Genomic DNA, 144,179 nt, shown 5'->3' with positions numbered 1-144,179 from the left:
GTAAAAGTCTGGTTGTACCCAAGTATAACAACATCCTTTTTGATCCTCACAATGTCATCATTTTACAGTAAAATTTCAGGTTTCCATAACTCTCTTCTTTCAACATCCTTTCTAGTGAAATTTGCTAAACAGAGGTGAAGGGGGACAGAGACGCAGTTTAACAGCAACTGCTGGGCTGAGTTATGGAGTTCCTCCAGGACGAGATAATTGCTTACATTTCCTCAGACGGATGTTTGAACATAATCGAGCCGCACGTTTTCTGGCACTGTGCTGAACCGTGCAGCTTTCTGGGCAGGTGCAGTATTTGCAGGAAGAGGCCAGGTCTTGGGAAATGAGGGTTCATCAAGTTGCTCGATCTTCTGAGAGCTCAGGTGAGTTGCCTAAAGTTTATCTCTGGCAGACAGTGCTGAATTCATGCTGGCCCAGTGCGTTTGCATCTCGGAGCTGTGCAGGGAGCGGGGTGGCACTGCTGGCCCTTGGGCAAGTGCTGCTGTCACTGCTGACCCTCCTAAGGCAGCATCGACTGGGGCTCCGATGCTCTCCCCATCAGCAGTTTTAGTCCATCTCCATGTTACTTCTAGGGACCAGCCTTTCATTCTGAGGTTTGTCCATGATGCCCAACGTCCTGTTGTGCAGAGATGCCTCCTGCCATTAGGCCCGGCTTAATGAGTCCTACAAAGAAGCACGTTCATTTGGGATGGGTTCCATGGCCATGAATCCGTATCAGTCTTGGCCAACTAGCACAGGCACTTTGTGCCTAGCACTTTGTGTCATGATAACATGCTGAAAGGACCGAGTCAGAGGTGAAAATGAGTTTGGGAAGTCTCTCCATACCGACTTGCAGTTTTTGGTGTATTCTAATTTTCAGCCCCTTCCTCCTTCAATAAATACCACGATCCAAAACAAATACTTCCATCAAAACCCAAATCACTTAGAGAAACCTATGAAGAAGCAGCATCTGTACTTTACACTGATGACTGGTCCAATATGTTATTGTCCTTTAAAAAATATACTAGAAAGGAAAGTTGACCTCAGGAGCAATTCTTACTCTGGGTTGTGCTGTAATGCAATAAGATTTATAAATCTTTAATTGCAGTTGGTTTGCTATAAATGCTTAATGATAACATGATGTCCAAGTGGCTGTTGGAGGATATTAGTGACTAGGCAGAGTTACAAAGCTGCAGTGCTGTAAGTAACCTAGCAATGGACAGAAGCTACAAAGGATTCACATCTGCTCTAAAAATGTGCCAGGGATAACGAGGTGTGTGTGCGCGTTTGTGCGTGCGTGGAGATGTGCGTGTGCATGGACTTACATAGCAATAATTTGATCAGCTTGCCTGGGAAATTTCAGTTTGTGTGGGAAGACTATTGAATCACTTGAAATTGCTTTTAATTAAACCTTTAAATGTTCGCTTAGTCAAAGAAATGCTTGGAGCTCTCAGCTTGTTCCTCTGCAGAACTCGCTTTTGGTGGCTCTGCTGGTGCCAGCACAGGGCTGAGCCAAAAGGGAGGGTGGAAGGGGAGAGGTGGGGGCCTGTCTTTAGCACCCCCAGCCCCTGCACGCACACTGCCACATGGCAGTCTGGTCCTGTCCAGCCTCCCCATCTGCACAGCAGGCACATCCAGCCCTGCAATCTCACCCTTTACAGAAAAGGCTGCTATGATTCACCTCTTCCCTTCCTTACCCCGTTTCCTTGAAGGAGGGAGTGGAGAGAAAGGGGAGAGGAGAGGACCCCACCAGGTGTGATGTGTGCTTTTGGCTAAGAGTTGCCTCCAGGATGCAGGTCATTAAAAAGAGACTTCACATAATATTTTTTTTGCTTAAGAGAGGGAAAAGCAGCACCAAAAACTCATGGCTGTCCTGACTCGTGTGGCTTCCTGAAGCTTTTACTCTGCACCATTTACCCTGCATAAATCAATTGCCAGAATATTAGTGCTTTGCTTCCTTGTTTACTCTGAAAGATTATGTCCCATTAGCAGATTTGTCTTGTAATTGAACTGAAGTGTAAAATGCCAATGTTCTGACAACCTCAATGGACAGGATTAACTGCTGCAGACATTTCTGTTCTCTTTTGAAACATTTTGATTGAGCATAATTAATCCAACTGAGCTGATAGGATGATGGATGCTTCCAGCCACAGTGGTTTGCAGAGTGAAGCGAGGCTGGACATATATATCACAGCAAGATAAAGAGGTAATGACAGACAATGGCTTCTGTTTTTATAGCACATTTTTCCTCTCTGTATGGCTACGTCTCAGTGGCAAAGCCTAAACCTCCCTCAGTGCCCAATTGCAGGAGTACATTCTTCTGTCAATTTGTTTCTGGAGCACCCTGAAAGCACATCTTTAGCTTTGATTTTGTGCCTAAGCATCAATTCAGAGTCAGGCCCTTCAGCAGTGACAGCGTGTGGGCTGCCACTGACCTAGCCACTAGTGGGACTGAACAAGGATTTTTCACTACTGCTGCTCTCACAGGCACCTTCTTTCCTTAGGGTTGCAGGGCACCATCAGTCTGGCAGGGAGAAGCTTCAGAGGGAGTAGAACAGGTCTTTTGCATGCTGCCTTAATCCAGCAGCAAAAGGGTTTTCTGTCCCAGGCTGGATTTTTGAGCCTGCATGATATACAAAATTGCAGTGCTCAAAGGTAAAAATTTGAAGTTTTTTAAAAGGAGGACATGGCAAGCTAAGCACCGATTGCTGTTTTTCAACAGGAACAGCAATAACGAGAGTTTAGATGAGATGTCTGCATGCACAGACCTATCCTTGAAGGACACAGAGTGAAGCCCAAAGAGGAATGGCCAGTTATCAGGCTTGCCTGATGAGAAACTAGCTTAATGAGTCTTACCCCAGACTCAGGGTAAGATAGATAGATAGAGATGTCCTGGCTTTGCAGTTGGTCTGGGTTATTTTATGTCTTCACTTTTTTTCTGCTGTTGCTTTTAACCCTTTTTTTACAGGCACTCAAAGCTGAAAGGTTTTATGAAATGAGGACAAATAGATGCTTTGAAATTCTTAATGGCACGGTCTTCAAGTTCAGTTCAGAGAGGCGTCATTGTTCTAGTTTACCAGAAGTATTTAAGTCTCTTGTCCCTGACCAAAACTAAGTTAGAAATCTTGTAAAAAATTGTATTATTGTGGTTAGTTCCTCTAACCAATCCTGGAATTACAGAAGCATGAAACAATGAATAAAAGGAAAAAAATCAGAAGATATGTGCCACCACGTGCCTTTATTTTCAACTACTATGAATAGAAGACCATTTACTATCTTTTTCACATGTGAAAACAACACCTATAGCTTCGCTTAACTCCTGGGGCTTCTGAAAGCTCTTGCGTGTCTCATGCACCTCGTGTTCTAAATCAAGAGGCAAAATGAAATTATGCCTAAAGAGATCAAATGATTTGCTTCAGCTGGATTTCTGCAAGCAGCACTGCAGCCCTCTGCTCACTGGACTGGAAGGTCAGCAATAGCTTGGGGAGTCATATTCTGCTTTATTATATAACTTGTATCTCCGGAATTAAAGCTTAATCCCAAACTGGAGCTCGGTGTACAAATCAGACAGGACTTGCTTACATTATCAGTAACACAACCACCCTGCTTTTGGATGGTACAGCAACAGGCATAAGCAATAAGGATGTTTTTTAATCCGAGCCACCATGTAAGGGAAATGAAGCTGCTAGTTCTCCTTTGTTGCAAGGCTGTAGCAGCTGTCCAGAAAATAAAGGTTTTTGCCAGTACTTTGATGAAACAGAGTTTTGCATGGCATGGGGTGCCAAACATGCTGCCGGTAGAAGCAATAAAGCCACATCCAAAACCTAAAAATAATATTGGGATTTTTTTAAATTAAGGTTACAGAATATGGATTTAATTAGACCCTGCATGGATTCTGAATAGCAATTATTACATATTTGTTCAGGTTTAAGTATTTTTATAGGATTTTGTTTTAATCCTGTTAGAATATTTTTCCTATGGGATGGGGATCATCTTTGTGAGAGGAAGAATGGTCTTGTGGTTAAGGCTGGCCTGAGACTTAGGAGATCTGGGTTCGGTTGCTGGCTCTGCCACAGACACCCTGTGTGAGCTTGGGCAAGTCCTTTAACAGCCAGCTTCTTTTTCTTAAAATAAAAGTCCGAGCCCATTTAAGCATCTAAAAGATGGGGCTGCTGAGAACTGCTGAGTGCTCAGCATTAAAAAGAGGGGAAAAAAATAGAAAAAAGAAGAAGAAGAAGAAGAAAGCTGGCTGCCTATCTAAGAGTTGTCTTCTTTTGGTCCCTTCAGTGCATGCTGAGAATTTCTGAAAATTTGTCCCTTCGTGTCTCTATTCTTCATCTGTGCAGCAGAAATCGTTGCACTCCTCTAGCACACAGGGATTCCCAAAGTGTTCACAAAGCTGCAGCTGCGGCATGGGATGGGCTGAAGTTAAAATGATTTTACTTTGGCTTTTATGCCAGCAATGGGTGAAAATATGAGAAATATCATTGCTTCCTGCCAAACTGGTTAGCCTACTGCTGCAAACCGGCCACCAAAAGGAGGAGGTGGCAGGGCAGGATTTCTGTTGTCAACGCACCATCTGGGATTGAACTCAGCAGACTGGTGGCCTGACTATGGGGACTGCTATGGTGCGGCCTCACCTTGAGTACTGTGTGCAGTTCTGGGCACCACAGTACAAAAAGGTCGTGAAACTGTTGGAGAGTATCCAGAGGAGGGCTACGCAGATGGTGAAAGGCCTAGAGGGGAAGATGTATGAGGAGCGGCTGAGGTCACTGGGCCTATTCAGCCTGGAGAAGAGGAGGCTGAGGGGAGGCCTCATGGCGGCCTACAGCTTCCTCATGAGAGGGATTGAAGGAGCAGGCACCAATCTGTGCTCTTTAGTGACCAGTGACAGGACCCGAGGGAATGGGGTCAAGCTGCAAAAGGGGAGGTTCAAGCTGGATATCAGGAAGAGGTTCTTCACTGAGAGGGTTGTCAGGCACTGGAACAGGCTCCCCAGGGATGCAATCACAGCACCAAGCCTGTCGGAGTTTACGAAGTGTTTGGACTGTGCTCTCAGTTATATGGTCTGAATTGTTGGGTAGGCCTGTGTGGGGCCAGGAGTTGGACTCAGTGATCCTTATGGGTCCCTTCCAACTCAGGATATTTTGTGATTCTATATCTCTATGACTCGGGCATCTGTTTATTGCTCCCTCCGGCAGCCCAGTTTTCAAACCAGTTGTGTGAAACCAGTTCGAACCAAATGCCAACTGCAGGAGATGCAAGGGGCTCAAGAGGTGCCCTGCCCATCTCATTTATTATTGTCAGGAGTGCTGGTGACAGGTGATTAACCAAAGAATAATTATTAAATCAAATCAGGGCATCAGGGATTAATATTTCAGAGGAGATCAATAAGAATAATAAAGTGGCAGTACATTCATTCAGGATGCATAGACATATGCCCAAGAAAATGTTATTTTCTGAAGATACAGACAGCACCTGGAAAGGCTAATTTACAAGAAATATTTTTGTATATAGCAAACTTATAGTTTGTGTGAAGTCAAAAATCACAGGTATAGATTCATTAAGGTCACAGCATAATTCTGGTTAGAATGAACCTTCTGCTCAAAGCAGAGTGAACTTCAAAGCCAGACTGCGCTGCTCAGGGCCTCATCTTCTAATTGAGTTTTGCATATCTTTATGGGTGGGGATTTCACAGCCTCTCAGGCACCTGTTCACAGTCATGGTGATTTTTTTCTTCCTTCTTTCTAACTAAAATTACCCTTGCTGCAAACTGCGTCTGCTGCTGTTTGTCTGCTATGGCACAGCTCAAAGTAGAGGCTGCCTCTGCAACATCCCCCCTCCCCATTAAGTCGTTGAAGGTGGCAATTAAAGCTGTCCTCAGCAAATAAAGCACAAAGCAGCCTTTCAGACAGCTGTGCTAAGGACTGATATTGTCTCCTGCTATGAAGTCATCTGCTACAATCACCCGTGCTGCTCACATGCTCCCATTCACTTGCTGTAGATAAGCAGCTCTGCATTTATTAATATTTTAAAATATTAATTACTAGTGGCTCTGGCAAGTAGCTGATCCCTTAATTGCTGGAGGCTGGGAGAGTGTGCAGACAAAGGACCACAGTGAACTTGTCCACCCGTCCTTGGACTCTTGCACCAGCTATGGACATCTCCTGGGAACAAGACACTGGGCTGGAGGAAGGTTTCACATCACTGGAAACATTTTAGGGGCATGAATGCAACCTGCCCACTTACTTGTTAACATAAATATTTGCAAAGCTGCTCTAAGAGCATATTTAAGACAGGTGAGAACAAACCAACTTCTCCTTGCCTCTTATGCACTTTTCCTTGCTGAGTGTGGGCTTGCCCATCTGCTAGTCACAGATGCTGGTACCTCAATATTCCCAACACCAGTTCTGGTGGCACTGTAACAATAGGACAGGGAAAGTCTCTCTATCCTGTGCCTGTTTCCAGTGGAATATATATACATATATATTTTTCCATAAGCAGCATGTGCCCTGGAACGTGAAAAATGTCCCATGTGGATTTCTATCCATTTGTGCTGGCCAGTACACCCAGATTTCACTGTGGAGCATGGCCAGAATATAACATATTTCCAATATATTTCCTGAGTTGTTTATGGTGGTTGGGTGAGTTTTCCTCCAACAGCGGTGTAAGAATCAAAAGATAAAAAGAGAGATCTGGTGTGTGTGGCCACCCAGAGAAGAGGTTGTGAGCAATGATACGGAAGCTGACCACTGGAGCCAGTGACATCACCAAGTGGAAATTCCCCATGATTAGGGAAGAGGTTACAGTTGGCACTGGTAAGATTTAATTTATTTGAAAGCAGACAAAAAGCACAGTACAAAAACTTAGAGAGAATCATATAGTGCTCACCATTTGTGTGCTTTAAATCCACTCTGAGCTACAATTCTGATTTTTCTTAATGAAAGTTAAATTCATCTTTGGAAGTACAGTTACATAGATAGTTTCATTCCATACTGAGCAAAATGTGAGGCCAAGGGTATTTTTTTAAACTTTCCACCAGCTATGCTATCAATTTATCTTGGAGATGTAAAGCAAATTTGTTACATTTTCTCGTGGTTTCATCATTTGTAAACTTCATAATAAAACAAGCAGATGATTTAATGTACATTTAAATAAAATTTTGTGATGCCTCAGCTTATGAAGTCTTTTTTTTTTTTTTTTTTCCAACTTTTTAACTGAAGGAGTAGAAAGAAAACAGGAATCTCCTAGGGTACCCAGCATCCTGCAGGGTTTGAGGGTTTGAGCTTTAATTGGGATCTTAGAGGTCAGAGGTGGTATTTTATACATCATTTGGTGCCAAATGTATGGTTGGCACCAAGCTAATCATCTGCCTCCAAGCAATGTTACAAGGGCAGAATCAGATCAAAGAGATTAAAAAATGAAGAAAACTGTATGAAAGCTTAGTATTGCCAAGGTACTCCATTGAGGTGGGCAATGGAAAAACCTTGTTTTTCAGACATAAAAACTAACAAGGGCTCTCAGGCTAGGCGACATGCTGCCCAATGGCCCCTGTACCAGAATTGCTCTAAAGATACTGCTAGAGAGAAAATTGGAGGGGAAAAAAAAAAAAAAAAGGACAAACAGAAAAATAACTATAGATGTCTGCCTGGCTATGTCCAAAATACTATCTGAGTTCTTTAATCTATGATGTTTTGAATGAATATGTGAATACATGAATACAAATGTATTTGAAATATTAACTTATGTCAGTAAAATTATCCTGAAATAGTCATCAACCTCATAGCTACCAATTATAACGACTTTCACTTCTGAGTTAGTATTCCTTTTCATCTCTGACTCTTGGGCTCAATTAAACTACAGTGAAAAGAAATGATCTTGAAGGACTAAGAGCTATGTTCCAAATATTCTATGGCACATATCTAAAGATTTCCAGGAACATTTCACTTATAACAAGGGTTCTTCCCTCTGTGCTCTTGGAAAGCTTAAAGGTAAATCTCAGTCAGTTTATAGCTAGGAAGCAGGCTAAGATAGGTCACTTCATACAACTGACGGATTAGTTTTCTTTTCTGATTGATCTCAAGGTCACTTAAGATTCACTTGCCAGAGGCAGACAGCTGAAATGAAGTTGTCCTAGTTCGGTTCCCAACACACCAGAGCAGCCATAACAACAGTATCATCACTGGGCACTCCTTTAGTGCCTGTCAACAAGCTATTGCAAAGCACTTTATCAATAGGAATTAATTAGCTCATGCACTGTGAGGTCAGTGTTACAAGACGGCTTTTAAAGTGGAGAAAATGAAGGTGCAGACAACTTAAGTGACACTTGACAAAACACTTCTTAGTGATGGATAAAGCCAGGAATTCATTTCCCAGCTTCCTGTTCTTGCTTTGCCATGTCTTTTTCCTCTAACTGCACTAGCACTAGTAATTGCTCGGAGAGGTGTGCCGCAAAGTTTCTTTGAACTGATTACACATTTTAAGCACCCTAGAAACTGCTCTGATTTGCCATATGGTCAACATCGTTCAACTCCAGCTATAAAATCCATACTAATCCAAATCCAAACAAACGTGACCATGTTTTCTTCTTAGCCCCTTAATATTTGGTTCTTCCTTCCTTGTAAAGGCATATGTTTTTGAATGATTCAGTTTAGACGCAGTCCATGATGAGATCTGTTTGCAGGTGGGCTTATATTCCCAGCCTTACTACACTCCCCATTCGCTTCCAGCACGGAGTGGTTTGAACATGATACAGTCTCTAGTAATTAGTCTGCTTTGCTGACAAAGAAAAGGGGTTTGATCAGAGACAAAAGCATTTCAGGCTCCCCAGGAGATCATAAAGTTAGACTGTAGTTCCATTGATTCACAGCCCACAGTAAAAACAAAACAACAAAAACATTGCATTTAGTCTCTTTGAATCCAAAATAGAGAGTCTACCAGTAGACTGGATTATAGAGGATAAATGCTCTCACCATGCCTCTGCTGGCTGGATTTTTGCGCGAGTTGAAACGTCATTCTTCGTGCATCTGAAGAGGGACAAATTATTATGAATACTTTAAGAAAACAAATTTAAAAAAAAAAAAAATCACCAGTGGCTTCTGGAAAAACAGAAGGAAAAACTGCCGAAAGTTGGACTCTTCAGGTTATGCAATGCAGAGGACATAGCTACTTCATTTTACTTTCTGACTGGTTGTTTCTGCTCTCAGACTGAACCTAACATTAACTCTACCTTCACTATTTCCATAAACAAGAAAATAAGCAACATTGGTGATCTGTGCTTTTTATTTATTTATTTATTTTTAAGATAGGTTTTGTAAAGCATTGAGAAAGTCTTTATTCTGAACAACAGAATTTATCTGGGGACATCAGCCTTGTGTGCTGTTCCTGAGAGGTACTCAAAAGTGATGGAGGACCTCCTTGAAAAGGCAAGTTTAAAGGCAATGCCATGTCCATTCACTCCTCACTTTCTTCTGCTGCTATTTAGAGAAGCAAATACCTGCCCACCGATATCTTGGTTTTCACCATCCATTTTACCCAGGGCAATAATACTTATGCATAAAAGGTATGGGGCTTGACAGGCTTTTGTGGGTGTGGAGGAGAAGGTGGGTAGTAAAAACCTGTGCTTCATATAGACTTTGTAATGGCTGTCGTCTGAGTGAGCAATGACTGGAGGCCCAGTGGCATTCCTGGGCTCTTTCAGGAAGGCAACCATTCACCTTTTATGTCCATTCTTGCAGTTGTAAGTGAAATCTTTGTCTGGTGGATTATTGCCAGTGCATTCCTGAAATGGGAGACTACTTTTGCTTTTGTGTAAGATGTGCATTCGTTCTTTTCCACATCAGTAATGCATTACACAAAATAGCATCAAGTGTGATTCAAAAAGAAACGGGATTAGAGGTACTAAACAGTACAAAGCATACCACACGTGCCAGACAAAGTCACAGGTTCAAGCAATAAGCAGATGGAGACATAGCAAGAGGGCACGGGCGGTGCGGAAATGTACTTAGGAAGCTGATCTTAGTTATTTGTTGGAGTGTGACCGCAAAAACAGGTTGAATAGGTTTTGTATTCAGCAGCTGCATCATGTAAGCCATTTCATAAGCTGATTAACTTCTATCTTAAAAACAGTTAGGCTCTGTGCTCCTGGTAGAAGGTGGTTCCAGACTCCTCTTGCTCAGGTTGCTAGTTATGTGGTGTTCAGCTTAATTGTACCCATCATAATTTTAGTGTCATTTGTTCTTCTGCTAAGGCTTCCTTTAGTGTAAACAGTCTTATTTCCTCTAGCATTTATCTCTAGGTGTATTTACACAACCCTTCCTCCAGAACGCTCACTTCAGGGATAAACAGGTGGAGGTCTTTAAATTCACCTCATAAGAGTAACCCTGCTGTTAGTAGTCTGGCTTCTCTGTTACAGTCTGAATTTATTCTCCCTCTAGGTGAGTAATAGGAAGAATACTGACGCTCCTAATCTCACCTCTTACAGTGACATTGCCACTCCGCCTGGGGAGATGCCTCCAAACACACTAAATTCACACAGATGCCACATAATCATAATGCAGCTATCTCAGACAGTCCTTGTGCTCAATTCTGCTCATGAAGAAGTCTCTGCTCATATCACCACCATCCAACAGAAACGCTGGGTTCATGTACCACGGACAAAGCAGCTTGAGAAACATAGTGAAACCAATTGACATTGATACACTGCCCTCCTGAAAAGTATTTAATTATTCTACAAAAACATACAATTTCAGTTACACACTTCCACTGAAAGCAGACAGCTTCTTGTGTAGAAGGTGTAATCTATTAAATGCCAACAACCAGAGTTGTATCTGACAAGAAGTAAATCACCTTTTCTAATGGAAACAGAATTCGGGGAGGCAAAAGGTAATGAAGTTTGCTCAGTGCACCAGCATTGCTGAGTATAGTCTTGTGAAACATGCCATGGGATCTTTAATGATGTGCTGTTTCGTGAGGAAGAAGAATCTTTTCAATGTGACAGCTGAGGGATACCAGATGCTACTGCACAAAGCTCCCTAACTTCACATGAATGTTGGTCCTGACTCAAAGGGAGTAGTGCCACCTACTGAATTGCCAGAACCATTCCCTGCAACAGCTGGATTGTAATGCCACTTATTTGGGTGAACCCCATGGCCTTCCAGATGATGCACTTCTCTTCCCTGGAGTTGCAGGTGCATGACTTAATGACTCATTCCGAGGATGTGGCAATGGTTGAGGAACATTACTTGCTCTACTGCACTTTAGTGTTACTTTCAGAATGAACATGGCCATAGATTCCATAAAATAGGGATAGATGAAGGTGGACTGAGAAAGTAATGTAATGTTATTGCTTTCTTAAGAGAGGACAGGGCTCAAGACAATCATTTTCACAACCATGAAAGTGACTATCACACTGCAAGTTGGATATCAATTTTCTTTTTTGAAAATAATCCCCCAAACCTCTTTCACTCTTTTACTCTGCTCCCCCAGATTAGTCAGTCACACACACATCAGTGTTCACTACAGCTGATGTTAGAGATCCAACTCGAAGAACAGTCAGTTGTCATTAAGATTTTGCCTTCCAGAAGAAATGAGGAACATCGTATCTCTTTCTTCCTACGGCTGTTTTGATTCTGTACAAAAGTAGGCTAAAAGTTCTTGAATGGTCTGCCTAGTTTTTGTTATTCTTTCACCTTAAAAATATCAGAAATGTATTGTCTTTCTGGTTTTGTTGCATTCTTTTCTAGAAAAATGCCTAAACCTCATCTTTTGAGATGATTAACTGACAATTAACCCAAATTAGTTTATACATTTGTAAAGACTAATTTAGCTACCCACAAGTATTTGTTTGAGGATACCATAATTTGTTCAAAATGGAGCAAAATATCTAATCTAGCTATTCTTGGGGTTGATTAAGAGGTAGCAGCTCATCACTGTTGAAGATGTAGTGGTTAGAGCTGGTTTGAATATTTTTGGAAGTCATGAAGTCATTCTTTTTCTGCAGAAAACCCAAAATTGCTTCTTCTGAAGTATCTTGGCTATGTCAAACTTTTGGTGAATCAAAGGCTGGCTTCCAATGGAACCATGCCTAGATTCGTGATGGGCTACTGGGGACCTGAGGGCTTCCCAGGCAGGCTCTGCTGCCAAGCTCATCCCAGTGCAGCAATTTGAAAGTTGAAATAGGAACACGGGTGGTGGTGGAGAACCAGAGGAGAAAATATAGAGAAGACATAGAAAGAATTTTAAACAATCATAATTAAATTTAGCTCATCTCAAATATCAGTTTTCCCATCCAATAGTATCTCTGACATTGTCAGCTTATTTGTTCTCCAGCCATTCATTGTCTCCTGTAGGCACATGCTGCCAAACTAATGACAACCAGCTCCTCGGACAGAGCCTGGGGGTGGATGTGGCCGGGTCCAAGCTGAGAAGGTGCCATGGGCCCAGCTGAGCCCCTGGGGGAGATGGTGCAGCGGTGAGATGTGCTTGCAGAGGAGGCTTTCCCAGCCAGCTGGGAGCAGGGCTCTCATTTGGACAGCTGCCTCCACAGAGCCTCAGGGACTGACTTCGAGCACAGCTTTGGTCTTCCATGAAAGAGCTCTGTGAGGCTTTGATAGACCAAAAGCCTCTGCCTCTTCCAGAAATACAGTTTTTAGGCTTTCTTCTTCCCTTATAAGGAACTGATGAAACCCTGTGAGCACCTCTGAAAAGTTCCATTTTAAGGACCAGGAATCAGCCAATATTTTGCAACTGCCCGGTGTCCCACAGAAGTAAGAGCAGTGTATCGGTATCATCAGTGTGTGCTGGAGAGAAGCAAACGGCAGCAGCCTCAGTCCTCTTGGGCTCAGGTAGCTCACCTGGCATCTCCAGTGAATATCTACACAAGTCACAACACTTTGCTTTTAAAGATCACCCAGTACTCTTCAGAAGACAACGCCTACTTGCCAAAGCAATCCACCACTGCAACAGGAACAACCTTACAGCAGTTGCTACTAAGAAATAACCATCCATCTTGATCCACACCAAGTAATTTGAGGGATCTTGCTCAGAGATGCTGCTTGTATGCTGTACAGTACTACAGAGCACTAATAAAAATGGGACATTTAACAAGTTGCACAGCTCCTTGTTAATTTGCTATCTCCACAGGCACAGCACAGGCTGGTGCAAACTATTATTCAGCAATGATAGATAAAGGGGTATCAGGGAAAACCCTCTGCAAGATTTCTGTTTGTTTGCTCTCTCTCTCTCTCTCTTCTGGGACTGCTACTGCTGCCCTCCAGTACAAAGCAGGGGTTGGGAGTAGTGATGGCATTTATATGTTCTTCAACACTAGTTGGGAACTTCTTAAATATTTTGGTTTTCAAAGCTGCTTTCACTCCCTTCTTTTTTACTATCTCCATTGCATTTGTTTTGTCATTTAGCAGTGATAATTCTGCTTTGTAGTGGCAGAAGAGATATAAGTAAACAGCAAGAAAGGATGTAAAACTTTCCAGCCCATGCTGAGTGGATTTAGAGGAGAAGGTCAGCATGGCAAAGTTATTCATGTCAGAAGAAGGCACTGGGATAAACTATATTCCAGTAAGTCCCTCAGGTTTTGACAAAGAAGATGGTTTCTGTGTGAGGAAACAATTAGAAAATAATGTCTTGGTCATATCTGCCAGATCCTCATACCTCTGAAGTTCAATTGTATATACAATGTTCTTCGTTTGCATTCTTATCTCCGCTGTGATTTATAACTTTCATAAAAGCATTGCCTTGTAAAAATTTTCAGACTGTAGGTGTAGAATATATTTATTTTAGGATGCTTTAACAAGAGGAAAAGAAGCCTAAAGTATTTCAAAGATATGTTTGACTACCTGGCCTTTGCATTCCTTCCTTCTGGAATGAAGAGTTTGCAAAAGAAATTGCCAGAATAAGGACTTAACAGCTTGTCAGCTAATGAGAAAAAGGAGGATATGGATGTAGGAGATATAGAAGATATCTTTGGCAAGATTTCCTTGTGTAAGGGGAGAAAATGAGCAGGCACAAATGTATATAGCAAAACAAAAAATAAAAAACCATGCCATTCACAAATTTCATTTTGAAGAGAGTGAAATATCTCAAGAACAAGCAGAGACATAAGAAGATATTTAGATAATTGGCAGTATTTTTGTTCTCTAAAGTTAAGAGGAAGAATGAATTAAATAGTTTATTCTTCCTCTATATTTTGTGTGTGAGCCTCATGTTGCATTGGCTTACAACACATAAAAAGTCTGCCCATTTGTACCAACATAAGCTATCGTGGGAGGGAAGGAATTCAAGAGAAGGAATGATGGTTCTTGCTAATTGGGACCCCTGGAAGGAGGAGTCCAAACAGAGGAGTGAAATGCTGGTCAATAGTAGTAAAACATGTTCAACTACAAGATGGGATAGTGGCCAAGTCAGGATTTACAAAGGAATATTTAGTTTGGGAGAGGTCATGATAGATTACAGGAAAATGAGGGGTCACTCTGCTAGACAAGGGGATAGGGATTTGGCCCATTTAGTGCTGTGGTAGTCATTTATTCTGCTCACTGGTCTGCTGGAAGAAGTCAAGTTCCTGCTAAAGGCAGTGGTTCCTTCCCCCCAGACCGAGTGAAGCGGAATCTGGGAGAGGGTTTGAGGAGGCTTGCTCCAAGCCAAGGCTCAGAAAATACTTTTTCTAATCAATACATTTGTCTTTTGTCACACTGCAGTTTTTTTGTCTTATTTTGTCTCTTCACAAAGAGAAGTTATTAGTTTTTCTCTGATACCAACATGGTATATAGAGCTGGATCTATAATTCATGAGAATGAAAACAGTGGCATTAGAAAGAAAACCTGTCATAAATTAAGCTATTAGGCTTTTAAATGAGCAGTGATGGCAGCGTGGGGATGCAGAACATTTATTACGATGCTAAATATAAGGATAATGCTAAAAGGTTTTCATCAATACATGTTAAGAACAAAATACTGGAGGCACTCTGAGCATGAAGTTTTGTTCTCTGTAAATTGTATTAACAGCTTCTCTCTCTCTTTTTTTTTTTTTTTTTTTTTTTTTTTTTTTTTTTGAGGAATGTGAGGGTGATTGTCTTTGCCCTCTAAAACTGGGGCTTTTTAATTACCAGTCTTTGCATGAAGGCTGCAGTTTGAAACCTGGACCTTCCACCTTGCATTTATCCCCCAGTAGCAACATGAAAGACAACAATTCTAAACAGAGGGTGGAAGCAAGGGGCTGAGGCTATTCTGCAGATGCTCCTGGAGACCCATCATTGTACGAATGAGTTGTTTTTGAGGAAGTTTCTCAAAAACTGCTGCAGTTCTAAGGGGTGGGAGAGGCAGAGATCATGCCAGCAGTGCCAACGGGCTGAGTGGGGACTTCTCTTTCCTGAGCCCAACCCCAAAAATCCCCTGTTGCATTCCAAATTTATGAATTTATATGTTTACGGGTGTCCTAGCACATCCACAGTCCAGTCCCTAATCTCATTTGGCCGAATGCTGTCACCACATACCCCAACACAAACCTGGGGTGTGTCTGATGACTTATCAGGAACCTCAAAACTTGTTCCTGTCTGATCAGGCAGAGAATTCATTCCACTGGTTTAAACTGGACTTGCAACAGATCCGGCTTTTACGACAACAAAAGGAATCAGGAAAGTATATTGTGAGATGAAATATGAAAGAAAAATAAAGCTGCAGCTTCAGCTTGTGTAAATCTCTTGGAGCTGTGCCTGAGGTTTTCTATGTGAAGCTAAATATGATAGTTTTCTGTGGGAGTTGAAAAATACAAAAGTTCTCCTGGGATATTGTAAACATAATTCATGTTCACTCGGGCAACCACTGACATCACTTCCGCCGCGCTGAGAGTCCAAGGCACTGAATGTGCCGGGGCTTCGTTAAAAATAGCAGCTTCATAAATCTGCCCATTCCTTTAATTAGGCGGCCTTGATGACAGGATTAAGATTGAATACTTTCATTTCAGATTGGTTAATGAAGTGCTTTCTAATATTTTTATGTTGCATACAATGGGCTGCCCTCAAAAGGGATCCTGTCTGCTGAGATGTACCTACTGCACGGCTATTAATTGCTTCAGGTATGGCTGGAGTGGAAAAACTTCCTTATTGAAAGGTTAAAAGGGAAGATTATGTAGACATTTGATTATCTCCTATTGTGTTTGTAGACTACAAACAATTTGCAGACAGATGAGACTATACTGCCCTGCTCATTTTTTTTAATTAGCTATTTATTAGAGCAAACATTTGGTCAAGATCAAAGGACATTTTCATATTGTGTTTTGCTCCTCTGTCTAGCTTCTAAGGAAATATCATTAGTTGAAAAAAAGAAAAAAAAAAGCCAAACAAGCTCGAAAAGAACAAAGTCATCTACAAATGCTGTCCTTCTATTCTGGGACTGAATCTCTCCATGGATGAGAGACATGAATTTGGTGCATCTGGGGAGAGCCTAGCTAGCTGCAAGAAAGTTTCCACCAACCCACACTGCCAACTATGCTCAAATCACTCATAGGGACTTAAAGAAACTTAATTGCCCATTCCAGCTAAACTATTGTCCAGGGGCTTGTAAATGGCAGGAGATTTCTCTGATATTCAGGAGATACAAGTTACCTAACAGATGAGCTGTCAACGCTGTCCTGTAGGAGACTGGTGGCTACTGGTGTGGCCAAAGGGATTACTAAACAAGTGCTTAAATCCTACTCATTATGTTCAGCTGAATGCTTTCCCAAATCCCGAGGAGTATTTATCATCAGCGTGCTGATGGTGCTCAGGACCTGCTGTGAAAACACAGAGCCCCGCAGAAGGCTGGGAGGAACGTGCACAAGAGAAGGAAACCTGCCTTGCTCTGACGGGTCTGCGGGCTGCCGAAAGAAAAACCAGAGGTGGTTGTAGGAAACAATAACATGCAATTCCAGGCCAGGGAAAAGGAGGGAAAATCGTTTTTCCTGCTCCCCAGCAAATGCCTGCGGTGGCCAACTTCTGAACATCTGGTCTCCCAGTGTGTTTTCTCACATCATGCCAGTACCTGACTGGAATAAACAACTTTATCTAGATTCTTGTTTCTTACCATCAGATGCCGATAAGAGAACTTATTCCTATCAGCGTGAGATTCAGGCAGAGGGAAGAAAGATTTATGCCTGTTTGAAACCAGCCTCCACCCTGCCTAATTGTTCAGCACTGTGGAGAAACGTGAAGTTTAATCATGCAGATTTTTATTTTCCAGGAGGCTGTAGATCACAGCATCGACGCTGCTCTCGCCACCCACCAGCTAGTCAGCATACAGCTCCAATTTGTTTTTATGTGTAAATGACAGTGTGCTTCCCCTCTGCAATTTACTGTAATATTGATATTTTGCACCTCTACAGCTCCTTTCCTTCCGTGACTGCTCAGGAAGCATGAGCACATTAACTATTAAGCCAACAAGATGCTCAATGAGGTGAGAATAATTTATATTCTGATGGGCCAGACAGGGCACGGTCCTAAACTGCTGTTCTGGTGGCATTTTGAGAAGTTTCCTGCCCTGTTTATTGCTGCCTGTTCAGAACAAGGTGCCCAGCCAGTTGTTGGGACTCAGCTGGATCTGAATTCAGCCACATCACAGCCTGGGACTTGTTCTCCTCCTTCTCCAGCACCTTTTTTTTTCAGATCTGTTTTGGACAGCGTAACTGGCACATCTGCAGTGGTTGTCAGTACTGGTGCTGATAAGAAGTAGAAAAGGAGATAGAAAAGGATCAGCTGGGATATGAAGGACAAGTTTAAAGCATTTCCCTAAAGAAACAGCAAAATGGAAGCAGCTCTGTAGGTGAAGCCACCACGGAACCTGCAGGATCACAGCCCAGCTATTCTTGTTTCTATTATTGTCTTTAACCTTTGAGTCACTTTCAGTCATAGATACCTTCAAACTTAACATTTTATTTGCAAGCCTTTTATACCCTCAGCTGTTTAAACAGATCTACTGCCTTGGATGTGGAAATATATTTGGAAAATTACCAATTTTCAGCATTTTTAAGACCATTCAAGCTGTTGAAAGTCTCTTGTCACATATTCAGCTTGATAAAAATTCTTTCCTGTAGGTGTGTAGATTTGTTGTAAGAGTTAGGGAGCTGGGTTCAACTTTTGCTTGTAATAGGCTCATCGTTCAGCTTAGAGAATCCCTCAAAACTGCTCAAAAGACAGATCATACTTAACAGCATCGCATTACTATCATTAACATATAGCATCCAAGGTAAGCTTGAATGTAATAAATTAAAGTTTTCACATTTGAGAGAGCTTTACTATGCTTCTTATATAATTGAAATGGGTGAATAATTTCAGGTTCAAATTAACTTTTTACGTATTTTTAATTTTTGTGCTGAAAAGCTGTTTAGCCAGGTAACGTCCATCCTCCCCACAGACAGAAGCATAAGGGTAGGGCTCAGTCACGCACACAGACACACTTAGAGTTTGGTGTAAAGCATTTTTCTGAGCAGAGCAAAAATGGTTATTTCTTTATGTGCAGGCTCAGAAGCAAGTTCAGTCTGAGTAAAGCAGATGAGATTCCCTGTGGTAAACCAACCTCTTTCATATAAAACCAGTTTGATCTGGGGGTCCCCAGCTTGAAAAAAAGCTGACTCGAGCAGTTTAAAAGTTCATGTGAAGTGCATGGGGAAGCTCTCAGTAAAGTTCAGCATGACTGATGGTCTCTGCTATGGAGAAGCACAAGCACTGGAGTTCAAAAGGTTTTCCCATTGCAAGCTTTCTCCTTCTATCACTTCCACGAAAGAACAGGTGAGATGCCCTGCCCTGTGCTTGGCTAAAGAACAATCCAATTAACCTTTTGTGCTTGTGAGTGCCGTGCCTTTATGAAAAGTAATGACATCCATTTGTAGAGCTGATTGCAATGGGATAACAATATTACAAAATAATCATACAACTATTTTAAGCACACTATTATTTTGGCCGAATGTAGCGAGGGCACTCTGAACAAGAAGTACCTACCACCACCTCTGCCTTATCTTTTGAGCATGCCTGAACAGGAGATTAATTTCTATAATACCTCCATTTAACATGATAACAGAAAGAAAATAGCTACTCTAAGGGGATGCGATATCTAAGTGTTTTGACATGTCTTTCTGCCTCTTTAGGCTCTCCTACTACATCCATTCCTATGATACCTGAGCACCTTTTGACCTTCAAAGAAATGAGAAATCATTCTTTACTTTTTTTTTTTTTTTTTATGTTAATTAAAACACCATCCCAGTGCATGTCAGAAATCACTTACTAAGCAAGGGCCAGTACATACTAGTTGGCAGCATTCCGTAAAAGTGTATTCCCTAAGATTTGGTGCTTCGAGGAAGAAAAATCACCTCAAACCTTCTGCAAGAATGCAGACATATGGACTTGGGGAGGTTTAAGCCTCCATGTTGTCAGCTGTGCTACCTTCTCCTCCCTGGTGCTTTGGTACTAGTTAGCAGTGGAATTCACAGTAATTATATCATGGTCCCATGACCTCAGATGATTAGAGAAGCTCTTCCATAGTAAGTACAGACACAAATCATTCCAGGACTCAAACAATGGCTTCTTTGGATGTCTAGTCTTCAAAAGGATTATGTATGACTTCCCAGCCTGAGTCCAAGTGACTGTCAGAGCTCGGGATTTCTGCTTCCCCTCTTTGTTTCCAGGCTCCTTTCTCGTAGCTCCCACCCCAGTGCTCCATGCGTCTGTGCCCCTCTCCTCTGCTGACCTCTGCTCTTCACCATGATGAGGAGACTCCAGGCGTCCAACCCTTGCGAAGCTCCACAAAGCACGTAAACACCTCTGAGGAGGTGATCTGACTATTAAAGGGCTGACCAGAGAACATTTTTTCTTGGATTTCTTCAGGCAAAGTGCTAAAGTTCATCCTCCTTTGCCCCCGGACACTGTCTCTCAGAGTAATTTTAGGTTCAAAGGCTGCCAATGAATGTTTTCCTTCTCTCTCACCTGCTGTCCCTGCCCCCTCGGACTAATTTTGACTGCATTAAGTCATGTTTCTCACAACTCCGATCCCAGCATGTTTGCTGGCACAGTTTCAGCTATTTGGGAGTTGCCTGGAGGCAGTGGACACCGTGATCCTGCCTCACCTGCAGTTAAGTGCTGCTCAGTGCTCTCTGGAGCTGTGGGCAGGTAGCACTTGATTGCAATAAAAACTCTCTGTGCTCGTAGACAAAAGCACCAAAGCGTGTGTGTGCATACACATTAAACTGAATGCTCACAAAATGCAATGTGATAAACAAATAATTTGTATTGGAACTGAGAAAAACAGAATGTAGTTTTATTTATTTTTTTTTTCTTCAAAATGCCCTTATTAATAGAATCTTTTCTGTTAATTAGAGTGGAATTCTAGAGGAATCAATAGTATAATTTGCTATAATTCTTATTTTTCTGTCTATCAATTTTTGTCCTTCAGGTAAACTCTTAATTTTTTCCTGTTATGATACTTTCATTGGAAATAATGGATAGTAAATAATCTGAATCTTATGTGCATTTAAATACACAAACTAAATTTAAAAAATAGTAATGGTGAGTACTGTTCTTTTTCTTTACAGGTGAGTTGAAGACCAAGAATAAATTATACACAGACCTTGATCTGGATGGAAGGGACAGAAAAATAAATAAAATAAAATAAACAACCTGTAAGCATGAAATTAATTCCAGTTTAAATCCCATATGATGTAACTCTGTTCATTAGCACGTTTCTGTATCTTAGTGACCAATTTCTATTGGTGCGGAGATCTGGAATCTAAACTTTGTTTCCTCCAGGCCTTCTACTTCAGTAGTTTAGATGTGCTACTTTCATAACTAAGTAAACGTTCTCTAGTGGACAAGTGACTTTTCCATCTATTTCTTTGACTTAAGCTTGTAGGTTATGTGGGAAGGAAAGTTGAAGGAAAAAAGGCTAACTCGATCCAAGAAGAAAATGACTAATTTGGGATGCAGAAAGAGTCTGTCTTGTTGAACTTCTAGGGAAAAGTAGCCCACTTTTTTTATATAAAGAAATTCCCTCCATATATAATGGACAGAGTTTTCTCTAATGTAAAATTATCCCCTATGCTCATGATAACCATGCCTGAGCAATTTTTTTTCTAAGCTATTTTAAATGGCATGTAATTATTATCACCAATTGTAAATGGATCCTAAGTCCCAAGGTGGGTTATATAGGGATATATATTCAGAGAAAGCTTGCAACAAGTATTAAAAAAAAAAAAAAAAAGAAAAAAAAAAAAAGGAGAGCAAAGACATGGAAAATAGTTCATTGTAAATCTTGCAGCTCTTTAGAGTTTCCAACACTGTAGTGCTATGAACTTTCTACTTGATTTTTTTAATTTGTTAGCAAATATTCAGATATAGCTGCATAGTAAACACTTGGACTGGTCCCTGGAAATACTCTTTTTCGATGTAGTTTATTAGGCAGTAATTTACAGAAGTAAATATCACAAGGAATAACCCAGCACTGTCAGAGGGGAAAAATAAAGTAGGTGACCTGCTAGGCATTTTACAGTTCTGAATAGTTTACTTGTTTTTTTTTTTTGTTTTTTTTTTTTTTAATCTATCCTATTACAAGTGTTCACTGGGTGCTTCCTATGAATCATATGCTAAACACTTACTGTGCTGCAGTTTACACACAAAAAAAGTTATGTGGCAAGGAGGAACCAATTGCCAACCACCCACTTGCGCTATTTATAACCAAAGAAAACACAAGGCATCCATATTAATTAACATCTTTTGAAGAACATGTTAAGCAGCTCCATAACCTGCTGACTAGAGAAAGAATCTGGTTTGTTGACATGTCACTTAACACACATACTGCTAAGATGCTTCTTATTTTCAGGTTCATTTCTGAGATGAAAATGGAAGTGTATAAAAAAGTATAACCTGAAGTGATTCATTATTATATTTACATTAAATGAAACATAAACGTACATGACTTTTTTGTGATCTTTACAACTTATCTTCCTAGGACTGGAAAGTTCTAGAAAGTCCTCCAAAATAAAATGAATAGATATGGAAATATTAGAAAAAAAATAAAACCACACAAGCTTTCAATGTTTCAAGAAACTAGTGAAAGCTAGGGCTAATTTAATGGCATAATGTGAAATGCCACAGCCCTTGGGTTTGAGGAGATACGGTTTGGTAATAGGTTGTGCAGGAAAGGAGAACAAGGGCAACTTTTTAATTCTACATTTGGGCCACATCCCCTGCAGATATACCAATAAAACCCTCCCAGCATTAAACAGATGAAACTTTGGCGTGTGGCAGAGAGCTTTCTAAACCTTCCCCAGTACCAGCCTTGTTTATCCTAAAATTTTATCCCACAGAAACTGTTTTTCACTGGATGGAAGTGGATTGCAATTGGGTTTATGCCTTTCAGGTTGTACGCTGTCCAAAGAAAGAGAGTGTAAGTGAATTTCAGTAGGAAATATTTCTCCTGCTTTTTATTTTCCTCTTCTTCCCAGTCCCTATGTTGCCTTGGGTGATAGGTGAAGGACAGGACAGGATAACAGTGGAATTTTCCTGCGGTTCATGTTGTGCAGTTGTTCACAGGGTGTTCTCTTACCAGCAGTGCCCGAGAGACAAACCAACAAACACAAGCCGAGGTAAAAGGTCTGCAGCTGGCAGTGGGGCCCTGGACAATTCACGCAGCTATTGCAAGACCTGGAGGAGCTGGGCCAGCCACGCTCCCTCGGGGTCAGTGCAGAAATAGGATCCCGCTCTCTCTAAGTAAGAGAGATGATAAAAATGATTTAGGTGGGTGGGAAGAAGGTGAGAAGAGAGACTGAACGTTATCTGTAATACAACCTGGGAGGTAAAGCCTGCTGGAAGCTCAGCAAGATCCAAACCCAAAATAAAAATAGAGGATGGGAGATCCTCAGCTCATGTTTCATAGGGGAAATCAATCAAAGCGACGGAGGAGCAGGGGGCACAGTGCAGACCGAGGCAGTGAGGCAGGGAGTGAGCGCTGCAAGAACACAGATCTCTGATTTCTGCCAAGCTTGGCTCAGGTTTCAAGGCTGCCCTCGTGCTTTCAGTGGGAACACTCAGCCTAGTGTGAACACTTTGGAAAGTCCCAGTTATATTTCCATTATCTGCTTGCTTTGACTCCAGCGTCCCACCAGAGCTGATGCACAAGCATCACGTCTCACAGACAGCAGCTGGTACACTGGATGCTAGCTCGCAGGTTTGCAGAAAGAGAGTAGGTGTATTTGGACTTGAAGATAGCTCTTAAGTTTTAACTAAACTTAAATAAATTAACTTTTATGATATAGTGTAAAACCATTTCTTGTGCCTTTCAGGGTGAGCAATTCAGGATGGTTGCATGGCCAGCCACTGCCCGGTGGAAAACATCATGCAAAGAATTTGTTAAAACCTTATGATATGCCTTAACTTAGCTCATCTGTCCTTAAAACTGAGAGTGTAGATGAAGAATACATGAATTATTTCTACATGCTGCAATTTCCACACATAGAAACAGTAGCTCTGTACTACTCTTCCGACATGCTACCATTCACCTTTTCCAACTCTAACTGCTGTGACTTGGCAGATATGTATCTGCAGGAAGAAGGTGACTGGAAATCAGTTGAAATTGGGCAAGAGAAGAAGACAAGGACCTGTGCCAACGGAAGGTATGCAGTCCTCATGGGAGCTGTACATTGGCTGTGTTGACACACATGCTTTCCACACACAGAGTATCTTGCAAGCACCATGACAAGTCAAGACAACATATAGCTAAGTGTATAGCTGAAGTTTCCAAATACCAGATGTCACATTACATCACTTCTTCATGACTAATGTTCTCTAATGTTATGCAATGTTATAAGCATTAGTCTGTTATTTCAAAAGTTGCCAAGTGAAAAGCTCTGAATTTTTAGAGGTTTGTATTTTTGTTTTGCTTTTAAAGACTTTTTTTTTTTTTTTTTTTTTTTTTTTTTTCCTCTGCTGGATTGAGTTCCTTTTTTATTTACCTACAACATTGTAATCTACTTTCCCTGAAGTGCGGATGTAAGTGCTTCCAAAACCTTGGGCATGAAAAGCCAAGTCAGATTTTTATTGGGTACTAGGCAAGGCAAGTGGTAAATAATAGCCTTGCTAAGTGGTTGATGGGCAGAGCAGAGCCAATAATTTTTACTCACAGAATTACGCTCTCTTTCTGCTCACAGATGAATTTGCTCTACATTGGGTTTTCACACCCTCATACAAGTTTTATTCCTGCAATGATAAGGGAAAGGTTTCTGCAAGTGATCAGCCTCTCAGGTGTTTGGGCATGGTGGGGAAAGCCACCAGACAAGCTGGGAAAACACAAAGCAGATGAAACTGCAACTTCAGACCCTGCTGAACAAGAGACAGACCTGCAAAAATCAAGCAGCTGCTGTGGGTTCATTTTCCCAAAGGGTAGGCACCTACACTGAAAACATCTCCATTGGAGTCCTCGCAGTTTCAGTGGGAGGAGGAGAGCAACCTTTAGGGTAGACGAGGCTGTGTGCTGGGTTGATATGAGGCAGCTAATGAGGACATTCCTGCCGATTTCAATGACAAGCTGTACTTGGTTATTTTACCCCCCCAAACTCTAAAACACTTTGTAAGGTAGTTTCACGCAGCACAGATACAATCCTAATATCTTAACTACTGGGTACACTGCCTCAAATCTGCAGTTTGCTGCCCTTGTAGCAAAATTTCCTGAGGTTTCCAGTGAGAAAGATATGGTGTGAAAATATGCTGAGCCTCTCCCTCCTCTGGGAAAGGATTCAGGGAGCAGCTGAATCCATACACCCGCAGACTCCTCCGAGTTGCAGAACATTGCAGCATTTGCTGGTGCCAGATATTTCCAAGATGTGGGTTCTGAGGAATGAATAATTCAAATTGCTTCATCTATCAGCTGAATGGCCTATTTTAAATAACATGATGTGTGTGTAGTTGTGGGGGGGGGCAGGAACCTTGGTTTCCTTTTGCTTTTAAGGTCAAAGATTGAAGCATGTGCTAACTGCTGTTACGAGCTGTGCCTTTAAACATGCCCAGAATTACGACCTTTCAATTGTAGTCTAAATACTGGGTTCAGTTATAGGATCATCTTGTGGCCTGTGCATGATTTATAAAGTCACGTGTCAGTGAGTAGTAAAAGGGATTTACAGCAGATTGTAGGTCAAAAGGGTTAGGGCACACTGGAAATATTGAAAACAGAAGTAAATTTAGCATAAATGAATGTACTAGATATTGAGTGGATGCCAAAGCATGTATGGGATTTAAGCCATTGTTTTCTATGGTTCTGAGCCAAAGTACAATGTATAATGGTCCCAGATTGGTGGATTTATGAGCAAATTATTAAAAAAAATAATATTAATCAAAGCTATTAAAAAGGGGAAAGACACTAAATGTCACTGCTCTGATAAACATTAAAATTAACCCAAACCTAAATCTCAAAGGGAAAAAGAAATCTTTCAGTAGGTAAGTTAATACACTTCTGCAAATTTCCAAAGAACAATTTACATTTTGTCTTCCATTCAGGAAAAAAAAAAAATCCATATCTTTTACAGCCATATACCTGGGTTGTACTTAGCTTTTTAATTTCATCTTGCAAAATCAGCAATTTATTTATTTTTTTGCAAAGCATAACTGCCCATAACACGGACTCCAGCTATGCAATATTTTAGTAACAAGGTGACAACTTAATTATGCCATTCTGATAAGAAACCAAAGACAAGTATTTGACTTATTCTTTATGTCACCTTATTCTCTTCCCCTTTTTAATGAAACAGTTAAAAAATACAGACAAAAGGATAAAACTAAAGCTTAACTGAAGTGGCATTTTGTGTATTTTCTAAATTCCTTGCTGTCAGCAATAAAAGAAAAGCCTCTGAGGCACAGAAACTTCAGAGCCTGCAGGCATTGGAGATGAAGAGCCATGATGCCTTACACTAACTTTCTCTCTATCTTTTCTGTGCCATGTCTGCTGCAAAAGAACCTGGACTTTCAAAATTTTGTAGTGAAAGATTCCGGTTTCCTTCCTTTTTTAACTGGTTCTAGATGGGGATTATACTAGGGGTCTCTTGACAGTTTCCCACTCCCCTTCCTCCTGTCCCCATCTCTCATTTTAGGGCAGCGCATAACTGCTGGGAGAGCTTTCTCACGTGTGCTATTTCAGTCTGATGTGTCTATCCTTCTCATGCTTTCCTTGTTTTTAATATCCACCTTCCTGTCCTTCGTAACACTGCCCTTCCTCTCCCTCTTTCCTGGTTTTGTTTGATGACACCCATCTCTCATGTCTTCCAGTGAAGCGGTGCTTTAGCAGTCCTTCTGCTGGTTATTTACACCCTTCAGGAAACATAAGCAAATTGTGAAAATAAAACTCTGTTTGGGACAGTCAGAGGCACTTAAGGGCACTTCAGTAAGGTGGCATTGTGCTGCCTCAGCTTCAGTGTTCTGAGAGCATGACCACACGGGGCAGGAGTACGGCTTTTACCCCCTAGCCAGGGAAAAGACAAGGGAATTCCATAAGATCAGCAGTTTTGGTGATAGCTCTTATTTTGCTTTTGCAAACTGGAATAAGCCATACCGCTAAAAGTGATTTGACATTAGCACAAGTGAAAGGGAATAGGTTATCCCTCCAGTTATGCTGACATCATTTAAAACAATGGAAATATAAATCTAGACTAGATTTTTTTTTTTTTTTCCCTGAAAATCCTATCCTGTATGTATGTTTGCTCGCCTCTTTCCAAAAGTGCTAAAGGAGTTTGCTTGCATTCAGAAAGAATAATTTTGACTGTAAAGAAATTGCTACCAGAAGGATGTGAGCCAAGTTTGGTAATATCAGCCCCAGTTTAGCAAAGCAAGTTAATAACTCCCCCCCCCTCCCCGGCTGTCATCTGGAGGGTGGGAGTAGGTGGTAGGTGGTGCTGCTTCCCCAGCGAAAGAGGCATCCAAGCTGAGACAATGCAAACTGCTCTTTTTATTTTTTATTGCCGCTTTTATAATAGGGCTCCGAGCTGCTTTACATCCTTCAAAATAACCCAAACTGGCACAGAAGCACAGGAAATAAACCCTTTTGGGTCCTGCTTTTAAATATCCGGGAGCATCAGAGCACAGTGCAAAGTCCTGACCAAGAAAAATGCTGCAGGCGAGGATTGCTGCAGCCAAAAGGGCTGGTGCTGGGCTGCGTGTGCATGCACCCTCCTGCCCCTGCGGCTCCTGGTGGCACTGGGGGGGCTGTCCTGCTGGGGAAACACTTCTTGCTGCACCTGCATCTTTGCCAATATGCCCGTGACAGCAGGACAACAGCTTTATGTTTAGAGAAAGAAATGAAACGTGGGTCTGAAAGATGCTTCAAGGGAATGAGTTCATGTTAAGCAGTTTCTGTTATCTCCAAGGCTGTGACAAAAGGATATTTGGGGTGTGTCAGTGCTTGGGAAAGCACCTTGTAGTTGAGCTTAGCAGAATGTAATTCAGTGGTGAAAAGCAGCAGGCAGTTATCAAAGCAGATGCTGGATACAATAAACTGGGACTGTGTCACCCCAGCTTCAGGTACCCACATCGGGTTGCTGGCCAAAAGGACTTTTGAGTTTCTTTCCAGGAAGCTGGCAAACACACAACTTGCAACATGCTCTTGTGTACGTAATGAAGACCAGTAACTGTCCCGGGAAAGGGGAAAACATGAGAAGCGGGTCAGGAACTGCTGCCGCGGGAGGGGGTAAGGGGGCACGGCCCAGGAACGCGCGGGAAGAGCTGGCCAGGCCTTCCGGCGGGCCTGCAGCTGGCAGCCCAGTAAACACAAGAAGTCAGCACACCACCAGAGCGGGCCGAAAAAAGTAAACACAGGAAGCTGACTAAAAACTGAAACAACAACAACAACCCCCTCCCCCACCCCATACACCCCCAAAGCAAGAAAATAACGATGGATTTTTTTATTTTTATTTTTTTTCCTAATCCTCACAATTTGAACAAAGTCAAGTTTGAAATAACAAATGCATCGAACACAAAGCCTGGCTTGGCACTAGCAGGCTTTCTAAATCATTTTTAAACAAGCAAGGGCTATAGAAAACCAAGGAACAATGGAGCGGACCTATGTGTTTGTTTTAAGCCCCCGAAGCTCCTGCGCTGGTTGAATGTTGGAGGAGCAGGAGCTTGTGCTGCGATTGCTGGTGGTTTCCCCTTTGTCTATTCAAGGTAAGCTGCAACAATAACTTCCTGCTCGTTCTCCTGTGAAAACACCCTCTGTTTGTGGGTATGAAAATAGCTCCGTGTCCCCTAGTGCTGCGACCTCCAGAACACTTCATTCCCGAGCACGGAGCTGTGGGGACAGGAGGCAAACATCTGGGGGGTGGCTGCAAATACCCTCCACGTGCCAGGTGTCCCCACGCTGAACCTATCTGGCAGTTCAGAACATGAAGAGCTTGGAGGTGGTAGGCTGAATTCTGAAGGATGTTTGATAAATAAAGAAGAAATGCACGGAAATATTAACTAAGGAGAAACAGCTGGGAGAAGGAGCATTATCAGTGAATTTCTCAGCAAAGTGAGCCAGGTGGGGGTCGTTCTGCTACCAAATCACTTTTAGAAAGTTATCTTCAGCATCTCAGTCCCTTTTCTCTAGAAGCTTATGGGTCTACAGGATGACAAGTTGGATCAATTCAGTATAGCAAAAACCAACAATAATGACAACCTGAAACTAAGATCTGATGTTCTCTGTAGCATGTGAGAGAAACTGCTGGAACAGGACTTCAGATTTCATAAAGCAAGTTTAAACATTGATGAATAAATTTGTCAGAAAAACAAAACAAAACAAAACAAAAACAACAGAGTACCACAATAAAATATATTTTAATTTCATCTCTACTCTAGGAAAGTTTTCACTTCAGAAAAAGGTTCAAGTTTTGTTTAAATATTACTAAATGTCTCCCTAAAACCAACCAAGCAAAAAACTAAGGCACAATTAAAGCATCCCTTCTGTCTGAAAGATTTTTAATTTCAGTTCAAATGATCTGTTTCTGCACCAGGACAAATAAATTTTAGTCTTTCTATGTTGCTGGAAGCTGAAACAAAATTCAGTTTGCATGACACAACGTGAAGAATTTTTCCTTGTTCGTTCCTTTATCCCAGACCTACCAACCAAACAAAACTAAGATGCCTGTACCCCTTCTCAGGATGCCTGCTGGGATCTCCAGGCGCACACCTCAGGACCTGTCTGCATCCTTAAGCATTTAAACACTCTTAAATATAGCCCTAACAATGCCGGGAGGCTTTCTCTAAACCAACGTGCTTCTTGACCTAGGATATTGTCAGCTAATCCAGCTGAGGAAGAATTGAGGCTTCCTAGCTCTTATCTCACACTGTTTCCAAGAGACTAGGCTTTATATAACCAAATAACGTGTGTTCCAGGCCCCCTTCAAAACATTCCCTGATATGGCATGCTGCAGGAAAGCATGGGTTTCTCTGGCAGTTGAAGGATTCAGGTTTTTGTTGACATCCATTTTGAGTCGTGACTGTCACGTGCTATGATAGCAGGCGGTGCTGCTGTCCTAATAAAAGCACACCTAATCATCCAGGTGCAACTGAGGAGCAAAGCACATGCTCGGAGCATGTGTACCACACACCTGACTGTACTAGCGTACTGTACAACCCATTAAAAGAAAACGATCAGCGCCAACCAGCAGCTAAACGGAGCATTATTATTTGCTTAACGCTCAGTCTTCACATTCTGCTAGAGATATCAGCCAGTTAAGAGATGTGAAAGATTTGCTCAGCCACAATTATCTTTTCCTTTGAGAATGCTTTTCCACCTGTTTCCAAGCCCTCTGTTGCTCCCTGCTGCCTCCTTCTCTTTAACTCCATTCACACAGGACTCAGGTTCTTAAAATGGCTAATGAAAATCTTTTGTCCTCCCTCAACCCCTATTTTAGGCACCTCTTTTTTCCACTTTCCTGGGTCATTCTTAATAGCATCATCAGACGCAGAAGGAGCTGTTAAGCCTATGAGCAGACAGAGCTGCGAGCCACGGCAAAAGGGGCGCTTCAAGGTGAACTGAGTAACGAAAGCTCCTGCAGAGAAGGAGACATATGTAAGCTAAGACACCACCACGAGCCAGATCCTTACGAGGTACAAGCCCAGCTGTAACACCAGAGAGGCACAAACATTTTCCTGCCAGGTTTGTCATGATGTTTCAGTGTGCTGGTCACGTATTCACAACACAGTAGGTGCTTGGAGGGAGAAGTAGCTTTTTTCTCCTTAATCTGTTTCCTTTTTTTTTTTTTTTTTCGTTTAAATGAAAATTCGACTACTCTGAGAAAACCACAAATTGCAGAGTAAACTTTACCTGATGCACAATGCGTAGACAGTTCCTTTAGTGAGTAAGTACCTTCCACCTAATCCACAATCTTGTCAATATGTATTTACCCTTAATAACTTGGATCTGGGTCATCACTTTGTCTTCCATTTGTTTCAGCGTCCTAAGCTGTGGCTCTATTTCTGTCAAAGCTAAATGCTTGGTATTCCCCCTAAGACCTGGGCAGTTTCCAGCTTCTGTCTCACAAAATAAAGCACGCTATAAACAAAGACTCTTTCCAGCCAGGCACAGTATTGTGGGCACAAAGGCTTGCCGGTATCTGAAATTTCCCACCCTTAAAACTATGTCAAAGGTATTTTCACAGCTCCTACTCTGTGTCATTTCTCTAGAACATCTCAAGTCATTTTCCTTTAGGAGAATAAGGGAAGTTAAAAAAAAAAAAAAAAAGCAAAACACACACAAGAGACACCCCCTTCCCCCCCCCCCCAACCCTATAATGCATGTGTCAACAGGTGAGGTCTAAAAATTTCATTAGGAAAAAAAAGGGGGAAGCAGTAACAGCTGCATGCATGTTCAGAGGAAATCAGAGGGGCACTTTCCATCTGGCATGTGCTCCACAGGCAAAAGAGCTTTTATAAGACTTGGAACTGAAAGACGACATATATTTTGGGGAGCAGGCTATTCTTGCACTGCTCATTTTAGGCAGCACAGCAACAGCTACCATTCAAAATACCCCATCTGGGGAAGTTCACAGCGTGGCTAAAACAAAAAAACAACAGAAAAGACCAGCCTCAAGCAGTCAGATGGACACAGCCAAGGTGAGGATGTCTCTTGTGTCAGCCAGGACTGGTTGTGAAATGCTGGACTTGACCCTTCTTTCTCTGAGCATGGGTATTTTCCCTCACTGATTTGGGATCTGCGACAGAGGGAGGAATTCAGTTTTCTACTTTTCAACCACTGCAGAAAGAACCTAAAAAAATGAGCTAGTGGTGGAGATAAATGCTTGCTTTCACCTTGACCGCTCCCAACCCTGAAGCGTCTGGTACCTGAGTACAGATAACACCTGTGAAGTGCACCACAGAGCAAAGGAAGCTTTGCTTTTCCTACTTTATCAGTTTTGCCCAGGAAATGTGTTTTTCTTCTGCCATGAAATTTTCACAGACTTTGATAAAGCATCTTGTCTGCCATTAAAAAAAAAAAAAAAGTCAAGATTTCAGAAGAAGTAGGTGTTTGTGAATGGAGAGAGCAGATAGCCCAGCAGGGAGTGAGGCATAGCCTGGGAGCTGAGGTAGTCACCTGAAATGTGGGGTGACCCCTGTGTCCTTCCTCTATCATGCTTTTGCATCCCACATAAGGGCCATAATGTTTGGGGGGAGAAATTCCATCCTGGAAACTTTTGCCAAAAGATGCTTTCCCCAAATCAGAATGTTGCTATGGAAAGGTTCTGTTTCAATATTTGTTTATCTGGGGAAATCCTAGGGGGTCTCACCCACCCAGAAAATCCCAATAACAGAGACCTGTGTTTCAGCGATCCTGGGCTGTCATAGTCATGGCCACTGCTGTACAAATACAGAACCAATTGCTCCTGCTCCAAAGAGTTTACACTCTCCATATAAATACGGGAGTGACAGTTGCAAAAGCACAAGGGAGCATTTCTCACTTTCAGCTGTCAGGGCTGATTTGACTCATCCGCCCTCTCGTTCAGTGCATTTTGCGCAATAGCTCACATATTTAAACCTGACCTCATCAGCTGGCTTGGTATCAGCTGACCACTGCCTGGGATGGTCCTGGGTTTGATGGTGTGTTATCAGACCGCAAAACAAATTACATCTTCTCACTCGAGCCCTGGCCCAGCAGGACACTTAAATGTATTTTTAACATAAGCAAATCCATGAAGCCAAAGATATTACACTTATCCGGCCATGCTGCTATCTCTGCAGTATGCTTTTTGGAGACCCAATGCGTCATGGTGGCTCAAGTTTTCATGGCCCATAAACGTTGACTTATGGACAGATGAAGGTCATGAACACTTCGTTTTTTTGGGGTCTCTGTACAGATGTGTAACCCACTACATTGTTGTCCAAGCAAAAGCAGACTGCTTCATCTCCCAGGAAGTGCTGGGCAATCAACTCAGCTCCAATATTTTATTGTTATTTAAAAACTGAAATGCAATCCTGTTCCAACCTTGAAATTGGTATCAACTCAGGGTGACACATCAACAATCCCGTTGGGTAAATCAGAGGGCTGAGCAGCAGGGCTTTTCCTACTCAGTGCCTCTCCCCCAGTTTCTATGACAGATTTTATTTTTCAGACTATTTATCTTTCCCAGGTCCTGTAAAGCCAAGACACCTAACTGAATTGAGACCTCTTCAGTTAATTGTGCAGGGGTCAGCTCTGTCACCTCTGAGCTATTTGAAGGGCTCCTAGCCTGTGGGCAATTCAGTGTAAAGCAGGGAAAGAACAGTGTGCTGCTCATAATAGCAGGAGCACAGAAAGGAATCGAGGGGTCAAAAGAGACTTCTTAGAAGAGAAATAAAAGCTTTGGCAAGATTACCTATTTTAAAAACAAGCAACAAAACTGTTTCTCAATGTCCAAACTGGAAACAAGCTGATCAGCCGTAACAAAAAGCTAACACAGCAGATCCTTCCAGCAGGCTGAGTGCCTCCAGGACTTCACTATTCTTATGCCAAACAGGAAGATAGCAGCTAATCAAACCTGCTAACAGAGCATTTCTCACTCACTTTTGTGTATCCTTTGCTTTTCCCCGAAAGCACGAGTGCATGTCACACAGTCTATTATACTGTAAGTAGCATGATGTTTAATTTATTTGCTTTAATTCAGCCACCCGGCAAGGAAGAAGCTACAGTCAAGGAAATCAGCCAAACCAGTGACTTAAGTGCACTGGGAAGGAGCCACATGTACTGGGACTGCTTGTATTTACCACTGTTCATTTGGATGGACATACAGGGTGGCTCTGAGGTCCATCTAGGTGATCACCCTGCTTTTGAAGAAAAAGAGAGCAACAAGCCTTCAGCTCTACTCAATAACGTGCCCTCCTAGCCTCCACAGGTCTGCAAAGCAACTAATGCTGGGAAGGTGTCACTCTTAAAATGAAAGAGATCAGAGTTTATTTTAATTGTTGCACCCACAGCTGAGACTGGTGAGTCATTCTGGGATGTGGTGTTTCTGCTTCAAACCTTCTTAGCTCCCATATCTTCTGCTTCCACACCCAGCAGAGGCCAGCTCAGAGAAATACCACTAGGCTGTACTCACACAAGTGACTTTCAAGGGAGACAGATGTCACCGTATTTCTAAAATGAGCCCTGAACCTGCTAATGTTAGGATATTTGTTGGTTAAATTGCCCTTCTGGGAAGCAACCCACAACATGACAGAGAAAGAGAGATGTTCTTTGGAGGGGGTTTGATGGTTGATGGTCTAGCTACTGCTTTTTACACCAGTAATTCAAATCAAGGCATGAAAATAGACACAAATGCTGGGACACACACACACACACACACACACACACACACACCTCTTTTCTGACCTGCTGAATTACGTAGCAAGTTTCTGAAGCACGGATACAAATGGGGCAGGTGGGAATTATGCTGTTTGAGCTGGTTTTATTTGGTTGTCTCACTTTGATTAAAAAAAATCTCCAGTCAGAAGTAACAACTGTATCTACGGGGTCTGAACAGAGAAGTGCATCAGTGTATGTGAGGGGTTACTGTGTGCGTGTTGTAAAGGCACGTGTGTGTCTCTGTGGCATTATTCCTGAAAACAAATTCCCAGTGTTTTTCTTTTCACACTTTTAAATGTAAATGTTGAAAGTTCAGAGAACACTAATAAAATATGAATGATGAACATTCCTCGCTCCCTGGTTTAAAGAATGGCCCAAGTCACGAGTAACATAAAACCACAGATTTTTCCCAGGAGTAATAGTAGAAACTTCGTTACTTGAATCATTTGTAATCAGACTAGACAAAGCAGAGAAGATTGTACTCCAGGGTGCAATCTTCAATCACTTCCCTCCCACCCAGAGAACTTTCCCCAGCTGCTGGCATGTGTCTTTACTTACAGAGTACTTGCCAAGACAGGTCCTTTGCTTTCCTAATCATACCATTACTAATGAACAAATACAAGCTTCCAAATCAAAGCTTCCAAAATATTGCATGTGCATTCTACCTGAATAGCCATTTATGTTCAAAAATACTGGACTAGATACTATTCACATGCCTTTAATCTCTGAAATGTATTAGCAGTACGTGCTGTCCTGATCTTTCTTGCCAGTCAGCTCATAGAAGTCAATTGGCAACAAAGGTAGAAAAGTAAGAAAGATCTGATCTGTAAAAGATCTGTTTAAAATTGTCAATGCACAAAATCTGAGCTAATGAACATAAAATGCTTCCATTTTCCTGAAAGCCATGGCAAGCAAGGACTGATTTCTAGCTCAGATGTTATAGTGTGGCTGAAAATGAATTTTACAAAGACAAATTCTCCAGATATCTCCTTGACAACTTCAATTTCATTGCAGAAATGAATTCTGCAGTCTTTGTTACACAAGCTGTGTTGACAGTGAAAATTCAGTATAGCATGAGGATAAACAGGCCTGAGAAGTATAAGTCTAAGAGCTTAAACAAACAAACAAAAAACAACGTGGAATCCAAACCAGATCTAAGCACAGGGATCCACCCAGTGCTGGTCACCTGGGCACACCCGGAATGAATGAATCTGCACTCTGCTTCCCAAATTCTCATCTAAGGACGGGATTAGGACCTTCTTCTCTAAGTATGAAGCTCTTCCACTTTGGAAAGCAGCAGTGATTTTTAATCTGGTCTGTGGTGGTCCATGCACCTTTAGTTTAGGACACCAATAAAACATGTCTAAAGAAGCTTAACTTTGCTGCCAGTAGCTTTTACGTTCCCTTCACAGGAATCCTTAACAACTTTGGAAAAGATTTAGGTGTCCATAAATTGAGACCTCGAGAAGTACAGAAGCAGCTTTGGACAAGAAAGCAGGTTCCAATAGAAAGCAGCAGGATGCACAACCACCAGCTTAGCTTTTCCATGCAATACCAGCCAAGCCATGGACTGGTCCAGCTCTTTTGTGATAGCTCTGTGCACTTAACCCCATAGCTGGAAGTTAATATATTTTTCATCACAAGTCCTGGTAAACATGACCATTCATTCACATATGCTAATGCAGTATTTTGAAAAGAGGGCTTGTGTCAGATATCCCAAGTAAGTCATCTGGCTCTCCTGCCTATCTGCATGTGCCTTAACCTTCATCCAAGCTTTTTCTGCTCTGCATGCCCCAGCAGGTGTTCCCCGCGGGCTTTGGCTGGCTCCGGGCATGCAATTCAAACTGCTTTGAAATCAAAAGTCTTTGTTCAGTTTGTAGGAATGCGTTAATACAATAAAGTCTTAACAATTAGGAACAGCATCGAGTCCCTATGAATCACTTTTCACACTGTTTTGCATCCTCTGTGTATGTTTGTCTTTCTTCCCAAGGCTATTCCCAAGCTATTGCTTTCCCCTGGAGTCCTATTAAATCTATTCTTTGTATTTACTAACAGGAAGCATCACAGTTCTGTCCTCACCAGCTTCACTCACAGGCCCTCTTAATTATTAGTATCTTTTTTTTAAAGCTTATTTGGCAAAGTCTATGTTCCTCTATTCTTCCTGGCTAGCAGGTTATTTCTTTCTTCCTCAAGGTGCAATCCGGTTTCCTTTTGTTGTTAAATCACCGAATACTGATATTTTCCTGGATATTGTGGGAAAGAGTCCCAGTTGACAACTTCTTTTCATTTCCATCCTGATTAGCAAACAAATAATAAGTGGAAGCATAATTTACGGTTTGATTTAAGCTATCTCATTCACATTTGGAAGGAAATCTAGGATGACTAAATCTGTAGAGGGAAGGCAGGATAAGCAGTATTAAGAAACTGTCAGGGATTGGAATTTCATTACAAGTTCCTGTTTTATTGTCATGGGCTTTGGTCTCTCATATTGAGACACGTCAGTACTAGAGAACCTGTAAAGATGTAATACCCAGACAATTAACTAGAAAATCTTAACTTTGAAGAAAAAAATTAGGTAAGATGCAAGACTGGCATCTTGCATCTCACTGTCTCTTGAGCTTACCAGTAGATTCCTTCATTAATTTCTTGGCACTGTTCCTCTGTTGATAGCTATCCTTAGGATAAAGCATTGCTTTACAGTTAGAGTCTAAGCTTTTGCTGCATAAAAATTACATATATAGTGTTTTTTGTTTATATATAGAGATTCATATATATGTCTGTATATAAACACACATATAAAATTCTCAAGAAACTTTTCCTGTCTGCTGGGTGATCAGAGCCTGTACTCTCCCTTTCAAGAGCAGCTGAAGGCGTTTGGCAGATTCAGCAGAGAATCCCCCTGCCCCTTCACATTTCAAGATTTTGATGACCGTGTTCCAGTGCTGATATTGATATCAAGCCTCAGGGAAACTCTCAGATAATTTCTTCCTCCCCCATTTAATGCCAAGATGAGCATTTCCATTCCTATAGGCTTCAAAACCAAACACAGTCAAAGCCACATCAGTCTTCAGACCTCACTGAAGCTGATGATCAGCTGAACATTATTATTATTTAGCACTTGCTTTGGCTCCTAAAGATCTTTTTTTCTTTTTCACCCACGTGAAAAGTAAAAGCAGGAAATCTCTCCTTCCTGACCCACCCAAATCAAAACAGATTGACAGAAAAGAACCACTGCTTCCCAGCCCTTAAGCATGAACTTGGCAGTTTGTTTGTCTCTCAACCGTATAACCTGCCAAGAGGTTGGGACAGGATTCGATCACTGGTGTAGCTGCCAGCCAGGATGCAGAAGCTCTTTCAAAATTATTTCTGAAACTGAAATTAACTCAGTATTAACACGTCATCCTGTACATTTTTTAGCCACAGCTAGCTTTTCCTTGCATCTCTGAAAATATCAAGTGGTTCCACTAATAGAGTGTATCTAATTTAGTCCAAAATGAATGTGCTGTTGAATTTTTTGTCTGTGGTTGAATATTGCAGCAGTGAAAGCACCGTTTTGCATGATCATGTGCCCATCTCACAGACTGATGGATGTCATCAGCTCCCACACCAGCCAGCACCTACAGGTGAAGGTGTCCTGGAACACCAGGGACCAGCCAGCCACAACCTCTCCATGGCAGAAGATTTTGGGGAAGACTGGCACAGTCATAAGTTCCCTTGTCCCCCCCTGCTAAAAGCAGCCACAGAAACAAAAAAGTTATGCTATATACTTAAAAACGTGCCCTCAAACTGAATGGAACAAAAGCTTGAAAGCAGTTGAACTTGAGTTTTGCTCAAATTGGATAAGACATCACAGTGGTGCTTTCATTGCTTTCTCTGGGGCCACAAATGCTGCGTGCTCTCTTCCCAGGACTGACATGTAGAGGCATCAGTAGGTCTCATCCTCAGCATTACACCACTGTTGTCTTGAGTCATCGTGGGCACAGATTATATCTATCTCCTTGGCTGTGCTGGCCAGCTCAACAGAACAGACTCACGGGTTTCAAATAAGACAAAGAATCCCTGAGAAGTTCTACAAGGATTTCTCTGTCCCTGGTTCCCTATCATTTGCCAACCTCTCAACCTGAACAACTTTTTTCTGTATGACTTTTCTCCTGAGTTTCAGCCACATGAGCTCTTATCTTAGCCAAATCAGTGTTCCTGGATACCTCAATAAAATGCTAATGCATGAAAATGTCAGCAAAGCATGGCGGGGCAGAGGGAACAAAACACCTCTATGACAACTAGATTTTATTGGTTAGTGCCATTAGCTAAGCCAAAGGACAGAATGTGTCAGAGTGATCACAAGGAAGGAATGTTCAAAGGAAAGCTGGAGAAGAGAAAAAATGCAAACTCTGCACAAATTGCACGCCCTAGCAAGTAGAGCTACGCAAATGCCCGCAGAGTGAATTGGGAAAGCATCTTAGGCGCACTCAAGGCTCCCAAAAGCCTCCTGAATTAATCATGGACTCAGCTAAGCCTGATTCAAGAGCTGCTTTTCAACTGAAATAAAAGGCAATTGGGTGTCTTAATTGTTCAGAAATTCTGTACTTTCAATTAAAAATGGATCATTATACTCTTCATTTTGCTTGATGTATTTCAAAGGAATCTTAATTTGGAGTTAAATAAAGATAGCACCATTTTATAATTTTGCTTTTTCCTGTTCCTCAGAAGGGAGAGAAAAAAAAAGAAAAAAAAAAAAAAAAGAAAACAAACCCCAGAAAAGAAGTCAAATGGAATAATTCTGTCTGCAAGATTTTACAAAGCCAGACTCACTACAGCAATTGTTCAAATCCCACTTTGATCAGATTTCATATGAGAACAAAAGGCTCTAATGCTACACAAATTGAAATGGGAAAACCAACCCAAAACCAAAAGCCAAAGCTGGGCTCAGGCTGCAGCACAGCTTTCACTGCCCTGGCCATGCAGCGGGTGCCACACTCGCCCACCATGGCCCAAGCACATGCAGTGGTTGAGGCTGCAGTCAGCTAGACCTTTAGAAAACAGCAGCAGGAGCCTTTTCTACAGAAGGTGACACTTCAAACACTTGGATTATCTACAGATTATCCGCTCTTTCTCCACACTTAGCATGTGTCTTAGATGAAGGATCCTGTCTGGTTTTTCCTAGTAAAGCAACATTTCTGTTAAACAGAATGGATCCAGTGAATTCTCTCAACATTCAGGCAGGAAGATAACACATGGCTACTGGTTTCCATGCTATGACACAAGCTTTCTGCAGCAGAATTTTGTGGAACTTTTCCTTGTACTTATGAAAAATGCTGGTCTTTCTCAGGCAAGTAATTACTCAAGCTCAGCTTGTTTCAGAGTCCATAGTCCAAGTGCACTGTTACAGCACCAGATGGATGAATTTCTGCCATTCCTGCTATTAGAGAAGGACATTGAAGGGTAAGTGGGTGGGGACATAGGTAAGGAGGGAATGACCTTACGGCAACATTTTAGAACCTAACAACAGGCACGTGCAGAAACCACATGTAGAAATTTTTACAGATTAAAAAAATTCTCAGAGAGATAAGTGGTCCCTAGCTAATATTAGCTATTGCACTCTGTTTTACAAATACTCAAAACAGTCTCTAGTAGGTGAGCACAGAGGAATAGGCAGCCCCTGACCCCCCAAATAGAGGAATCCTAAATGGCCCTAAACCTCCAAAAACCTCCTATGAGGTCATCTAATCAGCAGGTGTAAACTGACAAAATATCCTTCTGCATAAAAATACCCTCAGGGAAGTAAAACACAGAAAAATCTGACCTCTGACAGAACTGTTATAAATAGGATATTTGAGAAGTTTTCCATACAGCATCAGCTGCCCTTTAACCCTTGAACTGCAGACATTTTCCATCCATCCCTCTAGCTGACTACTGAGCGCACACACACATATATAAATATATATACATGTGCGTGTACACACATGTATTTCTGCAAGGTGCTTTACATTTCTGTGTCTAACGAGAAGATACAGAACTAGGAAGCCAAGAGCAGAAAGCTACAGGAGATGTTAGGATTTCATCCTGGATCAGAGCTTACAGCCTTTTTCAGGTGAATTGTTCGATCACTGTGAAACACAAAATTGAGCAATCACAACAGCACCCCTATTGGTTTTGTCTTGGCTTCACCACAGACCAGTGCCTTGACTGCACCAATATCACTTCTGAGCAGTACCCAGGCAACCCAGAGCAGAGTTACACACCACAGCAGAGCCTTGCAGCACATGAATTCCATGAAATGACACCACACCTCCTCAGTGAGAGCTGAGGACCAGGACAAGCTTAAAGTGCAGCAACAACCGACCACCAACTACCAGATCCACACAAGTGAGAAGATGAATGTGGTGCTGGCTTCTTTCCTTAAACCACCAAGCAGTGTGTGTTTGAGCTCTGGTCAGCACCAGACCATTGCTGGAAGTGCTCTGGCATTAACACCAGAGGAGTACTGCAATACCAGGACAGGAGAAACATGCTGTTGAGTGTGAGAAGCTCCTGCCATTGTCCAAAATCCATTTGAACCTTTTTGTATCTGCAAAGATAAGGAGAAAGGCCCATCTCCTAGATCCATTTCCCAGAGCTCTTAGAAATGGATTGTAATGTGCTACACCTTTACCTCCTGCAAGAGGCAGGTGTCACTTCCAAAGCACACCCTAAAGCCCTTCTTCGTCCATCTTAAATAAAGCCAAGATACCCAGACATTCCCTCAAGGGGAGGTAGATGAGTGACTTCTGGAGGGATAGGCAGAGGCTGGAGGACTCTCCTTAACTGTGTGGAGTTGTGAACAGGTGGGAACAGACCAGTTCAATAGGGTGAAATAATAAAATGGCTGATTTGCTCTGCCTTGGCAACTAGAAATAAGCTCTCCCCCCCCCCCACCCCACACCTGTTTGCAGGTTTCACAGGTGTTTTTTAAAGATATGTATATATCAAATATATATAAACTATATATCTCCTTGAAATACTGCAATAATCTTTTGTTCCAGTCCTAGGCTCCTCTGATTGTTTTATGCTGGAGAAATTTATCACAACTGAACCTGAGGCTGCATGTAATGCCTTTAGGAAATTTTATCCCTTTCCACAAGTCATCTCTGATGAAATTGGCTGGAGAGAAACCTGGCATCGTTTCTCAAGGACAATAAAAAGGAAAACTGAAAAACTTTTCATTAAGCAAGTGTTGAATGAATCAGCTTAGGAGAGATATTAGGATCTTTGGCAGACGAAGCAGTGGAGTTCTTAACTGTGTTTGTGGTGCCTTTGCACTTTACAGACGGGATATTAGTGGAGACTATGCCTTGGCTGCGGATGCAGACATGAAATCAGAATGGTTTCGTGATAAGTCTTTTTGCACCACTTTTGACGTAAAACTCAGCCTGAAATTCTTGCCAGCCCTGTGTGCACATTCATTTCACAGCTTTGACTTCTTTCTATAATTGACTGTTTGGTCAAAGCCAAATTTCAGATCTAAATAGGGAGGAAAAAAAACGGGAAAAGAAATAACTTTTTAAAAATTGAAATTAATTTTATTTATATTCTGCCTCTAAGTTGCAGCCAGAATTGGATCCAATGCATGGTGTTTTTGGAATAAGATAGTGTTTTCCTCCTTACCAGGTGAGGACCCTCAGTGAGCAGCTGTCCAAAGGGGGATGTGGTCCCTTCACCTTCTCAATGAACCCATGCCAGTGCCAGCCACGGTGTGTTATTTGTGTTCAGGGCAAGGGTGGAAGGTGGGAGCAGTCCCACCAACTCGTGCACTGCCCTGTGTAACTGCAGCCTGCTTTTAAATGCCAGTCCCAGCACTGAAAGGAGAATATAGAGGCCACTTGTCTCACTGTTTTTTGCCTCATCTAGATGATTTTCCCTGATTGTTATTTATAATACTTTTTTTTTTTTTTTTTTTTTTTTTTTTTTTTACATATTTTGGGCCAATCTACTCAGTCAGCAAACTCATAAAACTTTATCAGCAATCAGCTACAACAGACATCTGAAAGCTGATGTACCACCATGGCTTTTTGGAAGCTGCTACTTGAGTCCTGAAAATTGCATTTTTAGGCCTTGCTTTGCCTCCTAGAAAAAAAAAAAAAAAGTATTTGGGGGAAGCATCTGCGTCCTTCCATTCCCTGTCTGGAGAAGTAATTGTTCCCTTACGTAGTCACCTCCAATAGCTGTCTAAAGCTGGGTGGGATGAGTTCAGGCCTTGCTGGTACGTGAGTGCATGGAGCCTTGCTTTTCCTTTTTAAGGTTGGGATTTTCAAAGGACCTAAAATAATTAAGTCCCCCAAACCATCTAACCCCCAGGGGCTCTTCTGAAAATCCTAAGCTAATTTCAGCTCCTGGTAAGTGTCCAAATGTTTGGATCCCTATGGAAACCTTCCTCTGGAGTATCTGAACTGTAAGGTAGCGGTATTTGTATTCCCACTCCCCATGCATTTCCATTGGTATCATTAATGCATGGCAAGAATGCAAGTCCTAGGAAAATATGTTCACAGTCCCTGGCTGATTCTTCCAAGATGGTGCTGTTGTAGGAAAAAGGATTACGTGAGTTAAAAGTGCACAGGGCTCAGCAGTCATTAAGAGCTACAACTGCTCCTAGCAAAAATACTTTTTGCAGCTGCACTTTGGAGAGATGTTTCACGTGTTTTTGGTTGTTTGGTTTCTTGTATAGATGTCAATAGTCCTTGGCAGGCCTCTCTCTCCACCTGCCATTTGGCAGGCATGCCCAAGGTGGGTGGGTGGATGGATTTTGTTTAAATAATGAGATCTGTCAGCCTTTGGGAGAAATGCAACAAGAGAGGCTTTGAGCTCGACATAGATGTAAAGTAATCAAAAGGGGACAGAGGCATTATTTAGCCTGCCTTAAACCATAGTTCTCTTAGCAGCTCTGCTGCCAATGTCTGGATACTCGTGATGCTCCTAGGACCTCCCAGGCTCCAATGAACAGCCCTTTGCAGTTTTCTGCAGTACATCCACCCAGCTTTTCAAAAGCCCTTGCTTCTTAAACCCAGACATCGCTGAAACTGGGAGGATGACTTCCATGCAACAGCATTAAAGAGAGTGGCGCTGTTAAAGCCACAGTCTTCACTGCCATCTGAGTCAGGTACAACCCAGCATCTTGCTTTAAAAACTGCAATGAAACTGCTTTGCCATAGCAACTGCTGCGCAGCTGTGGGGGCTGCTTGGGAGGAGCTTTTGCTGAGGGAATTCTGCTCTCCCCTCTGGTGAGGACAGGGGAAGGCATCTTCCCCAAACTCAGTCTTTTGCCACCACTTGGAAAAGCATGTGGTTTAAAATTCATTTTCCATGAAATTTTTGGAAACAACATTTAAGTTGTGAGCTTCGTGGCCACGGACTGAAATTCAATTCAAACACAAGGAAAGAAATATTATAATGGTGTTTTAATTTATTTTAAATAGATTCCTAGTGTTTATGTCAAAGCCAAGTTTTTGGTAATGACCTCATTATCATATTTTACCCTGATTTCAAATCCATGAATAACATGCCATTTTATTATGAAGACGTAGGTAGAGTCACCCATTTTTCTGTCACTTGTTTTGGTAATTAAACACAAGTCCTTTAGTCAAAATGCCTTCCTGATTGCCATATCCCTCCTGTGCTACGGGGTGCAGTGCTCAGGACCTCAAAATAAATGTTTAGGACCAGTAATGCTTTGAAGCAGGTGAATTTGGGAGAAAGTCCTCACCAGCCCTGCTACACCAACACCAGCCCTAGAGAGGGCTCTGAGATCTGCTGGTGAGTGCTCCAATTGCTCACACAAATGTACCTTTTCTTTAACAGGCAGGAGGATGTACTTTAAACACAGAATTCACAATATGCATAGAGAAAGTGACCTGGAACAGGGCAGAACAAGGTCCAGTCCAGCCACAACAGCCCGCGGAATCCCCAAAGCCATCTGAGTCTAATTTTCCAGCTTCCCGCTTTGGCTAGCTGTAACAAAGACTCAGCATTTGTTCAGCACTGAGCAGAAAAGTGCTCCGCAAAACCCAGTTCGATTCCACTCCAAGACGGCAGCTGCTTTTAAATGGCTGTTGAGGTCACGATGCCTTGAAACCTTCTGCTAATCTTTCTGGCTCAAAGTCAGCCCATTGTTGCTAGGCTCTGCCCTGGGACCTGCAGCTTATTGCTTTCGCCACCCACTCGTCCAATATTTTCTTAGCAGTATCCTTTTCTAAGCAAACGTCAATCTGTAACGCCTTTGCAGGGAGTGGAGATAACAAAAGAAATAAAAATAAAAAAAAAATCAATAGCATTAAGCCTCTGTATAGAGCTTCTAATTTTCCCAACAAACGTTCAGAAAACAATAGTCTACCAGTTTGTTTCATTTTTATTTTTTTGGCTGGATGACTTCCCCTAAACTTGGAAAAATATAAATGAAGTAACAGCAATAAGATAAAATGTGTACTAAATCCGGTGGAGATACAGCAAAAGAAAAAAAGTCTATGCCCTTGATAAAAGACACAGAGACACCAGGGACACTCATAGGACAGCAGGGTATCAGATATGACTAATTCAGGGAGCATCTCTTTTATATTAAAAGTAAAAATAAGAGTTTATGCGTTTTCTCAATTCAAGAATATTTTAAATTCTAACGTCAGAACTGAAGTTCAGAGACCTGTCTCTAATACAAGAGTCTTTCATCACATGCAGGAGAATTGGGGTTGGTTATTACAAACGACTGTTTGTTTGTATTGCTGCTGTATCAAGGATACTGAATAGGAGATCCAGACCTGATGGTAGAAAGATTTTCAGAGGAAAAAATGAGGCTGCTGCTGCCCTGCACCATTTCTGCGTAAAGCAGGAGACAGCAATTGTTTGCAAAGAGAGAATGATGGGGAGTACAGGCAAGGACTTGGGCAATTCATCAGCCCAAGGCAGAAATAGAGTTCTGGTCCTGCAGGCCAGGAAGATCCTCAAAGAGAAAACCAAAGAGCTCATGTCTGCAGCGTGAAGTCACGGAAAGGGGTGCAAAAGGACAAATGGCACAAGGAGCCTTGCAGGTTTGGAAAAAGTCATCTTTGCTGCAGCGCTCAGTACATCTGGTTAGCCAGATATTTCCTGCTGAGCTACAAACGTCACTGTTCCTCCTCCCGCCACAACTGCTCAAGAGGAGAAAATACGAGACCCGCTGCATTCGTGACTGCCAACATCCATGCTCTTGAACTGGGTATGACCTTTGTTCAGAAATGGTTGCCAAGTGACAATCTTACATATTAAGATTTGTTTTAGCAACATCATAATAAAGGTTTTGCTCAATAGTTTTTGAAACCGAAGTTTAAAACTCAAGGCAAATATGATCTTTCAGTAGAAGTAGTTAATACTAGGGAGAAAAGCAAAGAGTAAACACTTCATGTGTGAAAAAACAATGAATTAAAGTGACCGCTTATAGGGTTCTTTCATTTGAAATAGCTTGTGATGATTTTTATTTAACTACACATACGACATTAACACCAGGAAGCAAACACCCCACAACAAACAAATGTAAAACTTTATTAAAAGATACCAGTTTTCAAAGCAGAAACTGGACATTACATTGTAGAATCTGAACAAGCATCTGCTGGACCAGATCAAGCTCTCCCCTTGAGAGGGTTGCCTGCTTACTGCAAATCACCCCAAAATTAAAGGGAAAACAAAGGAGCACAGTTCAAAGTGCATTTCCAGCTCATTAGTTGGGCTGGAAAACAAAACAAAACAAAACCAACCAACAAACAAAAAATACCAACACTTAAAAAAAAAAACTTTCCAAAAACCTAAGGTCAGAAATCTAACTCAAGGAATAACAAGTGAAGACTTTATGACATCTCCAGTCTTACTGACAAGGGTAACAGCAAAGATGCATGCAAGGAACTTGTTCCTATCCTGTTTTTCCTGATCATTCAAACTTCTGCCTGTCTGGAGCAATCCGCCCAATGCTCCAAACCTCTTCTGCTACAACATTTGTACCAGTGCCACAGTGAAAAGATGCTATTGTGAAAACCATAGATGCGCTCATCTTCGTTTGTTCCAAGACTGGAGTTCTGCGGGGTCCAGAAAACACATCAGGTCATCAGATCAACACACTAAATCTTTCCTTTTACTTAGAAAGACAAAAATAATCTCGACTTTTTAATGAGCTCACACAACACCAGAAGACATTTCAGACTCAGGAAAGTATCTCATTTCTGCTGGCGAAATGCATTGCAGCAGAAGTTGGATTGGGTTGCACTTGGATGGGCTCTGGTGCTACATGCCGAATCCAACTCCGTCACACAGAGGGAGCATCTAAAGTCACAGATATTTGGTAGCAACGTCCTGTATCCAGCTCGCTCTCTCTGTATTTGGATGGTGCAGAGGCACCACTGTATTTGATGCCAGCTTTAAATTTAAACACAGAAGAAGGAAAATTACTTCTGTAAAATCAGAGGATGGACCTCCTGTGCAAGAGGTCCCAGCTGCCACAGAAAGCGTGTAATCAATTTTCATGATTTTCATTTTAAAAATTGGCTTTTTTTTTTTTTCCTCATGTGTCCTCACTATTTCTACTGGAAGGGATTTCCAGTGTCTGTCTATTTATACCCATTTCTTCTCGTGCCAACATTGTCTCTTCTCTTAAATAACTTTCCTCTGCCTGCTGCTTGCCTCCTTGATGCACTCACAGGCAGCTGTCAGATCTCCCCTCAGACTTCTCTCCTTAGGCAAAATAAGTCAATCCCATTTAATGACCTCTTGGGAGAGAGTCCCTATTCCCTGGATTCTTTGTACCCTCTCCCCACAACGAGCTCCTCTTTTGGGATGTGGTGATGAGCACCAGTACCCCACATGCTCTCCCCAGTGCCCTGCCTGGGGTCCTCACAAGCTCCCTCTTCCTCTAGAAGCTTTCTTCCCCCAACATGATTTGAGGTCACATCACAACCTGAGGGCTCAGAAGAAAGGTCACTGGTTCTTTCTTCACTTTCACCCCTGCCAGTAACAAAACAATCACTGCTTAATAATGCAATGATTAATCATAGCCATTGTGTCACACACAGACTTTTGAGAAAATGTTATGTGTATCAGGTCACAGCATATTGCTACATTAAGCTTTGCAGCTCTTCCATTTTCACATTAACAACAGCAAACAAGGCCATTCCTTTTTCTTCCACAATTTAAAGGACCAGTTTGAGTCTCAAACATGAGCAAATTATATACACGTATTCATTGGTTAAGGAAAGATAGAGGAAGGTAAGAGAACAGTTTCCTCTTCACAGCTTGGCAAAAGCAATTAATTCCTTTTATTGTTATCATTGCTGCCTCTCTCTTTTCCTCAACACCTTATCTATTCAGGGCAAAACATACTGCACAGGCAGATTAAATATCTGCTTTCTCCTTCTACTAAAGTCAGTGGTGAAACTCCCATTGACTTCATGTTATAGGAAAGACTACCATGGGCAAAAATCTGCTGAAATAAAATGAATATCATTGACAACCCAGTTTAACAGAACCCCCTTATCCAAGACAAAATGAATTAGAAAGCTTTTTGAAAGCTGCAGATAGAAGTTAGCTGCAGGAAGAAAAGGGAGAGTGAAACTAATAGCCAGGAAAACACAGCTGAGAAGTCTTGCTGCAAAGCAGCAGCTCACAGTCTGCCTGGGTTGTTCACGGTCCTTACACACATGGTGCAAATCTCTATTTGCACACTCCTAATTTACACATTTACAGTTATTCTTTGCTGCTAGTAAGCACACATTGTCCTAAAAAAAAAGGATGATTTAGACATTGTCTTTGGACTATACCTTCCCCCAGAGTTCCTGACACACATCTCAGCAGGCCCCCTTTACAAACATAAGGAATTGTAGAACAAGAAGATCTCACAGGAAAAGTCTAACCAGCTAAAAGAGAAAGTGTGTTAGGACTAAAAAATACCTGGCTTGTGTCAGAACCTGTTCATGATAAGAAGAAATATTTTTTAATGAAATCTAAGTATGGCCCTTGCAGATGTGGAAAGAATGTAACAGGAAGATATTTTCAATTCCCACTTGGCTACAAGAATCAGGTTTTGCAGCCAGGTTGTTTTTTCTTTTTTAATCCCCCCTCGTCCTCTGTGCTGTTTCCCTCTGACTTGGGGTGGGAGGCACAAATGCCCCCTGCTTGAGCCGTTGCAGGCTGAGGAGCAAAACCAACTTCACTGCTGTACAACCTGGCTGTCAGGGCATGTACAAAGGCAAAGGAAGTCTGCAACTCAGTGACTGATTCTTCTGCTGATTTGGAATTTCTGATAATGCAGGAATTGCAACAACAACAGAATTCCATGCACATAGGCTTCTTCCCAAAACCAACCTCACTTACTTGTTCTTCTCACTTGAATTCATGCTAAAATCAGGCAACGTGGAGATTTCAGGTTGTTTTGTTTTTCTTTTACTTTTATGCCTCATTGTGGGTGGCATTTCCCTCCCCTCTTTCCTTTTTCTTTTCCAGTGCAGAATAGAGTTATTTATGAGGGAGATAAAGCAGAACATATTCTATAAAAGAGCTTGTTTGGCCTGAATGCCATGTTCTGATAAGTGTCCTATGTGAACGAGACATGAGGTTAAGACTTGAACTGGAACAAACTATTTTTGTACACATGAAGTGGATAGTAAGATACTGGTGCTTGGTGGAGACAGGGTTAAGGTTCTCAGGCAGCTTTATTTGACTTTGAAGAAAGATTTTTTTTAAAAGAAGGAGTCAGCATTTCACACAAGATAAAGGACACCTTCACCTCTTGATGGTTAAAAAGTCCAACACAAAATACCAGCTTGTACTTAAAATCCCTGCAAATGTTTTGGGTGGGAAAATTCTGTGGAAATTTGGGTTGAGTTGGGTTACATTTTTTCCTTACAATGACTTTAGTACAATCCAAATTTCCAGACCAAACAACATTTTTTTCCCCCTGAAGATTTTTCATCATACGGTGACAATTTGCAATGTGTTATTTCAATTAATTGTCAACTATTTCCAGATCTCTGACCAGATTACTGTATATAAAACCGTCAGTGCTAGTCAATTTGCTTTTCTTTCCTCTCATTTATTTTCCAAGACAAGAACTGTTGGGTGACCATCTGCTTCTTATTTCAAACCTGTCTATTTTTGTTAATACCTGATGTCTCATGTCTCATGCGAAAACTCAATTAAAGATTGATAAGCAGATTATTTTGTTTTGACATGGGTCTTCTATTCCAAGCAGCAATGGTTTACAATTCCAAATTACTTTTCTGTTGCAGATTTCTTAAAGGACTATTTAAATTTTGTTTTAGACCCATGTGTGGCAACCATTTCCAAATATGCTTGGCTTTATGCATTTGAGTTACCTTATAAAAGGAAATAGAGACATTTGTGTGCTAAAATATGAACATTTATGGAACAGGGACATGAGGAAATGTAAAGCCAGGTCTCCATCCATTCTTTCCTACTGGTTTCCATATTAAGTCTACTCAGTTTTCAGACTGAAATAGTTTTATTTGTCTGATGACCAATGCCATTATATCACTGTTAGTATGAAGCTGGGTCCTTTCCACTCTTTTGCCTTTAATACAGATGCTGTCACTTAGAAAGCTTCAGGTGGAGCATCCCATAACAACCTCACCAGATCTTGAAGTAATGGTTATTCTTTGGGTTGTATTGACTACTTGTCCCCAGGTACAATAAAGCAGCTTTAAGCCCTCCCCATGAATGCTTTCTGAAGTGGCAATGGGGTAGATGAAGCTCAGGTGTTGCTTAAAACCAGATTTGCTGTTAGATCTCTTCTCCTTTCTGTAAAACATTTGATATTGCAATTGTCCCACCTAATTGCTGTGACCAAGGTGCAATACTTGTGTTAAGAACAGTCTTTTTAGGGTTTCAGGTAGCTGGGAAGAAATTAACTTCCCTGAAGAATCATTCAGTCTGCCTAAAACACAAATAATTCACTGCATCTCTCTTTTTTCTGTCTTAACAGACAAACCTAAGTATCTGATATTAGGGAGGATGAATCTCAGCCAGAAACTTCTACTCAGAGATTCAGGTGGGAAGGTGCTCTAATCTCCTCCTCAACTAACAGAGCAGTTGATTATACATTGTTTTTTCCTCCCATCTACACTAGGCACACCATCACATGTGAGCGAAATCCCTCTTTTTTTTTTCTCTGTTTTCCTTACTCTATTCTACATTTTTTTTTTCTTTTCATAAAATCTGTCACCAATGACTATTTTTTTTTTCTCTGTAATGGAAATATTAAGAATGATTGGTTAAGAAAAACCCAAATCCTAAATCATTAAGCAATAATTCTGAGAGATTATCTTACTGAGTAATATGCATTTTTATAGCCGACATTTTGACAGGACATATTTCACTTAGAAAACCATCATTTTTTCTCCCTTAGGTTATAAGGCACTTAATTCATTTTTTGAAGGAAGGAGGAAACAGCTGTGGCTAAAGCACACTTTTTCCATCTGTCATTTTTCCTTTATTTTCTCTTTTTGTGCATGCAGCACTCTCAGAGTGAAAGCATTAGTAGCGGTGCCAATATTAGAAGTTAAAGAATGTAAACTTGAACAGTTTTGGTCAAGGTTTGAGGAGTTTTTTTTTTTGTCTTCCTTTTTTTTTTTTCCCCATGTTCTCTGGCTGTGCTGGAGGCCATGGTTGCTTGTTCAAAGTCATGGTGAAGAGGCAGGTGCTGAGATGTGCTGGGCACTGCCAGACCCAGCCATCCCCGGGTCCTGACTTTTCACCCAGCCCTAAGCTAAGCTATAGGCAATGTCCTCAGCTGCTGTCATTTAATCAAAGCAGCTACCTGGGGAAATAGGCTGATGATTTGTCTTTGGTTGAGAATATATCCAAGAATCATCCTTGTTTACTTAAATGTGAGTTTTCCCTAATTGTCCTTATTAAAACATGACTTTCTCTGTCAGCCACCTTCAGTTACTCGCCTCTCTTATGCTCAGTAATAAACCTTAGCTCCATTTTCAGGAATCACCATTTTGATCCTCACTCTGTTGCCTGTGAAAATGTCCAATTAAATGTTCTTCTTCAGAAGTCTCAGGATGCTGGATAATTAAAAAATATGGGAAGATCTAAAAAAAAAAAAAAAAAAAAGAGCTTGGTACCATCTTCCTCGTTGTTTGTTAGACTGGTTTAAATGCAAAAATTTGACAGGTAACAATTCATAATATTGAGGAAAATACTTGCTATTCTAACTCCACTCACTCATTTCACAGAAGGAGAGTAAATTATAAAAGTGACAATATGGAGAGACAGCTCTCTTTTGGAGTAAATTATGGGTGGAAATTTCAAGTGATTTGGTTTCATTTTTACCCTTAATTCCATCTGTCTACACTAGGAACCAAGCTGACGAAGCCAGTGCCTGAATGTAAAGACAAGACCTGCTCTCTTCTGCTGGGCAGAGAGGGGTTATGAACTACAGAGCAGCTAGGTGAAATATCACGCAATAAAAAACGGTGATTATTTGGGTTAAAAAAGGAGCAGATAATCCCACAGTTATTGTTCACTCTTGTGCCAGCTAAAACTGGATTGGCACCTATCCCAAAAAAGCTAGCATGTATTTTCATTCTCTGATTTTCGTTTTCTTCTTCCTTTAAAAAACTGTCCCTGTAAAGTCAGCCAGGATTTAAACAAATACATCTATAGCATGACAATACCCCCATTAAAAAAATAATTAGGAACAGGGCCTGAAACAACTATCTAAAGACACTGGAAAACATAAATCAGCCCAAGTATTTGAATAACAGCAAGGTGATGATGGAGACAACATGAGGTGGTCTTGCTTGAGAACCAAGCACTTTGTTTTGATACAGAGAGCATCAAACGGAGCAGAGCAAGGTCCATGTGCTCTGCTGTGTTCTCAGGCCAATCCATCTTTAAGAAAACTGTCAGAAAGGGCAAACGGGCAGTATAATTCTTCCCACTAGTGATGTTGTTTTGTGGGAGCGGAGCAGCTTTTAACTGACAAAGACAGATCTAACCTCTGAAATCAAGACCCCTTATCATTATTTTTTTTTCATGAAAAACACTGATTTTCTATTAAAGCTTTTTTTTTTTTTCCCCTCTTTTAGCTTTGAAGCTGTTTGAATGCTATTATTTCACAGATGCTTGCATCTCTTGTATGGATCCCTACAGAATTTTTATTGACGTAGAAAAAGATTGCCTCATGTTCTTTTTTATCATTTGCTGTCAAACTTGCCAAAAAGTTTGACTCTACAATGCAGTGCAGTCAAAGGGAGTTTTTCAATGGGTTTGGATTTAGTTCCCAGTTTCCATCTCTATCAAACCATGTAGGTCTTTTCCACATACATTTCTCAGAGGCAAAGGACCACAGAGTGCATGCTGACGTGTCACTTCATCTGGAAAGCCTATGAAAACCCACGATTTGGTGGAGATGACAGCAAGACTCAGACTTGCAGGAACTGCCAGCCCACTGTACCCCTGCTTTGCTACTCACTCCTCTATCCAAAATGCTTCTCCTTGCTGGAGATGCCAGCACCCGGTGACTTTTCCATCCTTCTGCATGTGGTGCTGAGCTCCTGCCTGATGATGCACCGTTGGTGTCCATACTTTGGCCAGAAGCAAGTCCCAGACTGTCTTATCCATCCGTGACTTGTTCCCCAACGCATTCACTCACATTCTGCAAGCCCCAAGCAGGGTTTCCAGCTTCATCGCTGAGTCATTTGGACAGAGGACAACCCGACTAAAGGACCCTAGGTTTCAGTCCATCATCAATGACCTATGCTGCTCAGCACTACAAAGCCAGACTCGTGTTTAAGCCCAGCAGGCTGCCAGCCCTAGCGTTGGTCATCGCATGCAGGGGTTTGCTCTTGGCTGGTTCTCTGATTCAGCACAGAGAAGGTTGCACAGATTTTCTTCCGTGCTGAATCACCACCTGTTCCTTGTTCTCTCAGCAGGAGCTGTGTCTGAGAAAGGATGTTCCTACACAAACTGCACAGGGCTCAGGGAACATGCATGAGTCACTGTTGTAGTTCATGATATCCTGCACTAATAGATGTTAATAATAGCTTTCAGAAATCTCTTACAAATACCGAGTCATTTCATGATATCTTTTTACTCTACTGCTGAGTTTTAGTAACTATAGCAGGTTAAGAAGCTTAAAAACAGAAATAAGTTGATGTCCAGTTTTGCCTTTAAAGTCTTGCTTCTGTTCATACATGTGTTTACCAAGATGAAATAAAGTACTGATTTTTTTTTTTTTGGTGGAAAATAGCAATAGAGTGCTATTGACATTGGCTCTGAAAATTAGATCTTCATTAGTAACAGGGAAAGCTGTTGCTTTTTCTATCATCATAAAGGCATGGAAGTCAGGAGAGATAAGACAAGGCGTATTTGGCAATGCATGGTATTACCACAGATCAATATTTTTCAGGCAAAATGTTTTTCTTCGTTGAAAAATGATCTGCTTTTGCACATACAATTTAGCGCATGAAAACAGATTTCAGGAACTTTTTCATATTTTGCACATTAAATTTTAATGAACTTAAATTTATTTATTTTTTTTTTTTAAAGAAAAACATTTTTCAAATGTATCCTTCCTTACAAAGTCTGTTTGATTATAAATATGGACTGTTCTAAATGTTTCATTTTCAACAGGCAAAACACAAATACTTTAAAAAAATCAGGATTTTTCCTTCTTTGATGAGCATTATCTTGTTTGTGCACTTTTAAAATGCATGGAAGTGTGTCGTGAGATAAAGCCAGGAAAATGAGCATAGAAAAAGATTAAACGATGGGGCCAACAATAGCTAGAAACAGCCATGGATGACAGTCCAGCTAATGTAAAATTGAATGTGTTTGACTGTGTCTAATCGTGATGAGGATTCCTGGACTAGAAAATATCATCCTTAAACCAAGGTTTAAGGTTTGCAAAGTTGTAAAAAACCTGAAAATGCGTCTTTGAATGGAAAGGTTTAGTCAGCTTCAGAAACAGTTCTTTTATAATGCATGGAAAATTGCTAATCTTACCAAGTGTGTCACCAAACCAGTGTTAAGGACTGAATGGAAAAACTTTTGCAGTCATTTCTGTGAAATGTCATGTAATTCACAAGAAAAGGAGAAAAACAAGAGCGTTATTTCTGTTTTTTCTTGCACGGTCTGGTAGTTTGACTTGGTAGCTTGTAATCAGGAGTCTGGGCTCCAGTGACGCCTCTCAGGAAAATCCTTCAGGTACCAGGAAAATCTTGTTGATGGGGAAAGAGCTTTGGCAGGATACCCCGCATGACCCTGGAGTCAGGTTCCCTAGCTTGAGCAGTTACTATTTCCTGTACGTAAAATCAGAAATTAAATGTACTAATTACTACGGTCTCTCTTCTTAACACATCTGTATGAATATGGTAAGTACATTTTATATTAATCTGATTAACAGACTTTTTCCCCCCACTATTTTATCTCAAAAAATGCCTTGCAACCCATTGTTTTGCTACTTAACAACTCTATGCTGTCACTTTGAGGCCAAATGCAAATGTAAAACAGATCGTTTCCATTTAACCAGTTTCTGAAAAAAAAAAACACGCTTACTGTCTACATAACAGACTTCAATATTAATACATCATGCAGACAGAATGAAAAAGAGCAAAGCAAGGATCCTACATCACAGAAATGTAACTAATGCAGAGATAGAGTAAATACCACTGTCAAAGAAAATTCATTAGCTAATCTTATCTAAAGAGCATATCTAAATGTGTCAGGCGATAAAAAGCTAGACCAGCTCAAACCTGCTCTCTCCAAGATGCCTGCCTATTTGAGCCACGGAAAGAATGAAAACGCATATACTGTATTACATATCACTCACTCCTTGCTTAGAGCACTTTAAGCAGCAAAAGCAACAGTTTGGAGCTGACAAAAGTCTTATTAAGCACATGGCTGCTGAGACACTAAAACGTGCTACCAACCCTACTGCTTTTGCTCTATGATGCTTTCAGGTAGGTGAGCAGTGTCTTACACAGGGGCTCCCTAGAGTAAAAAAAAATACTGTGAAACGCTTTGATATTCAACACATGTAGAAGCTATGGCCTTGGTGCTGCTCTCATTTCTAGCCCTGGTAAGGCACGCTTTTCTTCTTCAGCTTACAGGTTAAGACAGAGGAGGGCTGTGCCTGGGGTCAGGGTGTACCCCAGGGACAGGTGCCTCGGTGCCCACTCCTCCACTGTGGCAGCGGGTGTTGTGCCATGGGATTAAAGGGAGAGCTGTCATGGCTCTGGTGCGAGGCCTGTTACAAGCTGTTGGACTGGAGAGGCAAGAAACGAGAACTGTGAACGCTCTGAAGCTTAGGGGATTCTGGGAATTAAATATCAGGGAATTATACCCTGTCCTTTGTGCCCAGTTCTCTTTAATCAAGAATGTCACCTTACAGGGCTGGCTTAAAGAAAGAACTAAAACAAATTAACATTTTTCCATTTAAGTTCTGGTAATCTTCCTAGATGCTTCCCTCTGGCTTCATCTTTTGTAACCGTCTCTCTACAATGCCTTATTTCCAACAGTTTCTGGGAAATACTCTTTCTTGCAGTCGGGTACCTACGCTATCCTTACACAACACCCCCTTCCACGTTCCTGAGTTCACAGACAGAACAGCTGTGCATCTTTATTACACATATGCTGCGTTCTGGCTTTGCTTGTTAGCCAGCAGACAGGAAAATTTTATTTTTAGGCAGATGTGAAAGCCCTAATTTGTTGCAGCGGGGAAGAGAGAGACTAATAATAGAATGCAATACAGCCAATGCCAAATTAATTAACAGAGACCAAAACAGGTTATAGTTTACAAGCCAAAGCTACTATTTTCCACTTCCCTCGCCTTCTCCTTCTCTCTGCAGTGTAGTAGAGCTAGAGTTGGAAGAGGGACATCCTATAGCACCTAGTCATTGCTGCAGGCATTTTGCTGTGCCTTTGAGTTTTTAAGGAGTTTGCCTTGACCTTACAATACTTCAGTGGACAAGACCAGCCGTAAACAATTTCTTCCACGGCCGCCCAGCCTGGCTCGAGCCTCTTGCTGCTGAACACATCTCAGCTTGTTGGCAGATGAATCAGCATGGCGGGAAGGGACAAGGAGGAGGAGGAAACGTCAGAGCCTTGGAGAAGGTGCTGAGGCACAGCAGAGTCCCTGCTGCACCCGCGCGCATCCACCTTCCCGGGCCCAGCCTCCCTCAGCAGGAGGCCGATGACCTGAAGGGAGACTGAGAATAGCTCCTGCCTCCCTTTTTACTCTCGGGTGACCACACGTGTTTGCTTGTCAGCTCTTTCCAACTAGGAGCAGGAGCCTATTTTAAGCCATCTCTTTCCTCACGCATACACTGTTGCCATAGCTGCAAAACTAATGCACATGGAAAGAAAGGTTCTTACTCTATTGACTCAGCAGAGAGGCATGTTACTGAATCTCTCTGTTTCTTAACTCATGTAAGTGAAAGATAGTGGGCCAGATCCTTCCCCAGCTGGTGCTAAAATGGCACAACTCTTTTGGCTTAGTGAGTCCCTATTAATTTGCAGCAGCTGACATACTAGCCCTTTGTTTTCCATTGCTATGCTTTCCAGAACTGTTCGTGGCATGCTGCAATTAATTCAGCTTCTCCTCTTGTATCCTCCCTTGAAAGATAGTCTGATGGAGATGGGAGAAAGCTGTATTCAGTCTCCTTCTGTCCACCTTCCATTTGTCTGAGGAGTCAGGGAGTGAATACATGCCCAGCATATGGTATCTCTCAGCCTTTAACTTGCATCAAATTTCCAGGGTCACAGACAGCAGTTTTGAGAATATTTAAGGTAAGCTTCAAATGCATTGGCACTGAGCTTTCATTCCAACCTGGCGATAGCATACACACTAACAGTGGCTTGCAATGATTTTGTTCATGTTTGCAAACTTTCAGCCAACTCTGATTCAAATGTAATTGCTAATATTTTGAAGCTGTTGCTTGCCAGGATGCTTGAAGAAGAAACCATCAATACACTTGAAACAAGCCCACTGCAGTTTGGCTAGAATTTTGCAAGGTTACTTTATTTAAATGCTTAAATTTTCCTGCCCATTCCTAATATTAAACAGAAAAGAAACAACTTTAATAAAAGGCATTTGGGTCTTCAGTTAATGTGAACTTGCACAACTCCTTTTTCTTTCAAGGTTGTTGTAGCTTTACAGTAAAGAAAGCATGAAGACCTACAAGGAGGTAGTAGTTTGGTATTTATAAGCTGCAAGAAGGTTTTATTACGTGACTTTTCTAGTTCATTGACTCAAAGTAACATAATGGCTGTTGAGTTGCCTTGTAGAAGGGACAGGTGTTTGGGCATCTCATCCTAAATATGAAGGACAGTAGTGCAATGCATGCCTTAATTAGGGCTAGGGAAAATATGGACACCTCCTTTGTCCATCCCATCCAGGAAGTGGAGAGAGAGCTGGGGAGAAAGACTAAGTCACTCACAGTGCTTCTAATGCTCAGTAAGCAGAGAGCACAGCTGTGGCTACTGGAAAAGAAATTTGTGATCTTCAGTGGGAACATCATATAGAGGAGTGAAGCTGGATGACTACTGCTGTGATCCAGCTCACTGGCTTCATCACAGCAATAGCCAAACATGAGAAGAGAGGAGAAAACGTCAAGTGATATGACTTCTGAAAATAAGACTGAGGCCAAAAAGATGGGAATAAAAGAGGGCTGAGCAAAGGCTGATCCTCTGCAGAGACAGGCTGGGGGCAGGACTGAGGGGAAAGAAGTTTCCCTGCATTTTGTCAGTTTTCGCTCCAACTTGCAACTGCTATGCTATTAATAAATTAAGGCTAGACAAGTGAATCATTTGCAAACCTGGGACTGACTCATAATGCCTGGCTAGTGGAGAGATGGACAGATTTTCTTCAGGAGCCAAATGAGACTACAGAATAAATGCTAGGAGTAATATATTGTATTTTGAGTCAATATAATGTAGTAGGTGACACTTTATTCACTGCTTACAGGTATCTTAGGAAGGTTGCCTCTTCATTAATGGTATATGCAAGTGTTGATGCAGAAGCAGTGGGAATTAATTCTGGCAAAATTGGCCCCAGATATTCAATGACTATTGGGAAGGGTATGCATCCCAACTGCTATAGGAATGAACTGCTGAAATACAAGTTGTATTTGACCAGAACTTTTAATATTCTGCTTTTTTCTTTATAAATATGTGGCAGTCAAGCAATCTGTAAGACCTATTGCATGTACCTTCAGGTACGAAGACTTAGCGGTGTCCCAGAATATAAGATTCAGACTGCTATCTCAACAGGTACTCTTTAAAAAGATGAATGATCTGCTGACCCAAATTCTAAGTTAATTTATGTACGCTTATATTTTGTTTATATTTCTGTGACTTATCTTTTTGTAGGGCTTTACTGTTTTGGACAGCAATACCCACTTCTGTTTGTGCAAAGAGCCTGTAAAACTTCAGCACCAGCACCATAGCTCAGTTTAGAGCTGTCAAACATCAAGATATAAATATTACCTCCTAGCTATTACTGTTTATAAAATAATCCAGTTCTTAAAAAAAAAAATCAAGCTCTACCATATAGTCATGTGGCTTCCTGCAACAGTTAATTCCAAAGGCTGCTTAAACATGTATGATATTTTCCCTTTGACATGCTTTAAATGTATTTGTCATTAATCTTGACCCTTTGACTGTTCCCTGAGGGACAATGAAGTGATCAGACAGCTGTGCCCCTCATAACTTTTAATACTTTAATTAAATCCCCTTTGGACCTTTTTCCTTTCTCTATTCTTTCTTTAGTCAGCCACCAAGAAAAACGACCACAATTTTAACATCTAAACACTGGAAACTATGAACATATAACAATGCAGAAATTTCTTATTTTTCAATTTACTTAATTATTTTTAAATTTAATTTCTGGAATGAATGAACGAGAGTTCTATTTTCTTCTGAAAATTCTTTTTGAAGTCACAGTGGTTTGGCCTCATGTGTATAACCATAAACAGAACTGTACAGTTTTGGACAGATACTTTCAAGAGTGAGTTCAAGTTCTGCCTCTTCCATAGTTTAACAAGACAATAGTCTTTATAAAACTTTTACCCACAGAAATGGTTGATCTGTCTTAAGAATGATCAATCTCGTTTAAAGGTAACAGACTTGGCTCACGCATAAAACAATCCCTATCATTTTACTATCCTATCCTCACGCCTTACATCCAAGTTTTGGTGTTTGGTATTTACTGGCATATATAGCAATTGCCGAAAATGTCAGTGAATTGGCAAATTATAAATATCACTGACAAAAAAAAAAGAATGATTTTCCACTGCCTCAAACTTTCCATGTTGAAAGTAAGTATCACTTTTGATTCCCTAATTTTTCTTAGAGGGATTAAAGAAATCAAGCAGGAAACAGCAACATTGCTAAATTACTTTGCATTATTCATTTTGTATTGTGTAAGAGGGAGCACATTATTAGATTTCAGTTTCACACTTTCCCCCTCTTCTCTGAGGATTATGGGAAAAGTCATAATTTCATTTCAGAGATTACTACTTGATTTGTACGTGCACAGGCAAATCTCAGCTCAGTAAAAGGAAATCTAGGATGTTTCTGTAAAAACTAGCCCAAGTAATGCAACCTTTTGACTAGTTTTGTCAAGTTACAACAAAATACCATCTGTTTACTCAGAAAACAATACAATTTTAAAGTTTTCCAGGGAACTTGGGCCAGTTTAGAACTTCACATTCCAATTGTGAGGCACCGTCAGTTGCTCAGGCTGGTGTGGAGAGGCATCGTACACAGAATGTACATAACCTTTAAGTCTACCAGAACTTAAAAATCTGAGGGAAGCTCAGCCACACACCCACAAGGAGTCAGTTTGTACTGAACCCCTTCAAAGAGGCTGCATTTGTGGCACATTGTCCACCCACACCTTTGGGAGGAAACCAAAATTTTTTGCAGTGTCCAAAGCAGGAAAACCTCTAAACACAGCTTAATGTTAAATTAAACCTGACAATAAACATGTGCGTAAGGTTAATTCTGGTGTGGAGTCTTGGTAGCTGATAAGTAGCTAAAATCACTTCTCTTTTGGTGTATGAGGGGGTTGTACCCTACAGTATGGAAGATCTCATCTCCAAAGAAGCTACAGGAGGAACTCTGGGCTCAGCAGCAGAAACACTTGAATGAAGAAGCAGTGGATGGAGCAGATTTAGACTAACACGACAGGGAGAAAAAGGGTGTCAGAGATAAAAGTGGCTTATAAAATAACTCGGAATGTCAGCACATGATTATGTTGTTTTCCCCTCAATCATTAGACTGCTATGTTGCAAAACACCCTGGAGCTTGAGACACTGCTAATGGGCAACAGCTTTTGGAATGCCATAAATGCTAAGTTTTACTGGACTGGAAATACAACATATTGTACAGTCAGAATACGGATGAGGAAAGATTTGGACACTTCCAGCTTGTAATAAAACAAGAGAGAAAGTGGATTAGTAGGATATGAAACTCATTAAAAAGGAAGAGCTGTAAAAGAAAGATTTGTGGGAAAACTGCATCCACAACACTAACAGCACCCACACTTGGTTCTTTTGTGCTGTTATTTACACCTGGACATAAGTAACCTAATCATCCCCCCTACACCTTTATCAAAAACAGCCTTACAACTTGTAAGACATTTACAGATAAGAACCTGACAGAGGATGGTACTGAACCTGGAAGCCACTCACTGGGAATACATCAGGCTTTGCTTCATGTTCTGCCGAGGTGCGAGACAAGCCTGTTAGCCTTTCAAGACAACAGGATCTTCAAAACGTACGGCACGCAGCTGCTGTGCACACAATGCTGAGCCCAGGCTCGGATAACTACAGGCCTACGTGGCTTTTGGCTGAAGCAAGAAGTAGGATGAGCTTGTATCTGCCTTCCATAAATCACATCGACTTGCCCCAAGACTAATCATAATGGAATGAAAAGGTCTTTTACTTTAATAAAGTGGAGGGTGATTCCAAAGGTAAATTAGGAAGAGGTACATTATAGAGAATAAAAATTCCTTTCAAAGGTATTGGAAGACACTGAAAGGCTATAAAATCTAATTGGCAGCATTAGCTTTCTGTTCTTTGTTCTAAGAGTTTGCACTCAAGAGACAGACATGCAGTAACGATAGCTTTTACTTGCTAAGATACAGAATTGACCTGCTAGGTAAATATATTTGTTTAATGATTACATTTTCCTTTGCCAAATGAAGACACATAAAAGTGCAAGATTCAACAGCTTTTATATATATATTTTTTGCTTGAGCAGCACAATGGAAATTGTTTGTACTCTTTGCCAAAACAGTAAGGCTCCTCAACTTTGAATCTGGCAGGGATAGAGCCTAGTCCAAATCACTCTCCAGTGATTACTGGAAAAGAAATGCCAGCAATGTTTTTAAGCTTACAAGATGTCATGTACAGTACAGAGTGATCCTAAACAATTTTAACAACCTGATAGCTCTTCATGAATACTGGAAATTCTAAAAAGCCACCAGAATCAGATCTTCCCTGGAGGAGCACAGTTAAGTAAAGGAGTGGCTTGAGTGCAATATGTCGCTGCTGTAAAGTGGATGACTGATCACTGCTTGAGGTTGACAGAAGGATCATCACAGACTGCAGTGAATGTTGGGTCAAGGCTCAGATATGGCTTGATTACAACCTCTTAATTAGGCCTTGCCTGTGGCATCTACAAACTTTGCAGTAAGCTATATGATTCAGTACCAGACTCAAAGACACTGGCTACAGCCCTTGGTATGTCATTAGGCAGATCTGAAAAAGTTTAGGAGAAATTGGAATTGTCAATATTCAGTTAAGTCCAATAATATAATCAGTTCAACAATCAAGACAGATTGACACTTAATTTTCTTCGTTTCTGAAGAAACATCACTCTGCCATTTTCTATTGTTTGACTTTTTATTCTGACACTGACATTTTGTATATTTATTTGCTTAGTCATTTTCCTATGTGATCCTCATAAGTGTAGGTATTAATTTTTACTTGTTTCATTTCGTACATATTTGCCTTTTGTATAAGCATCACTTGTTACAGCCTACTTAGCACAACTTTTTATGAATATAGTGCTTGCTTTTGTATGCATGAAATAATCAAATTACAATGGGACAAACATGTCTTTGTCAGATGTTGAACAATAAATCTTATTAAATGCATTTGTCAAACTGGCAAGTACATTTCTGCAAGCACAACAACTGCTACCTGATAATTACAGCATAAAAAGCTCCCTCTCCCTATGGAAAATTAAGTAACTTTTTATATGCTGTATGTGCACAGTTGCAGGCTAAATATTGTTTGGTTTTATTTTACCAACAGAGAGCTTAGCTCCATAACTTACTGAGCCTTGTAAAGCACTGTATTAGTAACTGTTGATGTGCTTAAGTCTAAAATAGTTTATAGGTTGTATTTTTTCTGACAATGCTAACTGAAGTTACCATTTGGTATACTGGAAATTCTTAAATAGCACCACCAACAGTGCACTAATAATAACCTGTGTGACTGAAGGAGACTTGAGCAATGACCCTCATCCAGCCTGTTGCTGGGAAGGAATCCTGGTATACAGAAGTTAGACTTGTTTGCAATTTTCCTGCCTTTTTTTTTGTGCCTAGAATATTTGTGACTGATTTTTGGAAGTATTTCCCAATATTTAGACCTGCAAACCTCAGGAAAAAGAGCCAAATACTTTATCAGATGTCACCAGAATGAACGGAAGACAGCATGGCCAGAACTGTTTTGCAGATCTTCTGTGGAAATGAAAGCTTTCAGCAATTGCCTCTTTCTTTCTTGCCTAGATTGTGCTTAGAATTCCCCATCACATGAAGCCAAAGTCCTCAAACAATTACAAAAGTAGCATTGGTATTGTTTCTACCTTTTTCTGTGCCAGTTTCTGAACTGTGGCTTGCTGACCTCTGATGTTGTGTCCATTTATAGAAAATCTGACAATGCTCCCATTTAGAACAGCACAAAAACCCCAATATTTTTTGGTGGTGGAACTAATTGTGAAGTTATAGTGATTCCTATTTTTATTCCAGGGACAAGCGACCTTTGTCTCATGCCACACACTTCTATTAGTGAAGAATGAACGCTGAGTTCCTTACATTAATTAAGGCTGCAGGCAGAATTGATTTGTACCTATTTTTGATAGAACGATGATATGGCCATGTTAGGATAAATACAGTATGTTCTTATGAATAAGTGTACTCAAAAATGTAATGTATTTAAAGCCTGGTGTTGGGCTTGTATAAATATAATAATGAAGAAATAAATCTGCAGGTAGAGTAATACAATTAAGGTAAAGTCAAAAACTGTCTTAGAGCCATGTGTGAAATAACAGAAGAGGAGTCATTTAGATAATTTTAACCTTTTGAAAACCATTAATTCCCAAACTAAAGAACAAGCTTAATATCAGCATTAACTCTTTTCACAGCCACAAAGTACTGAAATTCAGACTGGATTTCTCTAAGGAAAGAATTTTCAAACAACCCAATAGCTATGAGCATTTTCAAACAGAATGTTGTCTCAGTGTGATTTCAAGCATTTGAAATTACCACCTTCTGAAGATATTACCATCTCTAGTGCTGTGATGAATATGGATGTATCACTAAGATTACTTTCATAATCAGCCCAGGAGCTCTCAGCCTTTCTCCAGTATCTGCAGCCACAGCAGTTATGTCTGTCCTGGGGGACAGGACACTTCCACTTTGTTTTGCTTCAGCAGCTGCATGTAGTCTGTGATTATAGTGAAGTACCACAGCACCATCCCTCCTTTCATCTCAGCTGTGGCCCACACCATCACCCTGCCCTTCTCTCAGCTGCACACCCCACCACAACAGCTTCTCATCCTGTTGTTGAAAGCCTCCTGTGCACCTCTGGAGGAAAACAGATCTATAAAACCCTTCTTCAGCTAGGTATTTATACAGGCAGTCATTACAAAACGAAGCCAATTCTCATCACTGGAGGCAGATTTATTCCCTGAAATACAGTTTTGTGATTAATTGCAAACTTCTCATGTGGTATTTGTTATAGTTCCTCTGTCCTATAGGGGAGGATCACAGATCTGCAGAGACAGACAGACCAACACAGTGAATTCTGAACAACCCGAACTGCCACCCATCCTTTCCATTAGCTAACACCACATGGCTCTCTGTTCTTGTGTTCACAACTGAAAACAAGGTGTTGTGTTATATGGGTTACAGTAACAGTAGGGTGGAAAGCAGGGCCTGCCTAACCTTTCCCCATGTGTATATTTATTTTACAGCCTTGTTTTTCCACAGTTGCCATTGGGTGTAGCACCACAGCTGTCCTTGCTTTCTGGCAGTGTATTTTTATTCACTTATCTCCAACCTGGCAGTTATTTTTTTCCATCAGTGCCTAGTTTCCAATTTCCTCACCTCGACTCCCTGCAAAGAAGAGAGTCCTCATTCCACCTGTGAACTGGGTCCTTTCAGCAGCCTTATCACAGATGCACTGACCTCTCTATAGGCTTGATCTGTAGTTTTGGACAAACCATTTAGGCTCTCCCAATTCATTTCTTACTCTGAAAGATCTCATACCAGCAGAGATCATGGCACTTCAATGACCTTCCAGACCAAGAAAAGCAAAGTGCACAAAATGTCACTGCTTTATGTGATAATTTTTACCTACAATCTGGAAAATGTCACACATTCCCAGTTATAGGTAGAAGTTTCAGTTTTACTCATTTTTAATGTAAATAAATCTTATTTTAGGTCTGTTGGTGGTACATTATTAATTTGGATTAATTCACACATATAATTCCTAAGCTGAGAAGACAGATGCAGTAAAAAAAAAAGTTTTGTAGGAGTCAAATTCTGGTTCCCCTTTTTGCCACAAAACTAATTTTATAGCCATGACCATGTTTCCTCTACCTAAATTTCCCTCTTGGACATCCAAGACATGTTTCTGCACCCCCGCAGCAGTATTTGTACAAACAGTGAATGTTAGAAATTTCAAGAAGCCCATCAGCCACGGAACTGAACATTTGACTTGCAAGGAAGAAAACAGTTGAATAAAAAGAAAAGATTTAGTGAAAAAGTCACCTGTCATGCACAGAGGTTTCTGATTAGCTGAGGAGTGAACTTCTGGAACAGCAGATGGAATCAGTAGCAACTGATAAGCAAAAGGGCTCACTTGTTCACACAACTCAATGGCAACTGCTCCCACATGGAGCTGGTGGCCACACAAGCAACAGGACCAAAACAGAAAGCTTGGATTAATGGGGAAAAATAACCATTTTGTTTCTTTCTCTAAGTTCCTTAGAAGTCACAGAGGGAAGAGTTTAGAGGTGAGATCTGTAAAGCCATCTTGTCAGTTCAGCCAGACTTTGAGCTGCTGCATTCTGTAAATAGTTCGTTAATAGAGAGCAAGTTTAGCTTTACAATCACCCTTTACAAGCATGCTTTCTTATTCTTATTCTACATATGACACATGAAACTGATTTAGGTACCTAACAGTAGGCAGACAAATACAAATTTTTTGGCCTTGAGTTTTAAGAGCAGACAAGAAAAGAGTCCCAAAAGCAGATCCAGAGCATCCTAACAAAGGGATAGGTATGCATGTGCCTGGAAAACACCTGTTAATAGAGATTAGCAAATAAATCTTTGTGAAGTAGAAGATGTCTAATTTCTTTACCAATGACAGACTGTATTGGAAAGGAAAAATGGCATCCATAAAAAAATAAATATGAAATCCTGGATCTCTAGATTGGAAAGCTTATTTTTAAGCAGTTTTTGTTATGTTTCCACTTAACATTACAGACCTAATCATTTACAGCTTAGTAAGTGATGAAGCCCACTTGTACACACCCATATTTCCAGACAGCTTGCTTGAGAGTTACCTTTCTGTACAAGAAACTTCTTGATTTTTTTGTGCACAAGAAAGCTCTGTAAGCTCAGATGCACTTTTCTTTGCTTCTCTGCCTTCACTTTATGACAGTAAGTGCTCTATTGCATTATGCTTTCTTCTCAGCATATATTTAGAAAAAATGTGAAAATACTAAGATAATCGGTACAGTTTGCGGCTGTTACATTAGGGGAAATCATGTTTATGACTATTTTTATTTTGTTGTTGTTTTACAGCTGATTATACCTTCCAAACAGGGTTTGGAGTTAGAGGCATCAATTTCAGCACAAAACTTCTGCATACATCTAATGAATGGTTGCTCTAAAAGCCATCATAATGTCTGCATATAAACTTGAAGCAGCCCTAGTTTTTATTAATTCAGCCATAACTGAGCAGATTTCCATCAAACCTTTTGATTCCTCTCAAGGTTAGGTAAGAATAGAAACTTGAACATAAAGAGATTTTCACGGAATTTTTTCAATCAGTAGAGAACCAGTGCTGTGAGTAGGTACTTGCAGTGTGTCAGGAAAATGTCAGGAAAAAGTATTACTGAAAATGCATTTTCCAACTGCTGCTGATCATTGACCTTGGTCTAGTCTCAGTGTCTTCAGCTGCTCACTTAGCACACAGGATGAAGAACACAAGTCAGCCTTTCACATCTAAATAAACCTGGTGATGTCTCTCCTTTGCTTAGAGCACTGCAACAGAAATTTCTCTCACAAAATAGCTGAATTCTGCTCTACAAACCAGAGCAACACACAGCAGTTAGAGCCTACATACATCTCAACATAGACCTTTCCTAATCTTCTCCAGCTGGGATTGCTTAGCTTTGTTGGAGGTTGGTAAGTTGTGCTGCTTCTGGGAACTTTAGATTGCTGTAGCATGAGTATTAATCAGCTGTTTTAAAGTGGAAAATTCACATAGGTCAAGGCATAAGAATCTTAGAAAACAATCCAAATGAAATACTTTGCAGTGTAGCAATCTGTGGCTCATTGCGATAGATGGTGTCTCCAGAAACAAGAATGGTGTCATCCAGTGGTGGTGCTACACATGCACAGGAAAAAAATGCTACAGACCAGAAAACACATGGGCAGAAGCTCAAGACAGCAAGGACTGAAGTAGTTTAACACTTAGCTTAAACAGAGGATTGGCCAGAAGCATTCCCTTTACTAAACTTCCACTCAAATTCTCTTATATTGCAGTAGGAGTCCCTGATAACCCAGCCTATTTGCAAATACTTTTCTGCTTCTTGCCTTTCCCCCAAAAGACAGAACAGAGCTGCAGCAGGGCCTGGCTCCAGGTTTCTGCACAGCAGCAAGAAAGTTGAATTTTGTCACCCCAAGAACAAGAGGCAATCAGCTGCTGCTATGTGGGGATCTGGGGCCAATTCCAGACGGGATTTTTTCCTACTTGTGTTGAGCAGGAACCCTGACCCTTGACAATCTGCTTAGATCTCCAAGATGCTGAAGAACGTGTTTCCTTCAGCAGTCGCCTACCTTGTCTGTCAACATGGTCAGCTCTGACAGTCGTTTATAAAACGAGCATACCTGCATTAACAAAATCCTGGACTCACAAACCCTACTTTAAACTTTGCCATCTGCAAGCCTGAGAAGTGATTTGAGAACAAACACATCTCCAGATTACTTTTAAATGGTGGCCACTGTTCTTAGCTTGTCGTTTTTCCATCGACTGTTCCAGAATCTCTTTCCAAAAATACAGCGCGAGCTCTGAGAGGTAGCCAGCCACCGCTGTCTTTGCGCAGCTAGCATGTCCGCTTCCCCAGCCAACTCCTCTCTTTATTAGAAAACAGAAAATCATATTGCAACTGATGGCAGCAGTGGATGTAACCTACTCTCCATGATGAAAGCTGAATTAGTGCTTTTCATTCCTTCTAATCCCCCGAGCTGTAACACCCCTCATGGAGGCTCTAGCAAGGTTGAAAGACTTGAATGTGATACTAAGCCGGTGAGCCAGGTGGCTGGCAATATTCCTTTCATCCAACACTATTTTTGCTTACCTGCCTTTCTAAGGCCATTTGTAAATATAGATCAGAGGGTTCATAAGCAATAGGATATGGAACACCTTGCAGGAAAGTTTCTAGCAACAAAAAGTTCCCCTTCTCTGAACCTTTCCATTCTCTGGGTAAGTATTCCATTTTACGGGTGGAAAAAGCTGGAGCCCAAAGAGCAGACACCAATTCTGACCACACGCAAAATATTTTACACCTCACATATGGAGATCACATTCAGCAGAGTATGGGATACGAGGCTGCAATGCATGCTAGAGCTGGCCCTAACAGCTCCTCCAATTAGTGGGCAATGGTTCTGCAGGAGATCTGAGGAGTATAAGCAAAATTACTTTCTCTGTTCCACTCCGTTCAGGATGAATCTCTTGGTGGATAGCTTGCTCAGCCCATTCTTTTAGCAGTATATACACACAGGAATAATTTTCTCTGGAAAAGTAGCATTCATTACAAATTCACTCTGTAGCTTGTCTTAGAACAATTTATTTGTAGGTCTACGTCCAAAAAACGCCTTTCAATAAGAGTTTATCCTTACAGAGCTGGGCATTTTTGCAGTTTTCTGCACCTTAAAATTGCATGTAAGATGGATTACAAAACATGTGAACTGAGAGTTCACCTCCCTTTAATATTCATGGCATAAGAAAAAATCAATGGTGTCCATAGTATTTTTGTACACAAGAGGTATTTTTTTTGGGGGGGGCAAGCAGAATGATCACCACAATATTTTATCTCAATTTATCAGTTACTGACAGTTTTGGTGAAACTAGCTGATTTTTCCTCCCATCTTTCTTCTTCCATGATTTCTTAAACCCCTTTGGAAGAAAAACTCAAACCAAGATATGAGAAATTATCTTTTGAATAAAAATTTTCTGCACAAGATTCTTATTTTTACAGTTCCCAAAATTCCAGTAAAGGAGACCATAGACAAGGGCATACATAAAAAAAAAGCCCTTGGTTAGCATTAATCACTGGTATTTCAACAAGATTTTCTAGAGCATTCATCCATCCATCTTCCTGGCATTAGTGTGGCTGAGCTAGCCCCAAGCACTTTTGAAAATCCCACCTGTAATGACTAATTATTCACAGCATCACATACCACCCCCTGTGGCTCTCTGAAAATTCATTGCAATAAATTAAGCACTGATTGGATTTTTCCTTGCATTTATGCTGCTTAATGTTGTTTAAGGCTTGAATACCTAGCAGCAGTCATTTTCACAGAAACTGAAAAAATGATTTTGGTACTCAGGAAGCTCACAGGCACCTTCATGCTGGGCCAGATCACTTTCACCAATCTCTAAAGGTTGCTCTGATGTTCAGAGGTTGTACTGCCCCTGTTCTGGTCCAGCAAAATGCAAGGCTTTAAGGCAGAGTGCTCCAATAACAGACAGGTTAGAGGGTTCTGTTCCTAAATGCTATTCAGTTCAAAGCAACAGACTGGTTTTCTTAATATTCTCTGTGCAATGTTCCTTTCTCACCCAGATAATATTCTGAGAAAATATAGACCCACAAATAGAACAAATTCAAGGCATTTCCACTGAGACTCCATTCTCATTTCTGCAGATACTGGATGAAAATGAGAATACATAGCTCAAAACCGAAGATGGTCAGGTACACTTAGGCTAAGCAAGAGTATCAAGACCACCTTGTTAATTCTGACAGCATAGAAATAGCCAAGAATCAATTTGGATTTTTTTTTTTTTAAAGAAACTTAAATAGACATGATTCAGTTAACTCTGATGTATTCACCAGATGTAATCCCTAACCAATGGATTATACAGTGTTCAATGCATAATTCTGATCTGCTCTTTATTTATAATAGAATGAAAAGGATCAGGTCTATTTTTAACTTCCTGGAAAGTTTAAAAATAAAGACCAGCTTTCAATAATGCATTAAACAGCAGGTTTGAGCCTTCTTAAAATGAGCTCATGTAGTATGTGTATCAGATGGCAAAGTCCTATGGCTCTGCTACCCACACTAAGTAGGTGAATTAAGAAAGGTGTATAAGGAAAAAATGAAAACATGATGTTGATAAATATGGGCACACTGTATGAACATGATTAAGTTTAGGGGATGGCAGGGAGATCTGAAGCAGCCTGGAACCAAATCCCACTCAATTCAAGTGGTAGGGCAGCAGGACCCCAGGTACACATGGACATTTCACTCCCGTAAATACATGCTGGATTTATTTTGAGAAGTTTCCCTCATAGCAGTCCTGCATCTTTAATAATCTAGAGCCTCACTTGGAGATTTTCCATCAGTTTTCCCCCTTTCCAGTGCATTTTTCCAGCAGCTTTGCTCCCTGTGAATTTAACTGTTAGAAACTCATTTAACAATCTGCAAATTGCCTGGCCTTATGTTAACACATCTCACAGCAAGTCCTTGCTGCTGGGGAGAAGGTGACCAGTGGTAACAGCCCCAGCTTTCTAGGCTTTTTGGAAACCATTCTCCTAGTTTCACTGAAATAAGGAGCACTGGGGCCATGGCATAGCTATGCCTCTGTATCCTCTTGGTTAGTGACTATGAGCACCTCAGGCATGGGCACAAATATTTGAAAGGGCACTGTCCTGTAGGAAAGCAGCAGAACAGCCTTGGTGGAGGAGCTGTTAACATCACAAACTACCCATTGCTGGACTGACTGGGATCAGGTGTGAAAACATTTTCTAGCAGCTTCATTTCAATCTTACCAAGTGATTCCTTTCTCATCTCAGAGAAATACTGAGAACTTACTGAGAAATACTGAGAACTGATAACTGATATAAAGTGCTGTGAAAAGTTTTTTCGTGGTTTCAGTTCACACACCTCAGGTTGTGGGCAGCCCTGAAAGGTAAAAATAGAGTCTTGTCCTTAAAGTCAGGTCCTGTTTTCTCCTCCCTTTCCCTTATCTCTCCACATTTCTGAACCTTTTCTTTTAGGCCAAGAAAAGCAGACACTAATAGTGAAGCAACTAATTCCACATAAACACCTACAGCCATGCTGAAGCGAAGGACATCAAGAAACGACCCACTGGCCAGCTCAGAGCTTGGCCCTGCAGGGCTGGCACAGAAACTGCTGAGAACAGAACAGCAAATAAGCACTGGTTGCACTTACTTTGAAAGACAGGCTCTCTCTAAAAAGTAATGAGTACATAATGTGAATCTTTGTCTGGAAACTCTGAAAAAGCTCCTTTTATAGCCATAATTCTTTTAGATTGAACATCAGGTGACATGCAATTAAAAAATCCTTTCCAAATGTTGTCTATTGCATATAGAGAACTATGCCCATATAGAAAAAATCACCCACCTGCTGAGTTTATAAAGCACATTGGGTGTTTTGTATGACTTGATCACCGTTATGGCAGCAGGCAATTTGAAACCAAACCCAACCGATACAACAGAACAGCAATAACAATGTAAGCACTGATGGCAAGAAACCCATCCCCGTAAGGCTGCCAAAACAATGGGATTTTTGCAATAGATCCATTTGTAACCTCACTTGGCTCCACGCTTACAGCCAGGGGTTGCATTGAGCAAGATTAATGCTCGAGCTATCCCTCAGCAGTGCAGTGGACTTGCTCGAACGCTGGTTGCGGTGAGCAGGGGGTGCCGACAGGCTCCCATGGCCACATGTCAGCACCGCTCCTGGCTTCCCTTCCCACAGCACGCACAGCCAAGCTCTGCCTTCGCTTGGCTTCGACAGCCTCCTGCATCGGGGGGAACCAGGGCCAAATTTGGCTCACATCACAGCTGAAATAAAGGAGGACAATGCTCTGATGAAAATGATTAGGAATTCAGTTTTAAATCCCTCAGGTAGTTGGCATATCCCTATTCCCTAAACTTAGGATAGGAAATACTATCCTATACAAATACTATAGTAAATTTAGCTGCTGAAAGCTAGTAACAGTCCGGCTTTTATTGGCACTCTTCTTCTCTATATGCCCTGGCTTCCATTTCCCCATATATTTTAAGCACCAGCTTCTGTACATATTGGTACATTATGCTTAGGCAGTTGTGCACTGTAAATAGAGAAGACTAAACCTAGAGCTCAACCCAGATCTTCCCCCTCCCCAATATTTTTAAGGAGAAAAGGTCAGAGTATTCCAGTGAACTGACGCACTCTGTCTAATTTATGCAGCAAGAAGCTTAAAATTGTGCGTCATTTGACCATTTTCCATTTGTTCATGCTGAGATTAAGAGATGGGCTTATTGTTGAGCTTATAGTTGAAATTACAACTAAGAGAAAAAAGGGTTATAGGAGATCAGTAGCTGCAGCTGGGCTTTGATTTATTGCTGCCCAGTCATGGCAATGTAAATTAGAAAACTTGAAAAAAAAAATAACCCACAGGGATTGAAAGAAGCCAATTAACCATTTTTAAGGTAAAGGTTTCCAAATAAAACTGGGGAGCCAGGACTTGCTGTGAGCAGTAACAGTTTGCTTAATTGCCAAAAAGCATCTGTGACAATGGAGTGGTATGCAGCTGTGATTGCAAGCGAGAAAAACCAGCATCGACACCAGAAATCATTTGTAAAGCTGAGGAGTCAGCAGATACACATTTACACTACTGCACTTTGCACTGTACCTCTCAGGCCAGACAGATGGCAAGCTTTACACACCCAGCAGAAAACAGCTCATCTTTAGATATCTCTAGTATTTCTTCCAGTGTATGGGGTGTTTCAGCTACATCAATAAAGCTTCAGGATCAAAAAAGCCTCCCAATGCATTCCTGAATTTTGCAGCACTGCAGGCAAGTGCAATGAAAAATAGTCAAACAATGAATGGATGTTTATTCACAACCATTTATACAAGTAGGATACAAGTAGGTTATTGTGAGTGTATATACGCTTGCACAAAGTTAACGCCAAGTCTTGAGCTGATGTAAGCTCAAATATTTCAGCTGAAATTACTGAAGCCGTGGAAATTTCTATGAGCCAAACTGCAGCTAAAGAGTGAAGGTTTTTCTTTTAGTAGCACGGATCACAAATGTTCATCAGGTTGTAGCAAAATAGGAGACATAAGGTTTACAATTCTCTCAATTTCTTTCCATATACTTTTTATTTTGTACTATATAAATCCTGAATTGATCGGTATTTACATGACAGTAATATAGCAGGTAACGGATTTGCTGACATTTTCCTGGAAGAATTGTTGTTCTCTATAGTATTTCCATCTGATTTTTTTTTTTTTTAATGGGACTGAAGACAGATGGATTTTCTAGAAAGGTGAAAATAACATTGCAATTTAATGTATTTCCATGTGTGGCAAATCACTAATACCATAACATTTTGCTCACACTAAATTTATATTTTTAACCACAAAATAGCCTCTTTTGCTGGCTGAAAAAGAAGAAACGTCACTCTTTAACTTTGCAAACTTTTGTGAACACTCAAAAAGGTGGAAACTGACAATTTCACAGAATCCTGGTGCCAAATGCTGCTCAAACTGCTTGTAGCAGCCAGTCTCCAGACAGAGTATTCGGTTGTTTAGAGAATGATTTATTATGGAATACTCATCAACAAACTTTTACAACTGAAAAATAGTTGACATTTACCAGAACAGTATAATTCCTGAACTGAAGTACCAGAAAAATAGGAAAGATCTATCTGCAAGACCAGAGCATCTACTCCAAAGCACGGAAGCTAAAGTTTGTCACCTAAGCAAGAGGTTGCTAAATCCGAGTGTGTTGCATTCTTTAGTCAAACATGAAAAAAATAAATACTGGTTCAAAATGTATTAGGAAAGTGTAACCTCAAGCGACGTACCTTGACTGTAACTGAACCCCTCAAACTGCAGGATGTACTTTCCTATTTTATTCAATTCCTTATGGCCTTGTTGAGTGTACCAAGGAGAATACACACATGGGTCTGCTCCCTTTCCTGCACCCCCCTTGCTTCATTTTAGAGGCAGACTACAGGCTCTTCAGGAGCTCATGTTTATCATTCAAAGGACTATTTATACATGTACACTATCATTGGGCTTCACCCATGATTGGTTCACATTGGTAAGTGATACAGGAATACAGAAGTTTAAGATTATAGTATAAGCTTGCATGCAAGTTACATTTGAGATTCAGACTAAAGTCTTCAAGCTACTGCCCTGAAAGCAGTCACAGCTGTCAAAGTGACTGCATATGCCTGCTCATTTCAAAGAATTAGGGCATCATTCTCCACACCAAACCAAATGACTTACAGCATACTTTTAGTCTCAACGCTGCTTACTAAAACTGTGATGGGACTCTTCTCACAAGCAAAACCCCACAGGCTTAGGGTTTGCTTGACCGAGGCAGTTTTCCTCTGAGTCAGCATGAGCTTTGTTTGATACAACTCTTCCCTTTTCTGTGAAGCAGCTCTGCCCATTCTTTGGGGCCCACACACTAAATCCATGTGCATGACTAACTGTTCTTCATCTGATCTAATAGAGAACATTCCTTCCATGGCACATCAGTAGGTTCTACATAAACACCTTAACCCATGCATGTATTAGAACTGATCTCCACAGCCATGCAGGTTGGGGTGATCAGCAACATTCACACGAATGATTCTTTTGATTATTTCTGGCCATAAAAGCAGCCAAGATTTTGCTATGTTACTTGCTAATTAGAAATCCCTGAAGAACTAATGTTTTATCCTAGAGGTCCCATACATCCACAGCAAACTATTTAATAACCTTCCAACCTCTAATGTATTAAGAACTATTGTAAGATATGGAAGTAATTTTATCTAATTTTGAAGTGGGGATCTGAGACAGAGACAAATTGTTATTATTGCTTAGCTCTAGCATAGAATTTTTTCTTCTGGAGACCTCAAAGTGCTGACAGAATAAGAAATTTAATCCAGGTCTCTCCAGCCTTGTCCAGCATCCTCAGTGCTAGGCCACATTCAGCATCTCCTAGCTCTCAAAAAAGAATGCAATTGGGACCTCCCCTGATACCTCTTTTTTTTTTAATCTGTGCTTTAAGTAAGAAAAAAAAAAGTAACAAAAGAATAAGCCAGCAACTCATTATCAGAATAAAGCCTGTATCTATTTAAAGTTTTCTTTTTCAGTGTGAACCCAACAGCATCTCTACAGAATGATGCTTATTTCTGTCACCAGAGTAGTTTGAGCCCTCAGATATGGAGTTTCACAACATTACAGGAGAACACATTTAGCTATGGATGCACTAGCACAAAGCAGATAAACTTTAGTGCCTAAACTTATAAGGATTTAAATATTATGACATGAAATGCATTGTGCCAATTTTCCAGCTCTAGCAAACATACTACATGTCATTGTATTTCTAAGAAAGGATTTATTCTTTTTTTATTGACTGATGAAGATTAAGGGTAATCTCACTAAATCCTCAATCACCCCACATGATACATATTTTCTGGACCTCACTGTCATTCAGAATATTATATTCAGTTAGCAGAGAACTTGCTTTATTCATCCTCTCATCCCTTCATCCCCTTGAAAACATCACCATATCACACCTGTTTTTGCCTCACAGTGAGATAGTCTTAAATTTGGCATTGAACCCTGGGTGGCCAAAGTCATCACATTTTACTTTAAACAGTAAGACACATCCAGAAAGGACAGCAGCCAACTGCAAGACATTTCCTTCCTGCTTTGGCTGCAGGATAGAAAGAAAATAAGCTTGCCAAATTGGATTCATTTTCTTGCTCCCCTCTGCTCTCTCCCACCTCCCACTAGAAAAACAAACAATTGAAAATTAAGTCCCCAAACATGACAAACAGGTGTGAAAAAGCACTAAAGATTTTTTTTTTTTTTTTTGCTCTGCAGCTATGAAGTCCAATTTCTTCAGGAAACATAACAAAGACAAACTTGCTGGAATCACACACATCTGACATGGCAGCCTTACTGACCATGGGGAATTTACTTACTGTATTGTGATCTGTCAAAAGGAGCTGGCAGATGTGATTTTTGTGCCAAACAGACTGTTTTATTTCTGAAGTTACTGGGGACTAGTCAAAACCACAGCAGAGTCTTGCTGAGAGGTTGGATTAATACTTACTATATGGATAAGTAAAAGACCAATTCCTTTGATAGAAAGGAGGCCTGCTGAAGCCATGCTCTCAAGTATCACACAGCTACCTCCTTCCCTCTGATATTGGGTACCCAGGAAACAACAAAAGGTTTTTAGTTTCCATAAAAGCTCATTTACTGCTCCCTACGTAGATGCTTTAAAAGAAATGGAGCCTTTTTGTTGGCTCAATTTTTCTTTGGATGGGCTTCTGTAAAACAGCAGTGAAATAGGATGCTGAAAACACAGCTTTTCATCTTCAAAGATACCCATCCAGGACAAAGACACCTGCTTGTTAAGCAACTTGGGGAAGACAGCAGAAATCACTCCAGCCTGGCCAGCTGCATGCCACCTATCAGTGACCTAGACCTTGAGGTTCTTAGTTCTTAAAGCATCTTGATAGGACACCATGGCAAGTTGAGCCTCTGCAAGGGGCAAGCAGCAGTGCCTCGTAATTCTCAGGCATCCTACAAGCAACTGAAGCTCAGCAGTTGATCTCTTCTCTTCCCCTCATCGCCACCAAGCAAGCAGTAGCTCAGGAAAGGGTGCAGTGACCAGCCTCACCCCATGGAAGTGGTTCAGGACAAAAGGCTTTACTCAAAAATTAACTTATTCATAACATAATACAACAATAACAATTAAAAATAAAGACCACATCAAGGGAGAAATACCAAGGAGTTCATACTCTGCCTTGGCATGGAGGTGAGGTCACTGCCTTTTACACCAGATCTTTGAAGTCCTAGGATTTATTTTGGAGCTCACAGCTCTGCCAAGCACCTTCCCCATCCTGCTCTGAAACTGAAAATGAGGTAGGAGGAAAAAAACAAACAAATACTAGCACTGAAAAGACTTTGGTCCAGGATTTTCTAAGTCAGATACTCAAGCCAAATAATCTGAAATACTTTGGGGACTCTTTGTTCCCCAAATTTCTTTAAATTAAAAAAATGCAATGCATAAACGGTCAGTATGAAGTACAAGACAGAGCAAATATTTCAATGCAAAAGGGCCAAACCCAGAGGTTCTGCCTTTACATACTTTTATGCACACACAGTGGAAGTATCACATCAGTTTCCAGGCTTTGCATTTTTTTCCCAAGTGTCCAGAAGAAGTCACAGTCCTTATTTTAATAAGTAGGATGTTTATCTGACTAACAACGGTACTACTTCTGATTGGTCCTAATTAGAAAATATTAATACAAAATTCCTAATGCAATGATAGTGGCATGATTTGCTGATTTCTGTTAACTGGAGCCTGGCAACAAATCAATATACTTTCCCATAACAAAAAGCCCAGCACTGTAGAGACATTTCTAATTATTTTATTCAGCATACTACAAAGTAAATTCTGACAATTTAGATGGAAATATTTTTAATAGGAGGCTGGTTTTGCAATTACCATTAAAGCTAAATGTCTCTTTTGCTTTATCAAAGCCATGTCTCTTGCTAATGGTGTTCTCTTAGATCACCATTTTTATCAGTTGTATTTTTATGAGACTCATAGGACCCAATTTGATGTTCCCAGGTATTTCAAATGGAACACATCGTACATTGTTCAAAAGGAATATTATTAGAAATGTGTCTGGATACATTATGTTACAATTTATTTTTTTTAGATAAATGGAAGATTCAGATTCTCCAAAACGTGGCCTTACATTATTTAACTTTTTAATGTTTAAAGATCAGAATTGTTTACTGGAAAATATTGTTCAGACTCTGGTGAATTTCCTCAGTCAGTAATGGCTCTTCATTCTTCCCCCTTTGCCTATCAAAACCAAAATACCACTGTTTCATGGGGTACTCCCCATCCCCACGGAAAACATCCCCAGAGGAAACATCCCTGCCAAGTTACCTTCTGAGTTCTTTAATGCCAGCCAGTGTGACTGGCAGAATAGCCAGCATCTGGTTTTAAAAGGCAGCCCCCTCTGCTCATCGAAATCAGTTGAGATCTCCCACTGCCCCCTTGCAAGTCTTGATAAACATTGCCTCAGCCTAGAGCAGGATCAAGCCTCAAATACCTGTGTCTGCAGACATACAGTGCAAGACAACTGTGAAAAAGCATTTTTGATACTTCTCAGAGTCCAGACAAACTGTGCTCCTGGCACAGAGCGATGGGCAGGAGAAACAACTTACTCTTGGTGCTGCACTTGAAAAATTGCAGTGTAATGTTTAAGAGTTTTCCCCCTCCATTGCAATGGGAACTACTTAAATCATCCCATAATGTTGGCACGACCCTCCACAGTCACAAGGCAACAGCACCTCTTCCACTGCCTGCTTGTGCACATAGGAAAGAATTAACTCCCAAAGAGATGTACAAGTAGGAAAATTACCTCACATCTGTATTATATCCTGTACAGACAGGTGTTTTGTTGCTGTAACACTCCCTAAATTTATGAGCCCCCTGGTACTAAAAGACTGCAATGTCCCTCCGTGATAAAGCTCTGAGCAGCTCCAGCAGTGTTTGTTCATTGAGCTGACAGTGGTCACATCAGAAGCACTTACATCTTCCCCAAATTTAAAGCCAAAGTGATAGTCCTACAAAATCCCACTGAATTCAAAGGCACCTGCAGGAACCTGGCCCCAGGTGAGCCAGGTTTGCAGGATCAGGCCTCAGGTTTTCAGTGTCCCACATGAGCAGGTGCTTCAATGCTTTTCCCCCATCCAGACTGAGTTTCAGTTTGTATTTCTTACCTCATACTAATATTTACTCACACAGACCCTTTCAGCAGACACAGTGCATCAAGTGTCTGCTTGCCTGAGATTACATTCAGAAGGCAGCAGCAGGTATTTTGGCTCCTGTTATAAGAAAACCACAAACACAAAGCAAAAAAAATCCCTTACACTATACACATCTGAATTTGCTACAGTTTCTGGCTTGGTAACACATCATCATTTGCTCTCTTAAAGAGAAAGTGTGTATTGCTGGAGAATTACTGTAAGAAGAGCATCTGAACTTGTGTCTGTCTGCTCCCACATCTGCCCACAGCCATCTGTCACCTTGGCATTATTTTCAGCTCCTAAGCTCTTTGGGACAGTTGCTGCCTTTTTGTTTGTTCAAAGAGAACAAGACAGCTGCACTGAATTTAAAAACCCAAAGTGGAGGTAAATAATCAGTCACACTCCCAATAAAAATAATCATAATTCCACCTATGAAAGCAAGAATGGTACCATGACTCAGGCATTGCATACTTACACTGGCCTCCAGCTGCCTGCTAAGATACTGTACAGAGCCAGAACTGTTTGCCATTTTGGGATTAATGTAGAAAAATAAGTCAAAGTTTGACTACAGTTCAGTACTGAACTATCAGCAAGAAATCTGCTTTAGAAGATACATGGCTGGATTCCTATTTATCTTTCATTTTTATTAAAATTCAAACTAATAAAATAAAAGGCAGCTAGAAGAGACTTCAAGCACAGTAAAGGGAGCTGAATGCAAACACTCTTGCCCAAACCAATGAGCTCCTTGGAAGAGAATCATGTATGTCAGCAAATATTAATTTGCCCAAGCTAAAAAGCAATTCTGGAGGCTGCAATGAAAACAAACCATGGATGGTGGGATTGCTCAGAAGAGGAGGAAAAAACAACAAAAAGGAGACAAAACTGAGATTGAGAGGGTGGAGGGAAAAGGTGGCAACAGATAAGCAATCTGGAAGAGTGAAAGAATTACAGTCCATGGAAAATTATGGGCTGTGATAAACCTTCATGTGCTAGTCAGAGTAAAATTTGGGAAAGGAAGAATGAGAAAGTGAACACTGGTAAATGCGTTGCATTTTGTTCCATCTCCCCTGTATATTATTCATATGGATAGCTTTCTTCAAGACAGCTCAACACACAAGTTCCAGCTGTAACCTGCTGCTCAGGCTCAGAAAGAGCAGAGTCACAACCACCACCAACTGTAAGCTTGCCAACCACCACCACTGTAAGGCAGAGCCACACAGTGCTGCCCGTTATCTAACCGCCTGGCATCTGGGTCATGACATCCATCCCTCCACTTCACCACTACTTGATTTCATCCCAGCTTAACAAGTAACCCAGATGTTTACAACACTTTACAAGACAGGAAGCTTGAAACTGGCAAGTGATTGTGGAGCTGGGTTTATCCTTATCCTGTGCCATTTGACTTTGCTCAGCATTCCTAGCTGCAGCAGAACTCTATAACCAAATGAAGCTCCATAGGCCTGTGACTGTAATTTTTGAGCCATCCCTCATGTTGTGGTAGCTTAACAGTTGAGCTTCCTCTTATGTAGCCACACTTGGGAACTCTCCAGTGCAGGACTGGTGGCAAACAGAATCATTAAACCAAGTTACATGAAGTGTAATCACCAAAAATTACTTTTATTCAAAGTGCCTTGCTCCTCCTGTGGATGCAGGGGGGAGAAAAAGGTGGCTTTATTTCATTTTCTTTTCTAGGAAAGATAAAAGATATCTTGGTAGCTAGATTGACCTTGCCGAAATACACTTACAAGTTAATGCCTTTGGTGGCATTCAGCTCCACTCATGCATTTTGGATGAGGTAAGTGGCCAGGGCACTCTACTTAGATAAGAGAAAGCCAGACGCACTGTCCACATTCAAAAGGTACAAGAGGCTTTTTTTTTCACACCCAAATCCGAGGCAAGAACAAAGCTGTGATATGAATTATCTATGTGATACAAAAAGGAGAAAAATCAGGCTCTACACATCTGATAGAAAAGAAACAGAATTTCAGAACTGCTGCCAGACCCTTCCAGGAATCATGGCTTTGTAAACACAACTGCACAACTGACTTAATTCAGCAAGGGCAGACATACACCTGATTGTTACAAGGCTAAAAAGATGAGACAACAGCCCTAAATGTGAAATGCTATACAAGCCTCAAGTCACAGATAAGGAAAGGGTATCTGTCCATTAGGGAAGTTGAACACAAACCTTGGAGACTCATTTACACCAAATTCAGTTATCACACTGGGGAAATGTAGTAAGTTTTTCTGTACATACAATGCCATTTGTCTCCTTCCTTCAAATTTTTATTCTTTAGGCTCATCAAGCTATTAGGTTGCACTGCTGTAAGACAATCTTGGCTGTAACACATCCAGCACAAGGCATTACCATCCTCATCTCCCCAACACAGTCAAATTTCTGCCAATTCCAAAAAACTTCTCCTGAATTGCATCTTTCACTATGTATTCCTGCACAAAAGCAGGATGCTCTGAAAGGAAAATAATTCCCCAAAGTTACTTACTCATTCCTATCCCCTTCCTGAAGGTTCCTTCAGGTTACAGAGGAAATAACTACTCCACTATAATAGAATCTGCCCCAATTTTCTCAAGTGATTAGTAGCTGGTATGATCCTTGGGCAGATTGAGTCCTCCATTAGTTTAAAATCTGACAAACTACTACCCATTGAAGAGTCTCAGTAAACTTCTATTGAGGTAGTAAGATTTTTTTAAAAAAAAACAAAGCAGTAATAAAAACAGCTGTGATGCATTCATTTGTTCAGACAAAGTTATATTCCAAACCAAATCAAAAACTATTTGGAAAGGAACACGCAGACTCCCCAAAGAGAGCACAACAAGCAGCTTCCTATTTGGAAGTCCTTTTCTGACAGGTAAACAACAAGATGGAAAATAAAAGTTAAGCTCAGCCAGCAGATGTTTATGGAGTATTAGATTTAGTCACCTTGTCTAGCATCAGTTATGAAAGAAGCATTAAGAAAACATCTATTGAGGGTCAATTCCATTTTAGCCTTCATAAACAACAATATTCATAAATGCCAGTTGGCCACAAGCCTGTTATTAAATTAATAATAAAACCCAAAGAAACAGCTCTGGCTGTCTCAGATTTCATGTTTATGTTTATATCCTGAGTTATTATAGTTCAGCACTGGACTTATGTTTGGTTAAGAAAAATCTTATGATAGATAAAATCCACAGCTATAACTTCATTTCATCTGGAGGAAGGGGAGAGATTACCTGTAACTTGATAGAGAATCAAGGCTTTTGGTTAAAAAAAAAAAAAAAAAGAACCTTATAATACTCATTTTAAACCTGTTTAGCTGCCTTTTTTTTTTTTTTTTTTTTTTAAGATTTTAAGAGCTTCATTCACTAGAAAAATGGACTGTTGAGGATTAGCTCTTTCAAACAGATATCGCCTGAGGAAGAGAGCTAAAGGTAGCTAAAAGGCCATTTCAGACACCTCGAGTTAAGTAGCTCATTTCTGTCATTAACAAGCAGGGCTTTGGTTTCTTCATCCCAGAGCAATGGAGAAACATGAATCTCAAATAAGCAAAAACAAGCTCAAAGCAGAAGTCAGGAAACACTTGACACAACCATAAATATTTTATTGAGGCAGAATTGCTGTTTCATTCAGGAAATTATTTGATACCATCAAGGGCTGAATAAGAGTTGGAAGTAGAAGGGACTGGGTAAGCCAAATAATTACTTTAATTGTCAGAATCCGTTGACTTCAAATCAGCGGTTGAAGCTCAGAAGTTTAATAATTACTATTTTTATTTGTACATTTACTAATTCAATACTGAGAAGGGGTGTCCATAAGCATTCCTACTGCAAGAGAGAATATTGGCTGCCAGGCTGGTAGGAGTTGTTAGAGTAGGCTAGGGGACATAAAGCTTCTGCTAATTTCAGGAAGAGGTGAAGTTTTGACTTTTTTTTTTTTTTTTTTTTTTAAAATTCTCCAGCTTTTACCTCAGTATCACTAATAAATCAGTAGTTAGATCACTAGTCTGTAATGCAGTCACAACAGAGCTCTTGTACATGCATCTGCTACTTAGCCCATTTTCCTTTGCATCATGTGCCATCAAAAAAATTTACTGATTTCAGCTCTTACCCTGTGCCCTGGCCACAGCTTAAAGAAAATGAAAGGAATGATAGTCATCACTACCTGACCTATCCATTAAAAGTAAAATTCATTGCTTATTCCACAACACCTCAGCTTCATGAGTCTTCCACAAGCTCCTTGGCATGTAGTATACATCATTTTCCAGGCCATAAGCTCAAATTCATGTTGAAAATGAGTCCTAAACTGTTCCCCTGGCAAACAGCTATGCAAATAGCTATGTCTATCTTTCTGGTCCTTTTAGCAGAGATTAAATATTAAAAAAGATACTTTTAGTCAGAACATATGGATCTGTAACCACCCAGAAGAGACTGACTGGTCCTCTGGAGGTGCTTTCCTGGAGACAGGACCTACATAAAAATTAAGCATCTTTTTGGTAGCTAGAAATTAGCTGTCTAGCCTAGATTGTATTGTCCTTTCTCCATCCAGGTGACATGCCCCAGTGGTTACATCAGCTGTGCTATGCCAGACTGGTCCCAAGGCATGCCCACATTCTGCCTGATGCCAAGCAGACAGGTACAAGGCTCCAGCACTCAGTCCAGGGGCAGGAGGAGACCTTGCACACCTGCAGGCTACAAGGAGGCTGGGCTGGTGTTCCCAGAAGATTTGCAATCTACATTTGTAACCAAATGCTTAGCTATAAAGGGAAAAAGGTTAAGAAAAATAAACTATTGAGGCACTTCCTTGTGCATTTAATCTCTTGCAGTGTGAGAAGATTAATCTGTCTTTGCATGAAAAGAAATATCACCAACATTGGCAGGGAAGATGGCTCTCCCATAGTTTGACTGGGATCAGAACTTCTAGTAAACTAAAATCTGCTATTAAAAGAAAATAGAAACTTCCCTATTGTGTTGTTCCCAAGAACAGTATTACACAGATAATGAATCACTATAGGATGAGCACAGATGCCTTCAGAGTTTCGTAGGAAGGAGCAATTAATGTTAATATTAAAAATGTTGCTAGAACAGTGTTACTCAGCCCTCTGGTTATTGCAATCATATAATCACCCTGGAACCAGAGACCCTAGGTGTCACCCCCATGAAGTTAAACAGCCCAATTTTCAAATACAAATGTGCTAGGAGTCAAAGGTGAAAATCATGGGTTATATTTATTGGGGAATCATCTCTGCAAATATAACTTCATGTGCTGGACAGTTTATAACAGCACTTACTCAGCAAGTTGCATCCAGAGGAGTATAACATTTAGAAAGAAAAAGCAGAAAAATATATTGTTTTGAGCAGACTTCTACAAAAACAAACTTGCAAGCCCCCATGACAATTTCATGAAACGGTGCTTCCATTTTCATCTTGTAGACCAAAAGGAAAAAAGATCATTGTTTTTATTTGAAGAGATTATCTTAAAATTTATGGTCCACTTGCTAGCATGAATCAGCCTGCCTCACCCTGCCAGTTTCCATAAAGCTGCCCAGCCTCCATCAGCTGAAGATCTGTCTTAAGCCATTACTGCAGGCTGATGACAGAGTGACAAATTTCTCTAACTACCAAAAGGACAAAAAACACTTGCTCCAGGTAGATAAAGTGCAAAGGAGGAATTATTTTCACATATGCACTTATGTTTGTGAGCATGCCCACATGTGCTTGCACTTAGATATCTCCTAATTGCAGTGAAATTCGCAACTGAGCCTGTCATTGCAGAAAGGCCTTGCCAGCAGGCAGCCTCCGGGGCAGGGGGTGGTTTTGGGGAGCGTCATGGTAACACTTCACATAGGGAGAGGAGGCTGGACAGTGATCACAGCTGGTGTCCTGGCAGAAAGTCAGAAGCACCAAGGAGATGTTCTGGGAAACACTCAAATAGCACAAGGTTAATAAGTGGCTCCTACTAGATTTTCCCTACTCAGAAGGGTTTTGCTGCCAACTGCTGCTGCTTACACCACAGCACAGATTCTTTTCCCCCTTCCCACTGACATTCATAGTACCATTATGATTCTCAATTAACTGTACAGAGTTAGAGAAGCTTCGGACATCCCCTGCCACTCAGCATTCCAGTAACTGCCATGGGGATGGTAAACTGTAAGAATAAGATCACGATGAAGCAGGAAGGAGTGGAATGTGAACTAGTCATCTATTATGTCAGATCTGATTCTGAGTATGACGGCTAACAAGAATGTTTACCAATAAAGTTTCCAAATTGTTTACAGAAAAGATTCAAAAGTAAGAAAGTTTTGCCTAAGGACAGGTGACTTGTCCTGCAATGGGACAGGGGGCCCTGGCAGAGGCACAGAGGTCACTTAACCACTGAACGTGGAGATGGAGAAGGACTTTCTACCTGATCCATCATTTCCAAATCTATTTTCTATGTAAGGCTAGAACATGGACTGACAGGATCTCACAGACCATGGGGTAGCACCCAGGACCACTGGCTAAAAACTTTGTCTGCCTGGACATAATGCTTAGGATGAATCCACCCATTTTAGCTTCCCTTCTCACTGTACAACCCCAGGTCTCCCTTGATTTCCATGACCTTTAAGCTAGCATGAAGATAACAGGCAAAAGACACATCAGGTTTCATAAACTACTAAAGCTCTAACAGTTGGAGGGACTGAGACTCATCTGCTTCTTGCATTATAGCTGAAAGGAAAAACATTTCACAAAAGAGCCTCACAGACTAATAAACTTGCAATTAAAGAAAGTGAACACTGTAGATAAGACAGCACATTAGTAATACAAAGTTGGTTTATTAATCCTGAAGTCATATTTTGCACTTTCATGTTCCAGTCCATTCATTCAAGTTTTCAGAGAAAGATCAACACAAAGAGGCAGTAAATGATGGTGTTTCCTGCCAAATCAACCCCAGGAAATACAGGAATCCCAGTCATTACAAATTACACCTCACCGGATTTCCAGCACAAAACAGAGGCAGTAAATTCCCTGTTTATCACAAATGAACACCAGTCCTGCTGATGCTTGACCAGGAAAGGCAAATAACCCCACCAAGAGAAAGGAACTAGGAAGACATCTGTGCTAATGATTTACTTTATCTCCAAATACATTATTTGGAACTAGAACAGGATGAGTTAAGAGAAAGCATTGACCTTGATCAGAGCTAACGTGTTCAGGTAAAACCTGACAGAGAATCTTGGCCCATGCAGAATCAATAAGCTTTCAGAAAAGTTTACTATTTAGCTATTCTTAGAAAAGTTTCAGATTCATTAGAAAATGCAAAAAAAAAAGAAAAAGACAATTTAAAAAACATTACTGAATTCAAAGGGGAATACAAAAAACAATGAGAATCATACTGGAAGTGAATTATCAGTACCATTCATCCAGCCCTTAGCCAGGCTCTAGAGGTGCCTTTGAGATAAAAGACCCCAGCTTAATCCCTGGCTGTTTTTAGCAACATATCTGGGTACCATCGCTAAGCCTATGCAGGATGTTGTGCTTCTACAGCTGGGCTGCTTGCAGCATGTCTGGTAAAGATGTGTGCATGGACTGCAGCAAGCAGAACTTCACTCTTCTACAAATCCAATTGTGCAAAAATGTTTGCACTTGTCTTCTCCTGAAGTGACACTATCTGCCCCTGTAGCATTATTACCAGAAAATATACTTCAGAAGAGACAGATGCCTATTATCTACATCATTTGACTCAGATTTGCCCAGAAATCTTAGATTTTGCTTATGCATGCACCAGATTGCATAGGTTTTTTTCTTCCCCAGGTACTCTTTCCACAGTTTTCAAGAGGGAGAGGAAAAAGCTATCTTTGGAATGATGGGAAGAAAGAATTTAGCCAGTGATTATCAGTAACTAAGCCCCCTCAAATTACAAGAATATTAACTTGCTTCAGTACCTCCCTTTAAAACAAAGTTAACAGAAGTAAAGCACCCAAACCTTTTTTCAAATGCAAGAACCCTTTTCCACAGGTCTGACCTGTTAAAAAATGATTCCACTATATATTGTAGAAAACAGTCCTGAATGGACTCTGCTGTACCCATACTTATAAAAAAAATGAAGGGAATGACATTAAATGTATACTAAGCAATCAGGATTAATGGGGAAGGAAAGCTTTGACTTACTTCCCATAACATTCCACTATATTCCAATATACTCTGAGTACATGGTCTGAACAGACTGAAATTGTAGGTGCCAGGTGTGGAAGTCCTCCTACCTTCAAAACATGCTTGCTTGAGCAATAGTTCTAAATTCTGTATGAGCCTGAAACCACACCTTGCCGTACACAAGTGAGCCAGATCAGAGTCAAAGTCATGCTGATCACAAGAAAATGGTGAAATCAGCTGCCTGCAGACTGCACACAAAAGAAATCCAGCCTTTGGTTATGCAACTACCAGGAATTCAAATCCACTTATCCAGACATGCAAGGAGCCTGATTCTATTTCACTTCCATAGACTTCCAGGTAGAACCACAAGGTAAAAAGCACAAAGGAAGTTTGTGCATATAAAAGATCTCAGGAAAACAGAGGTGGAGGAGAAATGGAAGCACCATGGTGATTCTTTCCTTCCCCAGAAAAAGAGGGAAGCAGAAGCCACAGCTGCCCTGGAGGACAGGTATCTGTAGCCCCTGCTGCCCACAGCTCCACCCGAAGCAGTAAATACCTCAAGCTGGCCAAGGGTGCAGAGCTGCAGCTGCTGCTCCCAAATTCCCCCGTGCAGGTTTCTAACAGTAGCAAGCCCCAGCTAAGTGTGAAAAGAATCCCTGAAAACAAATTAACATTCACAACAAGCTAGAGATCCATAGACAATTTAAATCACTAATAAAGGATTATGGCCTTGGCCTGGCAGTAGCTGACCAACGCAGAACATCTGTTTACTGACATCTGGGGCTTTCAGCTTTCTTGATGCTCTGGAACTTCCCATCTTCCTATTAAATCCCAGCCATATAAACGCATTTCCCTCCTGTTCATTAATAAAACCTGATTTTCCAAGGAAGACTAAAATAATTTGCAATGAAAAAATGGGAAATTAAGGCCTACTTTGTGATTACCCCTCCTTCGGGTACCACACAAAGCAGCAACAGCTACAGAAGATTTTTGTACTGACTTTGCCTTCTGTCAGGCTCTTATTCAATGACAGCATGCATTAGAAGCGTGTTGGTGTTCTGGGATTCTTCAAGCAGACAAATGCTTTTGAGAGCTGCCTTTAAATCATGTGTAGTGGACTGATCCTGGACTCAGTTGTGAATAATTAGATCTGGTTAACCCTCAGGTCAGAACAGGGCCAAGCACTGACAGTGGCCAAGGCAAGCCAGAAAGTTGCCAGTTCAAAACTCACTCACCTCGAGAGCAGAAGGAAAAGACTGGAAGGAACTGGGGAAAGCAGCAGGCAGCTGCTCTGCCTGGTTTTTGCCATGTTATATAACAGCAGCACAGTAATATATAGAGGCACCTGTTCCAGCAACACCTAACTGCACGGATCCAACACACTGTAGTGCAGACACACATAACGAGGCATACTTTGAAGTCTAAAAAGTCAAAGCAACTCCAAGTGAAACATGAGCCCAGCAGCAGTGACACAGCCAAGGCCATGGACCAGAGCAGCAAAGCCAGAGCAGAATTGCATCTCCACATGTCTTGGTTCCTTATGTAATAGAGAAGCACAGGATCATTGCCCTACATAGTGAGGTGCATCCACATCTCTTCTCATGGAAAAAAGCTACAGTATAGTGAGTATCATTCTCAGTGACATTGCTAAACTGGCCATTTGTTTCTATACTGCAGAGTAAATATGGGCTCCCCAGCACAAGGGGGACATAAAACTACTGGAGCATGTCCAGATAAGGGCTACAGAGATTATTAGAGGACTGGGGAACCTGTTGTAAAAGGACAGGCTGAGAGAACTGGGCATGTTTAGCCTGAAAAAGACTGAGGGAAGACCTCATCAGTGTGTATAAATATGAGGGGAAGGTGTCAAGAGGATGGAGCTGGTCTCTTATTAGTTGTGCCCAGCTACAGGGCAAGAGACAACAGGCACAAACTGAAGCACAGGAGGTTCCAGCTGTGTATGAGGGGGCACTTCTTTGTTGTGAGGATGACAAAGCACTTTAAAATTTTGCCCCAAGAGGCTGTGGAGTCTCCTTCTCCAGAGATATTCAAAACCCACCTGGATGCCATCCTGCACAACATGCTCTGGGTGATCCTGCTTGGTAGGGGAGTTGGACTAGGTGATCTGCAGATGTCCCTTCTAACGTCAGACATTCTGTGATTTGGTTTGTTTAATCACATGGACAAAAACCAGAAAGCTATGGGGAAGCAATTCTGTTCCGATTTGCTACACAGAAAACTTATCCTTAAAATGAGAGCAACTTGGCTTCATGGGCAATTCCTAGAGGTTGAGCATGGAATATTCTCTCTCTAGTGCCAAACTTCAGGATTACCTCAGGGCAACACGCATAGATCAGAGAGGTGATGAAAGTGGAACAGGAGCAGTTCCTATCCTAGGCTCCACATGTGAAATATTTTCAAATATCTTCTCAGGAACGAAGTCATTGATGGGTGCCCACAACCACTCAGGTTCTGAAGCATTCACTGTGCTCCCAACTGCAAAGCATCAGATGCTGACCCCAACAGCAATGACAAATCTGAATTTGCCATTTCTAACACTCAGCATCCTTCCCCACCTTCTGTACTGAACAAGTTCTAACAAGATTAAACACTTCAACTGGTCAGGCATGAGTGGGTGCTGTGGTGGATGGCAGAGGGTTTACTTGCTTTGCTTGCAGCTTGATTTCGGTTCTTAGCTAAGGCTTGGCTGACTTTTTCCCTTTGTGGGTGAAGTACTGTGTATGCAGTACAGGCCACAATACTGCCCGTTATGTAGTGTTGTTTTGCAAGACAGGATCCCATCCACAACGGAACACTTTGACCATGACAGAGCACATTAAACTTGTTCTTAGTTCAATAGAAAATTCTCTTCTCTGTTCTGTAGTATCAAAATAAAAAAGCCCAATGAAAGGATTTTATGACTTTATTTATGAACTCTGAAGTTTCAGGGGAAGAGAGTTCAACTCACCCTGAACTGAGCATGTATTGAGATCTTGAATTATAAGGTAGCACCAAATGTTCCCAATATGGCAGAATTTAGCCCTGCAAGAAAGGGTCCAGCACAGCAATTATTTCAGATCTCACTTAATATTTCACATTTTGTCATGAGCCAAAGACAAAGTAAGGACTCAAACCCAAAATATTAACTAAAAGAATCTGCAGATTTCCCTGATAAGTGCTCTGTAACCCTGTTATATTTGTTAAAAATTAAACACATGAGTATTAGCTATTGAAAGTGATTAATGGTAACTGGTGTTCAATGATTTTTTGGGATGAAAACAGTGGAATTCAAGAAGTCAATTAAGTACTAATCCTTTCCCAAAACACAGTAAATAGCTGTTATGAAACTGATAGAAATGAATAATATTTAGTCACAGAATCACTACACCCTATTACAATGATCACACCTACATTTAAGAACCAAGCAGAACATGCAATTTCTGAAATGAGATTCTTACTCTAGCTAAAACTTGATTTTCAAATAATTTTCATCTTCTGCATAATCAGTTCATGCTGTCAAGTTCTTTGTCAGCCAGTGAAATACACCAAGAAATGTCTCCTTCACTTGTTCATAACATGCATGTACTTAAAAAAAAAAAAAAGGTAGAAAATCTGCAACTAAGGAGATGCAGAACCAAGGAAAAAACATGGCTGCCAATGTTGACTCAGGTAATATTTGCTTGGTAATAGCTGTAGAATTTACGATCAGAGAAGCATATTAGAGTATTAAATTTGTTCTCTGTACCAGAAGACTAATTTCAGTCATCTATTGTACTGAATATACTTGGGTTGACTAAGCAGAAGCTAGTGTTTGGCTAACAACCATTCTACTCTTAGGGTAATAGATTCAGCCTTTGAATATCTTCATTGTCCTTGACAATTTGTTCCAGAATATAATCAATAAACTGCATTAAAGTTGTGCCCAGTCTCTAATTTCAATTTGTATGGCTTCAGTTCCAATGCAATACTATATATTCTGACAGATTAAGATGCTCTTAAGTATCAAAATTCTTCCTGAAAGGGAAAATGACTACATTTAAGTCACCACTCAATCCTTTTCATTAGCTAAACAAATACAGAAAGCATTGCCAGATAATTTCTATAATCTAACACACTCCATTTTAAACATTTTTCAAATGCAATACAAAATGAAACGAACTACAAAGTGCTGACTGATCAATTCCCTCTAAGCATTGCTTTAGAAAGGAAGTTGTAATAGTTGTGATAAAATAAACAGATGTTTTACACAAGAATACCAGAATAAGGAATATTGCATAGAGGAGTTAATGTGCAGCTCTAATATGTGCTAAGCAAAAGCATAAATTTAAAGTAGCCACATACGTAGTGAGAACACATTGGCATTGTGTAACTGTTCTCTGCTTTGTCAATCTCTGCCTGCATTTTCCTTTTACTATCTTTCACAGCCTCTGTGGAGTATAAAAGTAAAGGGCAGCTTGACTGACAGGGGGTGAGAAGTCCCCACAGCCTCCAGCCTGGTGTGGATTGTTCTCTGCCCATCAAGCTCCTCCAGCCTTACTTGGGTTTGACCTTTGGAATTTACCCTTTGCATTTGACCCTACTCCCCAGGCACCAGCTTCTCTGGCACAGTCAGGAAAAGTTCCTGGGCATCTGTTTGGCAGCATTCCTTCTTTTCCTACTGTAACAAATCCACACAACTCCATTTTCTATCAGCTGCTGTGACCACACACAAGACTGCAGTTTTAACAGGTTAGAAAAGACTGCAAGCATTTTTAATTTTTCTTCTAGAAGAAAAGTGAAACTAAACTACTTTCCTTCTTCTAGCCCTACTCAGCACTTACATATCATTTCCTAAGCATGCTGCAACCTCTAGATAAATGTCATACTTGCCTTGACATTTTCCCATAGATTCAGTTATTTTGGTTCTGATCTAACAATTAGATGGCAGTAGATTTAAATAGGATGACCACTGATGCCAGCAGAATGAATGACTTCTTGTAAGAGACATTTCTTCTGTTTTAGAGCTAGCAGGCCCCCTCAAAACAAAACAAAAAAAGATTAAGACAAGGTTTAGAAGTACCTTATAACTAACCATATAGAAAAATCTGCTTATTCATCACATCTTTCAACACAATACAAAAAATACCAAGTTTTAAATATAAAAGTACAAAATTCTAAAACAAGTATGACATTCCTATAGAGTCTAAGTCAATGAAGGCTGATAAAACACTGTGCCAAACCTCAACTTTTTTTTTTTCATTTAAGTACTCTGAACAAGTGTTTTCAAACAGAGGAGGGAAGGTTTCTAAGATGCTGGCCACCCCATAAATCAGGGGAGCTATCAAACACTGCTAAAGCTCCCCCTTAAGCACTGTCAGCAGAAATTCTGCAGGATCTCTTGCTTTTTCTCCCCTTCAAGCTTTTTTCTGTTTCTAGTCTATAACCTTTGGTTTATTCAAGATGAATAGAAAAAGCAACAGGAGATTCACAAAACTAAGCTCAGCAAGAGATAGTGTCAGAACAAGTCATTAGCTTAGATCTCAAATCCAGAGCGCACAGCGAATTATATTCACTTGCAGAAATGCTGTGCAACCTATAGCAATGAAAAGAGACCAGCTCTATGGGGACAGGCAGACAGGTAGCATAAATCTTCACAGCTCTATCAATTTCAGTGACTAGGCTACATTCTGATCCCATTTGCTGCAGCATAAATTGATAGCTTTGCAAATATAATGCTGTTCACACCTAGAACAAAGCTTATATAGCCCTTGTGGTTGTACAGATGTCTTGCTACATCCAAAGCTGAGATCAAATAGCATAAATTGGTCCATGCATACACATACAGTTTTGAACAATTAACACTTCACATTTACTTTTTAAAAGTTATTTAAAATCCAATCTGAGCCGGAAAACTCATGTCTTTTTTTTTTTCTCTTAATTTAAAGCCCAACAGTAGTTAAAATACATTCTTAACTTACAGTGAGGGCATTTATACCTAGCAGGACCTTACAGGAGCAGTAAAACTTCAACACATGCAATAGCTTTTCTGAATAAGGAACATATTTGTTGTACCATGGAAGAACCACAGTGAATATTCACACATGTAAACAGCATGAATTTGTTTTACAATATTCTTTTTAGGAAAAAATCCCACAGGGTGCAGGTAGCATTCTCAGATGGGTCTGGGTGTTACACTATCAAGTCTTAGACAGGGAGCTCCCAGCCATAAGATGCTTAGTGCACAGAAATGAATTCATTACCCAGTGATTTCAGCCAGAGCTTTGCTAATTACACCCAGGGATGTTGGAATCCTATTGATGACATTAACAGTTGGATGATATCTCTTGGGAAATAATAATATGACTAATATTTTTTTCATCCCTGAAACATAAGCTTTCTATATCTGTATTTTTATATACGTTTCTATACCTACTAGTGAATCATAACCCAAATTATCTCAAATAATATTGATACAACTCCAAGCAGCTTGCTACTACAACTGCCTTCAATTTCACTTAGCAAACATTTCATTTGCAGTCTCTTAATTAACCAGCATGTTTTCCAAGATGTGACAGCATGCAGCAAAAGAGAGTTCTAGATGTTTTCAGACTGCTATTTTAAATCTAACTATGCACAGCCTTTGGCTCAGATTTAGAGAGAAGCATCCCAACTCATCATGTCCAAAACGAAATCTGCAATTACAATGCAGACAAGCATTATCACTTTCTTTTTTGCACAATTGCCAGGGATTTTTTTGATCAGAGACTGTTTACAGCTTTCAAAAAAAACCCTCATTTTTATTTCTATATTCTTTTCAGCTTTGTCTGTTATACACTTTTAGCTATCACTTTACATTGCTCCTTCAGTAAATACATTTCACATGTTTTCCATTAGAGGACTCAGTTGCAGACAAGTAGCTGAGCAATGAGTATCACTTTAGGGTAGGTCATTTTTCACTGATCTGTCACAAAGTGTCTGACTTGATTTACATAGATTTGTTAAAGGTGTGCAACAATTTTAATAGAACTGTATATTTTAATTAGCTCTGAAGTAGCATATCTTGCATTCCTCATTTGAGCTCATCTTTGATTTAACTGAGGCTTAATTCAGGCAATATATAACCCCCCTGAACACAACTTCCTTAAACCTGCAATAGTTTTTAGCCATTTTACTCTGATCCATTTTAATCAGCAGGCAGCATAATACATTCCTGGCAGCAGACACTGCCCTCCCAGTTAGTAGAAACACCTGGGAGTGAACTGGAAATGTATTGATTTTTCCACATAGCTGCTGGCTACAAATCCATATTCATAATATAACACGGAATCTCTGGCTTTTATCAAAATATGAGAGAAAAATGAAATTGAAGCAAAAATATATGCAAGAAATATATTCAATTAATGGACACTTTGTTCAGTCCCTTGGCACAAAGATATCGAAAGAAGAGAACATTTATATTATACACCAGCTCAGTGTGCCAAACTCAACCTTTGCTGCCTCTGTTATTATTACAGCTATCTGCTTGGAGAGGAATGTTCATCATATTCCAGCCTGGCCCTCAAGTGAAGCTGCACAGTCAGGAGCCTACAGCATTACAGCCCCCTGCCATTTACATTGCAGCTCTATAGGATGCTCTGAAACTGCATTTTCCCCTAGCACCTGTGCAGTCCAAGACCACACCTTGGACAGGCCAGACAGCCCTGGTGTTCAGGCTCTGATCACAGCGCAGATATCCTGCACTGCCTGATCTCTTTCCCACAAAATCATCTGGTCTGAATGCAGGGACCAAGTAATCCATCAGTATTCAGAACAAAAGCACACAAAAAAAGACTGGAAACCACAGCTTTTCCATAGTTTGCTGTGTGCTAAGGAAACATCCCCAGCCAGGGATTATAATGGTAGGAAGAGCAGGAAACCAAGTTGTCATGTCTTTACTTAATGACACTTTTATTAGCCTATGGAATAACATCCCCTTGCATGTTAATGATGGTTATAGCTACCAAGGAGCTACTAATACTCTGGTTATTTTCATGACCTTCAGAAAGGAATGGCTGTGTGCTAAACACTGCCTGGTGTCACGAGGCAGTGTCATCTTTGTAATGTGATTGGAGAGCTCAGATGAAAGATGCTGTAAAGCTCAAAGCCTCCTTAAGCAGCGACAACAAGGTCGTCCTGCACTTTCTGCCAGACACCACAGATGGCAAAACAGTGACATGAGAACGCCTCAGAGGCCCAAATTGCATTTGAGGAAGAGCAAGAAGTGAAATTATTGTGTATGTACACAGACAGGACCCACAGTGGTCTGTGGCTGTGGCAGTAAGCATACATTCTACATGTACTGTAAGTGCATTTTCATAAGTGAATATTTGCTAAACCCACTTTGTTTGATTAAGCTCACAGCCTGATGTCTGCAGAGAATCAGCTCACTTCTGCTAACCCACCTCCAGGCACAATAACTTCTTGCAGAAACAAGACAAACAGGTGGAGGGTGGTGGGTCAAACAAACCCGTCTGCAACCACCAGATGTTGCTGGAAAGCATCTTTAATCATGATCAACCTCCATTTGCCCATAAAACTTCTGCCAGCCAGTATAGTCCTACCTTTTCCATTTCCACACGAAGCAGAACAGAGCTGCACCTTACCCACTCCAGCACCAGGCACAAGAATCCTGGTCTCACTCCTACCTCCACAAGCTACCATGCTTCAGGCTATTAACACCTGACAAACTCATTTGCATAAAAGTTTTACCATTTATCATAAATAATCAACCTTCATCTCCCCTGTCAACCTTCCACATTAAGATAGAGGAGGAAGAACACAACACAATCAAGTAAAGCTATAGCTCAAGCCCCTCCACAGCTGGAGAGCATCACTGGCCAAAGCTAACTACACAGTAAAGAATCAGTTATATTGGTTTTAAAGATGTTTTACTGGTTCATTAACTGTTGAGTAGCAATAGCCTCTCCTTTCATTTGCACTAAAGCAAGATAAATCCTCCTTGCTCAGAACTTGTAGTGCAGTTTAGACAGAGTTATTACTTATGAGGTCTTAAGTTCAGATCCAGATGTTTAAAGAAAGTAACCAGCTCTACAGCGCTGTTAATGCTGGAAGGGGCTCAATGGACAACTCCTTTATTTCTTCAGTCCAACAAATTTAGACCTCTATGAAACTAAATAGAAATAATTTTATGATTCTCCCCCTCCCCCCGGGACATATTCAAATACTTGTCTAGAGCATAAAGCATCCAAGTGATATTATTCTTGGAAGTTATGAAATTATGAAATAATCCCTGGAATGAGTTTTTACAATAAAAGTGATAGTTGGTGGAAGGGTCAACAACAGAATTTATTAATTCTACAGCTAATATTGGTTGACACCATAAGCAAACATTTTAGAAGGTACCTATAACCACAGTTTTCCCTGAGAAATTCTTTACAGTTTAATGAGGCAAATATTCCTACTGCTCATACAGTTCTGTTCTACACAAGAATGGAAGCCAAGCACCTGTCACATTTTCAGAGAACTGTTTAAGTTCTTTTAAGTTTTCAGAGAACTTAAGCATTCTTAAAGGACAGTTAATTTTGGTAAAAATCAACCTTCAGCCCCTGCCATCACTCCACATAAACAGCAATACCTACACTAAAATGTTTCAGGAGATTTCCTCCACTCTGAGATAAGCCAGCGCTAAGCAAGATGGTCCTTTACACATGCGGAAAACAGAAATCCTGATTAACGTCACATTAACTTGATTTCTTTTAAGCTTTAGTGAAGTTAATTCTGTTTGAGCCTCATGCTTGAGACAGCACTGCAATAGAAATACAACTCATACTTATCTGCAGAGTGCTTTTCAAGCAACCGGCCCATCAATCCCACATTACAATGCTCTAGCTCATTCCATCCTTGAATTTCAGACCTTCAGCTTCTGTGATAAAGGTCCAAGAACTTATAAGACCGGGTACTGCAAGAAAACTTCTATAGTTTGCTAGTATTGGCACACTCACTTACATGCACCAGCTAAATCACAGTCTCATATGTTTTGCATTCACTGAAAACATCTCTGGCTCATGATATTCCAATGACTCCATCCTTGCTGTGTCCATGTATTTCAGGGATTTTATGGCATGGAAAAAAGCTAAATTGAAAAAGGAAGATCATGTATACAAAATGTCAGTCTCTGTACAGCACTTTAGTTTTCCTTCTAGTTTTAATGTGCAAAAGTTACCCAATGGCATTTCTAATTGGAAAGCCAGTCTGATGGAAACCAATGCACTCCTGGCTAAGTGAATTGGCAGGCTGAAAAATAACGGTTTCAAGCAAATTGTAAACCAGATATCCTATTCAAGACACTGACATATCAACAGAAGTATCAAGAATGTTGTTAGAAAAGAAAAACTCAGGGTTTGGGACTCTAAAGCATATTCATATTTTCTAATTACTTTATGAATACACCACTGTGATCACCAGTTTCTAAAGATAAACATTTCTGCCTTCAAGATACTCAAGACAAGAAATTTATGTTGAGAGTTAAATTCACTTTCTAGCCATGTCCCAGCTAGGCAGACTGACAACTTACTCAATGCTAACTCTGCAAACTCCCTTAGTCCCAGGCTGACCTCTTCTGACCTACTGAAGAAAATCATTTTCAAAGGAACCCTATGTATGCATAGCCTACTTACCAGGTGGAAAAATTTGGTGTTACCTGCATCTAATTTGAAATTAAAATTGACCATTTAAATACAGCTTTGCAGATATATTAGATGCCAGTGTTTAACTGAAAGCCCTGCTCTAGTTTTACCCGAGAACAAAATGCTTTCTGAGGTTGACTGTGCTTAATACAAGAATTCTCCATGCAGTGTTTCTTGGCAGAGTTTAACACTGAACCCAGTAAAATTTGAGGAACTCTTCAATTGAGCTATCCATTTTATAGATACAGAATGCAGCCATCAGAAAAAATAACAGGTTTTATGAGGTGCTTAAGTTTTTCTGACCCCATTTTGGAACTGTTCTCCCAGGATAACAGCCATCATCTTCAGCCCCCCCAATGCTAGCAGAGTGCATTGCCACTAAAAACAGTTCTCCCTTGGCTTTCTGTATTCCTTCCTGTCATCTTTCCCATCCAAAGAGAATTCCTACTGGGCCCCCATATGACAGATTAGCACTCATATTGGGATGAAGACAAACAACTGGCTGGGTAAAAGGAGCACAGGGAAGGATAGACTAAATTGAACAGTTTGTTTCTAAACTGTTCAAACATTTTGCCTTCCAGCAGAAGAAATCCTGCTGTTTTCACATTTTCAGACAAGTTATTGCAAACTGAAGTAGGTTAGGATTAGTCCCAACACCAAATTCTGAGGGACCTTCCCATATGAGGCCCATTTCAACCTGGTGAACACATTTCACATCTACCAGGATAGCAACTAAGCAGTTTTAGGGTGATCAGTTGGTCTGAGACAAACACAGAAGCAGCAGGGCAGGCCACATATACAACTAATCAAAACACATAATGAGGCTACAAGTTCCAACTCCCAAGAATCTTTTCTATTTCCATGAATCTACCCTTTACTAATAGCTTTTGTGCTGCCTGTCATTACATTTCCACCTTGGTTTTAAACCAGTTTTCCCCATCTGCAGCATCTGTGCTGCACTTCCAATAGTTCATAGCAGTGCAAATGATACTAGTATTACATTTAGCACTCATCAACCACTGATGAGACCATAAGCAGGCTAGAAATTAAAGTAACTGACTACAGAAGTCAGAACAGGACCTGAATAATATTCAAATACTCTTCGGATACCTTACATTAATTGTAAGGAATAAAATATGCCATTTAAAATAGAAACATTTAATGAAAGCAAGCAATGTTTCCCCATATTACACAGATAAAAGCTTCCCTTTTTCCTGCTGTAGAATCTCCTTCAGTGAAATCCCACCTGTAACACTATATGCTGCTAATCACTGACAAGCACCATGTACTATCCACAGAGCATGAAGAGCTCTTTAAATACACCAGCAAACTGCACAGGGTGTTCTCTTACAGTGCCCCAGAAAGCAATTCTCACATTTAACACCTTCTCTCAAGCAGGCACAGAGTAAACATGTAAAGGGTTAAAGAAACTCATCTGTTCAGCAGCAGCATTACATTATCCAACATCACTCATAGCCAGTGCTGCAAAATCGATAACACCCCATCCAACACATTTCATGCAGCAGCTTTGAGGGACAGCTGTAACTAAACAGGCTACAGAAATGACACTGGCTGAAAGGGAGGAAAAGGAAAGAGGAAGTTAAAGAAAAATTAAAAACCTTTTACAGTTTCCAGGGAGCACAAGAAAAATGAACAGTTTAAAATCAAGTTCGAGCTGAATTTATTTCATGTTTACTCAAAAGTTTATGCAAGGGAGAAAGCTTTCATTTGGGAAGGTCTTAAGGAAATATACAACAATAACAGTTTAAGAAACATTTGTCTTTCACCCAGTCATAAGCAGCAGGTTATTATGGAAATCTTCAATATAATTATATAATTATTAATGTAACACTCTGAACCTAGTCAAAGCTAAACTTTATCAAATCATGACCTAGCACACCTATGCTGTGCAGAAAAGTGCTGAGGCACAGCATGCCCTGTATAAGGCATCAGGAAAGTCTTTGGGTTCTGGGTTGAATCCAAGACACCAGGCTTTTCAAGCAGTGCACAGAAGGAAAATTTAAGAAAAGAAAACACAGGAAACTGTCAGATTGACCAAACCATCCATTTTAGCAAGCCATATTAGCTTAAGACACAGTACTAGGCTAATGCAGCTGAAGAGTTCTCAAGCCACACTTGGCTTGCATTTGCCAACAGAGTCCAAGACAGATTGACAGTCCAGACATACCCTAAAAAAGCATAGTTCCTTAGTTAATGGAAAGAATTATTGCTTCCTATAGATTCCAGAAGCAGGAAAGCAGCAGAATTAACTGTAACTGCAGTATGCCAGCACAAAAAGTAATGCACATATTAATTGGGCTTGGATTTATTTGGTGTGGATTCTAGAAAGTGTTTTTAAGTTAGAGAAATGGAGCTACCAACCAATACACTTTAAGAACAGTGCGTGTATGGGGGGTAATTGTTTTTATTTTTTTAAAACAATGGAGCTCCATTACCCTCTGCGTGTATACAAACAAGCACATTTGTCCCTGAGAGCAGGTGAAGTCTCCAGACCCAGGGGACCCCACTTCCCAGCATGTCAGGGACTGGCCTGCTGGGGGTACAAAGCTCAGTACAAACATGTAGTGTGCTGACCAGATTAGCGTGCTGCTAGGGTTATACTCCAACACATCCTGAACTTACATGCAGGGAGGAGAGCTCTAGAGAGGGGGCTCGTGCCATCTGTGCAGTTTAAAAATAGATGTCACCTCCATAGAAGTTTGACCTTGAATCCCTTTCTCTACACAGCACAACCTATGAAAAATGATTCGAGGTAAACCAAGCAAATTTGCAGTGAACACAGGTCGCAAGGGTTCTGCTATGTCCTCATTCATGTTTCCATCTACCACTGGTCATGTTCTCATTTCCTTCTCCATTTTATGCGGACTGCTGCTATAAAGCAGAAACAATTAAGTACTCTTGTTCTGAAAGAACCTTTGTCTGACAAGTTCTCCTGTATGCTTCTGAAAGGAAAAAAGTTTCGGAAAAAAAAAACAGAATAGCTTTTCAAGTAAGGTGACTTCAGGTACTGCTAAAAAATAGGAAAGCCTTGTTTGATCAAAATTTCAGTAGCAGAAGACCCCATTTTTTATAAGCTAATACCTTAGCTTGCTGCTACAACTTTTAGCTGTGTGTTTTTTTTTTTTAAACTGAATATTTATTTTTACTATTGTTGGATGAGTTACCATGGTACAAATTATGCACTTTTAGTCTATGTCATCCACACATCTCAAAGCAAACTGTACCTTTTCTAGAATTAGACCAACAGATTTATAAAAGCTAGAGGAGTGAATCCAATACCCAACATGACACTGAGTGGTAATGGGAACAGAGTTGCAAAAGACCTGAGTTTCACCTAAGTCACATTTACCCAGACTGACTGCTTTAGCCAGACCTGAGGTTCACCCAGATTCCCCACACAATTATATCAAGTTCTTTGTACTCTCCAAACAAAATTAAAGTGAATCATCCATCAGTCCATATACTCAAAGTGCATCTGTTTTGTGTTGAAAGACCAAAATAAGGCCATGGAATGGGTGGAAGCAAAACAAACTCTTCATTCTCTAAATCCTTTATTCTATTATTTTTAGAAGAGAATATTTGTTCTTAATTTAATGAAGAGTTATACTCGCTTTCAAAAGTGTTCTCTAGCTTTCACCTGTTTGCTAAGGCTGTAATTCTGCTATTAGATGCTTTTATCATCAGGATGGAGTATCCTGGCCAAAAGACAATGTAACCATTATCAATAGCTCATTATTAGAGACCGGCTAACAGCATCCTCCAGTGGTTTGCGCGTCATTGGTCATTTTCTGTACTGAGGTAGTGATTCTCCAGATTTCACCTCTCAAACAACAATACATCCATCAGCATAATCTAACAATTCCACACTCAGTGAAAATAGCCTTTAGCACAATCCTTTCACCATCTACCACTCCAGCTGCACAATTTACATACAATTTATGAAGACTGAAGCTCTGCCATCAGAAATTTTCAGATAACTTTTATATATACCTTTTTTCTTCTTACTGTCTTGTGCATCTGGAAATCCATGAGTGTTGCACTTCGATAAACTGAGAATAGACTTCAATCAGCCACCCAAGAAGTGTACAAATACCTGTTTCTGCTCCAGAGAAGAACTCCACAATGTAAAGCAATCACTCCCAAGAGAATGCAGATGGAGGGACTGCAGTACTGTAAGGGCACATTACAGTGCTTGAAATACATCCATACATAGATGCAATACAACTCCTGTATTTAAAGATACTGCGGTTTTACATCAAGTATGTAAAATAAATGTGATTGTTTCCTGCAACTGCAAAAGTAACTGGGGAAAAAATTAGCAGCCAGACTGGATTAATTTGATTCTTAAATATTTTTACATATCTGAACCACTCTGAAAACAATGTTTTTGTTTGCTAACTGGCTCTGAAAAAGAGATCGGCCAGTTGCATCAAGTTTAAACCAGAGGATCAGAAATAACTGCTGAGCAGTCATGTACATATGCTAATGTTTTAGATGTCATAACAGAAAAGAGGGAAACATGACTTGAAGCATCTCTTGAGTTTTTTTTCATGCTGAGCTGAGGTCTTCACATCACATAGGACAAAAATCACTGCAGTCATTTTTACGTAACTGGGAGAAAACCAAATTGATGATCAGTCACATTAATTCAACCTTTCTGCAAATTATATGAAGTGTTATTAATTCCTCAGCATTTTTTATACCATTTTTTCAAAATATATCCAGTTCTTATACAACTGGCCAGGACAGAAAATCACAGTGAGAACCAGTAGTGTTCCAGGAACATTAGGTTCTTATTGTCCTGGCATGGACTACATAAATTCATAAAATGCCAAAACCTTCTAAAACAGGTGGTTAAAAGTGGGGTGAATGAGAGGTTATTTGGACAGATTCATTGTTTTTTGGCAATAACAGTAGAGAGCATCTCTAAGAGCAAGGCCTCAAATCTCTAAATTAGATATGTGAAAGAGTGCTTCAGGTTCCTTTGCAGAAGACTTGCTGTAGAATAAAAGCTATAAAGATTGTCTGCACCTTGGTATACAGAGATTGTTTTCTAAAGGCTTCTAACTTGCCTTCATACATGTTAGCTGAATACACAAGTAGTCAGAATTTTGGAAAGGCCATATAACCTTTTACACAGTGTTCTTTAACATCTTGATTTTTGACAGGGACTAAATTAACAGAAATTAGGAGACTCATGCAGAAGTGAGATGAGTTATTTCTTCTTTTAATCTGGAGTCCTCTTGATTCAGTCTCACTACTGACTTCCTTCCAAGAACATGCCATCTATATAAATAGTTCTGCATCTCTATCCTACAATAAATATATGCTTCTTTATAGTGAGACACATTGAGCATAAACCTGGCAGCTATAAAGCACACCTCCAGAAGTAAAAAAAAATAAAAAAAATAGAACACTGGTCAGTGAGTCTGCTATTGGTACATATTCACCAAGTGTCCAGCTCTTGCCAAAGCTGGTCAAAAACCTGAAACAAATTAGTACTTCATTCCAAACAGGCTAAAGCCAGAGCCCCTGCATATCCTAATTTATATGATAGGATGCCAGATAAGCCTTCAGCTGCTGCTGCTTTTACTTTTAATTGCAACTTTCTGCCTTTGGAGCAAGGGACAGTAGTGTCTGGGACACTTCACAGGCACAGACACTCAAGACAGAAGAGGTCAGCTCATTTCAGGCTGTCCTGCACTTCTTATTGGCATTCATTCACATCTGCTGGTGAGTCGTGTTAGGGTCACTCTTCATTGCTGGAGTGGCAAAAGATCCTTTCTGTAAATGTGCTGTTAAACTTTTCAAAGTTTCCTGGCACACCTGGCTCTAGGAAATCACCCACTCTGGTGTGGATTAAGAGCAGGAAGAATGGATAGGAAAAAATATTTGGAGTACCTCATCTTATTTCTCACTGTTCTGCACTGACACCAGGAACCTTCAGAGGCCCCATCCTCTGTAGAGGAGAATCATCGGGTGTCAGCAACTTGCAGCCTGGTCAGAGGAGGGCACAGGCTAGCACATTAGCATAGCTAATTGGACCCTGACCTTTACAGGCAACTTGAGCAGTTGACTACCTTCAAATTCCTCAGCTGCCTTGTCATTTGTCTTGCTTCAAACAGTTTATAAGTCAAAATAAAACCGAATGTTGAGCTTTCAAATAAGACAAGAGGACTTGAGTTACTGACAGGATAAAGCAAAGAAATATGTTCTGTGATGTTATGCATATAGAAACCTATATATAGTTATAAGCATATATATAAAATATAGGTTTTATTAGAAAAAAGACACCTGGAATCTGCATCAAGACTGCTGAAGTGATCCACGTTCATCCCCCCATGAATTGTTAATGTTGTTCACACAAAAGACAATCCAATGTTGTTTATGCTATTTACAGTCTGTAAGATCAGCACTTTCAATCTGTTAAAGGTTTTTCTCTGAAACTTGAGTAATTTAAATTGTACATAGAAATATTTTGAATGCACAGATTAGTAGCTATATGAATTTTCTAACAGATGAAATGCCTTGCCAGCAAAGCTGTTACAGAATTTCTCAGATCTGCCTTCTTTGACAAACATATCAAAACTCTTACAGAAGTACTATCAAATAGGATAATGAACAGATTCAATCTTCAGAGACCAGCCAAACCAATTTGATTCAGCTAGTATTCCAGCAGTTTTGGGCCTCTCCCAGTTAGGAGGCAACACAGTCCTCTGATTATAGAAGATAACTCCCCCATTCTTTGTTTAAAGCCACAAAAATTACTCAATATGCTTTGGAAAATATCGTGCTTGTATCCTAGACAGGTAAATATTCTGTGAGGATCTTCAAAGAAACTCAGTGGAAGCCAGCTGTGGGAACACAACAGGCTTTCCCCACCTGAGACAGCTCTACCAGCACATTTGCAGGTACTAACGAGGAGCTGCTGCTCAAAGAGGTCTTCAGCTGGCCATCAACCAGCAACACTGACATAAGTTGAAACTAAAAAACACAAAATGTTTGCAACAGAGCAAATTGCTCTTTCCACACCACCTGCAGTCCTCCAGCATGAAATAGATGGAATGGCTGCTATAATACCAGTCAGGTCACTGGACACCCAGAGGCTATTTGTAAATAACCTCGTGTCAGTATTTACATTTCACAAGCTGTACCTATTTAAAGTATTTATCATGGTGGTTAAGAACTCTGACCAAATACCCAATCAGAGTATTGAGCACATTCTGATTGTCAGGATCATTTCCAAATTGAACCATACAGCCCTGTAGATGGATTCCCTATGCCATCAATGCACAATTTCAATTAAGTTAACTTCATCAAATTGCTTTGTCATTGTATGTTGGCTTGGCTACAATAAGCCATACACCATCCTGACAGAGTAATTTTTCTCCCAAACAGAAGAGAATAACTCCTATTCAAGTAAAGGCAGATTAAACAAGAAGCTAGCTGAAGCCTGCAAAAGAAATTCCTAATCTGCTTGTTTGCAGACTGTATCCTCTTACAAAAAACAAAAAATAATCTGTAATTTAATGTTTCTTCTACCAATTGTCATGCAAAATGTTTTGCATCATCCATGTGCCTAACAATGGAAGTAGGAACCTGGAGCTGCCCGTAGAGCTGAGATCTAGGGAAGGAGGTACTTAAAGAGGGAGGAAGCAGGACAGTTGTAGGGCAGCCCACATGGACCCCATAACCAGAAAAGGCATCAAAGGCAGAGCCAGGCTACCTTAAGGAGAGAGACCTTTTCCAGCTAGGACTCCATCATGGAGAAGCTGTTTCTCAGCACTTCATTCTGCCTCAGAGGTCCACCTGGCTAGCTGCTAAAACACGATCATATCAGATCTGTTTCACCCATCTGCACAGTTTCATACATAGCTCGCACGCTTTGAGCTTAGAGCTTGACAATAGCTATTGAATTGCAGGAGTGAAAGAGCAAAAACAAACAGGTGAGGTGGCTATTTGTTGATTGCTAGGAAAGAAAGGAAGTCACTCTTACCCTATCCACTGGGGACCTATTCTATTCTACACACCCTCCCCTTGGGTCAGATCCAGACCCCATCACAAACAGTAGAAATAGCCCCATTGAGAACTACAGTCTTCAAGCCAAGTATTATATGGCAGGGGGAAAGAGGAGAAAGACAAAGAGGTCACATTAAAAAATAAACTTGTATGATAGTTGGAAGTAAGCCCTAAACGGATTCATGACCACATGTTCTACTACCATCACAGTTGCTATTGAAAATAGTATGTATATATATACACACACACATTCCTAAATTTATCTTTAACCACTAAGTTATAGAGGGTACCTTTCAACAGATATACCCTCAAGAAAGGAAAATTAGTACTTTATGTTCAAGTCTATCAGATTACTAAGAGTGTCTTCCAGCCCTTGTTGCACAGCTGGTAACTGGCTTCAAATCTGTGAAATTCCATTGTCATGTCTAAAGCACATAGATACGCGTATGGAAACTTCTCATCTTTTCTTTTACAAAGGTTGCCATCCCAGTTCTGATGCACTGCAGCTCTTCACAGCCCTGCCAGACTCAAGCCAGCGTCTACAAGCAACACAGCCAGCTCTCAGGACATTGAAAGCTTCAGAGCGTTTTATTAACATTAGCTCTTATAAAATCAATTTTGTTTCTACATGCTAACCTTCACTTTTTGTAGAAAATAAAAGTTCAAACACTACAGTACCATAACACTAGGCTCTCCTATGTTGCTGCCCAGGAACATGCTTCCTCGTATGTTCTGTAGTTAGGGCAGCTTTCCCTAGCCAAATCTATAGCTTATGGATGAGTCCAAGGAACAGTTAGTAAGCTGAGACACTTAGTAAATGCCCAATTTTATCTTTAGAAAAGCCAGAAAGACACAAAACAGCATTTTTTTTAAAAATGAACTCATCCATTATAAATAGCAGTAGCTAAAACAATTGCTGTATGTGGCTGACCTCACAACAGCACAAGAGGAACAAGAAATGTCAAACTCAAAGAAAATAAAAACAGCACTTTCTACATAGCCTAAATATATTTTACTAAGTTACATAATAGACAGTAAAATTTATTTCTATTGCATTTGTATTTTACTAAAAAGATAACTGCATGAATTATACCACAGAACAACAAGAACAGCTCTAGATTCTCCAAATATACACATACAAAATGCTTGAAAACATTTACAAAGGGATTAATTCTGCAAAAACTTACTCTGTGCTGGACCTGCAGAAGAACACCTCCATGGCTCTAGCCCTTCAGCAACCACTTTGAGTAGAAAAAAAAAAAAAGATGTTGGGGACTTCTCATCTGCTTTAATACTCTTATGGGAGAGCTATGCCAGCTGGTGCCGTCTGCATCCTCACCGCAGACACCTGCAAATGTCCTATCAGGTGTGGAATATGAGTGGTATTTAAGATTTTCCTCTTGTCCTGGCTTGCTTAGCATAAAGTTATGTCTTCTGGGGACTTTATGTATTAGTGGTTGTAGGTAGTGTAAGGATATATCATCAATTTTCTTATTTGTATGTTTTAATAACTCTAGTCAGCTCATGGAGGCTTTAAGGTGTGATACCTTTGTTGTGGTGGGGGCTTCTGATACTGTTCTTCTCAGTTGTTTTCTTCATGTTATATGCTTCTAGACAGTGTAATTTTTCTTGCACTCTGAATGTTGCTTTGGTTGGGCTCTTCTGTCCAGCAGTTACGGCTATAGGGGGCTACAGTACTGGGATCCTGGGGGCAGTGGGAGGCACTGGGCTGCCTTTATTCTTCTGGCTGAGCACACTTCAAGATTAGCACTGTAATTCAATGTTGACTTACCTTTCTCTTACTTGTTAAAGTATAGCAAATAGGGTGAATTTCTCTCCTGTTTCTTTGGTGCTGGGTACTATACAAAGGGAAGATAAAGGTAGGTTTTACTTTATGAAAGTCTCTCAATTATACTTACTAAAAGAACTCTATCTAGTAAACAGAAAAAAAACACTATGTACTTCAGAACAACAAATCCTACTAAAACTTAAGCTAGACACTGCAACATCTTCAAATCTTGCTGTGCTTTTCTTGTAAGAGCTCCTTCATTTTTGCTGTTCCTAATGCACTCTGCCTGTCCTTTGCTTCCTGGGATCTATCTCTGGCTCTGAGCCAGCTTTTACCATGCTTTATTAGGGTCAAAATTTAATAAAATGATACAACTCAGTGCATAAATAGTTGTATTTTTGTCCTCCCTTTGATCTGGAGAAAATGAGCATAACAGTCTCCATAAAATGGGCTTTTTCAGTAGCAGAAGAGGTGAATTTGACTGTCAAAAACATTACTTCAGAAGGCAGAAAAAGGAGCATCTTAAGGCGAAGAAAAACCTTGAACATAACATATGCATTGAGAGAAACAGAAGGAAGATTATAATACTGTCAGCCTCTGATCCTTGGAAATACTTGGTCAGAGCCAAGAAAAATCATGAGACTGACTTAGGAAAAAACATAAGGCTTTTCAAAAGCCATTTGGGCTACTTTTGTTTGACTTCTGGTTTCTGAGCCTCTTGGTTCATATTTTAGATTTTCATTCAAAAACCACAGTGGCCAGAAAATATCTGTGTCATGCTGATGATTGTTTCCTCTTTACTTTGACTTTAATATAAATCAATAGATACTGGGAACTGGCTTTAAAAAACACAACATGGAGTGGTATGCCTCTGATAAAAATCATGAGAACTAGCAAGACTGTTCATCTCAGGAAGCATAATTTCAAGCTTTGCCTCATGGAGTGGTTGTTCCCATGTCTTGTGTGCTCAGTAGGTAGAGGCTCTGCAGAGACAGCCTGGACTGCTGCTCCTCTCTCTGGGAGGGGGCAGACTGAATTTTGCAAATAATTCCAAATCTGAAGATGAAATGTTAAAAAAATAAAATAAAAAATCTAGAGAAGAAGAGTCCCAAAAGTGGTTAATCAGAAACATTGACATGTTTTGCTTCAATAATAAGGAAGCTTTCTACTAAATATTAATATTCTACTGTGATAGGAAAATTAAAGTGAAATGTTTACTGTCTTGAAGTTAAATATTTTACTATTACTGAGAAGAAGAGATTGAAACAATCCAGCAAAACATTTCAGTTTTGACAAAACTGTATTTTCTCATTGGACTTTTCTGTCAAAACATTATGACCGGCTCTAATAAACATATGCATAATGAGTATAAACATATGTTCACTCTAAAGATGCTGGTTTAAACATTATTGCAAAATTAAATCTTTGTTTATCCACAGCATAGACTGAGCATAGGCAACAGCTGTTCAGCTTTTCACTGCTGCATCCCCCAGTGTGCCTCGATGCTCTTGCAGGGAGACTCTGCTGCAGGGCTCCCTGACTAAAGGTGCTTGGGTTGCTCACTGGTGAACTGTAGGGGTTCAGGTCCATCCTCAGGCCACTGTCTTCAGCTATTCATTACACCTGATTTGCAACTGAATAAAATTTCTCATCGACAAAGCATGTGCGATTTATCCATCTATTGCTCTATATTCTATGCTCTCAAACCAAGGATCACCCTTGTTGCATGTAATGTTAGTAATTTCTCCTGCAGCTCTTTCAAATGCCCAGAAAATGGAAACCTTCAGAAAAAATGATACCTCAGCAGTGCTCTCCAGACTATTGCTTTTCATCAAGAACTTTCCATCCCTAACGATGCAGTCAGAAGCAGCTCTAAAACAAATGTTTGTCTATATATATGCCGCATTTATTCAGGATAAATAAAGAATAAATCAGTCAGTTTGTTGTGAATAACTTCCATGGCTGATGGTCGCATACTGTTTTACTACAGCTATGGAAACATTTGTCAGGATCCTTCTCCCCTGTTAGAGGACACTAGCTCCTTTTCTATTTTTAGATCAGGTCCTGGGGTAGGGACAGATGGAAAGAAAACAAATGGACCAAAAATAGACAGGACACAAAGCAAATTGTCTACGGGTTGTATAAAAGGCAAGTGAATAGATCATTCCCTAGAAATCAAAAATTTTGCGGAAAAGAAAATGAGTCATCTTTGCAGGGGCGCCAGCCTCAGCAAGCACCTGCAGCTCATGGCAGCTGGTCCTGCTCTGCATGTCAATGCCGGACCCCTGAGCGCCGAATTACATCGCCCGCTGCAAAATCACAATTTTTCACTACCTTTTAACCAAAAGCTGGGTGTTAATTTAGTGATAGCAAGGCAACTGAGGGAAAGATCACACGGACAAGAACGGTGTGGAAGGAAGTATTCGAACACAGCCACACTGGGTGTCTTGAGCAGGGTTTTGGCAGGAGCTCCTGCAAATATCCCACCTTCTGCTCTCGGAGCAGATGACAGGAGCTGCCTGTGACCAGCCCACTGTGGCTGGCCCTGTGCTAATCAGCCTTGGGTATGCGGGACCCCTGTGCCCCAGGGTAATATTTACCCCTCCCAAAGACAGGCTTGCTGGTTCAGTGCCCATGTATGCAACCTGATCTTGAAAAAGAGCTTGGGACAAGCCTCAGAAAGCACTGAGAGATATCCCTGAGTGACCTGTAGTTGTAAAAATGGCTCTTGTGTTGTTAGAAGTAGGTTTATAACTGGGCTCTGCAAGTCCAGTGTCCTTGCTGGGGCTCTTTGTGCCTTCTAACAGAGCTGGAGTACCCTGGTGTTTAGAAATGTACATGATTGTGTGAATGGCACTAAATAGTCTTGTTGAGGTACTCTTCAACTGAAGTGTTTGATTTTATTATTGACCCCCCTCTTATTGCTCTCTTCTCTGCTTCTCCTAAGTCCATTTATTAGATTTATTAACGTAATTGTAAATGAATATTGTACTGTGGTTTGTGCACGTTTCATTCTTCAATAAACATGGTAAAATATAGGTTCAATTTTCAGGATTTTTATACTGTACTGATTTTTGAAACTTCTGCTTGAATTACCTATTTATACCAGCAATATTCTCTTATTCAACATTTTAGAAACATTTTTAGCAATTAAATGCATTTTAAATAGCAGAAGCAGAAAAAAAATCTGCCTTAAGATATTCATGTAGAGAACTGTTTTCAGCATAAATTGGTGGAAAATGCCCAAACAATGTGGCTTCCTAAAGTACAAATTCTGCTTGTAATTTTTAACTCTACCCACTCTCTGCCCACCTCTGTACATTGCAGAAATAGCTGTGAATTCCTCCATTTGTTGGCTGGCCCCTAATTCTGGATGAAGGTCATAAAGGCTAAAATTTAGATGCAAGGCTGAAGCTGGATGATCCTTGGATTCATGCAATATTTATTTATTACTTTTTCTTCTTTCCCCCAAGGCTTTTAATTAAGAACACTAGAGAAGTAGGTGTTAGTGTAACTCAAATTCTACTTCAGTATTTTAATGAAGAGTGTGAGAACAGAGGACTGGGAGAGTTTCTTTAGCAATCTAAATCAAATTTCCTCCTATTTTAAACACTGGCATATACTCTGCTCTGCAAACTGATCAAGTTGTTTTAAAGAGCTACCTTTTTCCGTGTTTTGTTATCCCACGTGATGTCAGGTTTACCACTACAAACATCAAAGCCACCAACATCTCTCTTGTGTCAAAGCCTCTCATTTTCTGATCCATAGGTTTGGATCAGGAAAATTACAGTGCCATCTGTGCTTGTTTGTACATAGAGGGACCATCTCTGCACAGACATCTGGGTGGTTCTGCTCGTGCCCCAGCACTAGTATATGCAATAAGGCAGAGATAAGGGGAGAGCAAACTGATGAAGGGTCCAAATTCTGGCACTCACAGTCTCCAAGATGTTCGTTTCTCTACTTGTTTCTTTGTCTGCTGACTAGATGTAATAATATTGATTTTCTTTTCCAAAAGTACTTGTGTTGATTTGGTTGCAGGACTGTTTTCACTTCCATATCCCATAATAGCATATACAGTTCTGAAACATTAATCTACTACTTGACAGTAATCTCTTCCTGTCATTTATAACATAACCTTAGCAAAACAGATGTATTCCTACCATAATATATAACATAGCCATACTCCAGACGGCTCAGAGTTGTTTTATCAAGAAAGGATTAAAACACTTGCAAATTTAAAATTTAATCCACTCTAAGGGAGGGAATGAATTAATCACAATTAAGCCTCAGCAGCTGTAATTCTTCATATAATGTATTATCTAATGGGGATTCTTGCTGAAGAATATCTGTGAGCCATGGGCATCCTATTTCTTCTGTAAGCTTGTGCTGCAAATCAATACATTTAATAAAGCAATCAAACAAAAATATTAAATGAACAATTCTTTTATTCAAAAATCAATACAAGGAAATTGATACCCTGCCTACGCACATTTTATGCCACATTTCTCTTTCTACAGAACAATAAAAGGCTGAGAGTAGAGTGTTTACAGAGCTGAGAAGACCCAATTGCACAAAAGGCTGAGAGCACTATTTGCCTTTTTTTTTTTTTTTTTTTTTTTTTTTTTAAGCCTAGCAAAACTGCAGGAACCAAGAGTTCTTATCTGACAGCCAACCCCAAGCAAAGTCCAGGTAATCTAAATCTCAGCTACTTGCAAGGAGTGTTGGACATAATCCAGAGCTACTAAGGTTTGCACCTGAACTTCAAAGAGATGAAGAGTTCTTTGGGCTTGACGTATTTATTTGGGACCACCAGCAATACCAGAATCCATTCCTTGCATGATTTGCTGCAGCTTTAATTTATTCATTATCCCATTCATTGACACCTGTATGAGATAATTTCTATTATTTTTTCTCCTTGATAGCAGAGCATGCCCAGAGTTGGCCTGTGCAAGCCTTGTGTAAATGATCAACCCACTCACAAAACCTACTTCTCTCTTACAAACCTGTTTTGTTGGTGGTCTGGAAAAGTGTCTAGCTGTCAATGGGCATCAGAACTGTTTCTTTTCATATTCTTTCTAATAAACTGTGTTTAACCACATAATATGAATCAAACAAGCAAACAAAAACCAAAAACACATCTGTTGGAAATCAGGAAGCACTAATGATGCCCAATAGGTCCTATGAGCCTTTGCAAACAGATGTTAGGAAATGGGACGAACTAGATTACTTTCAGAAATGCATTCTAGCCCCATTCAATGAGATCTTGTCCTGTGCTGAAACTAATTTCATTTATCTTAGCAAGTCTTCTACTGTATATGGGCACAGTAGTGCATGGGGACAGACACTGGGGAAAGGTCCTCATATAAGTTAAAATACAAAAATGTATAGTTGTACTATAAGATACAGGCCTCATTAAACCACAGCAATATAAAAATAATGGAATACCCTAGGACAGAGATGATTTAGTTCAAACTCACTATCGTTATTATTGTTTGTTTTTGTCTGAAGTAATCTTTAGCCTCATTTCCCTATTTTCTTCCATAAATACACAAAATATTAGCTGGCTCTTTTATTCAGTTATAGCTAAATTTGGCTTTTTAATTTCAGATAAATCTTTCTGCTGCCCTAAATGGAAATACGTGCAAGGGAGATGTGCTTACCCATGACTAACAGATGTTGTGCCTGAAATATTCCTGTAAACAAGGTCTTAAATCCAAAGTTTTTGAGTGTTACACTATATTTCTTAAAAAAATAAATAAAAAAATAAAAATAAAAAAGCAGTTGTTACATTTTTATTGAGATAATTATTTTTGTCTTACAATGTGATAAATATGAAATAATCATGTGACTTCCCAGATTGCTAGAAGCCATTGTAGAAAAGAAGCTTGTGCCATGAGTATTTATACCAGATGCTAATATGAGCTTGGCTTTCCTTTGTTGGAACAAACAGAATCTCACCCAAGACAGTTCCATTTCATGCCTAGTGAAATCAGGGGCTAAACAGCCAGCATCATTGCTCGCACTGAGTGATGGCTCATGTTTAACTGGCACCTCCCAAATGATTATCCAAATTGGAGGAAGTCAGGCAAACGCACAGATGGTCTTCGGACAAAATTTAAATCCGTCTGGCTCTTGGTTGTCCTTTCTGTGAGCTAATGAGTGTATTAATCAGAGATCAGTTTCTTGTTTGCTCGTTTCCATTAGGTAACTGGGTGGTGCGTAGATCTGTCTTCCTCATTTACTGAACTACTGACATTTCCCTCCAGTGGCAGCCAGCCAACCCTTATTATGAAAAGTAAAGGAGGGTTTTGGTATTTTTGTGGCTGCAGATTCCTGACTGGAAACAGGCAGGTATTCATTAACCTTAATCAAGCGGGTTGTGAAATTGTGAAATGTGCTCAACATGCTCTGGGCTGCCTGATTTGCGCTTGTATCTCCCGTCATCTGCCACCTGTCTCGCTCATCATGGGACCACGAGGAGCTGAGGTCGCAGTGCTCCATTTCAGCTTGGCAGCACTCTTAGAAGGGCCACCAAGGCTTCGGGTAACCCAACTCCTTAAGGACCGGTGGAGCACATGCCAGAGCACTGACTTCAAAAGGTGCCTGGGTTGTGTCCTGGAAACAGCAGAGAAAAACATATTTATCCAGTGACCTTTTGCCAGGGCTGCCTTGGGCTGTCTTATATGACAGCTGACAGGGGCGCAGCACTTGGGCTTAAGGATATTGTGTCTTCCTGAAGGGCAGGCAGGAGATGGGCTTGGGTTTTCTGTGTCTGAAAGGGCTGTTGGGTGAGGAGCATGCAGGAGAGGACATGGAGACCTCAGTCCCAGAGTTAGCCAAAGTTGTCTGCTGTTTGTTCTGGCCACGTGTCCTCTCCTGGCTTAGCAGGGGCTGGAGGTGGCTGCTGCTGATGGGGAAAGTGAGGGTGGTCTGAAGATAATTAATGTGAATGACTCCTTCACCTCTTTGCCTGGCTTCTCCCAAAATTTTGGCCCAAGCTCAGCAGTTCTGGTCATGACAACACAGACAGGTCTGGAATGCATGCTGGGCTGAGCAATCAAATAAAGAAATACTGAGAAGTGGCACTAAACACCTGAGAACAGAAACCTTCAGGTTCCTACACTACTGCCATGACTTTGGCTGGCTTTCTGAATCAGAAGATTTGTTCTGTGGCAGCTGGAATCACCTGTTAATTACTGGGACTGTACTTAAAGGCATTTGGTGATTTTGGAAAAAAATGTGTCCACATCCCACTGGACTGTAAAAACAAACAAACAAAAAAGCCTTATTTTATTTTATTTTATTTTATTTTATTTTATTTTATTTTATTTTATTTTATTTTATTTTATTTTATTTTATTTATTTTATTTTATTTTATTTTATTTTCTCTTTTATTAAAGTGAGGATTTCCACTCTTTCTCTGGATATGTGGTGGCTGTTGCAAACAAGGCAGAACTGGTTAAAGGAAGATAAGTGGAGTGTGAGCTACCAGAAGTATTTTACATTAATTTTCAATTAGCAATTATAAATTGGAGCAGCATATTCACATAAAATGTTGGTGAAAGCAATGCAGAAATTAGGATAAAAAGTTAAACTATTTTATAGGCTTTAAAGCATGATGTGGAGGGAATAAAAAACTGATTCATTCCACTCCCATCTGCAGTAGTAGGGTACAGGAATTATATGTTCCTGGGTAAATACCACCCATGGGTATCAAAGGAGGACTGCCTTTGGTTGGAGCCTCACAGAAACTGTGAATTTCACCATCACCACACCATGTTCTGAGGTGTCACCTCCTGGCATTCATCCTTTGTTCCTCCAGGGGAGCATCCCACAGCCGCTGTGTAGCACTATCTAGGCTAACCAAGAGGAAACGCTGCTGAGATGGCCATACCTTGGGGATTTAAACACCTGCCTCAGAGCAGCACTCACGTCCTTCCCCTTGGTGTCATCTGCTGCTTTTTTTTTCCCTTTTCTCTGTCTCTTTTTTTCCCCTTTAAAAGCAGGGTGTGGTGACTTTGTTCTTTTTGAACACAGCAGTTGGCCGTGCCCTGCCCCTGTCATGGGTTGCTGGTCACCATGCCCATTTCTGCATCCTTCCTGCTGCCTCGTGGGGTTCATCTGTACCAGCAGCACGAGGGCAATGCCGTAGCACTGAGCTGTATTTCATGATGATGTTGTTGCACTTCAGAAATCATAATATAGCAGTCCTTGAGCTAAGGGGACTGAGCAGGTGCAAACTGGTGACCTAGCCTTGTGATACGGATTCTCATGTAAGACAGGAACATTTCCAAGGATACAGCTTAACACCCATGGATTATATAACTCTGTCCTTTCATAGTTCAAGTCCTTAATACAGAGAAAGCACAGGCACTCTGTGAGAATGTACAAGAGCTGATTTTCCAGCCCTGGGGCTACTCAAATGAGTTTGAAGACAGAACAACCTGTGAAGCAGCCCCCAGCTCCACAAGCGCTGGTACAGCATAAAAAGGAAAGGCGTTAGCCAGGCCCGCAGAGCTGAGGGCATGGGAGAGAAAAGGGACATTGCTGGGATGCCATTCTGCAGAGTCACATCTCAGAACAGAACATCTTTGCTCCGTGATCTTATGTAAAAAGGAAAACTTTTTTTTTTTTCTTTTTCTTTTTTTCTCCTTCAGGAGGCCCCGTGTCCTTGTGCTGAGGGCAGCGCTGCCCTGTGCTGGGGTTCGCAGCCCTCGCAGAGCCAGTCCCTTACTGCCACCATGCGTCGGACCAGGTCCTGGCACACCTGGATCCTGCTCTAAAGTGCCTTTTGCCAGCTGGGTTTGCACGAACCCTTGTCCTCGGAGCTGTTGGAAGAAGCATGCACAGGGGCAATGACCTCAGGGTGCTCTATTTCTGCTCTGGCCCTGGATCCAAGTTGTCTATTATTTATTTATGATTTTATTTTATTTTATTTTATTTTATTTTATTTTATTTTATTTTATTTTATTTTATTTTATTTTATTTTATTTTATTTTATTTTATTTTATTTTATTTTATTTTATCCTCCAGGGGTAGCTTTAATTTTTGTATTGGAATGAAGTAAGGATTTATGCCTTTCTATATCACTCATTATAAAACAACCTGAGAAAATGCCATCATATTGTCATGAGAATTTCCAGACCAGTTCTCAAGTCAAGTTTTCATTCAAAGTTGTGAATGGAGCTCACTTTCAGCAAGTGTATAATAGGATTCATGCATGGGCACACACCAAAAAGCCATTATTTTGCATTTATATTAAATTAAAGACATTATATGTCTTTTCTGCTTTAAAAGAAAGAATTTGTGATGGAAAATTTGACTCTATCCCAAAGCATCCTGTGAATTTAGTTTATCTCTTGTGGAGCTTGAACAACATGTAACACCCCTGAATATACTTGTTGCATTTGTCACAGACCATTTCAGATGAAGAAGGCCCAAGCAGAGGGAAATGTCACCTGCAAAGGGAGGTTATGCTCTCTACCTGTGAGCAGAACAGGTTTCTGTCATATGATGCAATATTAGTTCATGCAGACTGTCAAGCATCTGAAATTGAAACTTGTGTAAATTATTATATGGCAGAGCAAGTCCTTGGAAAATGAGAATATTTCCTTTGTCATCAGTGAAGGTGACCTTCCAAGTGAAAGGAATAAGCTGACTTCCCAACACTGAGGTGATCTGAAAGATATTTGAACAAAAGATGCATGCTGTAATATAACATGAAAAAAGGTCGGTAGGTAAGCATTAAATTAAATTACTTTTTTTTTCTTGTTTCTCTTCTGTTTATCAGCCAGTCAGCCATTTGGGAAGTACTCGCAGGAGCGGACCCGTTGAAGGACAACGAAAGCTGCCTCTAAGCTGGAAACATGGAGCAAAGGCTCCTCTTCATCCACATGAGGGAGCTCCGTTAACATTAATAGAAACTGCTTAAAATGCCATTATTACAGTGAAAAGTGCATCTCAGTCAGAAAGAACACAAGGGGAAGCAACATAAATTCATATTTTGGTATTATGCCATCTTAAATTCTCAACGATCCACTGGGTAGCCTTGGTGCCAGCATGATAAAGAAATTTGTTTATGGGAAAAGAAGTTAGGACACAGTTACAGCTACAGTCACCTAAAGATATACACAAAGTTTGCATGATATATACTAAGCTTACAAGATGATAGTTTTTAGCACAAGTAACACAGATTAAGGGGAAGGGGAGGAAATCTTGGAGTAGGTAAAACCTTGCACAAATCTTGAAGGTTGCTTCTTTTATATTATACCTGGAAAAGTCTTCTGCTGAGACTCTGAAAGGGTTTTTTTCCTACAACCCATATCAGGGTATAATAATAGATACTACTTCTCACAAATGTTTTACATGGCATAAAGAGAATCTGGAGAGTCCCAAATGGCAGGGCCTTGTTATTAGTAGAAGTTAGGTGGCTTCATTGTTTGTGCAGCTCCTTGATGTTATCTATTTCCATGGAGCATTAAGATAACAAACAAAATACCATTGAACATCTTTTTTTCCAAACAACCAACCAAATAAAATAACAGCTGCCAAACCAAAATTTTATATTAATCTAAATCACAAGATGAGATAGAAACTAACAGCACCAAATCTCAGAGGAACAGATACTGCTTTCCAGAAACCAGATGGTGTTTGGTAGTCTAATTTTGAAACAACTTATTTATTTATTTATTTATTTATTCCTTTTCTCTCCCTGTCTCCCTTCTCAACCAAACCTAGAAGCAGAATTCGTGAAACGAGACAAGGAGATTCCTTCCTGGCAACATCTTCCAAATTCGAGCAAATGGCTTTGGCACATAAAAGTTCATTTCCAGCTGAAATGTCCAAGGAGAACCCTGATATCTGAAGGTCATGGTGTATCTGGAAGGGTCCTTAAGTAACCTTAATGCACCCTGAAGTGTGTCAGGGCAGGTGACCCCCTAGAGAAAGAGGGAGATAAATCACCATGAGAGCAGCTCCCTCACACAGCCAGGAACACGTTTTGGAAGGATAACGTGCGCACAAGCTCTGAAGCTGGAGCCTCTCTCCCATCCCCAAAGACATGGCTGGTACACAAACTCCACACATCTCGCCAGCCATGCGTGAAGACGCCCTGTTCATCCCTGTGCTCTCAGCCAGGGTGGTCGTCTGTGTGGAAAGCCTAAAGCAAACAAAGGCAAGCTGCAGCCAGATGTTGGGAGGCTTTCAGGTTCACTTAACGTTCCCGGGGTAGGCAGCGCATGCATGCCTGTGCTCCTCGCTCGGACGGATAAGCCCAAGCAGCCATACCCTTTAAAACCTTTCCCTTTGCAATGGAAATCACTGCTTACCTTTCCAGAACCATCTGAGCAAATACGGACCTTGCAGAAAACGTCAGCAATTCCTGATCCATCAAGGCTGTGCTAAACAAACCCGGCCGAACAATTTACAACTTGACCTCATGTTGTGCCTGTAAATGGATTCTGTGAAAGGCCTTTTCTTAGGTTAGTTATATTTTCATGGTGTATACACCAGGGTAAATTAGCCAATTCGACAGTTCCCCAGAATCCCCTTGGTTTTGCTTTTTACTGGGGAGGGGTGATTTTTACAGGACCTTGGGGGAGATTTCAGAAGGGACTTGTTGCAAATCCTTGAAGCTCTGCTTTATCTCCTTAGACAGAAAGCATTTTCTTTTTTGTCTGGGGCAAGAAATTTTGCTCTTCTGTGTACTGAAGAATATTCTTGAGAATGACTTCTGAGTGATTCATGATCAGATGTTGAAAAAAAATCAACTCATTTGTAAGTCCCGTGTGATAGATTTGGACTGATTCCTCAAGAAACACATTTTAGAAGCCCCCTTAATATTTGCATGGAAGAAATTGTTGTTCTCAACTTGTCCTATTTCAAAAGGAAAATCAATTCTTGTGTTCGAAGCTCCATCTTGTACCAGATACAGAATCTGAGGGAAGCACACCATCTTCCTCTAAGAAAGAGGATTTAATAAGGTATTTCCTTAGTAAATCAGGACGACAGTTCTAGAGAGGAATAAAAGACATGACACCGAAGGATAACTAGGGCAAAAATGTTACACAAACTGCTAGCATTTTTCTCATCTTCTGCTGATGACACTTCCATGTCATGTACCCTAACACAATAAGTTCAGGATTTGTTTTTGCACAATAAATCTCCTAACCCACATGTGGGAGACTCTGACATGATGTTTCTATAAATAATTTATTGTGAATGAACAAGAATGAATATAAATTCCTTCTTCTGTCTATATGCACAAATGCTCCACTACTTTTAGAAGTGACCAGAACCATCATTTTTTTTACCTATAATAACATGAAGAAAAGAATATGATAAAAACAGGGAAGACATGTCTGATTGAGAATAATTTTGGAGCATTAGTATTGCTCCAAAATAGTGTTACAGGAATAGATATCCAGATCTAAGATGTTGATTGATGTAAGGCTGACGAAGGAGCTCTTTGTATATGTAAGAATTGTTTTGTTTCTATTCCATTTCTATGACCACATAGACGGGGTGATATAGGTAGTGTAAGAGTTTTCAGATGTGTCTTTTCAAAAAGATCCTGCCAGTACAGACTGGAGTAATTTATTGTTCCCACAAGTTTGACACACTACTTCTTGCGGAGTGTATCAGACGTGGGGGTTGCCATTTCTTGTTTTGTGCTGCTTTGTGTTTCAGTACAAGTCAGTGACAGCTAAGTGTTAACTGGAGCTAAGCACCTGCTTCATTCAGTGGGAAGAAGAGATCAGGAAGGGAAAATGATAGGAAACCACCAAGCACCCTTTCTTTCTGTTAGTGTCGATTGTCGCGTTTCATTTCCTCAACACTATGCCAATATCACTGCTGAAGTCGTGCCATAAATGCCTCCGGTGCTGCCAGCTGTGTCTTATCCCCATAGCTGTGAGCACTACGATGTTGGGTTGGTTTCTGCTGGTCTCTGAGAAGCCCTAGGTAGTAGCTGGGTGCTCATCGACACTACTGTCCTCCATCAAGAGGAAATCTCCTTGTGCCTGAATGCCTATGGAGACATAGTGTGGTATAGCTGAGTAATGGTTGTCCTCTAGTCTTCAATAATGGTACAATATCAAAAATCAACACAATCATTAACATTAAAGATTACTTTCATCGCTGCCATCTTAGTCACATGCATATTTAGCCACTTAAGTCATCCTTGAGACTGCTAGGAGCCTTGATGCATTTAAGATTTCCCTCATCAGAGATTTCAAAGTCTGCAGCTCTTGATAAATAGCAGAGGACCTACCCCAATGAATCAGATCAAGGAAAAAACCTCTACCATGTCTGAGAGAACAGCATATCCAAACATACTGGGATGATTAAGGAATACCATTCTTGTTTCTAAATTAACATTCACACTAAAAAGTATATTTAAATCACAAAGGAGAAAGATGACGTAGTTTTTCCTGCAAAGAGATCATGAGTTTGGTCTCCCAATAATTCATGCCTGGATTATATTAAAATTAAACCACTAATTTCAAAGGCCTTCCTGAAAGACAATTTAGACTTCTCACACTCCTGGCTAACCAGCTAATGAGCATATATATGGCAGATTTAAACAGGATTAAGTAGCATATTTCTTGTGAGGTCCTCAGAGCTGCATCATTTTATGTTGCTTCCAGATCTGGTTCATGAACTACAGTTTGATGCCAGCAAGATGACAGTGAAACATAGAAACAGGTATCATAGCCAGAAAAACAGCGCTTTTAATGCAAAAACAGTAATTTAGATTCATGTCCATGGCCCTCAGAAAGAGTTTACTATTCAAATCTGTAAATTATATGAATTTTCACAGGAATAATTACATAAAGGATAAGAAATACATTGTTGGAATCTGAATGACAAGTAGCAATTAAGACACTAAGTTTTTAGCATACTTTTACTAACACATATTTTCACTACTATATATTCTTCCTGTGTCCTCCTTATCCTTGCCTCCCTCCCCTGAATGGGATTAGAGGTCCAGTGCAGAGCAGAAGGGAGAAGAGCACATCTGGGGCAGGGCGGATGCAGAGCACCGGACCGCGAGCTGCATTCAAGCTGCAATTCTCACGATCCCCAGGCTGAACTTTGTAAACAGACTTGGCAAGGATCCTTGCCTGGAGAAAATAGGCTCAGAGAAGGTATAAACAAATCAACAAAAACCTTCCTTTCCTTCTGCAGTCCCTCCTCTGCCTTGAACTCCAGGACATCTGTCTGGTCCTTTGCAATTTGGCTGTGGTGACTTCTTCATTTCACGCTGAGAAAGGCAAATCATTTACATCTCTTTATTACAGTCCTGCTTCTGAATGGGGGGCACAGCATGCACTCAGCAGCTCTGCAAAGGGGAGATGTTCATTCTGCCATACCCTCTGAATTAAAGTCCCAAGATTAAGCTGCAAAGCTCAGGTGTGAATGAGAATGTGTTCCTATTGGAAATTGATTCTTTGTCTTTTATTTTAGAGTCAAGCTCCAGGTTTCTGAGTATAGACCAGAAATACCATGCACCCTAAACTTATATTTCCCTAGTGTTTATACATGCAACTAAATATGATGGAATATGTTCTCCACAGCTGCTGAGAATCCTCCTGGAGAACCAGAAGAAGACTTTTACAGCTGGTATAACTCAAAGCTAAAATTAACAAACTCTATACTACACGGGTGCAGCACTGATGTAGCAGTCAGTGAAAGTGTTGCTGGAGAACACCAAGTGTCTCTCAAGGTACTGAGTGTCCATCCTGAGGTGGTGACTCGTGCTCTTAGAGCAGTAAAGGGGACAAGAAAGGTCTCAGCATTTCCATGGAGAAGCCAGGTTAGGCCCTTTGAGCAAATCCTACTTAATGTTGACCATAGAATATGTTGGGATGCAGCCTGGCAATGTGAACCATGAAAAAAATACTGTCTTTGGTGGCAAAGCTGTGTCCTGCATACAAACAGGAGTGCTCAGAGCCTCTGTTTGATGCTGATTTGCATTACAGAGGAAGCTGCAACATTGAGGGTGGAAAGAAAAAGCAAGTCAGACCTTTTTAATAAGCTAGTGAGCCACCAACGAGCTGCCCACCTTTTATTTACTGTAAGGCTCTGAGCCTCTATTTGGCGGCACAATTGTGTATCTCTGCACAATTACAACATTGCCTCTCCTCATTGCAGACAAAGAAGGGAAGGCATTCACTTGCTCCTGCCTGAAAGCTGCCTTCAGCTATTCGCGAAACCATAGATACATCTGCTTGTACCATCCAATCCCGGAGGTTTCCCCCAGAGGGTGAATATCCAGACATTGTCATTTCAGCACAAGAATCTGGATGCATTTATTAATCAACCTTTTTTGCTGAGTGGAAGTCTGGCTGGCCTCTCCTAGTATAGTCTAAATCCCTCAGTCTGTTTCTATTACAAGACTTACACAAAAGAACATTTTCTTCCACTCTTTCTTACAGAAATGGGAAGACTTGAATGCTTTTTTTTTTTTTTTATGGGTCTTCTTTTGACTGACTGGGATTTTTCATGGCTGTATCAGAAAGTTGGACATTCCCTTTTGTTTCGGAAGCATTCGGTGATGGATCACATTTTAATTGGCGTTGAGGTTTACAGAGAAAGGGAGCACCACAGGAAGTTATTAGAATAACAACACTACGCATCTGCACAGGAATTAAAACTGCAAATGTAGGGGGCATATTAATTGCTACCAAATGCTTTGTTTTGCTCCCCCTTCAAAAAATCCAGCTGAACAAAAATTTTACTTGATGTACATTTTTCTTGTCTTTCTGTTTCAGTAAAAATGTAAGTGATTAGATTTGTGTGATTTTAGCCTTGCATATAAAATTTCTTATACAGCATGTTTCAAAGCATTTACAAAGGAGATAAACACATTTGTTTTGACAAGACGGAAACTGATGACTGCAGACAGATATGGCTTGTCCAAGACTGTTGTTCCCACAGTGAGACTCTGAGCATGGTCTATGCTTGTTCATGCCAAGGATGGTCAGAATGTTTTGCCTGTACTTTGTATTTTTTCCCCATGAAATAACTGATCTGTTGTCACAAAGCCATAATTCTTGTTGTTGCTGAAAATAGAATATGACGATTGTGAATAGTTTGTTATCTTTTAGTTGACATTTTAACCTTTTTTTTTTTTAATAAAAAATAATAAAAACAGGAGGAAACAAAACAAATTTTGTTTGTAGGTATTCATAAACAATTTCAGCTGATTGAAAAACTATTTTTTTCCTGTTCAGGAAAGAAGGCTGGAAATATTTTGCACAGCCCACCACAGAGGCTTCATTTCTTTTTGTCTTTATTTTATTATAAGTCATTATTTTTCTCTGTTCCTCACTGATAATACTCCATAAGTTTTCCTTCATGTTACTTCCTAAAGGCAATGCCCTATCATCCATAGCTGTAAAAGGACATACCTGGAACAACTGGTGGCTTTTCTGGCAAGTATTATAATACAAAGAAATAGCCTTAAATAAGTAGTAGTTTTATGGGCAGTATCTAATTTATATTGGAACACTCTTGTATTTGTCACATTACTACAGACAAGTAAAAAAAAAAAATTTTTTTAATTATACAAATCTGTTTAATGTCATTGTATGTCATTGTTTTACATTTCTACTACCGTAACTACTAGCAGAACATGGCCATTAAATGTCTGTTAGGGCTTGGGTGTTATTTACTTAAGGCCTGGTCTTCAGCCACTAACAAATGTTTCCTTGAGAAAGCAAAGCTCTTGGGTATCTCCCTGGATTTGGTGATGCTTTACCAGAAAAACTGCAGGAGACAGGCTGTACTGTTGGTTCTCTAGACAGAGAAATTTTCCTGCCAAAAACAAAAAGAAAATTTAGGCTTCTTTTTTTGCAGATACCAACTTACTATGCAATCTGTTGCTTTTCTTTCCCATCATGAACGTGAGAAATCCTGAAAAATGACTTACTTTTGGAAAGGACACAGGTGGATTGTTTTGACATCTGCAGAAACTCTAACTATCATCAGCTGAAAATCAGCAGTTTATTTAGCTCTTCATGTGCATTTCACGTACCTAAATATTTGCTCAGTTTCACCCCTGAGAGATAAGATTTGCATGCTTGGGGGTGATTTGACATTGGAAGAAGTCCCAAGAGGACACAAAATGCCACATGAAAAAGCACATCCATGCTATCAAAGCTTTACTACTTTGGTCTTCTTTGTGATCTCCTAATATCTCTTGAGCTTCTTCAGTTTATTGGGCAGACAATGCAGACCTACTACCCATCAGCTTCAAATACCTTGTGACTGTCTCATGTAGATCATAAAAAAGAAAGAGAAACAAATACATTTGTTTATGTCAGGCTGTAATTACAGAGGAGCACTTGAAAGGTGTAAAAGCCTGCACAGCTCTCCTCAGCTGTTGGCTTTACTCCCAGCTGGGCTTGGCTGAAAGATCTCCAGTGCACAGGTGGGATTTTAGTGAAATAAACAGCACCATGGGGATGTCAAGTGCTTGTTGATAAATTCAATCACAAGCTTCTCCATGTCCTGGTCTTCCTCTCCCATCTTGCACATCTGTGACTTTGGCATCAGGCCTAGAGGAAGGACACACAGCTGAAGCAAAGAGATCTAAGCCAAGAGAGCAGGCAAGAAAAACCTGTATCAGATGGGATGCAGACAAAGACAGTGAAGAAAAAAAGAAAGCCAAGACCTTGGACCCTTCAAACTGAGAAGGCACCACAAAGAGTGTGCTCAGTTGGCTGGTGGAGCATTGCTTCTGTCCATGCTTCAAGTGGCAGACCTTTCTCTTTCAGGCCAAAAAGACAATGGGTTGTCTAAGTGGCATGTTTGGCACCTTGCTGTTTCACAGGATCACTGACTTTCCATGCCTGTCGACCCAACTGCTAAGCACGGTATTGTCAGCTAGGCTTTTTTGCTTGAACAAATACTTGCAGGAAGAATCATGCCCTGTAAGTGTGTTTCCAGGCATTACCTCATAACAGTTGTTTCTAAATCTCCAATGTTTTCCCTGCTCAGAAGAATTTGCCTTTATGTGAGAGAATAAAAAGAAGTGACAGTAGGTGACAGCTGCAATGGGCTGTGTTTGCTGGGCACTCTGTTTTGTGTCACTGCTGAATTGTTCTGGCTGGGGGGAAGTAGGCAAACCACTGCCTCAGAGTTCCCCATGGGCTCTGAGGAACAGTGAAAAATATTGGGATCAGACGTCTGGCTCAGGACAGCCAGGAATTTTCAAAGCTTACTGCTGGGAAATGCTGATTCATCAAAACAGAACCCATTCATAGAAATGGGTTGGTTTTGTGAGTCTGGTGACTAAAAAAGGAAAGCTTTCATTGTGGGGTGAAAGTACATGTGGTAATCTAGATGAGGAGTGGAATCGAGCAGACTCAGTGGGCATGGGAAGTCAAGGGACCAACCTGTCCAGGGCAGCCAGGCACTCTGGAAGTAGGGTTTCAGCTTGTTCCTTCATAACGGACAGTGCTGTTTAACACAGAGGAATTTCCATCTCGGATTTCTAGTTGAATTCAGCTGTATCTTAGGGATCTGAGTTCATAGGCTGGGATGCAGATTAATTCTGATTATATCCATTAAACATTCCTGCTAAGAGCCAGTCATTCATCCCTCACTCTCAGCAAAGATTTTGAAATTTTTTGCAGGCTGATTCAGACATTTCTACAAGGAAGGTACTGAGACCTAGCAAAACCGTTTTGTGATCCTCACTCTAATGTTCAAATGGTGATATATAGGTCAGAGAAAGACAGCCCATGTGCAAAAAGCCCATTCAGTCAAACTTGGAGAGATCACAGAACTGTTGGATAATGTTGGTTGGGAGAGTCTGTCTGCTCTGCCTGCACCTTCAGGCACAGACATCATCGGTCACATGCAGCTTCAAAGCTAAATCATGTTTCTCTGGGTCATATCCAGTTGAATTTTGAATAAGCCTGAGGATGGAGATCCCACAGCTTTTCTTGGTAATGTTTTTTGGTGTCTGAACATCTTTTTCTATTATTTAATTGACCCTTCCCTCATCTTCTCCCACTATTACACACAGTCATTTTCCAGTAGTGTCTGCTATCTACCCCATCTCCTGTGGGAGCAATGCTAAATTCCTTTACTTCAGCACCAGTACAGTTATTGCAACACTTATGGTCATAGATAATGATCCCACACAGGAAGGGCACATTTATGCAGTTTCTTTTATTCCACCAGTTAATGGTGTTTATTCCCTGCATTTAATAGTTATTTGTCATTCTGTAACCTGCTTTTTGTACTGCTAAGCAGCCATTTTAAATCTCCAGAGATGCATCCACCTCTGGAACATTGCTGCACAAGACTTCATAATATTTGTCTATCCTAGTTTTTTTTTTGTTTTTTTTTTTTTTTTTCCTTTAAAGTATTGTGATTTTATTATGACCATATATACTTAATATTTTTTGCCATTTAAAAACTTTATAATATTTGAATTTCAATGTAGCAGTGAATAGCCTGACATGTATGAGAACCACTCAAAGCTGAATAAGATCTGCAGGACACAAATGTGTGCCGGCTCTCTTATGAGCGATGCTTTTTCTGCCTTAGTGGGGTAAGTGTATTAACTTTGTGAAGGAGAATTGTATAACTTCATTGTCATTGTATAATATTGTCATTGTATAACTTCAGGAAGACCTGACATACAACAAAAGGAGTTACAATCTGTCTCTTCCTAGGTATCAAATAATTTCTTAGAGCATTTCTTTCTATGGATAACTCTTTTTCTTTCTGACGTGGTGTACCAGTTTATTGTTACCAAGCTCAGATCTTTCAAAGGTTAAATTATGAGGTCCAAGTTTTGCCCTAAATGATGTGTGCATGAGACATGGGGGAGCTCAGGGCAGTGGGCCACATACAGGAACACCCAAGGAGGAACCTGGATGAAGGACCCTTCAGAAGCTCCTCTGTAAAGGTTTCTGGGTGAGCTGGAGGCCCACGAGCTATCTTAGCTCTTGCCCTACTGAGTCATACTGAAGGAGATGCCAAACTCATTAGCATATTTAGAGCCAGAGGATAATCAGAAAGGAAAACAAAAAAGGGAATGTGAACATTCAAAGCACTTTGTCATGCAGCGGGCCCTGTGCCAGGGCTTCCCCCCCACGCTGCAGTGCACATGCCTCCCGTGCCCCTCTCCCAGCCCCAGCACCCACCCTTGCTCCAGGACTACAAAGCCATCCTAGGGAAAAACCAACACCACTCCAGAAAAACAAAACAAAACAAAAGCCCCCCTTACAACAATAGTCTGTCAGGCATGATTTACTGTGCTAGCATCCACTGGGCAAGCTTCATTGAACAATCTCAATCCTCCAGGTTCCCACACTGGTTTGCTTTCCTGCAACTCAACGGGACACAAAGACACAAGTAGATGGGCAGTAAATAAAACTGATGTCTTTTGTGTCATTGTGTGGGGGCCTTTCTCTGGGGGAGGCAGAATAAATGAAGTGTGAAATGTGATATGAAATCAATTTCTTCTCTCGGGGGGCCGGGTAGGGAGAGAGTAGGTGGATTTTGTCATGGTTGCAGGCATGCCCAGCAATACATTTTTTCACCATTTTATTTAGCTTGTTGAAGAAAACCACACTTCTCTTCTGCATTTGTCCAAGTTGGCACTTTTTTTCCCATGTATGTTCAGAAGGATCTCTATATGTGCCTCTCGATCTGCCTCAGTATATAGGACAGAATGGCCATTCTTCTGTAGGAACAAGGTTGCCCAAGGCCAGATGTGTATCTGGGGGTGAAAGGGGGCCTTCTCTTCCCTGTGCTCCAGTCATCAGAGTTTGGTGTTCAACTTTCTGTCTTTGGCACTGTCTGTATCACCACCTCACTACTCCCCTCCAAATGGTCCACGCTGGAACATCAGAAAGGCTTTTGGTGGAGAAACAAACACTACACACCAAGCAGTGTGTCCTTGCCCCAAATAAATGTGAGCAGCTCTGCAGGCGTTAGCAGAGACCGAGAACTTGATCGTGTCCAAAGCTGTGGCTTCCATGTATGGTTGTTTTCTTTTCAATTTTTTTTTTCTTTCTTTTCTTTTTATTCAAGTTGCTTCTGATGTGAAGTGTGGGAATTCTGCAGTTACACAAAAATGATAAAGAAGAGGAAATCAAACATGATACTTTAGATATGCCAGGGAAAAAGAAGAGTGACATATCTATACTGTGTATGCAGATGAGATATTCTAGGAATAAACTGCCAAACAATATCATAAATGAAATAACACTGAACATGAATGCCTCACTAGCACTCTCCCACAACAGCCCCCCCTCCCTGGACTTGCTGCAATAATACTGTCTGCTGCTTGCATTCAAGCTGCAGGATGATTTAAAATTAAGTTGCTACTATAAGAGTCTCCTCTTTTCTCCTGTAAATATTTGATTTTTCTGCTCCTTTTCCACCCCCAAATTCTCCTGAGGCACACAACAGTCCAAGCTCGGTTTTGCATCATTGTCAGCTAAAAGCTGTGGTCTGAAGCCTGAGACTGCCCGCGACTGCTCAGCTCGGAGGGCTGCCCGTCAGCTGGGGCAGCTCCATCTCTCCTGTTTGTCTGGCTCCCACCGTCCCAGATTTTATCTCCACATATTTGTGCTAAGCCCCTGTGTCACTGCACAGTAAACAGCGGGGGATGATCCTTTCCAGAAAGTGCTGCATTTCATCAGCGACTTTTACTTTTCCCGTGGAGCTTCACAGGGCTCAGAGAAGTTTGGAGGCACACTCGTGAAAGCTGGATTCACACCTGGGCTGGTTTGTACCACTCAGGAAATAGCAAGCAGCTTTTAAGCTAATTGAACAGGTTGTTTGACAGCTGCTTTCTATCGCTGACACTGCAGAAGGACCAGAGCATCCTGGGCTGGCTCTGCCAAGGCAGGGCTAGCCGGGTGGGCTCGGTGGGCACCACGTCCTCTCTGCAGGATCAAAGCACCTGCACAGGAAGATCCAGCCCATCCCAGCACAGCACCAAGCTGGGCTCATTCCCTGTCTGCGGGCTGCAGAGGGACCAGTCACTTTGACACCATCCTTTGCATGGTGGAGGTCATGGCAAGATCCCTCCTGCAAAGGAGAGATTTGCTCTGAGATGAATCAAGACGTGCAGTAGAACACAGGATTTTTTTCTGCTGCTGTATTTCTTTCCCTGTTTAACATCACACACCTGATGGATTGAGGAAGATGCTACAGCGTGACTGTTAAATGTTAGCTGTCACACCTCTTAATCTGGTTAGGATGCTTTGTTTGATTTGAAAATTGGAATATAAAGTACAAGCATGCCACTAGAAATCTTCACATCAGCTTTAGAAAAGCCACTTTTTTTTTTTTTTTCATTGCAGGACTTGCATCTATCTCCATGCAATTGCTGTTACACTGATGTGTTATAACCAAACATTTCTGAACCTCTGTAACACCTGCACTTGGTGCACTTGGTAACTGATAGCAGCAACGAGGGCAGTGTCCACAGTAGGTGAGAGTGCGAGTTCTCCTGGGGAATAATTCAGGGTGTTAGATTGCTTCTGCAAACCATGGCAGCCTGATAAAGGCAGTGGTTTCTGTGCTCAGCACATTGTTAGCTCCCTCACCAGATGGAACAGATTAGCTGGGCCCTGCAATGTTGTTAAATAAAATACGCAAAAAGAAAATACAATTATTGCTAAAGTGAAAACATACCACATGGGATTATTAAAGGAGCAAGATGTTTTACATTTTAAGGATGTTCTTCAGGGTTTTTTTTTCCATCCTTCATGCACCAAAACCTTGCAAGGGTAGTGTTAAACTTTTCCATCTGATCTCACGGAGCTCTCACACTGCAGAACGATGTCATCGCCACGAGGGATGGGGCTGTCCTCCTTGGCTAAGACCTCAGGCTCCCACTCTGGGGATCCCAGGGGTCCATGTCCCTGCTGGCACCTCCTTCACCGAGCACCAGACACACACTGCAGCTGGGGCTTGTCCACTACCTGATGTGCAAGTTTCTTCTGCTACCTCTCCCAGGCCAACAGTCATTATTGATTTTAGTAATTCCATCAAAGGACTATTTTAAAAATAGTCCACAAACTTTCTTCACCACTTTGGGTTGGAGTTGTTTACTAATTGCAGGTATATGCAAGAAGATGGAGGCAGAAAATGGATAATATGAGGGCTGGAGTGAGTATTGCTACAGAAAACACAGCCAGGTTTAAAATAGCGTGGGGGATTCGTTAATGATTCCCCTGCTCAAAGACTTAGGCAGTGCTGGGTTAATGAGTTTATTTGAGCATGTGCTTAATGGCTTTTCTGAATCTGGCTACAGGAACGCAATGCCTTGCAGACACTTTCAGGTGTCTGATGATAATAAATCACTTTTGAAATGGCCTTAGGAAGGGAGTTTTAAATTAAGCTGCATCCATTAATGTTTGAGGTCTCTCCTGAGCATCGCTCGATCTCCTTAATGTTCCTCAACCTAAATCATCTCATTAATGATGTATGAAAACTCTATTCAGCTCCTTGAAACTGTTCTCTTCCATTTGGCTTTTAATGATGGGGGAGAATCCTGGTGTTTGGTGACTGATGACAGAACTTCTCCTCAGAAATCCAGACTGCCTTTTCACTGTGCTGTCCCTCACTGGTGTCCAACTGCTGGAAATGAGCCCCTCTGGGAGTGAGGTTGCAGGGGATGCTGAGCACAGCACATCTGGAGCACAGAACTACTGCAGAGCACACAGCTGGGGAGGGCAGCAACGTAACCAGTGGCAACAAAACAAAATAATTTGAAAGCACATTTATTAGACAGCAATTGCTAAACATAAAAACAATACACAGAAATCCCTACTTTAAATAAATTTTTCTTTAGCCACATGGAAAATTCTATCTGCATTAACTTAAAAACGTCAGTCAAGTTATATTACAGAAAATTGCAGAAATTAGTGGAGACCCTCATACCTCCAAAGATTGTTCTAGTTAAATTATTTTGCAAACAGGAGAGTGGGAATATTTGCTGATGGCTGACCAAAAAAATTCAGAAGTGATGGAAATGTCTTTAGAATAGAACACAAATTCCAACTGATTTTTATAAGGTGAGCTATGTACCTTCAAAAGAGCAATGCTTTTTTAACAGGATGCTGATGGAATTACCAGGTTGTTTTTTTCTTATCAGGGTACACTGAGATTTCATATGTGTGTTTGTGCATGTGAATGTGTATATATATATATATACACATAAATATTTGTTTAAAATTTTGACATTTCCTGTTCTAAGAAAAAAAGTGAAAGTCTGTGGTATGTCCAGTATGCTGTGTTTTTATTATGCAAGAATATTTCTCTGGTGGAAAACTTTTCAGAAAACTAAATATTAGGGGAAGAATTATGGAATGTATTTGCCATGGCAAAGATAATAACCAACATTATGAAACTGCTGACCAATACTTCGCATTTTAAAAATGTTGTGCAGATTCATGAAAAAGAGGGAAACCAGTGAAACTAAATGGAGCTCCTTTTGATGACAACTTTCTTTCCTTACAAAAAACAACCCAGTTATAGCAGACTCAAGTGAAAATGGTGAACCAAGGGGGGTTTTGTTTCATACTGTAATTACACAGGAAATTTGCCAACAGCTGTAATTTGCCCCAGGCTTTGCCATGCTGAGCCAGGATTCCCATCCACACACGGAGAGCCTGAAGACAGTGCACCCCAGGTCATTTTATCAAGTTGCTTAGTCCATTCCTGCTGTGGGCACTGGAGGTGCTGATGTCCATGCCAACACCATCACATGCCCATGTGTGTCCTCCAGGACAGAGGTACATCAGCTCTTTCTAGTGTGAGAGCTCTTATGGATGCAGGACTGTGCACTTGTCCAGTAAAGTTCCAGCTTCTGGACAAAACAACTTTATTACTGCCAAAGGCTGTTGATTTTTTTTTTTTTTTAATCATATTACATTTATATCACTCAAAAAACTATCTTAATCATCAGGTAGACAGTCTTCAAATTCTGTTTTCAGTGCATTGGCTTCCTACATTCTTGTTCGACCAAACTGAAATTTTAATGCAGTTTTCTTCTTAATGAAATGACTTTCCACAAGCTTAGACTGTAAAATGCTCTCTTGACTCCACCATTAAGTGTCACGATCTTTGACTGGGATACAGGGCCTCAACGCTGCACTGGCTTCAACCCTGTACTGAGAGATGGTGAATTAAACTCTGTCACAGACACGCCAGGTGATTTTATCAGGTCACTTAATCCATCAGTATCTCAGATTCCCCAATGTGAATTCAGGAAGAAAAGCATTTTCTTACATCATATGAAGTGTTCAAGTGTTTTGCAAAGAGGCCTCTACGATGTACTTAGGGATTTCCTATATGGAAGCTTAAACACCTAAAATCCTGTCAGAACCCCTCAAAATGTTCCAGTCCAATAAAGTTCAAATGGGGAATAACACATTTGTTAAAACAGGCAAAATTTTATATTAAGAGGATGACATGGCCAAGAGACCATACATACCTCAAAAGAAAATGAAGACAAGATTATCCAGCCAATGTAAACCGTATTGGCATGGTGCGTGTTTTTAAGATTTTAGAGACACTTGGAATGAAAGAGGGAAAAAAAACACAGCCAAGTCTCAGGCATTGCACAGTCTGCGTATGCTCCAGGAGGAAACTTGGGTTATGAGCAAATATTTTAGTACAAATCAAATGCCTTCCAGGGATAAGCAGCTGGGAAGGTGGGAAGAAATTAATATTGGAAGCTTTAGAACTTCCCAGAACTATTCTCTAGGTCCTTGATTGAGGGAATTAACTTTTATTTTATTAACTTTCTAATGCCCTTCTCCAGTCCAGGGTGCTCTCCCCACAGTGTTTTCCCCCTCCCCCAGAAGGGCTGCCCTGGGGATGTTGCTCTTCATGGGCTTTAAGTAGCAGCTGGCTGTGATTAAGTGGATTGGGAGGATCAGTGCTTGATTAACTTTCTGCTGCTATTGGTTTGCCCAGGTCCCTGCAAGAGAATTAATCTTTTGGTTCGGCAGAATGTTGGGCCTTAATGGATACCAGACTTCTCAAGCCCACCCAGAGTATGCAGTGCCAGAGTCCTTGTTTTAATGTATTCAGGCTTCAGTGCTTCTGTCTCACCAAAGGCAGAAGTTGCATGGGCACTAATGGGATTATTTTCTACACTGTTTTTTAGTCTAGGTGTTTATGTACTTCCCATCAGTTGTCTGCCTAACTCTGCACCTTGCTTCCTATTATTTAGCTATTGCCGTTTTCATCTGTGCAGGTAGACGCTGATTTTTTTTAACCAGAAGAAATCTCTATATAAAGCCAGTTGAGATGAAACTTATCTATAGCTATTGTGAAGAGATAAGAACTACATTCTTTTATTAGCTATACTAGATATGTGTGTTTTCCTTAACAGAAGCCTCAGTGCAGAGCCATTTGACCTACTTCTTGGCCAGGCCTTTAGAAGTCAAAGGGTAGGGTCTCAGCAATGCAGAGGACCAGGACTTTGCTTAGCCAGGAGGACAGGAAAGCTTGCTGATCCTGTGCAAATAGGTGTGCTCCCTGGCCAAAAACTAAGTATAAATGTTCTGCATCTTGGGCTGATTTCTTTTCCTTTTTGAAACTGAGCTACAGAAAGTTCTGGGGGAACTGAGGTGTGCACAAACTAGAACAAAATGCTTCCATTAAGTGAGGAAGAGTAATTCTAATATTACTATAATTTCCTGCTGAAGAGAAATCCTACAACAATCTTAACAAGTCAATGTAAGTATCAATACCTGAGCAGAAGAAGCAGCTTTCCCAGGGATATCATAATCTGAAACTTCAATTTAATTTAAATTATAAGGTAAAAATTGTAATAATTAAAACAAAATACTCAAGGACGAATAGGAGCTTGGCTGTGCTTTGAACATTCTGCTCTAGATTAAGCCTTGATGTAAATGAATAAAACTCAAAGGAAGTCCACAGGCATCTTCTAATTATATCACAATGTTTTATTCCACTTAGTTTTCATGAAAGACTTTAGATTTCTTTTTATTATTCTCAGTAGAAGTATAACATATTGCTTAACAAGAAGAAAGGAAGGGGAAAAAATGAATCTCTCTCACTCTGTGTTTGCTGGGATAGATCAATTGAAGTTTAAACTGCGTATGGAAATTCGCTGCTTGCAATATGGTTAAAAAGAAAGACCATGGATGATTTAACAATTTACATAACCTGAGAGACTCAGCTGCAAATTGAATGAATGGACCTCTTTGTTTCTCTAAACTGAAATCAAGAGAGAGGGAGAGAACAAAACAAAACTTTCTTATATAATTGTCTCTGTGACTGGTATGATAGGAAGTTTTATGCCTATTGGTGGAATTCAGAGTGGGACATATTAGAAAACACAAAGCAGTAAAGGGGCAGTTGAGCGATTGTACATATTGACTGATAGAGAGTGACAGACCCAGCCTTGCTGCACACGTCCGTGCTATGTTTTGTGGTATTGTCCTGTTCAGATTTGGCTTCCTCTTCAAGCAGGCAGTCTTTGACAAGTTTGACTGCATCCCCACCAGCATCGGAGTGACTACGTCTCTGGAGCTTTTGAACTCATAAAGATGTCAAGGATCCCAATAGTTTAAAAACAAGGCATGGTTTTACAGGGTGCCTGGTCTCCTTCAGGCACGTTTTTGTGTACTCAGGGTTCTGCTGCTGCCAGAGACTGAACAAATACCTTCCCTGAAGAAGGCATCGAGTTAAATTGTCTGGCCTATATAGGTGTCAGAGGCTTAACTACATTAACACCATGCTCCCTCTGGCCCTGACTTGCACAAATCTTTGAATGTGGAAATATTTTGCTGTCTTTCTTACATGGGAATGTACACTGTGTGCAAGTTTCTACAACAAAAGCCAGGCAAAAATGCCTCAAATGTGTTACGAACCATGGTCACCCACTGGCCTCCAAATATTTACCACCTTAGGATGCCAGAGAGACAGCTGCCTCTGCTTTACCTGCTGCCTGGCTCAGAAGCCTTTAATTTTTAAGGCCTGTTAATCCAGCACGTTTTCACCAGCCTGAAGTCACATTCAAATAAACAGCTGGAAATGAATGTTGGGAGGGAAAGGCCATGCTCACCAGAGTTCAAACCTCTGGCAAACATCTTGCTTCAGCTCTGTCTGCAAGAGCAACCGGTGGCATATGGTGCGTATCTCCTCTCTAAAGCTAGTTCAAGAGGAAAAAACAAACTTCACCTTTTGGAATGTAACCAGCAGATGAAAACAAATTAACCTCTTTTTTGTTGTATATTTAAACCCAATGTCTGTTTTAATGTCCTGCTTTACAGCTTTCTATGATAAATTCCTTGATTTGCCACCTCCCTCTGAGCAGAATCTGTCCAAGTCAACAACTGCTTCATCAATCATACCGGGCATGTTGTGGACGTGTTTCCAGTGCCTGGCTCCAAGTCCTCTGCTCGCTGCCCCACTCATTGCAACAAATGCTCTGAAAGCCATATTTGCTTTCCCTGTCAGGCATTGTTAGCAAATAGTGGCCTATTGTGTATGTAACTTGCCTTTTTAAATTTTTGTTTGTTTTCTTTTTCAGAATGGACCTTTATTACTGAATGAAAAATCTTAGTAAAGGAACATGGCATAAGGTATTCTGCCAGATAGACATCCTTTATTTCAGAGCAAATTTTCATAGCAGCCTGCATCAATATAATCTCTATCTTCTTTTATGTGCTCATATTGATAAATATGAATGAATACTCCTAAGTGACAGTGTCACCTATGCAACTGATCTCTGTACAATGTCATCTTTGATTTTTTTAAGGTTTCTAAATATAAATAATTTTTCTGTGATAACATTTACAGTCCATCAGATCAACAAGTTGTCATTGAATGTTCCTTCTTCTACTTCAGAGGAGCAATGAATAGACAATAAATCTGGCAGTACTGAGAGAACACTTTTCTCTGGAGCATGCCTGGGCAGGCTGGCATCATTAGGAATTGCTCTAGTTATGTGGGATTAATGTTATAAATTGTTTTCCTTCCTGAACTCAGAAATGCAGAATGTTTTATTGTGCAGAGACAGTTCAGTTAGGCTTCTTGGCTGTTAATGAAGCTGTAGTGTTTAGTTCAGCTTGACTGCCATCTTACTTCTGGCATATCTACCAGCTCCATCTCATGCAATCTAATTTATGTCTCGGTGTGCACATCGCCTTTATGCAGTGTTTGCTGCCAGATTTGTTGGAATCAACCCAGCCTAAAGTCAAAGGTAGGATTTAACCACATGCAGAAAACATGATGGAAACACAGCCCAGGCTTTGAAATGAGATCCTTTGGAGCTTCACCTTTCTCAGCAAGACAAAATAACAGTAGTGCTGGAAGGTTTCTCAGTACTATCCTGTCATAAACCTGCAGCTTTTTGAGTCAATGAATACTGATCCAACCTGAGTGGAAGAGTCAGCCGTACTACTTGGTCATGCTGTTTCACTGTGACTTCATCCAGAACTTGTGAAAGGCCAGGACACTGCGGTCTCCTTCAGTAATCCTGTATAGGAGGCTTTACAGCAAGCCCAGGTGGGAAAGCTTCATCTTCACTGGTGAAAATGTACTCCCCTACCTCCCGGACTCTTTGTGGTAAAGTTCCTCCAGGTCACCTCCACTCTTCATCCCTTCTTCATTAGTAGCAGGTTTCTCCTAGGCACTTCACGTAGGATAGAAAACCACAGAAATTTCCATCATAACAAGCTTGGAAATTACACATAGAGAAAGCATTTGTAGTGGAGTCTGTGTTTGTCATATCTATTACATTAAAGATGTCAAATTTAAAAAAATGTTAAATATAAATATACATTCAATGCCTTGATAATGTTTATAGAGTTCAGTGTAGCTGTCTTTTGATTTAGTCTAGAATTTTTCTCAAAACAAAATATACATATTTTTAAAAGGGTCCTTTAATAATAAAAATAAAGGAGCAATAATTCAACCAAAACCAAAACTTAGCAAACAGAAAGACTTGATCTTATAACAGAAATTTTTTCCTTTCTGCTACAAAGAATCAAGGAGAGAATGAGGAAAAAGTCACTTTTTTTCTTATGAATACCAGGAAAAAAGTCACCCTTCAGTTCCTGGAAAAGAACTTGAGGTCACACAATTTGGATTCAGCCTGGCTAGATCACTTCTGTGAGAATCAAATATGTTATTTTTGCCTTTGATTCTTCTCAACATTTTTTTTTAGCTCAGTTTACTTAGGAAATAATTACAGTCTGTGTATGCATCTGCATGCAGGTGGATCCATTTGCCTACAATATTTTTTTTAACATTCTGCACATTTTTTACTAGCTGTAGAAGTCCTAGATATGATGCTATATTTTATTTTGTTTTATTTTACTTTATGAAAATGAAAAAATAGCAGAGATACCAAAATACATGACACCACTTAAGGCCAAGATGTCAATGGGAGCTTGATACCATTATTAGGTTCCAGAGATATCAAGGAGAAAAAACAAAATTCCTAAATTGAAAGTGTACTAAAGATTGAACAAAAACTGATGCTTCAGTCACTGTACTTATAAAACTGATATAAGCAGAATTTCATGTTCCCCTAACTGTAAGAAACATCACAAGTCTTTGAGTCTATTAAGATTAAAAAAAAAAAAAAAAGAGACTATATCTAATATATGACCATACATATGCTTTTGAATATTTGTCTACTTTATCTATTATTTTTTAAAATATAAGATAGCAATAAAAAAATAATAAAATATTTTGACCCACAGTCTGATCCTTAAAATAATCAAGTATTTTGAGGACTTCTTTCAGGGTAATTTTTTTTTTTCTCATAAAAAATAATAAATGTCAGTATCTGAACCACATTTAAGTATTTTATTTGATCTTTAGTCTGCCAAATAAAGCAATTATTTGTGTCTTTATATGAAGGCACTTCAGCATTTTAAAATAAATATTTAAATACTACTTCACAGGAAAAAATATTCATGTGGTTAGATGAGATATGCTGGAAAAATTAAGGTTGGTCCTCAAAGGCATGTCATGTTGTGTTTTCCTGTTCTTAATTTGGTTAATCCATCTTTAAGCAAAAAAATTCAGATCAGAGAAAAAAATAATGTCTTTTTAAAAGAACTTTAATACTCATAGCAGATTCTTAATTAATTTTCTTTTAGCAATTTATCTTGAAAAAATAAGTATGAAATAACTACTCTATATAATTTGTCTGTTTTCCTGTTGACAGTGTTATCTAAAACCTGCGTGTCTTTAAAACCAAACACAGAACTCACAAGAAAAAAATTGAATAGGAATTGGATTAAAAAAAACAGGTGAATTTTCCTATGTTATTTACAATCAAATAGCTCCCTGTTACAAGACATCAGGATATTGGATTCTTATTTCTCCCCTCTATAAACCTTGAAAATGATATCAGGAAGTTCTTCAGTTCTCTTTCTTTCACAAAGCCATACTCTGTGTTTACAGGAAATGTTAATGCCTTTTGTTTAAGTGACTGTCATAGCAGAAAAAGGCCGATAAGCATTTCCACTCCACAGACTACTGATGGAAAGATAAGTCAAGTGAATCCTGGCCATCTGCCTCTAAAAAAAAAAAAAAAAAAAAAAAGGAAAAAGATTCATCAGGAGTAATAGTCTAAAATTTTCTGTCTTCTGGTAGCGAGTCTCCATAGTGGTGAAATATCTCACAGAGCTGACTTGGCAGCGAAGCCCATTTGTTATAGGGCCATACTGGGGGTCAGGTTCAGCTGGGTCTTCTGCATTGGAATCCCCCTGAAGCCAGTAGAAAGACTTCTGCTGGCCTTGGATCAAGGTCTTGGAGCACCAAAGAAAAATTTCTGTCTTTCAGGCAGTGTCATTTTCTTCTTGGCACTTTAGCCTCCTGGCAGCTGGAGTTCATCCTCATGGGCTCTTTCCCAATTAGGATTTTCCCAATTCCTGCTCCTAGAAAACCAAATTTTGATAGCTACCTTCATTGCCCGTTATCTTTGTGGAGGAGAAAGATCTTGCTTTGAATTGGTTGTGGTTCTTTTAAGCAGTCAGGTATCAGCTTTCAGAGCTGCAAGCTCCTGTGCTGCAGTGCTGTTAAAGAATAACCCATATCTTTGCTCAGTATGAGGAAACAATATTTTCCCTCGGGCACTGTGGCAAGCATGAGGTAGCAAATCACACATTACTGGATTTCCAAACTATATCCCTTTGGTCTACCTTATAATACCATACTCCCTCTCCCAATGAATTGCATATCCGTTATTTTACCACCCAGTTTATTTGATCATCAGGGAAGATAAATGGCTTCTGCTGAAATATTAAACAAAGGGAAAATTAAAGTACTGGGAAGAGTAAACAATACAGTAAAGCACAATTTCCTTTCTGCTACATGAATGAAATGTCTCTTTTTTTTTGCAAAGTATTAGCCCACATGTTCCAATTTTGTCCATAGGCACACATATGATGTTCGTACCAAAGCTGATGAGATTTTTGTGTGGGGGGATGAATTTTGAATTGAAGACAAGTGAAGAAAAGCTTTCTGAATAACATTCATCCAAAACCAAAATTTATCAAGGTCAGCATGTAGAGCCTTTTAATTCTACTGCTTTTCTTCATATTCCTTGCTTTTTTAGCCAAAGATCAAATTAAAAATGATATTTTTAGTTGGGCTTTGGGCAGTTCTTAATAAAAGCAGGCAAAGATTCATCTGGATGAGAGCCCAGCCTGGTATGAGCACCTGCAGATGTCAATGAGAACTGGCTCGTCCCTCCCAAGAGTGCTTCCCAGCAAAGGACTGCCAGTCCCTTTATGCACAAGGATATGTCACATCTGGAGCCTCCTACATGCTGACAGCACTCAAGGGTAGCAGATAGATAGCTAAAAGAAATGAAGGACCGAGTTCTTTTCTGAGCTGATGCCTGCGCCTAGTCTGAGTTTATGTAATCATGAAAGAACTAGTTGTGATGGAAACATGGCTGATGTCAGGTGCTCAGGATTTGCTCCACAAATTTTGATTCTCTTTTAAATTTTGCTAACTTTACTTTGATTTACTCTTTTTCAGCAAAGTTACCTTCGTGTCAATAAAACTTTGCTCACCATAATCAAGGCACTCTTTACCGCAGTGAGATGAGACAATGATTTATTACTACTGGATTATTTCTGGCATCTGAAGTAGAGTTTCAGACAGACTAAACAGACATGGGGTCTATGTGGGGTGTACATGGAGAACAGGAACATGAATAGGGGCAATGGGACAGTTCTATGCTGAGAAATAGGAGAATTTACGGAAGGAGAATATAAGTTTCTTTGGGGGCAAAGACGGTGATAATGATGAGGCTGAAATCCCTTTTTGGAAGGCAGCAGTCCGCTGCTGCCCTGGCAGTGACCTCAGTCCCACCCGAGTGCGCCTGGTTCTCCAGGGTGAAGGCAATTCAGATTCCATGCTAACTGAGCCCTGACCTTCCCCTTGACAGAGATGGATGCCCAGCTCTGCTAATGGGCTGTGGCGGCTTTGTGCTGTGGGTTTCCACCTCAAGCACTAACCTGGGACGAGCAAACCCTCTTCCTACTTGGATTTGGGTTTCATCCATGGTACCTGAGCTACCTGCTGCTTAATACACCAAACACCTCATTTTCCACCCATCATCATCTCCTTGGCAAAGGCTAATCACTGAGCCTGAGCACATGCATGTGTGCACACACACACATGCACAGTTATAATCAGCAGGAATATTTGGATAAGAAGCTGCATTGTTTCTGCAGGTACTCATCTTGGGCTCAAATTGCTCACCAAAGTGTAGCATTTGTGTACATAGGAAAGCTGATAGAAAAGACAGAAACTGCATAAATGCATATTTTGTGACCCACATTTATGTATGTATAGAGAAACAAAATATTAGTATAGGCCATAGGCCACTTTTCTCAAGTAAGAATAAAAATAAGGGGTGAAAGTAACTACCACTGATGCCAGTGAAGATTTGTAATAGGGTATTCACCAGATATAAAGAGTGAGTAGATTTCCACATCTCTAATTTTTTAGTGTTCAAGAAACGGTGATTTATAGGCGGGTCTTGAACAAGTCTTAGATGAGAAACCCCAGCTAAACCAGCCTGTGCACTAAGCACTTGCTTTCCTGCTCTTCCTCTTTCCCTCTTGACTTACCTTCCTAGTAAGGAATTGCCCAGGGCCGGATTGGTTTCTGCAGGCATCCATGTTAGCAAGGTCACGGTGCCCTTTTCTTTATGGCTCCATTTTCCTGATGGGTTAAAGTGAATTTTTGAGCAGTCTGTGAGTCTTTAGAGAGACACTTTCTAGAGAAGATTTTGTCTTTCCCTTTTGGGTAGCAGGAATGGGGAGGTGTGGTCCACCCCAGCAAGTGGCCTCCACAATTTGGAAAAATTAAGGAACCACCTCCTCTGGCTCCAGGGTTGCAGCACGCCCATGAGATGTGTGGTGAAGTATGCAAAGTGTACGTTTTTAGAGCTGCAAATGGATCCATTAGAAAAATAATAATAATATTTAAAGAAAACATTCTCCTGGACAATTGGGAGGAATGTCGGGGACCCTTTCTTTGGGCGGCAGTGGCTGACTTCAATCCCTCCAGGATGCAGTTCTAATTTAACAAGGCATGAATTTAAATATATTAAGAGCTAAACAAAACACTGAGAGAATCAGAGAGGTGAAAAGTCACTGCCCCTCCTGGTCCTGCTGTCTTCTTTTTGTTGGCTTCTGGGCTGGGAGACACAAAATAAAACTGAGCAACATAACCTGTCTGAGTTTTATTCAAATCAGCCAATTAAAACATCAAGTTGAAATGTCAACGAACGTGTTATGGCCACTCAGGAATTAAAGCAGGAAAGCATCTGTCTGTCTTCACCACAAAGAATTGAAGATTTTTAATTCCAATTCTGCAAAAACTATGACATTAGATTACAGCCATGAAAAACACCTTCTGCAATGTGCCCTGACTGGCTGGCTGTCATCAACTGTTGCTTTTTCACAAAATTAGATTGAGTTAAACACCTTTTTTATTATTATTATTTTTTCCCTTTCTCAGGAACTATTTATCATTCAGCATTCTTTCCTCAAAGGTGTGCACCATGTACCTTCTGATATTGACAAAATTTATTCATTCATTTTCACCTTTTCTTAGACACAAAATACTGCTTTGAATTGTAGGAAGATTTCCTCCACTTTGTCATGAGAACAGGCAGACTGATGTTCCTCTGGCTTTAATTTTTTTCCTACATGTATTTATAATCTTGAGGATCTAAAGCTGAAATTTTAAAGATGACTTCTACATGACATAGGACATTGATTTTCATACAATTGTCATTGGAAGTTACATCTTTCTGATAGAACTTGCGGTCAATAGACCTACACATTGCAAGAGATTGTTAGCTACCCAGGCTACTCTGGCAATCTCTTGTTAACTACACACAAGAAATTCTTCTAAAAAAATTTGTCAGAGTTGATCCGTTTCCACAAAAACATTTGCTTTCAACAAGCCATCTTTCTTTTTAAAATGAAAGTATGTTGTGTTGAAGAATTCCCATTTGAGAGGTAACCAGATATAAGGTGGAGAGCTAGAGAAGTGCTTAAGGTAAGGTCCATTAAGCTAGTTCTGTTTCCTTTTTTTCTTTTTTCCTTTTTTTTTTTTTTTTTTTTCAGTCCAAGTGCACTAGATATGTGTTATTTTCCAGACAAATGTAATCCACAGTTGGTCTAGCTACTCCAAACAATCCAAAGGATATATAATATATCTATAGGTATCTATAGCAATCCTATAGATACACACGTGCAAAGGGAAACAGCTCTCCAACATTGCACATACAAAACAACAACAACAAACAAAGCAAGCAAACAAAAATCTCTCCACAACCAACATATTCAGCATGCAAATATATGTTTCCGGAGGCAGTAATTGGCAGGATAACATCTCATAAAAGCTATGTGCAGTGCAGCTATTTTCTGTGTAAGTAGTATTCTTGCCTCTAGGCCAGATCAGGATCACAAATATTTGGGAACTACTCCTGGTACACTGAATTTGATATTTGGGTAAAGGTTGCCTGAGAAATTGAGCTGTTCTCATTTTTATCTTGACTTAAGTTCTTGTTACTCTACAGACATAAATGATCAGCTGGTAGCAGTGATGCATCTGGTCTTAAATAACAAGATGTGGGCTTGCGTCCAACAATGACATGAACACACAGGCTACAGGGTCTGGGTATATGCAGTCCTTGTTAAAACATCTTTCACTGGATGACACGGTAAGAAAAGACTCAGGCATATCCATTGTGAAAGCTGCCTGTCTTCTCCATAAGGGAAAGACACCAGTACAGAAAGACGTGTTGAGATGGGATAGATATGCTGCAAAATGATGGAATCTCATTAGATGTGGCTGCTGTTGCATTGCCTTTTTTCTTCTCTTTCCCTTTCCTTTTTTAGATGAAAATCAAGACATTCTTGGTGTTGGATGTCTAGACAAAAGAGATTCCAGTGTTCAGTTTGACCAAATTCTGCACTGTCTATACAGTTACAGTAAGGCAGGTTGAAAACATAATCACTGTAGAGCACAACGAGACAACATAATCACTGTAGGCACAATGTGTGCCTGCTCCATCCTGCTTTTTGCCTTGCCATAAATACTGCACTATGAACAAAAGTGGTGGACAAGTGGCCTCTGCCCAGTGATCAGTGCTGAAATGTGGTTTGCAAAATATTGAGTAGTGCTGCATAAAACTGTGATCCATGAGTATCCTCTACTGCTTTCAAATCCACCACTAATTACAGATGTGGCGGTACAGTGATGGAAAATCATTACAAGAGGGCTTAGAGTCCAAGTGTCCTGATTCTCCCTCTCCAACATACTAGCCTGTGACTTTCTTTTGATTCCCTATTCATACCAAAAAAAAAGGCAGCAAAAATGATCTGCAAATATATTCTTAGTTTGAGTAGAATGCTAGGAACATTTTGAAAGACGTAAAGAAGATATTTCTGAAAAGCTTGTATAGTCAGCATGGATATAGCAGCAATGTCTAGACCAAAAACCAAGGTTTCATGCAACTTACAAATTAAACAAGTAAAACCAGGTATTTTCTGATTTTTCAAAGAGATTGAGTTACGAGCAAGAATGGATGAAATCCAGGGCGTTCCCTGCAAGCCAGAATTTCCTGTGCAAACACTATTGACCATATT

General features: G+C 40.5%; 3 long non-coding RNA genes across 3 annotated transcripts; 2 read left to right on the top strand and 1 right to left on the bottom strand.

The window, feature by feature from the left end:
- Positions 1 to 48,637: 48,637 nt before the first annotated feature.
- LOC119713228 (uncharacterized) lies at positions 48,638 to 91,535 on the bottom strand. The gene is made up of 2 exons (XR_011804200.1): positions 91,396 to 91,535; positions 48,638 to 50,890 (listed from the first exon to the last, which is right to left on the bottom strand). It is a non-coding gene; the product is annotated as an uncharacterized lncRNA (long non-coding RNA).
- LOC119713229 (uncharacterized) lies at positions 55,447 to 61,939 on the top strand. Its single transcript, XR_005260193.2, has 3 exons — positions 55,447 to 56,591; positions 57,982 to 58,073; positions 59,868 to 61,939. It is a non-coding gene; the product is annotated as an uncharacterized lncRNA (long non-coding RNA).
- Positions 91,536 to 106,613: 15,078 nt separating the features above from the next.
- On the top strand, positions 106,614 to 108,701 carry LOC119713227 (uncharacterized). The gene is made up of 4 exons (XR_005260190.2): positions 106,614 to 106,768; positions 107,043 to 107,110; positions 107,480 to 107,636; positions 108,000 to 108,701. It is a non-coding gene; the product is annotated as an uncharacterized lncRNA (long non-coding RNA).
- Positions 108,702 to 144,179: the final 35,478 nt, after the last annotated feature.

Source organism: Anas platyrhynchos, chromosome 19 (genome assembly GCF_047663525.1).
Source record: "Anas platyrhynchos isolate ZD024472 breed Pekin duck chromosome 19, IASCAAS_PekinDuck_T2T, whole genome shotgun sequence".
Classification (NCBI taxonomy): domain Eukaryota; kingdom Metazoa; phylum Chordata; class Aves; order Anseriformes; family Anatidae; genus Anas; species Anas platyrhynchos.
Note: the sequence above shows the minus strand (reverse complement) of the source record. Positions and strands in the feature narration are given on the sequence as shown.